Source organism: Monodelphis domestica, chromosome 5, assembly GCF_027887165.1.
Source record: "Monodelphis domestica isolate mMonDom1 chromosome 5, mMonDom1.pri, whole genome shotgun sequence".
In the NCBI taxonomy this organism is placed as follows: Eukaryota; Metazoa; Chordata; class Mammalia; order Didelphimorphia; family Didelphidae; genus Monodelphis; species Monodelphis domestica.
In genome coordinates this window covers 288,087,932-288,231,754 of record NC_077231.1, presented here as the reverse complement: position 1 = coordinate 288,231,754, position 143,823 = coordinate 288,087,932, and the positions used below count along the sequence as shown (strand labels likewise).

The 143,823-nt window shown below is 43.0% G+C and overlaps 3 protein-coding genes across 5 annotated transcripts; 2 read left to right on the top strand and 1 right to left on the bottom strand.

Annotated features, from left to right (window-relative positions):
• Window positions 1–48,748: 48,748 nt before the first annotated feature.
• On the top strand, window positions 48,749–95,721 carry COLQ (collagen like tail subunit of asymmetric acetylcholinesterase). 2 transcript variants are annotated; one of them, XR_008912472.1, is made up of 17 exons: window positions 48,749–49,031; window positions 55,980–56,092; window positions 57,036–57,137; window positions 59,375–59,419; window positions 60,774–60,800; window positions 62,308–62,379; window positions 64,844–64,906; window positions 67,554–67,580; window positions 70,352–70,396; window positions 70,540–70,575; window positions 73,672–73,752; window positions 80,667–80,754; window positions 82,211–82,350; window positions 82,678–82,797; window positions 84,689–84,775; window positions 85,605–85,707; window positions 91,859–91,892. XR_008912472.1 is itself a non-coding variant. In XM_007505121.2 (17 exons), the coding sequence occupies exons 1-17, from the start codon at window positions 48,959–48,961 to the stop codon at window positions 91,926–91,928; spliced, it is 1,326 nt and encodes a 441-aa protein (XP_007505183.1). In that variant the 5' UTR covers window positions 48,749–48,958; the 3' UTR covers window positions 91,929–95,721. The 2 variants fall into 2 exon arrangements, 1 of the variants encoding a protein (XP_007505183.1); XM_007505121.2 differs by having other exon boundaries at window positions 84,655–84,775; window positions 91,859–95,721.
• A 9,482-nt stretch (window positions 95,722–105,203) lies between these two features.
• On the bottom strand, window positions 105,204–118,240 carry EAF1 (ELL associated factor 1). The gene is made up of 6 exons (XM_001369532.4): window positions 117,873–118,240; window positions 115,120–115,214; window positions 113,096–113,232; window positions 111,802–111,968; window positions 109,731–109,964; window positions 105,204–108,311 (listed from the first exon to the last, which is right to left on the bottom strand). The coding sequence occupies exons 1-6, from the start codon at window positions 117,973–117,975 to the stop codon at window positions 108,265–108,267; spliced, it is 783 nt and encodes a 260-aa protein (XP_001369569.1). The 5' UTR covers window positions 117,976–118,240; the 3' UTR covers window positions 105,204–108,264.
• Window positions 118,241–118,360: 120 nt separating this feature from the next.
• Window positions 118,361–140,384, top strand: METTL6 (methyltransferase 6, tRNA N3-cytidine). Of its 2 annotated transcripts, XM_001379928.4 has the most exons (6): window positions 118,361–118,500; window positions 119,344–119,729; window positions 122,092–122,226; window positions 126,794–126,964; window positions 128,241–128,382; window positions 131,705–140,384. In XM_001379928.4, the coding sequence occupies exons 2-6, from the start codon at window positions 119,439–119,441 to the stop codon at window positions 131,851–131,853; spliced, it is 888 nt and encodes a 295-aa protein (XP_001379965.1). In that variant the 5' UTR covers window positions 118,361–118,500; window positions 119,344–119,438; the 3' UTR covers window positions 131,854–140,384. The 2 variants fall into 2 exon arrangements, with proteins under 2 accessions (XP_001379965.1, XP_016281927.1); XM_016426441.2 differs by lacking the exons at window positions 118,361–118,500; window positions 119,344–119,729 and adding an exon at window positions 119,818–120,536.
• Window positions 140,385–143,823: the final 3,439 nt, after the last annotated feature.

The following is a 143,823-nucleotide window of genomic DNA, read 5'->3' as shown; positions in this document are numbered from 1 at the left end:
ATCCAATTGCTTATTACAGTTCTCAGCCAAACCCAATAGGATCTGGAACTGTTCCATGTCTCAGGGGAGTGGCTGTAGCCACTGTGTTAGTGTAGAAATCTGCAGATTTAGTTTTGGGATTCCCATTAATGGTTTATTGTTCTCACTAAATTGAATCACTATTACAGAAATTTCATACATAGGCGTTTGCAGATCAAAGAATTGCCTGGTAGGAGATTATCTTTTTGAGTAATGTGAACTTAGAATTAAAAAGGAGCAGTGTATTAAATCCTGCTACATTGCTACCTGACTTGCCATTGAATGGTGGGCCATGGATAATTGTGAAGAAGTAGTAAAATTGTTTGAACAACTGAGGCATGACTTAAAAGATACTCCCATTGAAAATCCTGACCTAATTTTATTTACTGATGACTCTCCTTACATTTGCAATGGAATCCATTATATGGGAGCTGCATTGGTCACAGAGTTTGAAACTCTGTGGTTTGCATCACTGCCTAACAACATTAGTGCTCAGGGGCTGAATTAATTGGTTTATAAGGAATCTTATAACCTTGCTGAGGGCAAAATTGTGAATATCTACGCAGACTCTAAACATAGGTTCTCCGTATGCCATGCAACTGGGTCAATATGGAGAACTCATGGTTTTATTACCTCTGGAGGTAAACAGATAGCTCATGCAGAAATTATTGCTGAATTGCTAGAGGCTATCCAAAAACCAAAGCAAATAGCTATAATTCACTATAGAACACATGGTTTTAGAAAAGATTCTGTGTCTAAGGGGAACTATAGAGCCAATGTGACAGCTAAATATGCTCCTAGACAAGCTCTAGACTTTGTTATGAATCTCTCTACAATAGAGTCAGCTGATCTAACAAAAGCTTATAAAGACTCTAAGATTCAAACATGGCAGGAAAAGTTGGGAGCAAGAAAACTAAATGACATCTGGTTTTCAGACACAGGAAAGCCAATCTTGCCAAAAAAGTTCTATTATCATATCTGTAATTCCATCCATAGTAAAGGACATTTTGGCACCCAAGCCTTGGTGGATTCCATTAAGAGAACATGGATCACCCCAGGAATAACCACAGTAACAAATAGAGTCTGTAATTGCTGTTCTGTCTGTCAAAAATTCAATCTGGTGGTCAGCTGGGTAGCTCAGTGGATTGAGAGCCAGGCCTAGAGACAGGAGGTCCTAGGTTCAAATCTTGCCTCAGACATTTCCCAGCTGTGTGACCCTGGGCAAGTCACTTCACCCCCACTACCTACCTCTTAGCACTCTTTTGCCTTGGAACCAATACAATATATTGATTCTAAGACAGAAGGTAAGGGTTTAAAAAAATCAATCAGGAAGCATTAGAAAGAAAGGGTTAGGGTTTTCCATTTGAAAATTTGCAGATAGTAGTAGTAGTAGTAGTCTCTCAGAAGCCAAGAATGATGATTGTCTTTGTGCATGTGTGCACAAAGATACTTGTGCGTGAAAGAGATTTAAGTGGAAAAGCCGATGCACAGAGACAGTCCCACTCACTCTCTCGGCGTTGGAAGCCTGGGTCCCGTGGCACGAAAAGTTGTTACACCTGGAGACTTCCTCAGCTGCATTGGATGGCCGTGTTGTCCTTTGTGCTCCAACACGCCCTGAGCACTCCACAGTGCCTTGCTGCGTCGCCCTCTCAGCTATTGAACCTTCTTGTTGGTTTCTCCTGTCTGTTCGGCTGAAGCAGTCTTCACCTGCTGGGTGAGCAAAGCCCTGGTTCACCAGGGGTCGACGACCCGATGGCTACCCTCACAAGGTTTAGCCGGCCTGTCGAAGCCATTGCCCGGGGTGTGGCCACTGCCGCATGCTAGCAACTACTGGGAGCCACAAGTGAGAGCTGGGTGTCAGGTGGGGGTCAGAGGCTGGAGAGCTGCCCTAGGAGGGCACAACAAACCCTCCATACCAGAGATATTGCCCCTCCCTGAACACCCCATACATAAATATGCCTAAAGCAGGGAAGTACAAGTATTGCTTGTTATTGGTGGATAGATTGACTCAATAGTTGGAAGCTTTTCCATCTGCTACAAACACAACAGGGTTTGTAGTAAAGATATTGCTAAAGGAGATTATTCCTAGATATTGGAACCTCTGCTACCATGGACTCAGACCAGAGGAGTCACTTTACACAGGAAGTATTACAGAAAGTTTATGAAAACTTAAAATAACAGCTAAATTTCATGTTCCGTACCATCCACAGAGCTCTGAACAAATAGAAAGATTAAACAGAGAACTAAAAACAATGGTGGAAAAGCTTTGTACAGAGACTCATTTAAAGTGGCCAGAAATACTTCCTTTAGCTTTATTGTATCTCTATACAAGACCTCATGTAGACATACACATTTCTCCTTATGAAATGTTGTTTGGACAACCCCCTTTGCAAGCAAAAACTTGCAGCACAGCTTGTGTTTCATTGCTAAGAGAAGAGTAAGTTTTAAGAGAAGTTGAAGGTTGTCTTTAAGAGGCTAGCATGGGCGCATGCTAGGAACTCTGGAGAAAGGATTCTGAAATGCAGGGGGCAGAGGAGGAAGGGTTTTGAAGGTACAACTGACACTACTTCCTGTTCAAAAACTAGGAGAGGAAGGAGCCTGCTCTCTGCTGAGCTTTCCAGCCCAAACCTGTTTTGTGAAAGAAAGGAAACCTTTCAATTACTCTTTTCCACAGAAGAACCCATCTAAAGAAGATCTCTGTATTTCTGCTGTTTCCATCAACCCTGACTGAACAGAAGCTTATCTAAAGACCATTGGTGAGGGGTCTGAGGTGTCCACCTCAGGGCCTGGTCCAGCTCAGGGTGAACTCAGTCAATTTGAGTTCATCCTTAGTCAACTTGGAGAAACCTTTTACCAACCAGCTAAACCAACAAGGGAGGATTTTTAGTGTAAGATAGAATAGAGAGACTTTTGGAGATATCTAGTCAGAACAAGGAGCTGGAAGGGAGCCTCAGGATCTCAAAGACTCCATCTCATGATGGATGTATGGGGAAGGACAGTGTTAGAAGTTAGAAATTAGGGCATCCTCATTTCTAAATCCTCCCTCCTGCTTAATCAACAAATCAGTGACTTGTATGCTAATTAGTCCTGAAGATTAGTGTGTGAGTGATCTGGCCCTGTGGGTAAGACTTACTCTGCCTTACTTCTCTACGGGGAGCTGTAATACTTATAAACAGCCAATTAAGTATCAAACCCAGTTCCCTAGGGTGGATAATAACATCCATCCACTTCAGTTATACCCTCATTACTTCAGATGGCTCCTTTGTTTTGGGAAATTTTTACCCTGCATGGATGGGGAGGGAGGAAGATGTTTCTTATTTATTTTGCTTTAACTTGTAGTTTAGTTGGTCTAGAGAAAGGAACCTGGGTGGGGGCTCATAAGGTTTGACTCTGAAGGGACCCTGGGGTGTCATTGTGCCTCGCTGAGGCCACATAGAAAGGGAGATCCAGGAGCCACCAAGCTTTTTATGTGGGTTCATTATTCATGCTTACTTTATGCTGGGAACCCTGCTGGGGTGCTGGAGAGACAAAGAAAGGCTAGGGGAGCAGGTTCTGGTGAAAGGCCCAGAGCCCCTTGGGGCTGGCTTTAGAGAGGATTTCCAGACACATCTATAGAAGTTGTCCTATCACAACTCAGGTGATGGAGTCAAGACCATTATCAAAAGTGGGATTCCCCCCTTTTTTTTTAAATGGGAAAGGATGTTTGTACAAAAAATATTTGTAGGGGGCAGCTAGGTGGCTCAGTGGACTGAGAGCCAGGTCTAGAGATGGGAGGTCCTAGGTTCAAATCTGGCCTCAGACACATCCCAGCTGTGTGACCCTGGGCAAGTTACTTGACCCCCATTGCCTAGCCCTTACCACTCTTCTGCCTTGGAGCCAATACACAGTATTGACTCCAAGATGGAAGGTAAGGGTTTAAAAAAATATATTTGTAGCTGCATTCTTTGTGGTGGCAAAAAAATTGGAAAATGAACGGTTTCCCTCAATTAGGGAATGACTGAACACATTATGGTATCTGATGGTGATGGAATACTATTGTGTTGAAAGGAATGATGAAATGGAGGAATTCCATATGAACTAGGAGAAACTCCCATGGACTGATGCAGAGTGAAATGAACAGAATCAGGAAGACACTGTACACAGAAAGTAAAACATTGTGGAACCATCAAATGTGACAGATTGTGCTACTAGCAGCAATGCAATGATCCAGGACAATTCTGAGAGACTTATGAGAAAGATGCTATCCACATCCAGAGAAAGAACTGTGGGAGTAGACATGCAGAAGAAAAACATAGGATTGATCACTTGGTTATATGGGTACATGGTTGGGAGTTTGGGTTTTAAAAGATTATTACAAAAATGAATAATATGGAAATAGGTTTTGAGTAATAAATACATGTATAACCCAGTGGAATTGCTTGTCAGCTTTGGGGAAAAGGGAAGAAGGGAGGGAAAGAACATGAATCATGTAACTGGGTTTAAAAAATATTGCAGCAGGCAGTTTTTGTCTTTGTGTCTCTAGCTCTGTAAGGCCACAAGGAGTTCAAGCCACCAACTTGAGTAGCAAACTGACATTTCCCAGCATTCTTTTCTCTTCCAGGGTCCCCTTGTCTTGCATCCCTGTGTTGTGCCCTTGCCTGGGTTTGTTTATAAATTTGCTGAAACACACACTACAGGGGCTTCTGGGCTTTGGCTTTGGCTTGAGCGCAGTAGGCTACTGGGTCTCTGGCTCTTTGCTCACTTGGCTGAGGGAACCCCTCTCTCACTTTGTTGTTATTAAATCCTATAAATTTAAATACTTGGAGTATTTGTTCATTTTTAGTCTTATAAGACCATGGAAAATATTTTTAAAAATAAAATTATATTTTCTAAAAAGTGGGATCTCTTAAGAACTGACTAGAAAGGCCTCCTCCACTGTGACACCCCAGCAAGTTTGCTAGAGAATGTTGGCAGCCAGTTTTAACTAGAGAGTTGGGTATGGTTTAAACCTTATGTGTTCTAGAGTTGAGTCCTAGGAGAGTGGGGCCATGGGCTCGAGGCTGCAGAAACCAGGAGGTGGAGGGGAGGGGCAGGAGCATTCCAAGAGTGGGGCATCACCAGGGCAGACATGGGCGATAGAGCAATGTGCTTGAGGATCTAACAGCAACAGGGCAGAATTTGGGCTTGGAGTTCCCAGGCCCCTTCCAGCACTCCACATTCCAGGATTCACTGAGTGTTAGATGGATGATATTCGCTTAACTAACTTCATCTGCTTCTCTCAGACAACATTCAGCTCTGCCTAAGGCATCTTGACTCTCACGACCAAGACTTCATCTCAGGTGCTGCCTCACTGAGGCCTGGCTTTCAAAAACAGCTTTATGTATTGCCATCCTTGCCTTCATTTCCTTAGCTCAGTGTTTATGGGAATGTTTCCTCCACTGCCAAACACAGAGAGAGCTTGGCGCGCAGTCATACTGTACATATGTTTGTAGAAGAAAAGCAGGAAAACAAAGAGAAAAGAAAGGAAGAGAGGAGATAAAGGAAAGCAAGTACGAAAGGAGGGAAGAAGGGAGGGAGGAAGGAAGGAAAGGAGAGAAGAAGGAAGGAAAGGAGGGAAAAGGAAGGAAAGAAAGGAGCGAAGGGAAGGAGGAAAGAAGGAAGGAAGGTGGATGAGAGATGGAGGTGACCTAATGGGGACAGGCTGACTGGGATGCTGATGAACATCATGGCTTCAGGAGGCTTGACTCAGTGGCCTTATTTATGGCAACTTACTAGGAGCGGGCAGTTTTTGTCTTTGTGTCTCCAGTTCTGTAAGGCCACAAGGAATTAAAGCCATCAACTTGAGTAGCAAACTGACAGATGGTGTTTTGGAAATTTCTCCTCCTGTTCAGGCTTCCCTGGAGCAGAATGCTTTCCCAGTTTTAATCTGGCATCTCTCTAGTAGTATTCTTTTCTCCCAGGGAATCCCCTTCCCAGCCCACCCCATTGGCCTCCTTTTCTTCCAGTGGTGAGTGATGGGTCTTTTCCCCAGGAATTCCTTTCACTGACTCACATTTGTGATGACACAGACCCATGGCTTCCCATCATCCCACTGCTAGTAACTTTCCACAACCACTGGCTCCCGGCTTTGCTCCAGGTTTCTTCTTCCAAACATTGGGACCTTGGGACTTTGGCACTCCCTCTCGGCACATTCGGCTAAAGCCATGCTCTGCCACCTGATCAGAGGGCCAAGGTTCTGCCCTACAGTGTGAGTAAATCTGGGAACCGAGCCGAGTGCAGGAAGTTAAATGGTGAATGGCCAGCCCCATTTCTCCACTTAATTTGTTCTGACCTCCCCCCCAGTCAAGATCTCAGTCGCCTCTGGTTTCCTGTATCCTGCCTCATTTGATCTCTTAGCTTTCCTGGTGTCTGGAGAAACAAAGCCCATCTCCCCCAACCTCCGTTCTGGTTCTTCATTACTTTGGCGACACTCCAAGCCTGAGGAGCTGAACTAGTGAGGGGTTCTCCTCTGGCCAGAAATATCCCAGAATTGGGCTTTTTCTTGGACTCAGCCCCAGTCCAGATTCTCTCAGCAGCAGTCCCTCCAATGACTCCTGCCATTCCCTAGGACTGCTCCTTGATGGCTGATGACCTCAGGCAAATACTACTGTATTTCCTTGATATACCCGTTTCGTTCCCTTTTTCTCCTCATCCCTAACCCTTCCTCTCCATTTAAGCCACTTGTGGTATATACATCTTCATTGCCCTCACTAGAGCACCGGGATGAGGCCAGTGAAGATGGTGGGAATGGATGCATTATTCCAATTTGTCTGAATTTGAAGAACAACCAGCGCCAGTCTGGAAGTCTCTGTGAAACTGCACACATTAAACTTCATAAACCAACATATCAATATTCTTCTAATCAGGTAAGCATTTGTCATGTGCTTACAGCAGGTGCTGGGCTAGGATCCTGGAGACACAAAGACAAAATGGAACCATTTCTGCCCCCAAGTTGCCATCCCCTATCAAGGGAGACAGTACCGTCACAGATAACTGATAAAGTAAAACATGAGGTTGTCATATTGTTGTAGGCAATGGCTCTTTGCAGTGGCTGAGGAACTGGAATTGAGAATCCCCCAGAGAGCAATCAAGAGTTCCATAGCGGGTGGGAATGGGCCAGAACACAGAACAACCAAGGAATTAGGAAGAAGCGCATTAGAAGAATAACCTTCAAGAAGTGTGAGAAAAGAAAACAAGACTGGCAGGCAACACGGCATGACCAAGGGACAAACGTGCCCCATTGGGGCCCTCAAAGGTCCAAAGAAAGGGGAGAGTCCCCTTCCTACTGAGTGGACCCCATGAGGTGAACTTAAGGGAGAACATGGACGAGAGTCCCATAGAAGCATCATCCCCTGAGACTTCCTATGGACTCCCATCAGCTCAGCTCCTGGGACTACTTCTCTCCCTCTTCTGACATTCAGAGATCTGGTTCTCTCCTCAGGCAAGAGCTACCCTTTGAGAAGCAGTTACACCTCAGGTCTTGATGCCTGCTCCTTATGGCCCCTTCCAGCCTCCCTCCACCACCATCTCTCTGGAACCTCTCCCCTTTGGAGATTCAGTCCAGTCCCTACGGATTTGTCAGCCAATCAAGGTTCAGGGAGCTATTGTCTGCCCAGGACGCCCCTCTTCCTTCCTCCATGAATTCATGTCCTGGTTACCAGTATTTTTGTTTTCTCCACTCCTGCGCTCATATCACTGGACTTCAACCTATATGTTGAGATTCCCTCAGCTTACTCATTTCACATAACCACTTCCTCCACACTGTCACCTCAGCGGCTAACAAAAATAGACACCCATAATTTACCACTTGAATTCTTAGGAACTCTGATGGATGTTACTTTGTCTCATCACTGTCTGTTGTCATGGCACCTTTCTCTCTCTGTGTGTCTGTCTGTCTCTGTGTGTCTGTCTGTCTCTGCCTCACAGCCCCCAATCCTTCTCCTTGTTCTCTCCCATACCTGTGCCCCTCAGAAGGTTTCCAGACCACCACCCCCTTCCCAGATTGGCTACCGGCTCCTCTCTGTCTTGATCCCCTTGATGAGCTAGTACAACTTTAGCAGCACGGTTTTAGGGAAAGAAACCTGGTCATGAAGTCAGAAGTCCAGTTTTATCCTACATCTGCCACTTACTAACTATGTGGGCAGAAAGTCCCCTCAGCTCCTTAGTTCCAGATCCCTCACCTAGAAAATCGAGGTAATACTACTACTACTATAGCATCTATAGGGTGTTTTGTGTTTTCCAAAGCGTTTTTATACACATCTCATTTGGTTCTCATAAAAAACCCCTGGTCGATGTTATTATTATCCTCATTTTATAGATGAGTAAACTAAAGCTGAGAAAAGTGACTCCCCTAGGGTCACACGGCTAGTCTCTGAGGCTGAATTTGAACTCGGGGCTTCCTAGCTTCAAGCCTGGCACGGAGCCTCTGCTTTAGATACTCTGGTCTACTTCCCAGAATGGGGGTGAAAGTGTGGAGCTCCTGGCCACGGTTCAATCCTTGGGTCCGGAAGGCATGTCTCGTTTTTCTAATTTTCCTCCTGATCTCGGGCCGTGTTCCTTCCGTCCTCTCAGTCCATTTGTGCTTCCTGGGCACGGGGATGTCCCTAGTTTGTATTCCGCCGTAGTCACCTCTCCTTGCCCGAGGATGGCTCTGCCAAGGAAAAGCGCTTAGACTCCAAAGGGAGCCGCTCTCTGTTGCACCCAATCGTTACTAATCGAGGCTCTACCGGCTCCCGGAAGCACCTCCCCCCCCCCCCCCCCCCCCGGCAGCTGGGCCGGCCCACAAAGAGACCTGGCCAGCGCCCATCCCCACCCCGGGACCACGGACGCTCTGCTGGGGACCACAAATGACCTTCTGAGCTGCCGTAGCTGAGCGGAGCTAACGGGAGTTCGAGAACTGCAGTGAGCCCTGCTCTGGAGAGGCTATCGCAGCCGAGCCGTGCCTTGCCTCGGGGCTCTTCCAGGAAAGGGGCGAGAGCAAAGGGCGTCGTCTGAACTCCGCCGCCGGGCACCAGATCCCCGGCAGAGCAGGGACCCGGAATCCCTGTGGAATGTGCCTTGCAGCCAAACCATTGGGACGCCCACAATACATCGCCGCTGCACCGGCGCCCCCTCGTGGCCAGAAAGGGCTAATGCACGCCACTATCAGCTCTGCAGCCCCAGAGATCTTGGGAGGTCATGATGGCAAAGCCTAGAAGTGGAAACTCAGGCTGCTGTCATACAGGTGGTGAGAGGCAAAGCAGGGCTTTAAAGCCAGACCCACTGGTCTTTCTGCTAGACCAGAATGTCAGGACTGGAAGGGACTTGGAGATAACTAAGGCTCGTCTCTCATTTTGCAGACAGAAAACCAAAGGGCAGCAAAGCAAATGACTTGTCCAAAGTTATGTAAAAAGCAATAGCAGGATAACAATTTTTCAAATCATTCCAACAATTTCACTAACATTCAGAATATGCAATTGTCCTATTTCCTAATATCTACAAATTTGACCAAGAAAATTCCTACTACTAACAAATACTAACTTACAATAACAATACAATCTAACTTCTGTACTTAAGAATTTTCATGTCTGTCTCTACTTTCGTAAGACTTGAACAAATTCACTAGGCTGTCACTATTGTTAGTCATTAGAATATATTAACAAATTATTCTAATAAAATCAGTTTGTTAGTAAATTAGTATCTGCATATGTACATCATTCTAGATTTCTGTGCAAACTCATGCAGATAAGAAATATATTAATCTGTTTGAATTTTCCACAGAAATTTTATCAGTGTGTCTCTTGTTATGCAACTATGCTGTACATTGCATACTTACCCATTCCATGAGATATCTTCCTTTTCTATGTAGCATGTGCATGCATATATGTGATGTTAACATGTATGATGCATTCTTGCATATTCTTATGATCAAAAGTTCCAAAATTCCAAAGTCCTTCCATGTCCTTTTATGTTGCTTGTATAAACTCTTTCTTCATCTCTGGTCCTCATATCACTCTTCTGTCTTCTTTCACTTTTGATTGAAGACTTGTGCCTGTCAAATCAGGATCCACTGGAATAATCAGGAACCAGGGACACACGGGAACAAACACAAACATGCATGTGTGTAAGGTTTTATACATGTGAGTGTATGTAAGATTGAAATATACTTTTGCATGGAAGTAAGTTGAGATCTTCATGAATGCTTGTCAGAATTTATCATTCTTCATGTGTGTAAGTAAGCATTACACATGTACATCTTCATGCATGAGAGCAAACTTTACATGCATACATCTTCATGTGTGTAAGTAAACTTTGTACATGTTTATCTTCATGCATGGGAGTAAGATTTTCATATGTACATTTTCATGCATGCAAGTAAGCTGTACATGTGTCCTTCATGGGTGGATGTGAGCATTATGCATAACTATTCTTTGTTAAGAATACTGATTTGAAGTTGTTTCTAATCTTTTGCTGTGTGATTTTTTTACAGGGGATTCATCATATGGTTACTGTAATTATTTCTTGGAGATAGAATTTAGAGAATTATGTATTCATTTGGAATAACATTGTTTCTTTCTGTTCGGTTATTGTGTGGCTGGCAGAAACTATATATAAAAATATATGTAGGCTTTTTATTTTTTATGGCTGCTAATTTTTCAAATGCATATTTCTTTTTGTTTTACTGACTTTTCTTTCTGGAACTATACTTTTTGCTTCAGGGGTGTTTTCCTGTTGTCACCTTAACATGTGCAATGCTCTCTTGCCTATACTCTGGTGGCAAGTGCTCTCATGTGCTTTCCTTTGTTTTCATTAGGCTTTCATTCACAAGACTGTTTTTTATTTCTTCTAGGGCTACTTGTGTTGCTGCTCATGACTGGGACTTTTTTTCCTCATATGTCATCTGTAAGTATCCTTTATTACAACAGAAACTCAGACTATCCTTTTTATTATAATTGGCACCTCAAAGATTGACTGAATCCCACAATCCTTAGAAAGGCAGAGTAGAAAAGAGTGAAGATGTTTAAACAAGTTGTTTTTGGAGTTGAATTTGCTTTATCAGGTCTCCCTCTGGTTTCCTTAAACTGGTTTTACCTTCTGCTCCTTCATTCTGCTTCATGAGGCAATGCATATAATCTTTCACCAATCTCCTCTGTAAAGATTTCACAGATTAGTTTATGTTCTAAACTTTGTGTTACCCATGGCTGCCATATCTTTCCTCATGGCGAGCAACTCGAGTCTTTGGCCACAAAGGCACTTTATTTATTTATTTGTTTTTAGAACCCATTTATTGGCCCACAAGTGAAGGGGAAGATGGAAATAGATTTTCTATAAAAGAGATCTTATTTCTTGACTATTACCAAGACAACATGAGGTTCTTCCTTTCTTGGGAAATCTTGTCATTGCAGCTTCCTTCATGATCCCAGAGAGAGCAGAGGTCTAATATGATGATATCAATTACATGGTATCAATGGTCTTGGAACCATTCCACCTAAGTTCAAGTCCTTGGTCTACAACTGCCTTTGGGCTCTTAATTTAACCATTCAGCCTCAAGTTTCTTTTTTTTTTCTTCCACAAAGGCACTTTAAAGGCTCTTCTGATCCCCCTGTTGTGGTGATAGATTGACATCTCTTAAACTTTTCATTTGAACTGTAAGACTTTGACCACTTGGCAGACTTGAAGTTATTATAAAGGTTATTATAATAATCTATATGCAAAATTCATAAATAATCAATATGATCTTGGCAAGATAGAATATTGGGCCATAAAGGAAGTCTTTAGAGATGAACATCTAACACTTAGATTTAAAAAAAAAATCAACTTCAGGGGCAGCTGGGTAGCTTCGTGGATTGAGAGCCAGGCCTAGAGACAGGAGAGCCTAAGTTCAAATCTGATCTTAGATACTTCCTTACAGGGTGATCCTGGGCAAGTCACTTAAACCCCATTGCCTAGCCTTAACCACTCTTCCGCCTTGGAACCAATACATAGTATTGATTCTAAGGTGGAAGGTAAGGGTTTAAGAAAAAAAATTAACTTCGCAAATGCAAGATAGGGGATGTGTGACTAGATTTCATTTAATCTAAAAAATCTGCAGATTTTCAAGAATTGTAAATTTAATATGATCCAGTTGGTGTGATAGAGCATTTCTCCCTTCCCAAAAGACTTGATGCACTCTTAGGCTGCACTGAGACACCAAAGTCTAGTTTTAAGGAGGTGATAATGCCACTATACTCCTACTCAGACCACATATAGAATAATGTGTTTAGTTCTGGGTGTCCCATTTTAGGAAAACCATTGATAAACTAGAGATTTTCCAGAGTGGACAGTGGTGAAGGGCCTTAAGGTTATGAGAATCAGTTCATGGAACTGGTCTGAGTAGCCTAGAGATGAGACTTGGGAGTATTCTGGTAATTATCAAGTGTTTGAATGTCTATAATGTAAAAGAGATTAGAGTTATTCTTTTTTCACCCTAAAGGGCAAAACTATGAGGGATCCAGTCTAAAGGAAGTTTGACAAGAAGTCCAATTTATCTTGGCAAGATATCCAAGATATTCACCAAATAATCAACATCTCATACCTGACACCAAGATAAACTCAGAATGGTGAATGACTTGAATATAAAGAAGGAAACTTAATTAGGTGAATTAGGCTGTAAATTAGGTGAACACAGAATAGTATACATATCAAATTTTTGGAAAAGGAAAGATTTTAAGACCAAGCAAGAGTTAGAAAAAATTACAAAATGTAAAAAATGTAAAATGATTACATTAAATTAAAAATGTTTTGTACAAACAAAACCAATGCAATCAAAATTAGAAGGGAAGCAACAAATTGGGGGGAAATATTCATAACAAAAACCTCTGATAAAGATCTAATTACTCAAATTTATAAAGAGCTAAATCAGTTGTACAAAAAATCAAGCCATTCCCCAATTGATAAATGGGCAAGGGACACGAATAATCAATTTTCAGATAAAGAAATCAAATCTATTAATCAACACATGAAAAACTGTTCTAAATCTCTTATAATCAGAGAAATGAAAATCAAAACAACTCTGAGGTATCACTTCATGCCTAGCAGATTGGCTAACAAGATAGCAAAAGAAAGTAATGAATGTTGGAGGGGATGTGGCAAAATTAGGACATTAATTCATTGCTGGTGGAGTTATGAATTGATCCAACCATTCTGGAGGGCAATTTGGAACTATGCCCAAAGGACGATAAAAGACTGTCTGCCCTTTGATCCAGCCATACCACTACTGGGTTTGTACCCCAAAGAGATAATAAGGAAAAAGACTTGTACAAAAATATTCATAGCTGAGCTTGTTGTGGTGGCAAAAAAAAAATTGGAAAATGAGGGGATGCCCTTCAACTGGGGAATGGCTGAACAAATTGTGGTATCTCTTGGTGAGGGAATACTATTGTGCTCAAAGGAATAATGAACTGGAGGAATTCCATGTGAACAGGAACAACCTCCAGGAATTGATGCAGAGTGAAAGGAGCAGAACCAAGAGAACATTATATACAGAGACGGATACACTGTGGTACAATCGAATGTAATGGACTTCTCCATTAGTGGCAATGCAGTGATCCTGAACAACTAGCAGGGATTTATGAGAAAGAATACTATCCACATCCAGAGGAAGAACTGTGGGAGTAGAAACGCCGAAGAAAAACAACTGCTTGATCACATGGGTTGATGAGGATATGATTGGGGATATAGACTCTAAATGATCAGCCTAGTGCAAACATCAACAACATGGAAATAGGTTTTGATCAAGGACACATTGTAAAACCCAGTGGAATTGCACATCAGCTACGAGAGGGGTGTGGAAGGGGAGGAAAAGAATAGGATTTTTGTGACTAGGGGAAAATGTTCTAAATTGACTAATTAAATAAAATTTAAAAATAAAAAGATATTCACCAAACAAAGTCATCCCAAGGATATTTGAGAATTAAAACAGAGGAAACTAAAGATAGAAGAAAAAGTCTGCAAAAATGATACTAACCAAGTTTTTGCCATCAAAGAGAGTGGAAGCACCATTCTTGGATCTTAACATCACAGTTCCTGAGGCTATTACAGAAGGAGCAGATAGGGTACTAAAGAGAACAAAGATGTGAAGAATAGCCGGACCTCTCTTCTCTATTTCATTCAATCCATTTGCTCTTCCCACCTTTGTTCTCTTTAGTACCCTATCTGCTTCTTCTGTAAGAACCTCAAGGTATTTGAGAATTAAAAACAGGAATAGAGATAGAAAAAAAATGGAAAAGATCTGCAACAGTGACCACGGTCAATTGTTTTTGCCATCAAGGAGATCTCTGCTGAAGACAATGAGGCATTGAGACACCAATTTACAGAGTATCTAAAGGGGGAAAAAACGATGCCAGAGTCAAGAAGGAAAAAGAACTCAGACATTATTGATATCAAAAAGAGGTGACCAGTGGGAAATTTGGGAGCATAGTGGACCAAGTACTAGGCATATTGGGTGAACCAACTAAGGAGGTTCTTGCGGAGAGCATGGGCAAGAGTGGCGTGGGGGTGGATGGTGATCTACTTTGTTGGAAGGAACTTTCAAGTAAATGAAATCAAAGATCCATGTGATTATTTGATCATAGAAGATACCTCATAAGAGGGAATCGATTTATTCTTTTTGCTTTCTAAAGAACTAGAAATAAGTAGTTAATAGAAATTATAAACAGGAATAGGAAGTGGACTTGTGATTTTATTAGTATAAGGAGATTCTCTTTCAGTGCAGTTTGGTTATCAGAGAAGTAATGTGATTTGTCCAGAATCACGTAGTCCCAAAGGTAGAACTGGAACCCAGGTTTTCCTGGCTTCAAGGTTGGCTGTATCTACTACACTGTACTGCCTTTTATAAAGGTATAGTAATAATAATGATCATTGATGACCTTTCTAAATCACTTTGATATTTGCAAAATGCTTCACACATGTGATCTCAGTTGATCCAGACATTGTCCCCATCAGGTTAGGGACTATGTAGTATTGGTCCCATTTTAAGATGAGGAAATTGACAAGGAGAGATGGTAAGTGATTTGTCCAAGATGGCACAACTAGTACACATGGAAGGTGAGATTCAAACCCAGCTCTTCTCTGAAGTTCAGTCCTCCAGCTAATTCCAAATCCTGTGCTCCTAGGAGGATTCTTGATCAAGTACACATTAGACTATGTGTCTCCTGAGATTCAGTATAGTTTGTGGTAAGTGTGAAAAAGAGTTTGGCCAAAGCATTGTAGGATTTTAAAAATTATGAGAGGGATAGGAAAAAAGGTTCTTTCAGTCAAATGAGCAGAGCAAAGAGAGACAGAGACTCACACCTGCAGCATTTTACCAAAAGCACAAGCTCCAAAAAAAAAGAGTCCCACAGCGAGGGTCTCAGCCAAATTTGTCTTAAGCATCCTTACATAAAATGAGGATGTAACTTAAAAGGATGCTGGGAATGTAGCTCAGGTCTTGCAAATTTTCCATCTGCACAGCATCCAGTCTTTTGAGACTGTTATTGTCGAATCTCCAAAGAAATGCCCTGTGTGTCACATTTTGAGACATCTTGTGTATCTTTGGAATTTTAAATGTTTCTAAATCAAAATAGGCTTCATACCAAATGAAAACCTCAGGAGTTTGGGCATCAGCAATCAATATGCTCAGTGAGAAAACAACAACAGCAATAATAATAACTAGCATTTATATAGTGCTTTAAAGTTTGCAGAGAGTTTGGTCATTGTTACCTCATCTGATCTTCCCCCAAAACTCCAGGATGTAGGTACTATTATTATCCCCCTTTTACAGAAGAGGAAACTGAGGCTGAAATATCATGAGATGTGCCTAGGATCACACAGCTAGGAAATTTGAGCAGAATTTAAATTCAAGTCTTCCTGATTCCCAGTCCATGTGCTTGTTTTCCTGGAGCACATTACCCAGAATATTACACTGTGGCATTCAATTGGCTTTGCTTATGCTTTTCATTTTATTTTTTTAATGATCTCATGTGTATGTACTCATTGCAGCATGCTGAATCTAACAGATTATATCACAGGGCAAGAAGGTCCTCAGGAGTACCAACTTTTCCCTTTTCTAAAGACTTGAGATGCCGTGGGGCTTGGGGGTGTCGCCATAGTAGACTTCAGTCCACTGCCTGGGAATCTTGGTCTTTGAGAATATTCTTTATAGCATCTTGGATTCAGAGCAGGAAGGGACCTTAGAGGTTATGTAGATCAACCCCTCTCATTTTACAGTTGAGGAAACTGAGGCTGTGAGAGGGGAAATGACTTGCCCATGGTCATCCAAAGAGTGAGTGGCAGAACCAGGATTTAGCCCCAAGCCTTTCTGACTCAAGTCCAGTACTCTGCCCCATGACACGCTGCTTCCTCTTCATGACTCATCTTCTATTTTTGGACTCAGGGGACCTGAGCTCAAATTCCAGCTCTATTGCTTAGAACCAGGGTGACCTTGGGCTTTATTTTTCATCTTTGAGGCTCCATTTCCTCATCTGCAGTATGGCCAAGTGGTGGGATAAGGGGGGGTTGGCATGAATGACCCTAAGGGCTCTTCAAACTCCAAATCCAGGATCCTCCATCTCCTTCTTAGAGGAAGGTTTCCGTCACACAGAGGTCTCACCCAGACTTCCTTTCTGTGCCTGTAAAGGCATGTAGGAGAGAATGTTTGCTGGAAAGATTGTGGCCATTAGTGATAAACTCCTTGAGGGCAGACTCAGTGGTGTTCTTCATCATGGTAGCCCCAGTGCCCAGCCCTGAGCTTTGCATATACCAGGAGCCCAAAATACGGTGGTTGAGTCAAATAGAGTCCATTGGCTGTGCCATCTGTTGGCAAGGTGACTTCTGGTACTTTCAGGGATGATATAACAATAAAGACAATAATAGCTGTAGGTATATATACATGTATAATAGTTTTATATAAAACTTTGTTTTGGCAAAGTGCTTTTTCTATGCCATCTTGTTTGTTCCTCCCATTCCTGCTGTAATGGCTGTGCTTTTAACTCATTATACAGATGATGAAACCAAGACTGTAGCCAAGGTTTTGTGGCATGTGTCTGAAGCAGAATTCAAACTCTAGTCTTCTTGATCCCAAGCCCAGGGCTCTCTCCATGCTGTATCTCATCAGAAGGAAGGCTCCTTCCTCCATGTGGTCCGCAAATGCAGTACCTTTCCACCCAACAAATGTCCTCAGCTTTCTTTTACACTCTGAATGGTAAATGGGGAGAGCTTAGAGGTTCCCTCAGCCTGATTTAGCCTGTGATCTTCTCTGCCAAATCTTTCAGCAGTGAACTTCCCAAACTGAGAAGCTATTTTCCCTTGCTCACTCCCTGGAGCTCTACTAATAACTGGAATAGATTCTTGGTACTTTTTCTCTAAAAAACATCCTTTCCTTTCAGAGGAGTGGTCCTAAGCTGTGAACTTATTTTTAAAAAAGATTCTAATGACTATTTCAATAGAATTGGTTTCCTCCGTAATTTTATCTATTTTATTTTATGCATTTAAAAATATTCTTTTGAGAAGAGGTACAAGAGACAAAAAAAAAAAACAGTTAAGAAACCCCACCCTAAAGCATCCACCTAGTGTCTGTCCTAAATTGTTCTCCCTGGCTGTAATCTAAGGGAGCCACAGCTCCCCTAATCTTGTTTAGGAGGGTAGGAGCCCTCTATGCCTCTAACGGACCCTAACAGTTCTCTTCTCCAGAGGAGAAAGGGAATAAACATGTGTATGTACTTTTTCCAAATATTATCTTATTTGATGCTCACAACACTGCTATTGTTAGCCCCATTTTACAGTTGAGGAAACCAAGGCATACATAGGTTAAGTGACTTGCCCAGGGTCATGCAGCTAGTAAGTATCTGAACCTAGATTTGAACTCTGATCTTTCTGACTCTAGGTCCAACACTCTGTGCACCATGGCGCTCCCTACCTAGTTGCTAGTCACCATCAGGCCATCTCAACTATTCTTTGGTAGAACCCCTGTGAGGTGAGACATGGAGCATACGTGAAAACTCACCTGGATCCAGCCATCAGCTGTAATGACAATTCTTCCATTGCTGAATCTGATATATCCTCCGGCCACTGTGTCAGGATCTACAGTTCATTTGTGCAGGGAATTTCCAATGAAGACCCTCCCATTCCCAATGCAGATTAGGACGTTGTTCCAACTTAATCCTGAGGCAATGGTGGGTTCGGTGACTTGCCAGGTCCTAGAGCCAGGCTATGCCAGAGACACAGGACTTGAACAGAGGTCTTTCTATCTCCAAGGCCCATCGACTATCTGTCTACTAAGTCACTGACTGGGAGAAAGTCAAAGGTAATCATTTATAGATACAAAGACATTCCCATGGAGAATTGTGTCCAGCCCAGGATAGTATGGGATACAATCATGTTCCTTAAGATACAAATTGATCAATAAATCCTCGTGTGTAGGCAATCTCATAATCTCATGCCCTTGATTCTGGACATGAATAAAAGCCAGAATTTATACAGAGAAGTGTTAATATCTTTATAGAAAGGACATCTTAAAATTTAACTCTGGGGCAACTAGGCAATGGTTGCCTGGAGACAGAAGGTCCTGGGTTCAAATCTGATTTCAGACACTTCCTCACTGTGTGACTCTGGACAAGTCACTTATCCCCCATCGCCTAGCTCTTTCCACTCTGCTGCCTTGGAACCAATACACAGTATTAATTCTAAGACAGAAGGTAAAGGCTTAAAAAAAAAATACAAGATTCCAGACTCCAGCTCCAAAGGGACAATTGTGGAACCTTCAAAGATGAAGCAAGTACATTTGTCACCCGAGGGAAAACATGCCAGGTTGAGAAGGGGACACTTTGGCAGCAGGTGGTCCTCCTCATAATTGGAACAGTTAGTTGGGTGATGCTGTGTTTGTATGATCCTGGTCCAGAAGGATTAAATGATGGGGGCTAACCAAACCTTCTATGCCATGCTGATGTTGGTGGATTCTGTATTTGCCTATAATAATTCTGAGTGGGTTCTGGCTCTTTCTTGCCATGTTATGAGCATCCACTTGAAGGATAAGTGTTTGAAAAAGAAAATTCCAACATTTTAATTTTAATCTGGATATTTGATCCCCAGCTTAAGTTAAATATAACCCTGCCTGGTGTAAGGAGAAGATTTAATGGGGAAATGGTTGGCATTCTTTCTTTTAAAAGGCATGGGGATCTGGGGAGAGGGAAGAGGAGAGACACAGAGAGAGAGACAGAGAGAGAGTGTGGGTGGGGGGAGGGATGGAGAGACAGACAGACAGAGAAAGAAATAGAGTGGGGGGGAGGGAGAGACAGAGAGACAGAGAGGAGATATATGTGGAGGGAAAAAGGGAGAGAAGAAGGGAGATAGGGGGAGGAAGAGGGAGAGAGAGGGAGGGAGAGAGTGATTAGAGAAGGAAGGGGGATCAGAGAGAGAGGGAGGGAGGGAGACAGACAGGAAGGGAGAGAGAGAGAGAGAGAGAGAGAGAGAGAGAGAGAGAGAGAGAGAGAGAGAGAGAGAGAGAGAGAGAGAGAGCACGCAGGAAAGGAGAGAGGCAGAGAGAGGAAAGACAAGACAAGCCCCAAACCTAGACCAGCTCTGGGGCTAGACTGACATTTCATAGAGCAGCCAGCATGGCTCTGAATCCAGTCACTTTGGGGATTTCTCTTCAGATTTTTCTCTCCTTCATTTTGGCTCAGCCTGATTTCCTTGACTGCCTCTTGCCCATTTCAGAAGGTAAAGGATGCCAGAGCTCTCTGAGCTGCTTGCTAAATGGGGCATTTGGGATCTTTTAGCAGCCGGCTAGCGGGAGGGTTGGGCTGGAAGGAAGGCTCGGGGGAGTCTGCCCCTGTCTTTTTGGTCCCTGCTTTGCCGCTTTCTCTGAAGAGCCCCCAACTCCCTCTTCTAACTTGCCTCTGAGAGTGTCCAACCCAAACCTCCTTTAAAAACCGTCCCCATTGCTTTCTCAGTCCCTTGGGCTACACGTGTGACCATCTATTCAATGAGATGAGAGAGCAGCCAAAGGAGAGGGAGTGGGAGAGAGAAAAGAGTTCCAGCCCGCGTAAAGGCATTTTCTTAAAAGGCCCGACCTTGTCCCTGGGAGCTGGCTTCTGTATGGAGGGTGCTGTCAAAGTCACCATAATCCCTCCGCCGGAGTCCTCCTCTAGCTCCCGCGTAGGTGATTGTCCCGGTCATCCAGAGTCTCCCTGCTTAGCAAATCCCCAAGAAGCAAGGAGGGACGTGGAGTGGGGGGCGCCATCTCCTCCCATTCAAAGCCAAGAAAAGAGAGTCCTGGGGAGAGGGTGCGGTGTGGCTTCCTTCCTGGGTAACAGATGCTGGCAAGAAGGGCCCTGGAAGAGAGGGCGGATCACTGGGCTAAAGGCAGCACCTTTGCCTCCTAAAAGGCCCGGCCTCTCTCCCTCTGAACCCAGGAGAATTGGGATCTGTCCTGTCAGCCCCAAGTAGGAGATGCTGGAGAGGAGGGAGCATTTCTCAGCCAACTCCCGTAGAGAAGGTTCTCTCTACCGACAAGCTACCCTCTGGGATCCCCGTGCCAGGTGGAGTGGGAAGAGAGCTGAGAAGTGGGACACTCGGGGTGTCTGGTCCTGAGACCCTTCCAGCTCTGCCTAGCAGCCCAGGGATAGATGTATGGTCTCCCCATAGAACGTAAGTCCTCAGAGAGCAGGGACTGTTTCATCCAGGGCCTGGCACATTACCAAGGGACGTGGTGAACTCGTTTCCTCCTCCAGAAAACATGGGGGCTAGAGGGTTCCTTTCTTCAGGAGGTGACCCATAATGACCTGAGAGAATGACAGCCCTTGGCATTTCTCAGTAACAAGTATGAGTTAGATTTAGGGCAGATAAGTGGCCTAGTGGATGGAGAGCCAGGCCTAGAGACAAAATTCTGTGAGACCAAGCAGTGTGTGTGTGTGTGTGTGAGAGAGAGAGAGAGAGAGAGACAGAGAAAGAAGAGAGAGAGAGAGAGAGAGAGCGCAGGAGGGAGAAGGGGAGGAGAGAGGGAGAAAGAGAGTGAAGAAGAGGGGTGAGAGACAGAAGGAGGGAGGGAGTGAAGAAGAACAAGAGAGAAGGAAGGAGGGAAGGGAAAGAGAGAGAGAGAGAGTGAAGAAGAGGGGAAGAGAGAGGGCAGAAGGAAGGAAAAGAGGAAGGAGAGAGAAATCCTTTCAGAGAAAGACAGCAAGAAAGGTTAAAGAGTGTACATGGACAGAAGAGAAGGTGATATGGAGCTGGCTTGGGGGCCAGATGTTTACTGTAAGAAGTTGGTGAGAGTTTGTTGTTAGAATTTGGGGAGGATCTGGGAAGGCTGATTAAAAGAGTCAATAAGTGGAAGTAAAAACAGCAGACTCAGCAATGCTAAACTAGAATTCATTAGTTCATCTCATTAGTGCTTATTCAGTACCTACTATGTGCAGAGGCCAAGATACAGAAACAGATCTCTGCCCTCAAGGAACCTACATTTTCCTGAAGTTCACCTTGGATAGGTTTATTGCCAGAACACAAAGACATTCCTGGGCATCTCCATAGGCTCCTCTGTGTTCCATCTTCCCACCCCTCCAGGCAGAGGTCAGTCCAGCCCTCAACAAAATGGTGGAAGAAGAAGGCAAGCTGGGTGTGCCCACTGCTATTTCCATCCACTCTCAAGCCTCCCTGTCCTGTGTTCTTGCTTCTCACTCCCACACACTCAGGGCTCTCTCACTAAGTTTTCTCTCTCCTTCCTCTCCTTAAAGAGGCTTCCGTGACCAGTTATATGTAGGGAGCGGGGCAGCTAAGAGGTGCCATAGTGCACAGAGTGTAGGGCCTGGAGTCAGGGAGGGCCTGAGTTCAATACAACCTCAGACAATTACTAACTGGGCAACCCTGGGCAAGTCACTGAACTCTATTTGCCTCAGTTTCCTCATCTGTAAAATGAGATGGAGAAGGAATGGCAAACCATTCCAGTATCTTTGCCAAGAAAATCCCAAATGTGGTCATGAAGAGTGGGACATGACTGAGAAATGACTGAATATCAACATGCCATAAGGACCCTTCTGGCTCTAATCCATAATTCTGAATAGAAAACTCCGTCTCCCATGGCTTTTGGCAGTTGTCAAAGTTGATGTCATGGAGAAGACACTAGGGGTTCGGTTCAAATCTCCACTGGTATTTGCTTCCCTGTGTGACTTGGGCAAGCCTTTTCATCTTCTCTAGTCTTCTGAAAAATGAGAGTAGTTGGGATTGGATGAATGATCTGAGTTCTTTATTTTTTTTTTAATTCTTACCTTCCATCTTGGAATCAATACTATGTATTAGTTCCAAGGCCGAAGAGCAATAGGGGCTAGGCAATGGGTGTTAAGTGACTTGCCCAGGGTCACACAGCTAGGAAGTGTATGAGGTCAGATTTGAACCTGGGACCTTCCATCTCTAGGCCTGGCTGTCCATCCACTGAGCCACCCAGCTGCCCCCTCAGCTCTAAATTCTAAGACCTTCCTCATTCTCTGCCCATCAGAGGGGGGAAGTAGTGGCTAATGATGGAATATTAGGGATCAGTTAAGTAGCAGAGAAGCATGGGAGAGTAGAGGTAGTCTTTCCAGGATCCACCCCCAAGTCACAAAGGCCCTGGTCCCCCAAATGGTCCTCCTCTCCGAGCCCATGAGATTGCCGCAGGAGACACTGGCATTCCTTCATTGGGAACTGCCTGAAATGACCTCACATTAGGAGATCTGTATCCACTCAGTTAAGTGCCCAACTGCTGGTAAACTCCACTGGCATCTGCTCCCAGTAATTGACTTTTCCCTAAGGTGCCATTCAGAAACCCATTGCCCTTTGAGTGATAGATTTACAGGGGTTTGTGGTGAAGTCATTCTATCCTTGAATGGTGTAGACAAAGTGATTTTCCCCACAAAGATCTGATAATAAGAAGATATAATATGGCGCTGTAGTGAGACAGCCAAAGAGACCAGGGAGTTAGGGAAACACATGAATTCTGGAGCATTTACTGCCTGGATGGTTTAGTCTTACCAAATGTAGAGCCTGTAGATGTATCCTCTTCGATACAGATTTTCCTGTATCATAAATTATATATATATATATATATATAAAGCAAAGATGTTTTATTGTTCCAGTTGCATATAATAACAATTTTCAACATACACTTTCCAAAATTACAAGATCCAAATTGTCCTCCCCCTCTCAGAGATATAAGCAGTTTGATTGGGGTGCCACAAGCAATACAAGTCATATTAAATAAGGCTATTTACAATCTGGCCATGGAAAGTAGCCAGGGAACCATGGAGAGGGGGAGGGGGTCCCTGGGCAGATTGGGGAGCCAAGGGGGTAGCCAGCCATGTGGCAGAGTTCTTTTTCTGCTCTTGATGCTAATTGGTTATTCTTTAAATGGTCTTGTAATGGCCTTGTAGCCTTCTTCTCCCATTTGAATACCCATATTTCTTCTAGGTAATAAAACAAGCATTTGTCCTTATGGAAGGAAGCCTTCCGAGGAGTTCTAAGCTCCCTTGGCCATTAATCCTTTGGTCTCATGAACAGACCACCCATCCTGCTGAATCCACCACCCACTCTGTTCTGTGGAAAACCACCAAGAATAATGCCCGACATTTATAACAATCCTGGGTTTGAGAAACACATATAGGATCACATTTAATCCTCAGGTTAATTCTGGGAGAGAAATGTTATAGGTACTACGTTCAGAGTTCAGTGGATCTGTGATTGCATTGCATAAATGATTATTCCCTGGAATATATCCTCTAATGTGACTATTGTTCTTCCCATAAATTTTCTCTACCTAGAATTTTTTCTTAAAACCCTTCCCTTCCATCTTAGAATCAATACTATGTATTGGTTACAAGGCAGAAGAGCTGTAAGAGCTAGGTGATAGAGGTTAAGTGACTCCCCCAGGGTCACACAGCTAGGCAGCATCTGAGACCACATTTGAACCCAGGACCTTTTGTCTCTAGGCCTGGCACTCAATCCATTGAGCAATACAGCCCTCCCCCCTTTTACTTCTTAATCTTTGTTGTATCATAGACTGCTTTGGTAGTCTAGAGACCTCTTCTCAGAATCATGTTTTTAAATGAATAAAATACATAGAATAGCAAAGGAAACCAATTATATTAAAACACAGTTATCAAAATATATTTTTTAAAGTTCATGGACCCCAGATTAAGAACCCCTGCCCTAAAGGGACTCTACCCAGGTTGCTAGTTGGCTTTCTTTTGAGTTTCCTGGCTATTTATACAGCACATGGGCTACCCATCTCTGTCCCCTTGCTCAGTGGCACTCTCACTACATAATAAATTCACCTCCCTTTCTGGTTATATGAAGAAATTTAGGAATATAAATTTGGAGCTGGATATCTTCTCATCTAAGCCCTTCATTTTATAGATGAGGAAATTGAGTTGCAGAGGTTAAATGCTTACTTCATTGCCCACCTCTATTCTGACTTCTAGACTCTCCCTCTACCACCATCACTAAGTGGCATCTCCTCCCTTAAGACTCACTTTATCCAAATTTATCACCCAATTCAGATCCTGGTGGCCATGATCACCTGCCCCTCTGGATACTCTCTCACCTTTATCAATGAGTTCATTGCCTGGTTTCCTTTCCCCCTAATCTCTTGCATATACGTATACTGTTGCTATCTATTCCTTTGCGTCTTCTTGTCTTCTTTTTATATGCTGTCTGATATTTTATAGAAATTCCTAAGGAAAATTCTCAGGAATGAATGTAACCATGTTACTTTTGTTTCGTCACTATGAAGTGGTGGACTTGATTTTATTATATATTCTAAGTCTAACCAACAATCAATGGTATTTATTAGAGGCAGGTATAAAAAAATTATATCCTACACTTCTAGAGAGCTTTTGTGTTGTTTCATCCTCACAGTAGCATCTCTTTTGTTCTTAAATTTTTGTTTTTAGTCATAATGAGAGCCTTCGTATCATGTAGATATAGAACATTTTATGGATGCAGGGAACTGTACAAATATTATATCATCTAATAGTAACAACAGCCCCTCTTAAATAGGTAGGTTGGTAGATGGCATCATTTTTATTATCTTGATTTTCCAGATGAGAAAGGATTGGCTCAAAAAGATGTGAAGGGATGTATAATTGATAACCAATTGCTTGCCTTATCAATGTGCAGGCAAGAGAGAGGAAGAGAATTTGGAATTCAAAATTTTTTTTAATTAACGTTAAAATTTTTTACACTTCCTGTAAAACTCAATGGAATTGCATGTTGGCTTTGGGAGGAGGGTGGAAGGAGGGACCATGGAAACATTTTCTTAATTAATCAATAAAAAAAATTTTTAGGGGGCAGCTGGGTAGCTCAGTGGATTGAGAACCAGGCCTAGAGACGGGAGGTCCTAGGTTCAAATCCGGCCTCAGCCACTTCCTAGCTGTGTGACCCTGGGCAAGTCACTTGACCCCCATTGCCTAGCCCTTACCACTCTTCTGCCTTGGAGCCAATACACAGTATTGACTCCAAGATGGAAGGTAAGGGTTTAAAAAAAATTAAAAATAAAAAAATTTTTTTTTAAAATTTACATTTAATTGGAAAATATTTAATGAAATAGAGAAGATGTGATGTGCTATCTGATGTTAAATTGGCAATAAAAACAAAGGCTTAGATCCAAATCATCTGATTTGTATGATTAGAATTTTCCACCTCAGGATTCTCTCTCCCAGCAATCCATTTGCATATTTACAAAAACTTGCTCACTTAGGGAAGATATAAGTTTTGTGTAGCTCCGCTCTCTTGCTCTCTCTTTCTGGGAACACAGTTGGTGTAGGTTGGGAGAGAGCCAGGCAGGAAAATTTTACTAGCATAGTTTTACTCAGGTTTTTTTATACTTTTGTTTTTTTTTATTTCTTCTACTTCAAGTGATTTTTAATAAATCTTATAAAATATAATACTTGTAGTTATTGAATATTCATTTAAATCTAACATTTTCCAAGTCCAAAGCTCATTTCACTAAAAGTTACATACATTACCCTATTATGAACATCAAAGGGAAAAGAGGGAAGGGCACACATATTTATTAGGTATAAAGCATTTGATCAATAACCCAAGACACTACCTCAGAGGTGGGAGTGGGGTAGGAAATAGTTGGAGGGCTGTCTTTTTTTAAAAACCCTTTTGTCTTCCATCTTAGAATCATACTGTGTATTGGTTCCAAGTCAGAAGAGCTAAAAGGGCTAGGCAATGGGGATTAAGTGGCTTGCCCAGAGTTACACAGCTAATATGAGGCCAGATTTGAACCCAGGACCTCCAGTCTCTCTAGGTCCATTGAGGTACCTAACTGCCTCCTGGAGGATTTTCATAAATCCCCAGAAAATAGACTACATGACATTGGTACCTCAACAGAATTCTAAATGAAGTAACAAGACAATTTCTAGATATTTGGTTAGGAGACTTGGAGGTCCTTGAGAGCAGGGACTGTCTTTACCTTTGTCTCCTTGGTGCTTAGCAGTGCCTGGCACATAGTAGGGTATTTACTGACTGACCTATAATTTCATGGGTTTGGGCACTTGCATCCTGGAAACTATTTCCCCCAGTGTCAAGCTGGGGCATTGAGAGGCTGATACTTGTCCAGCATCATCCAGCTAGTAAATATCAGAGCAGGATTTGGACCCAGGGTTTCTTTGACTACTTTGCTTCTCTTACAGAAAATTATTTAAATTAAATAAAATGCTAAAATACTTTTGCCTTATTTAATAACCAACAAGTAGAAGGGCAGTCCAGTGGATAAAGCAACTGGAGCCAGGAAGATCTGAGTTCAAGTCCAATCTCAGGCACTTACCAGCTGTGTGATGGTACACAAGTCATTTCACCTTGTTTATCTCAGTTTCCTCATCTGTAAATGAGCTGGAGAAGGAAAAGGGAAACCACGCTGGTATCTTTGCCAAGAAAACCCCAAATGGGGTCTTGAAGGGCCAGGCATGACTGAAATGACTGAATAACAACAAATCAGGGAAGAGATGGTTGCATCTGGGTAGGAGATTATAGAAAAGAATGATGTGTCTCACTACATATGAATAGGGGTAAAGCTGAATTCCTTCTGCGATACCTCCATATCTTATGTTTAGGTCCTTATACATGATGGGAAAAGCAGAGCAGCTATTGTATTGGGGCTGCATATTGCCTTAGGGTAGATGGGGTACATAGTGAAGAATGAGTCTCACTGATTTTTGAGGCTCCTGGTTAATGACCTCTTTGTCAGGTTCTGGACAGTTGTAAAAAAAGATATTTGTCAGGGTAGCTGGTGGCTTAGTGAATTGAGAGCCAACTCTGGAAAAAGGAAGTCCTGGGTTCAAATTTGCCCTCAGATACTTCCTAGCTGTGTAATCTTGGGCAAGTCACTCATCCCAATTGCCTCTTTTCTGTCTTAGAATTTATCCTTGGTATCAGTTCTAAGACAGAAGGTAAAGGTTTAAAAAGAAAAAAAAAGAATAGCTGTCTCTTTTCTCTTTGGGAGCCTGATGGATGGGGTCAGTTTTACCCAGGGCATCACATCTCTCCAAGACAACTCCCCATCAGTGAAAGGAGCCAGGAAGCAGTTGAGATACAAGCCTTCTTGTCCAACTGAAGGTCAGGTTGCTGACTAAAAAAGAAAAGAATGGGAAAAGAGAAACCAGCCCAAGGATGGGAGTTTGACCCAATCTCCTCATCCCTCTGACACATTCTCTGTGCTGGCTCTCCCAGCTCTTCCGCCCCCTCATCCGGGATCTCTGCTGAGTGGGCACAGTTTCCTGCATTCCTAGAAATTTGGGGAATGCCACATCAGTTTTCCCACTTCTGAAAGCCCATTTCTAAAGGAAGTGCCACAGGCAAGACAATTCTCAGGTTGCCAGGGCATGAGATCCAGCTTCAGGGAGGGCAGGGGAGAGCTGTGGAAGGTCATTCTATGTCCTAGCATGACCTCGCAGAAGCTCCTTTGCTGAATCAGATCAAATCACCTGCTTCTCTCCTGGGTAGAACAGACTTTTGGACTCATTCCCAGAAAATTGTCCTGTCATGATGGGCCACTCTCAGAGGTGTCAAAATTGGGCAGTCTAATTCTCTCCTTTCAGAGAAATTCAGCCAAGATAAGGCTTGTGTGCTGTCCTTAAACGTATGTCCCTGATTGTGTCTCAGCATGAGGATGGCTCCTTAGGTACATCAGAAAGTGAAACAGACAGACTGACAGATCAACAGGTAGATAGATGAAGGGGAGAGAGAGAGAGAGAGAGAGAGAGAGAGAGAGAGAGAGAGAGAGAGAGAGAGAGAGAGAGAGAGAGAGAGGAGAGAGAGAGAGGATGGAGAGAGAGGAGAGAGAGAAAGGAAGGAGGGAGGGAGAGAGAATGGAGAGAGAGAGGAGGGAGAGAGGGGGAGGAGAGAGAGAGGAAGAGAGAGAGAGAGAGGAAGGAGGGAGAGAGAGGTGGGGACCAGATAGATATATGAAGTATTTCTTAAGCTCTTTCTAGGTGTCAGGCACTGTGCCAAGCCCTAAGGCTAAAAAGAGAAGCAAGCAATCTAGTTTCTGCCTTCAAGGAGTTTCCATTCTAATGGGTAGAGCATGCAAGAGGTGAGGGAGGGACTTGAGAAAGCTAGGTTGTGCAATGGATAGAATGCTGGACTTTGAGTCCAGAAGGCCTGAATTCAAATATTTTTGCAGATATTAACTTGCTGTGTGACCCTGAGTCATGGCAGTTAGCCTCTCTCTTTTCCAGTTTCTCCATCTGTAAAATGGGGATATTAATAACACCAACCTCATAGGGTTTCAGGAGGACCAAATGAGATAACATGTAAAGCTCTTTGCCAACCTTAAAGTGTATTTATTTATTTATAATTTTTTAAACCTTACCTTCCATCTTAGAATTAATAGTATGTTGGTTCCAAGGCAGCAGAGTGGTAAGGGATAGGCAATGGCGGTTAAGTGACTTGGCCAGAGTCAGACAGCTAGAAAGAGTTTGAGGCCAAATTTGAACTCAGGACCTCTAATCTCTAGGCCTCGCTCTCTATCCACTGAGCCTTGTAGCTGCCCCCCTTAAAGAGTATTTATATAGAGAAATGCTGACTTATTGTTATTTGGAGGGGGCAAGGCAGCTGATAAGGAGGTAGAAAAATCTGGAGGGTGAGCTGAGCTAGGGGTGAAGTGAGGATGGTTTAGGTGCTTCACGAGGTGGTGTTTGGGGCTAGAGAGTCACCAGTCAGGAGAATGGATCTCATTGGAGAATTATCTCCAAGAGACAAGTTGGTGGAGTGAGTGGGTGAACCAGAGTGAAATGGGCAGGGAAGGGCTCTTCCCAATTCTCTTCAGGCACACAGAATGGAGGATTGGACTGTCAATCGGCTCCAGGTCAAAGGCACCAGAAGAAAGACAAATAGTGGACCACATCTATGAAGGGGGCTGGGGAAAATGATGGTCTCTCCTACGTCTTGACTGAAGTAGAACCATGCCATGCCATGTTAGAGCTTATGGAGCGGGCAGGGCAATCAGGTCCTTGTCCCCAAAATGCTGCATTTAGAAGAGATTGCTGATATTTGAATTTTGGGGAAGTGAGTGACTCCCCACCTCGTCTACCCCTGGTCCTGGTTCTACACATAAAGGGACAAAATGGAAAGATTATCTTGCCCAGGATGAGTCCAAGAAACCCATGTGGAGTCTGTCACAGTGGCCCAAGGGGTGGCAGAGCTGAAGTTGGAGCCTCCGTCACCTGCTTCCTTCCCAGTATTCTTTCCACAAAGCTTGGATGTCTTCTTTTCTTTTTTTCTTTTAATTTTTTAAAAAAATATCTTATTTTCCCAATTACATGTAATAACAATTTTCAACATGTTTTTCTGAATACAAGATCCAAATCGTTCCCCTCAATCCCTTTCCTCCCTGCTCCAATGAATGGGAAGCAATTAGATCTGAGCTGTTCGTGTATTAGCATGCAAAACATACTCTGGATGTCTTCTTTTCTCCCATAGGAAGTAGGAAATCGAGAATTGGTGCCGTTATTTGAATAATCCAGGCCCTTCAGACTTTTAAGTATTTGAGGCAAAGGGATTTTTGTGTGTTGGGGGCAGAGGCAGGGGAAGGTTAAGAGCTTGTCTGAGTTATCTGGCTGCTTGCATGGATTCTCTGCTTCCTTCTGCCAGTGTAGACAGGGCATCCTTAGCACATCTGTATCTGCGATGGTCAGAATGTATCAGAACTAGATAATGTGAGAGCTAGTCAAGAAAAAGGCCACAGGGCTAGGAGCTAGGGTGCTTGTCCAAGGCAACGTTCAACCTCATTTTTCAGAGGTGGAAACTGAGGCTCACTCCTCATGCACCGATTAATCTTGTAGAATTCCCTCAGCATCTGTGGGTCCCTTTTAGGATCCCAAAGCTGAAATCTGAAGGACCCACCCAGAGGAGCCACTCTTCCTGTCTTTGGGGTTTATTGTCCATTTTGCTGCTTTTCAGCAGAGACAGGCTTCTTGTTTATTAGACCCAAATCATAAATCAATTCCTTTTTTTGTCTTGGCTTGGCCTTTTTTTTTTCATCAGCTGCTTCTGGCTCATTCCTGATGGTATTTGTATTTCAAGAAATAGTTAGTGCTCAGAGACCCTGATTATAGGGTGCTATTGGGTGATTCAGACCCACTAGGTGCACTGGGAACCTAAAATGGGTTAATCCTGATGAGGGCCTCAGAGAGGAAGGTAGAAGTCATTGGTTCAAATCCTGTCTTAGCCATGTACCTGCTCTGTGATCTGGGACAAATCTTGTTACCTCCATCCTTTCTAAAATCAATCACCAAACATCTATAAGTAGCTGGCATTGATTAAACACTGAGGAATTCAAAGACAAAAATGCAAGTCTGTCTTTTAGGGAGCTCCAGGAAACTGGATGACCAGAGCACAGGACTTGGAGTCAGGAGTTTCAAATCCTGACTCAGACATTTACTGGTGGTATGAGTTTGAGGCAAGTCATGTAAACCTCTCTGTGCCTCAGCTTCTAAAAATGTGTAAAATAAGGGGATTGGACTCGGTGGCCTCTGAAATGCCTTCAAGTTCAGTCACAACTGTAAAGCTATTGGGGGAGATCAGGGAAAATGTCCTGTAGGAGGTAGTACTTGAGCTGATCCTTGAAAGAAGGGAAGGATTTCTGAAAGAAGGAGAGAGGGTATTCGAAGCCTTGACAGGGAAAATCCAGGGCAAAGGCATGAGAGAGAGAGAGAGAAAGTGTCCCATCCCAGAAAAAGCAAGGGGGCCATTTTGGCTGGACCATACAGTGTGGGAGGGGGACCAAGTCAGGAAGGAGAGGCTAGAGCCAAACTGGGCAGAGCTTCAAATGTTCTATTGGAGGCAATTGGGAGCCATGGATACTTCTTGAATCAAGATCAGGATCCTGGCTGGAGGATAATTGGAAAGGGGAGAGGATTGAGGCCACTTGGGGTACCTGCACTAGCCTAGGTGAGAGGTAGCAGGCCATGAGAATGAAGAGAAGAGGAACTCATGGACAGAAATTGGTTAGATGGCACTATGTGTTTGCATGTGGGGTGGGAGGTGGCAACATGAATCTAAAGAGAGCAAAGAGTGGAAGAATACAACGGATGGATGAAAGATGGATGACTAGATGGATGACCTTGACAGGATTAGGGAAATTCAGAAGAGCAGTGACTTTAGGGAAGAGATAATGATGGCATGTCTGACATTTAAAGTTTGAGATTACTGTGGGCCATTCAGCTGGAAGTCACCGAATCACAGAAATTTCAGCTGGAAGGGACCTCAGAAATCATTCTGCCCAACGCTCTCATATTTATAGAGGAAGTAACGGAGGCCCCAATTTAGGGACTTGGCTAAAGTCCACAGGATTCTGGGATCATGGATTGCCTAAGTGGGGACAGATCTGTTTCCATGGATGGAACTGATTATTGCCCTGTTTTCTTTGTTATGGAGGCCACCCATTCACACTGGGTACCACAAGGGTCAAGAAGAGTTAAGTCCTACAAGGGAAGCTAAATAAACCATATGGTACTGAAGGGATCTGACTGCAACCCTCTTTTCTCAATTAAATCTCATCTTGAAAAAAAGCAAAAACAGAAGATGAGGCCAGCAGCTGGAATTAGAGGGTCTTTCCATCCAGCTGTTGTGGTCGGCTTTTGTTACTGGAAATACTCTGTTCTTGGGATATGAAGCAATGAAGGACTTCGGTCATTGGCCAATGAACAGTCCTATGGAATTATCCTATAAAATGGGTCCCCCGACTCCCATGCCCTACCCATGCCTCCTGAGCAGACAGTTTAATAGCACTTAGGGATTTATGCCTGTCCCCTTAATTAAGTTAAGAAAAAAGGCACAGACAAGACAGTTAAGAGGTTTCTTTCTGTTCCCTCCACCTTGTAATGACATTGTCTCTTCCTCCTTCTCTTGCCCAGGGTCATTTGGACAAATGATGACTCAAATTCTCAAAGCTGATGTCTTTTCCTAGATAAGGTCAAAAACATTCCTTCAGCCAGAATCACTGTCCCTCAGTCAGGTCGAGTGTTGTTTTCTAAATGGAATGGATGCCTTTGGGGTTGTACATCATGCTCCTCTTCTATCCCCTACCCAGTGTGCTTTCTCTTATAAAAAAGAAGGAGGGACAGTGAGGGGGCTCAATGGATAGAAAGCTAGGCTCAGAGACAGGAGGTCCAGGGTTCAAATCTGACCTCAAGTACTTCCCTGGGCAAGTCACTTAATCCCCTTTGCCCAGGCCTTACCACTTTTTTTTGCCTTGGAACCAATCCATAGTATTGATTCCAAGATAGAAGATAAGGGTTTTTTTTTAAAATAATAATAATAACAATAATATGTTTAAGAGGATTTCCTTATATTTAAAATAGCTCAAGTTGACTTTTTGACAGAATCCCTATAAGGGAAACAGCAAGAAGAAATAAACAAATGACAGGCTTTGGCATGCAGTCTTGCAGTCCCTGTCACCTGTGTACAAAATGGCACCCGCGATGCTTTGGGGTCCACCATCTCTAATCTCCTAAGGGAGTAAGTGATGAGGCATCACTAATCCACTCTCTGAGTTCACCAGTTACCTTAGGGGCAGCCCCTGATGCTAGGACCAATCAGAGCAGTTCCCTATGCAAGGGGCCAGTGCTCATGTTCCCCTTTCACTGGGATGCCCAAATTGCCAACTGGTGCTCACTTGGAAGGACAACCAAGTCAAGTGATACAAGGGATGATGTGCTGGACCCAGAGTGGGGAAGATCTGAGTTAGAATCCTGCCTCCAATACTTCCTGGCTCTTGGGCAGCTCTCTGAACCATCTCAGTATTAGCTTCTTCCTCAGTAAAGTGAGGAAAAGAATAAAAGCTATATCAACTTAAAGTGCTATGGAAATATGAGTTATTATTATTCCAAGTAGGGTTATCCAGTATGTGGGGGGGAGAGGCACACAGAAGAAATGGTGAAACCATCAAATGAGTCTCATTGATCTTCCAGAAAGCCAAAGAAAATACACGTATAGATTTAGGGCTGGCCAAGGAACCCCAGAGGCCACTGAATCCAATCCCTCTCATTTTTCAGATGGGAAAACTAAGGCCCTGGAGGGTAATGACTTGTCCAAGGTGACACAATAAATAGATTATGTTGCAAATCTTATTTTTTTAAATAAGAGATGGCACTCTACAATTGGGAGTAAGGGGTGAAACTGCAGGTGGAAATACAGGTGGTATCCAAATAAATTTAGGGGTAGCTAGGTGGCACATTGGATAGAGTGCCAGGTCTAGAGTTAGGAGGATCTGAGTTCAAATCTGACCTCAGATATTCCCTAGCTGTGTGAATCCCATTTCCCTAGCCTTTGTCCTTCTGTCTTAGAGTTGTTACTAAGACAGGAAATAAGAGCTTAAAAACAAACAAAAAATGATGTTGCAAAACAATTGAGGATCTGCATTGATACACCAAAGAAATGATGGGTCTGGACTGAAAAGAGAGCTCAGAAGAGGAGAAGCAAATTGTTCCATAAGTTTCTGGATCAGAAGGCTTTTCTGACCAAAGAGGATCAAGCTAGATCCTTAGGAGGGGTGATATTTAAACTGGGATTTAAAGTAGGTAAGGAGAAGGGGGAAAGGTGATTCAGGGTAGAGGGGACCTGTCCCGCCTGAGGAATAGACCAAGGAGAGGGAAGACAAAGCCAGAAAATTTGATCCTTGAGGGGTAGACAAAGGAGTTTGAAGTTAACTCTGTAGACAAGCTAGGGGAGAATCTCCAGAAATCTTGTTGAGAGACATGCTTGACCCAGATCATCCTGAGAGCATTTAAGGTTGAAAGTGGAAAGAGGATAACAGGAAGCCATAGAGCCTAAAAGTAACTTGACCAGATCTGTGAATGAGGAAGATAACTCTGGCATAACTTCTTTGGCTGGGGGAGAAAGAGAAAAGATAGAGAGACTGCAGGAAGACCTATTAGGAGTGTTATGCAAAGTCATTTCCCAGTAGGCCAGTAGTCAAAGGATTTGAACCGCCAGTTCTCAAAAGAACGACAAACTATTAACAATTCTCAAAAGAATTGTAAACTATTAATTACATGATAACCAATAGTAAGAGAAATGTAAATAAAAACAACTGAGATTTTACTTCACATTTACCAAAATGGCAATGACAAAAGAAAGTCAGTGTTGGAGAGGTTGTGGAAAGATAGGTCCACTGGTGCATTGTTGGTGGAGCTGCGAATTGATACAATCAATTTAGAATCTGGAAACCTCTATCCTTTGACCTAGAGATGCTACTGCTAGGTATAGACCCTAAAGAGGTCATTGACAAAAAGACAACCTCCATTTATAATGAGGTATTTGTAGCAGCACTTTTTGTGGTCAAAGAGAACTGGAACCAAAGCAGATGACCATCGATTGGGAACTGGCTTGACCAATGGTGATATGTGAATGGGACAGAATCTTGCTGTGCTATTGGGAAAGATGGGCACCATGAATACCCAGAAGCAAGGAAAGGCTTCTACGAAGGGATGCAGAGGGAAGCCAGCAGAACCCAAAATACAATATATGCAGTGACCACAGCAAGGTCACTGGAGAGGATGAGAACTTTAAAACCACTGAAGCTGAATGATGCAAAATTAGGAAAGACAAACATGGCTCCAAAGAAGAGACCAGAGAAGACATCTCTCCCGGCTCCTTTGCAGAGGCGGCCATCCATGGTTAGGGAACTTTGATATGTGATATAATCAATAACAAGGGATCAATACAATCTGTAACTAGATTTTTCTGTTATGTTGATTTGTTTTGCTGAGTTTTTTTTCCCTTCTTTCTCCTCTTAAAATAATTCTTTGCAGGGCAGCTGGGTGGCTCATAGGACTGAGAATCAGGCCTACCCACGGAAGGTCCTGGGTTCAAATTTGGCCTCAGATACTTCTTAACTGTGTGAATCCTGGGCAGGTCACTTAACCCCACTGTCACTATGTGAGATGCTATCTGTAAAGTGCTTTGCAAATGATAAAGTACTAGATACTGTCTTAATTTTTTTCCTTAATGGAAAGAGAACTTGCGGGGAACAGAGGAGTCCAGGCTTCTAGCTGGATCTCTACTAGCAACTCCCGACATAATCCTGAGGAGTCACCATATTTTTGAGTTGGAAGGAACCTTGGAGAGCCTCTGAGGATCCTGAGTTTCAGAGAGGGCAGGTGATTTTCCCAAGATTGCACAGTTCCTAGTTGGCAGACCTGGGATTTGAACCCAGTTTTCTAGCTCTGAATCCAGTGTTCTCTTCCACACAAACCCTCCTTCTCTGTAGCTCTTCCCAAAGTGGAACAGTTTCCTGCGACCAGCAGAGGATTTCTTTGCTCTGAAACACTTTGAGCCAAAGCTAGATTGTTGGGTCTGTTGGGTGTGGGTTAGACTTGGCAGCCACTGAAGCCTCTTCTAGCTCTGAAATTCTGGGGTGTCCTATGTACAATGAAGGCTATTGGACTGGCCCCAGGACCTGTGAAGGTCTCTTACAGCTCTAGCCCTCAATCACTTCATTTTCCTGTAATTCCCCTAAAATTCTGTCCCTCTACGAACACAGTTTTGCACGAGCATTTCAAAGGCTCTTTGTCGTTCCCAAGCTGGAAGGGAATCTAAGGCCATCTTTTCCAACTCCCCTGTGTTATAGATGAGGAAATGAAGCCCATGGCGATTGAAGAAAATCACCCATAACTGTCACAGGGAGGATTTGAACCCATGTCTTCTGACTTCTGAGGCAGGGGAGGTTCTTTCCTTAGTACCACGTTTAACTGTGGTTATCCTCTGATTCATTTGGCAAATATTTTAGGGGAAATCAGTTTTATAATACCCATTTCTGAGTCCAAGTAAGGCAGAGGTTAACCTTTCCTAACTTAAAGGTAACCTAAGTGTTTCATCTCTTTTTTTAGATCTTTATCTTCCATCTTAGAACCAATATGGTGAATTGACTCCAAGGCAGAAGAGCAGTAAGGGCTAGGCAATGGGAGTTCAGTGACTTGCCTAGGGTCATACAGCTAGGAAGTATCTGAGGTCACATTTGAACCCAGGACCTCCCATCTCTAGCCTGGCACTCTATGCACCGGGTAGCTGCCTTACCAAAGTGTCTCTCCTCTTGTCTAATGAGGTCGTTTTGTCCTTGGGGTAGGGGAGTTAGACCTGGAGGTCAATCAATGAACAAGTCTGTGTCTACACAGCCTGCCATAAAGTGAAGATTGGACGCTCTCTGGTTGGCTGGATTAGTGCAGAAAACCTGGGTGAGAATTCAGATCTTGCCTTTTGGAGGGGGCAGACTGGATCTGATTTCTCTGGTTGGACCCTCCTGAGGATACTCCTAATGGGATCGGCAATGACACCGAGACGCCTCACCCTCACCCTCCGAGTCATCAATTCCACGTCTCGCATGTTACGGGGCAACGAAATTGAGGCTTCCAGAGATTCCAGCGACTTGTGTGAGGTCATCCGGGGTAGAATCAGGGCTGAGATTTGGAATGAAAGTCACACACTACAAATCCATGTTTTTGACAGAGTTTGTGTTCTGATGAAACAAGGGAACGTCCATAAAATCCCCCACAAGCCTTCAGGGGCCAGTTGAATGGTGGCCAGCTATTGTTCTGAGAAGATCCTGATGGGAAAAAGAAAACCTTTTGGATTCCTCAACTTTACCACCCACAAATCCAAGTCACGGATCCTTGGAGGAGGGGAGGAAGGAGAAAAGTTTAGGACAGGGGCTCTTAACCTGGGATCCTTGTGGATTGATTGGAGGGGTCGTCTATGAATTCAGATGAGGAAAAGAATGACTTTTTAATTTTTACTAACCTTTTAGTTAGCTAGGTGGCCCATTGGAATCCAGAAGACTCTTCTTTCTGGGTTCAAATGTGGCTTATGGCATTTACTGGCTGTGTGGTCCTAGGAAAGTCACTTAACCCTGTTTGCCTCAGTTTTCTTATCTGTAAAATGAGCTGGAGAAGGAAATGGCCAACTACTCCAGTATCTTTGCCAAGAAAATCCATGGAGTCATGAAGAGTCTGACTCACCTGAATGGCAACAATTTTCTGCATTTAAAGATATTTTTAATTATTCATCTATTTTAAAATATTTTTCCATGATTACATGAATCATGTTCTCTCCCTTCCCTTTTCCCTCCCTCCTTCCAGAGCTGATAAGCAATTCCATTGGGTTATACATGTATTATCACTTGATAGCTATTTCCATATTATTCATAAAAATATCATTTTGATTCAGGCACTCCCTGGCTATGTGACCCTGAGCAAGTCAGTTCACCCTGTTTGCCTCAGTTTCCTTATCTGTAAAATGAGCTGGAGAAGGAAATGGTAAACCACTCCACAATCTCTGCCAATAGAATTCACAGAATCATGAAGAGTCTGACTTGACTGAATGACAACAAAGTATTTTATGCAGTTAAAAATATTGTTTTGACTCTGGCATTTTCTAGCTGTGTGACCCTAGGCAAGTCACTTAACTCTGTTTGCCTCAGTTTCTTTATCTGTAAAATGAGCTGGAGAAGAAAATGGCCAACCACTCCAGTATCTGCCAAGAAAATCCACAAAGTCATAAAGAGTCTGACTCAACTGAATGACAACAAAGTATTCTATGTAGTTAAATATATTCTTTTGGCTCTGGTACTTCCTAGCAGGGTGACCCTGGGCAAGTCACTTAACCCCCATTGCCTAGCCTTTACCATTCTTCCGCCTTGAAACCACTACACAGTATTGATTCTAACACAGAAGTTATGGGATAAAAAATAATAATAATAATGTATTATTTTGAGAAAGGATCCATAGGCTTCACATACTAACAAGGGGGTCCTTGGTACCCCCAAAAGCAAAATCCCCCTCATTTCAGGAAAGGAGAGGGAGAAGAGGAAGAGACATGGCGGAGAACCCAAGCAATTGCTAAATTCTGGCAACCTCTGTACTTAAGGTTCCTTTTGACCCACCTTAGGTGCTTCCAAACGTCCTGTAACTGAATCAATGACTCACAGAGTGTCAGAGGTGGAAGGGACCTTCAGGACTATCCAGACCAAGGCTCTCGGTTCACTGGGGAGAAATGGTGGCCCAAATGGCTAAATGGAGCCCCGTATTGGGCCAGGATCACACGTTCCAGGGGGCTGAGGACCCCAAGGACCATGCCAGGGATCTCTCCCCCTTGATGGTCAGAATCCAGCCAGCCCTCGGTGCTCTGTTGCCATGGCAGGGAGCCCAAACCAAGGCAACCCTAATGCAAACCAGGCTTCTTAAGAAAGGTAAATGAAGTGAAACCTTCCGAGAAGATTTTATTTTGGAGTCCAGCCTGGAGTGGAAGCAGGCCTGGGTTTGAGACAAGCACAGACAGCTCCTGGAAGGCATCCCAGGGAAACCATATCCCAGGAGCCATGTTCTCTCTCTGCTGACGAATCCCAGAGCCACGATGGAGACAAAATACTGGAAACACAACACCTGTTGGCTGGCTGTTGGGCAGACATTGGAAACTTTTTAAGAATTACATTTCTGCAGGTGGCCTGGGGGCAAATTACAGGTCTGGGGGGAGCTCAATCCAACAAATTAAATTCCACACCCTTTTATTAAGCAGAGCCCCATGCGAGGCCCTGCTGGGGTGGGGAGGTAGAGGGCAAAGTTGGGTGAACTTGGGACCCCTCATGGTTCTATAAATGGTATATGACCCCCAGACAAAGAAATTTAACACAAAATAGAACATGGGCAGCTAAGAGAGGCACACGATGCCCAGGCAAAGTCTGAGAAGGAAGAATCGATTGGGGAGGCTTCGTGAAGGAGGCGGCATTTGCGCTGAGCCTTGAATGCCAAGTAGGCTTTCATCTGGTACAGAGAATGTCAGATACCCTGGACAGATCCAATCTCAGTCTTTAATCAGAATCAGAGATTCATTAGTGTGAGGCTCAATAGAGGTGTGTGTGTGTGTGTGTGTGTGTGTGTGTGTGTGTGTGTGTGTTTAATTCTTTCTGTCTTAGAATCAAAACTTTGTATTGGTTTCAAGGGAGAGGGGCAGTTAGGGCTAATAATTGGGGTTAGGGTGACTTGCCCAGGATCACTCAAATGGGAAATATCTGGGGCCAGATTTGAACCCTCCTGTCTCTAGGCCTGGTTCCCAATTCACTGAACTACCTACCTTCCCCTCCTTGGGACAGTTCTTAAAGGTCACCTAGTTCAATTCAATTTACAGATGGGGAAACTAAGGTCAGAGAAGGTTTTGATTCAGGGATCCAGGAGGCTATAATAGAAACAAACAAGAGCAAACTGGTTCCCAGTGGAAAGGATTTAATTCAAATCCTGTCTTTGACCTGACACTTAAGTCACTTAATCTTTCCAAGCCTCAGTTTCTTAACTGATAAAAAAGGAGAGGGGTTGATTGGATAACCCATCAGTCCTTTTCAGTTTTAAAGCTAAAGCAGGGGAGTCAGGTGGGAGATAACAGAAAAAAAACAAAAACAAAAACAATTGACTATAAGAATGATAGAAAATAGGTGGCTCAGTGGATTGAGAGTCAGGGCTTGTGGTGGGAGGTCCAGGGTTCAAATCTGACCTCAGTGGCCTCAGACACTTCCTGGCTGTGTGACCCTGGACAAGTCCTATTACCTAGCCCTTATCATTTTTCTGCCTTAGAATCAATACTTAATATTAAGCCTAAGATGGAAGGTAAGGGCTAGAAAAAGACAAAGAATGATATAAAAAGGAGAGATTCCTAGAAATGGAAAAGATGATGAAAGACCAATTAAGGAAAGGACTCCTGAAATGAGACTTGAAGACCAATAAAGAATCAGAATGGATCCATGAATGGATTGATGAAAAAGCCTTTTTTTAAACCCTTACCTTCTGTCTTAGAATCAATACTGTGTATTGGCTCCAAGGCAGAAGAGTGATAAGGGCTAGGCAATGGGGGTTAAGTGATTTACCCAGGGTCACACAACTAGGAAGTGTCTGAGGCCAGATTTGAACCCAGGATCCCCCATCTCTGGGCCTGGCTCTCAATCCATTGAGCCATCTAGCTGCCCCCCCCCAAAAGCCTTTTATAAAGTGCTTAGTATGTGTCCAGCTCTAGGTAGAGAAATAAAAAGGTCCCTGCTTTCAAGTTCTAATAGGGGGAATCAATATGCATCTGCAAGAGGAACCCACCCCCCATTTTCCTCTAAAGGTCAATCGAGATCCATGGAGACACCCTTTTGTGAGAAGCAATGGCAGCATGGACTTGATCGGTGAAGCCAGAAGGAGGAGTGGGGCTGGAGGGGAAGCCTGCGGTGCTCTAAAAGGCGGAGGCCAGGAGAAGGTGCCCTGGATGTTGGGGGTAGCCTGGGCAAATGTGCAAAGGCACTGCATGAAGCCGGAGTATGTCTAAAATGCCTGGGATGGTGCCATCAACAGAAATAGGAGAACTCCCAGGAAGGGGACTTTGGGGGAAGACGTTATCGCTTTGGTTGTACAATTGGTACACCCTCTTCCAGAGTGCAGTTAGCATTTGGGAATAGAGTTCACACATTAGTTCGTTTCTGCATGCAGAGAAATACAGTTGAAGCTCATTGCAGGTGCAAACCCTAAATGGAATAGCAAAGCATTTAACAAAAGCAAAATAGCAGAATAAACCACAGGAAAAATTATGTGGTCGGACCACTCATTCTCACCCCCTTCGTATAAATGAGATGCAAGTGAGTAATTCAATCAGCATTTTGTTAAGGATCCAACATAAGCAGAGCAATGCTACAGACTGAGAATCCATAACCCAAAATGGAAAAAAATAGTCTCTGTCCTCAAGGAGGGCATACAAATGATTTTTTTTTTGTTAACAAGCTTTTATTTTCTCCCCTTTCCTTTTCTCCTCCATCAAAAAGAAAACACAATCCCCCAGATTAATGATATATTTAAAATTTTTAATATTTTTATTTTAAATATTTAAATATGCATTCTAAGTAAATAAATAAAAACTAAATAAAACAAATTCCCATATTAGCCATCTTCAAAAGTTTGTCGAACTTTGAATTTGGACCCATCGTGACTATCGGGCATCTTGATAGATCCCTCAGAATTTTAGTGGGTCCCTGCATTGGTCCTTAAGTCTTGGCAAGTTGCCTATGTTCTCTTCTGATGACTTCACCCTGCCTTGGTTCGTACCAGTCTTCCCAGGTTTCCCTGGCACTGCCCCCCCCTTTAGAAGAAGCTTCCAGTCTTCGGTTTTGTAGACCTTAATGTACGTGCTTGGCTGACTGTGCAAAGACCCTGCCTTGAGAAGGGCCGAGTGCTTATGGGAAAGCTGCTGCGTGGGCATGCAGGCACTGGGCGACTTGGCAGGGCTGAGAGAAGAGTCTCTGCAGGCTCAGCTGGGACTTTCCAAAGCAGGGGAATGTGACAGAATGCAGGCGCTCCAGCCTTCGTTCCCCCCCTCCAGTCCCAGTTGGTCCTTGAAGAGATTTTTTTGTTCAGCTTGTCAGGCCACGGGGTAAGGGGTAATTTGCTTATGGATAGCCTGTGATATAACAAACAGCAAATGAAGGAAGAGTCCAGGGAGCAGAGAAGAAGAAACTAGGTAATTGACAGGTCTCGGGCAGGAGCCTGAGAAACAAATGGGTCTTAGGCAGGAATTCCAGCTTCTGGGATGCCATGGTCTGGGGATGACTTGCAGTTTATGGAAGGATTCAGGAGGCTGGAGTCCTTTGACCTTTGCTCTCTTAGATGTCCTCCTGTCGGAGAAAGAGAGTCAGAGGGTGCCCATGAAGAAAGAGATTGTGGCTGGCTCTCGGGTCCCAGAATTCTAGGACTGATTCATACACTGCGGGGAGAGCCATGGGGTCAGGTGGAAAGAGCCCTCCTTGGGTTTGGAAGCAGAACGTGAGGACTCAGGTCCCAATTTAGCCACTCCAGCCTCTCTGACCCTAAATAATAATGGCAAACAAGGTTATATAGGGATTTGGGCTTTGTAAAGTATTTTACACCTTCTAATTAATCCAGGCAGAAGAGTAAGGTCTAGGCAATGGGGGTTAAGGGACTTGCCCGGAGTCACCCAGCTAGGAAGTATCTGAGAATAGATTTGAACCCAGGACCATCCATCTCTAGGCTTGACTCTGAATCCACTGAGCCACCTAGATGCCTCCCCCACCTTTTTAAAAAGAATATTTTAGGGGTATCTAGGTGATCTAGGTGGCTCAGTGGATAGAGAATCAGGCCTAGAGATGGGAGGTGCTGGGTTCAAATCTCACCTCAGACATTTCCTAGCTTTGGGACTTTGGACAAGTCACTCAAACCACATTGCCCAGCCTTTATTCCTCTTCTGCCTTGGAGCTGATACTTAGTATTAATTCTAAGACAGAAGGTAAGTGTTTTTGTTTTGAAAATAAAGAATGTTTTTATTTTACTTGTTTCTCAATGATATATGAAAACAATGTTTAACATTCATTTCCTATAATTTTTGAGCTCCAAATTCCTTCCCTCCCTCTTGAGAAGTCAAATATAGGGCATATGTGTATAGTTAAGCAAAAAGAATTTTCATAGTAGTCAGGGACCCCCTGTCCCCCCCCCAAAGGAAATAAAAAGTCTTCCATCTGCCTTCAGACTCCCAAAATGTCTGTTTCTGTGCTGATCACTCCCAGATTCTTTCTATTTAGCCCTGAGCTTCAGTCTTACATTAGCAACTACTTATTGGCTGCATGGGCAGCTCTGGGGCACAGTGAGTAGGAAGATCTGGGCTTGAGTTTGGCCTCAGCACCTACTAACAGCTGACTCTGGACAAGTCACTTTATCACTTGCTGCCTCAGTTTCCCCAACTGTAAAGTAGACCTAATAATAACACCTATTTCTCAGGGTTGTTGTAAGGATAAAATGAGATAATCTTTGCAAAGTGCTTAGAACAGTGACTAGCACATAGTAGGCATTTAAAAATAAGTGTTTCCATGGTTCTTACTGAACTTTTCAAATCCTCTCTTCTTCCAAGCTGCCCCATTGCTGTCAAAGGCACCACCACCCTTCCATTCCAGCCTCTTAAGTTTTAAATCGAAGGCTGAAATTGTTCTTTCATATCATCAAAATGACATTCCAAATCCTTCCCCCATCTCCAAGCCATCCCACATAACAAATAATGTTTAAAGACAGGAAAAGAACCCCAAAGAAGTAATTGGTGAAAGTCTGAAGGTGTGTGTGCAATATACCAAACTCCTGGACCTCTGCAGAGGGATGGTACAGGGGGCATCTTCTCCTCACTCTCCTCTGTGGCCGGCCTCATCCTCCATCATTTTGCACCATTCACTTCCAATTGGTATATCATTCTTCTTTCCATTGACATCAACGCCGTCCCTGTGGCTGTTGTTTTCACTCCATCATTATCCTCCACTCCTCGCCTCTCTTGCTTCAGATATTCAATCAGTTGCCACATCTTTTTTTAAAAAAAATTTAATTCTTTTTCTCCCCTATAAACAAAAATCTGCTTTTCTCTCCCTCCCACCTCTCTCTGGCTCCCCATTACAAAAGAAAAGAAAAAAACCACCACTGCCCTTGGACCCTTTTCTTCAAATCACTGACCTGATTCTTTCTCGGTTCTTTTACTATCTGGCTGCTACCCCTCAGTCTCTCTCAGCCCCTATTAGAAACACCGATAGTCAAGGAAAACAAATCCCTACACTGGCTGGGGCCAAAAATGTCTCAATCTGCCTGAGCCTGCCTTCTGCTTGAAAACTGTTCTTATTCCCCCCCCCCCCCAAAGTGCGCAATCCACTCTGTAACAAACTATGTTGTACATATTCATCTATAGTTATGCCCTTTCTGTTCATTATGTGTATATCAATACATATGCTCTTGTCTCCCTCATTCCAATGGGAGCTCCTTGTGGGTAGGGATTCTTCCATCCTTTATATTTGCGTTCTCAGCATCTAGCACAGTGCCTGGAACTTCATAAATGCTTGTTGTGTGGCTGATTGTTGAGGTAGGTACTAATGTGCCCATTTTACTGAGGCTGAGAGGTAAAGTGGTTTGTCCAGGGCCACACAACTAGGATTTGAACTCAGGGCTTCCTGGGACCAAATACAGCACTCTACCCATTACAGCCACCTCTCTAAATCTCCATTTTCCTCATCTGTGAAATGCCATCGTTGTGCTGGTTAAGTTCTAAAGGCATTTGGTCACAGATGTGAGCTGGAAGAGATCTTAGAGGTCATCTGCTGATTTTACAATTGAGGAAACTAAGGCTGAGGGAAGGTAAGTGATTTGGCCAGGGTCACACAGGTAGTAAGTAAGTGGATGGACTCTCAATCTGGGGCTCGTTCTGCTGTGCTGGGCAATCCTGTAAACTGAGATAGAAGCTATAGATCTTAACCGTATTTACAGATAAAAATTTTGAAAGTGAGGACTAGTCAGCATTAGAATCAGATTTTGAACTCAGGTCTCTCTTAATTCTGAAGTACTAAATAATAGGTCCAGAGCAAGAAGGGACCTTAAAGCCTCTTTTCCTCATTTTATAGAATAGGAAAATTGAGACCTAGGGAGGGTAAGTGATTTACTCCAAATCATGCTGGCATCAGTAGATGGCAGAGTTGGGATTTGAACTCAGGTCCTCCATCTCCAAATCCAGGACTTTATCCTAAAGCACCACTGCTTCTTGTTCTGTTCCCTGATAGATGGAAAGTGGCTAAAAATTAATGAGACCATTCTGTAAGCCCTCGGTGAACATCTGTTCCCTTGTCTTGCACTGGCTAACAGAGCTGTGAAAAGTAATCTATGTTATAAGAGGCCCAGTTCAGTGGTTATCAATCACAGTTCTTTTAGACTGACCAGTAAATAGTACCAGATACATTATGGTTTAGACAAAAGAACCATTCTCAAACCCACTGAGAAAAAAAGCAGTTTTAAAAAGGGCTCTGTCTGCTTGAAACACAGATTTCTTCTGTTTTCCTCTTTTTCTTCTATAAAATTCCATCGCAAAATTTTCTGAGATATCAGAGAAAGCAGAAATGGGAAAATGTAGGTCTCATTCCTTTTTAAGTGATGACTGACAAAAAATCAGTTAGAAACTATCCCCAGGGGGCAGCTGGGTAGCTCAGTGGATTGAGAGCCAGGCCTAGAGATGGGAGGTACTGGGTTCAAATCTGGCCTCAGACACTTCCCAGCTGTGTGACCCTGGGCAAGTCACTTAACCCCCATTGCCTAGCCCTTACCACTCCTTTTTTTTTTAAACCCTTACCTTCCATCTTGGAGTAATACTGTGTATTGGCTCCAAGGCAGAAGAGTGGTAAGGGCTAGGCAATGGGGGTTAAGTGACTTGCCCAGGGTCACACAGCTGGGAAGTGTCTGAGGCCAGATTTGAACCTAGGACTTCCCATCTCTAGGCCTGGCTCTCAATCCACTGAGCCACCCAGCAGCCCCCCCCCCCCCACCTTACCACTCTTCTGCCTTGGAACCAATATGCAGTATTGATTCCAATATGGAAGGTAAGGGTTTAAAAAAAAGAAGAAAGAAACTATCCCCAGTGGTTCTTGTTAACCTAGCTCTTGGTTCTGCAGCCCTCAACTTTGTTGGCCAAGTCACCATCATTCTTTACTGACTCATTGTTACCATTATGTCCACCATCAGCACTATCACCACCATCATCTCTATCACCATCACCGTCATCTCCACCAACATCACCACCACCATCATCTCTGTCACTATCACCATCACCATTAGTGCTATCACCACCATCAGCACCACCATCATCATCTCCACCGCTATCACTACGACCATCTGTCACCATCACTATCATTATTATCACCATCATCATCTCCACAACCATCTTCACCACCATCATTACTACCATCATCACTATCACTACCATAACCACCACCCATCATCTCTGTTGCCATCACCACCATCTTCATCACCATCTTCTCTACCACCATCACCACTCTCCTCACCACTATCAGCTTTATCACCACCATGATCTCCACCATGATCTCCACCATGATCACCATCCTCACTACCACTATCAGCACCATCATCATTCTTGCCACCAAACAGAACAGTTGAGACCTTGGCTACCTGGAGACTCCAAAGGATGGGTCATTTCAATAGTTACCTTTTCCAGACAACCAAGAATCTATCCCCCACAATACCATGACTTCTAGATAAATACATATGTATATTTATAACGTATATATTCATCCTTTTGCATAGAAGTATTTCCAAAATATATTATAAACATCTCTGTCTAATTGAGGTGAATACGTTAAACATTAGGTTGGTTTTTTTTAATAAGACAGTTGGACTAGATATCTCAGGTCTCTTTTAGCTCTAAAATTCCCTGAATCTATAGTTGTGCCTTCTCGCAAGGTTCCAGGCTTATCATGAGGAACATTAACTATTATTCTGGGTTGTAGTAGAGTGATGTTCTTAGGGCTTATCGAGGGTCATAGAGCTATTTGTTCATATGCTAAATGGCTCCAGCCTTCTATGTCTTTTGATGACTTGTACCTTTTTTTTTTTAAACCCTTACCTTCTGTCTTCGAATCAATACTAAGTATTGGTTCCAAGGCAGAAGGGCAGTAAAGGGTAAGAAATGGGAGTTAAATGACTTGGCCAGGTTTACACAGCTAGAAAATGTCTCAAGTCATCCTGAGATTTGAACTCAGGATCTCCCATCTTTAGACCTGTCTCTCCATCCACTGAGCCACCTAGCTACTCCCCCCCACCCTTTTGCACTTTTAAGAAATATATTTTCTGACGTCCCTCTTGCAATTTATTCTTTTCACTGTGGTCACTGGGCCTATCCGAGTGCAGACATTCTCTTGGTTTATTATTTGCTCCTTTCGATCAATTCTGGACTGAGAAAATAGATGGAAGGTTTGATAGAATTGGGTGTGAGATAAGAGTGAATGGGCTGTGAGAGTATTTCATTAGTGTAATCTAAGAGCGTTAAGGAGGGTCCTTTGGCACAAGGATGATCTGTTGTTTGTTAGGAGCCTTGCAGAGTTAGGGTTGTAAGGAAGGTCCTTTGACAACCCCCCAGGAGCCCCATGGACCCCCCAGACCACAAGATGGCCAGCCTTTGAGCAAGCCATAGTCTCAGCCCTTGTGGTGACTCTCATCGTTGTCCTGGACAGTCTGGCTAAATGAAAAGGTGACAAGCATGTCGTTTTTGAAGGTTTTGGAAGGACTTTCCTCACCATAACCCTGATTCTGAGTCCTCTGCTCCTTCTGCCACACTAACCTGCCTTAGCTCCTGTCCCATTTGAGTTAGAACAACAGTCAGCCTCGAGACTGATGCTCACCAATGAGGGGGAAAATTATTTCTCTGTTTTTACTATCCTTTACTTATCTAGGTGGCACATTGGATAGTGCACTGGGTCTGGAATCCTGCAGACTCTTCTTTCAAAGTTCAAATCTGAGTTCAGATACTTATTGATGGTGTGACCCTAGACAAGTCACTTAACTGTTCCCTGCCTCAGTTTCCTCATCTGTAAAATAGAGTTTAAATAGCACTTTCTCTACAGGGCTGTCCTGAGGATTAAATTAGATAAGAAAATAAAGTGCTTGGTCAACCTTAAGTCACTTTGTAAATGCTAGCCATTATCAGGATGGTTATCATTAAAGGTCCAACAAAGGAGGCTCTTAGGAACCCCCCTCCCTAGGTTCCCTGAGCCAAGGAGCAACATGAACACAGGTTGGATTTTTTGTTTGTTTGTTTTAAACCCTTATCATCTGTCTTAGAATCAATACTGTGTGTTGGTTCTACCACAGAAAAATGGTAAGAACGTGGCAATGGGGGTTAAGTGACTTGCCCAGGGTCACACAGCTAAGAAGGGCAGATTTGAAGCCAGGACCTCTCATCTCTAGGCCTGGCTCTCCATGCACTGAGCTACCCAGCTGCCCCCCATAACAGAGTTGGCTAACATGGAGTGATGATGTCTATGAGGTGATTTATACTCAAGTCTCCCAGCGCTGCGTTAACGTGAGCCATTATGGTTGCGGTGACTATTTTTATTTCCGTGGTCAGCTGGCCACATAACTTTTGGGTTATTAGATTGGATTGAACGTCAGTCCAAACCAGGTGCCGTCCCAGAGCGCGCGTGAATATCAGGCCGCTCTGAAGCTGAGGCGGGCCAGGTTCTCTCCATGTGCCCTGGCCAGCCCTCGGGCTCAGCTGCTCTCTGCGCTCCCAGCGCTCAGGCTAACTTGGCCTTCGTTTCTCCCGGAGGTCCCCCTTCGGATCCCTCGGGCCTTCGCCCCGCCCCCTGGTTCATTCACCACCAGGACAGGCTGCCCGCCCATTCATGCTGGGGAGAGGCAGCTCGCGGCTGGCCCCTGGACCATTGGCCTCTGGGGCAGCAGGCGGCGGCGGCGGCGGCGGCCAGAGATATTTAAAGCGCTCATTGGCCAGGCCCTGGCACTCAGCACATGCTGCGGGGTCGCGGCGCAGGCAGAGAGCAGGGCTTCAGATCCCGGGCTGCTCCTCCCATTCCTCCTCGTGCCCAGGGCCAGCCTCAGTGCTGTGGTCCACTATGCCCAGGCCATCCCTCAGGCCTTCTCAGCTCTTCACCATCTCGAGCCTGCTCTATTACTCCACCTGTATGGGTGAGTGCTGGGAGGTGGGAGAAGGGAGGAGGGAAAGTGTGTGATTTAGGAGAAAAGCGGCCAACCCCCGGTCGGAGCCTGGGGGAACCCCGGGGCATTGTTGGGCTTTAGACGAGATCCTGGGCTGCCCAGGTTGTGGAGCTGGTGGGGGTCTGGTTCCCGTGCCGTGTGCGGGATCCAGGTCTGCGCGTTCGTGTGTCCCACCGCGGACTTCCCTGGGCTCCTTCGGGTCGGGCTGAAGCAGCGGGCTTGGCTTTCCTCCTTTAACTGACTTTGCAGCAGGTAGACTCTCCTAGGACAGGAGAATGTAAGAGCTCGGAGGCTTCCTTAGCGATCCCAGGAATGGGGCAGCTGAAGCAGCAGCGGGCTAGAGCTGGGTGCCATCTCGGCCACCCTGCAGTCCAGCCCCCTCGGCGCATCTCTCCCATCCAGCCTCCTCTCTTTGGAAGCCCAGAGACGTTAAGCCACATATCCAAGGTTGCACAGTAGCCGGGCGAGCACGGGAACTCGGCCCTCCTCCCTCCCTGGCTCCTTTACCCGGCTCTGCCTCAGTGAGAGTGGGGTGCAAGGCTTCCGCCAGCTCGGAGCCCTGCCGTCTTGTTTCTGCAGCCTGTCTGATGTCTAGGCAGGAGACCCACCTGGAAAGAGGGCAAAGGCGCAGCTCCCCGCCGCTTGCGTGGCTCAGTGTCCCCTTAAACGCTCACTCCCTCACCTGTGGCTCATCTCCCCAAACAAATCCCGGAGGGAGCAGTTTTTGCAAGGCGCCTAAGGAAACTCGGCGAAGCTCCTTAAGCTATTGCTAAAGTGGAAATGCTTCTCGGCGGATCCCGGCAGAGCTGGTGCTCCCCGCGCCCTGCAAAGGCTCTCATTTAACGGGGAAAGCGGGGGTGGGGGGTGGGGTGCTAAAGAAAAGCGGGCCAGCTGGGGCGTGAAGGGGACCTTAGAGAAATCCGATTCCCTGTCACTCCTTATACTGTGTTAGGCTATCGGTTCGACCTTCCCGGCCGGGCATCCCCTGTTTCCTTCTCGTGCCCACCCTCAGGACGCGCAAACAGGAAAATGTCCCCAGACCAGAGGGCTGGCCTCACTGGAGACTGGTGCATTGCCATCCCCACCACATTTCTGCCTCCGGGGCAGCTTTCTCCCAAGAGTGCCTAATTCCTCAGGGCTAGCTTGCAAGAGCAGAACGAGAAGTCATTAACTTTAGGAAAGGCTGGGGATGCCCAATGGGAGATTTGCATACTAGACTGCTAGGGGGGCCAGGGTTTGCCTTTACTGAGCCTCGAGCCTTTGGGGCTTGGAAGGAGCCTTAGAAGTCTTCCTTCTGCAACTGAGAACACAGGAGGAGAAGTGTGACAGCGGCTCGCGTGAGGGGACCCAATCCCATCAGGCACCGAGCTCCAGAGTCTTCAGAACGAGCCACCTTACCCCATGCCACCTCTGATTATTCCCCTTCGACTTGTTTCGCCTTCTACACCGATTTGCATGGACCCATTTTACTGGTCTGTGCCTCAGTTTTTCCTGCGGTATGCTGGGCAGTGGGAAGGATTTTTAAACACTCCCAAGGAGCAAAGCATTTGGGAAAACCAGGATCGGCATCATTGTTATTTCTGGCCATTTGGGCAGGAAGTTTCAGTAACTTTAAGGCTGATGGAGCAGTTCTAATCCCTCCCCTCAATCTGAGATTGGGCGCAGTGGGCAGACAGGCTGACTGGGACTGAGAACACTTGAATGGGGAGTCAGTGGGAAGACATGGTATAGTGGGAAAACTGCTGACCTGGGAGTCAGAAGACCTGGCTTATTCTTATTTTCTTATTATTTCTGGCTCAGTGGCTACCTGGGTGACATCACTTAACCTTTGCTTGCCTCAGTTTCCTCATCTGTTAAATGAGGTGATTAGATTAGACAGCCTCTCCCGTGGGTCCCTTCTGGTGCTAAATCTTGGACCCATGCTCAGTGGAGTCCATCATTGTTTCCATGACAACGTGGTCTTTGGGGCTCATCTGTCCAGAGTTCAGAGGCTTTGAAGTGGGACCCTTGGGCTTCCAAAGGGGCTGGGGAGGGGCTGCCCCTATCCCCAGCAGACAAGATCCACTTGAAGCCCTGAGCTCACTTGACAGGGCAGCACTTGTTTTCCACTGTGTCCACCTGGTGGAAATATTCCGAGCTGGGGAGCCGTAAATAAACTAGACTGTGCTAAAAACAAACAGCTCTCCATGGAGTCAGCTTAGGCAGAAATAGATTGGGATTGCCTGTGGAAAGTGATTCAGAGGGACATGGGCATGGGAGGGGGGAGGGCCAGAGAGGGGCCCCCCTGCCATTCCTGGCCCACACAAATGGCCTCCTGATCCTTTCCTAATTTCCCCCTTCTGGCTCGGGGAAGCCCAGGTATTAGCCCTATTTGGATGCTGTTGGCAGGTCCATCAGTGGGATAAAGTGGGCGAAACACAGAGGCTATATATGGAGTGGAAAATCGATAAATTGCAGTAAATGCAAATAGTCACACTAATCTGCCTACCTCTCAGATCCTGGCCCCCCTCTCCCTTCCAGCTTCAGAGCTGTCCTGCCTGGGGTTTCCAGAAGTGGTCTGGAAAACTGCCCCCCTCGAACCTCAGCTGTTCTCCCCATCCCGCACTGTTCAGCCACAGGAAAGCAGTTCTGGTTATTCTAGCAGGAGGGGAAGGGACTTAGGACAGAGAGGATCTGAAGCCCCCTTAAAGGGTTTCCGGGCTCCCTAGCCTGTTCCATGCCTTCTCCCAATTTTTCTCCCATGCTAAAAAGGAGCCCTCCCTTCTGGACTTTCCAATGTAACCAGCTCCTACAAAGACTCAAGTTAGGAAGGGAGCCAAGGAAAATGTGATTATTGAGCATTATAATATCTGAGAATCTCTTCTTCTATGTGATCACCCTGAGGCCTCAGGGTTCAGGGAATGAGTGTTGGATTTGGGGTCAGAAAACCTGAGTTCAAATCCATGCTCTACCACTTACTCTTTGTGTGACCCTGGATTAGACACATCGCTCTGGGCCTCATTGTCCTCTGGAGTAAAATGAGAGGACTGGATTAGTCCTCTTGGGCCCTTTCCAGTTGTAGGGCATGAGCTGCTTCTGGCCTGAGGCTGCAGTAAGAGGAAAAGTGAATGAGGGAGCAGCTGAGTAGCTCAGTGGATTGAAAGTCAGGCCTAGAGATGGGAGGTCCTAGGTTCAAATCTGACCTCAGACACTTCCCAGCTGTGTGACCCTGGGCAAGTCACTCACTTAACCCCCATTGCCTAGCCCTTACTGCTCTTCTGCCTTGGAACCAATACCCAGTATTGATTCCAAGACAGAAGGTAATGGTTAAAAAAAAGTGAACGAATTGGGTGTTTGGGGAGTGAGCTCCCCACTGCAGGTAGTGTGAGGAGATCTAATCAATCAGTCAATCAATAACCAATAAGTGTTTATCAAGTACTCATATGCCAGGCACTGTGCTAAGTGCTGGGGTTACAAAGGGAGGCAAAGACAGTCCTTGCCCTCAAGGAGCTCACAGTCTAATGGGCAAGAAAATGTGCTAACAAATGTACAACCAAGCTAGAGACAGGATAAATAGGAAATAAGTAATGGAGGGATGATACTAGAATTAAGAGGGTTTGGGAAGGCTTCCTGTAGGAGATGGGACTTCTCAGTTAGTACTCAAAGGAAGCCTGGAAGGCAGTAGGTGGAGATGGAAGAGCCACAGCATTCCTGGCATGGGAGACAGCCAGAGAAAATGCCCAGATCCAAAGGTTGGAGGGTCTTGTTAATGGACCATTCAGGAGGCCTGTGTCATTGGATCAAAGAGTATATTTAGAAGAGTAAAGTGTAAGAAGACTGGAAAGATGGGAGGGGGCTGGGATATGAAGGCTTTGAATTCCAAAGACAACATTTTGTATTTGATCCTGGAGGCCGTGGGGAGCCAATGGAGTTTACAGAGTACAAGGAATGGTATGGTCAGACCTGAGCTTTGGAAAGATCACTTTGACAGCTGAGTGAGTGAAGGATGGACTAGAGTGGGGATAGAGGGAGGCAGGCAGACCTTCAGCTGCTATTACAAGAGTCCAAGAGTGAGGTCAGGAGGGTCTACCTCAGAGCGATGACAGTAGCAGGGGAGACAAAGGGACACTGGAAAGATGGTACAAAAGTGAAATCAACAGGCCTTGGCAAGAGCTTGCATCATGGCGGGTGGGATGCCTTGGGATTCAGTATGAAAAAGATTGGATGGGAGTAACATAGTGAGTGAGGGTCCTGATGGCTAGGGCCTTCCCACCTCTTTCCCCTAGGGTTCAAGCAGTGATGGAAAGTCTGTAAAGTCAGATTTTGTCCCAAATGGCATCTGTAAATCAGGGGACTCTGCACCCTTCCTAGGTTCTGTTCAGAGAGAGGTCGTACAGTGTGCGTGGCCCCAGGGGAAGGGGAGTGGGCAGAATCCCCATAAGCACAGAATGCCACGGCACCCTAGCCAGATACCCTGACACACAAAGAAGGGAAACACCCTAGGGACCTCAACTTTGCCATGTGATCTGACTCTGTCCCTCTCTTTACCATTACTGGGTCAAGCTGCAGACTCGTAAGTCACCCAGCAGTGACTCCTGCTCTTGCCACTTAAAGTACAACAGCAACACCCAACACTGGTGAAGACAGAACCACTAGTGTCCTGTTCTAGTGCAAACAGCTGCACCTGCTCCCCCTTTCCTCCCCCTCTTCTCCTCTCCCCCTGCTCCCCCACTCTGAACTGACTGCCAGGCTATGGTAACACCTCCTGATCTTTGCTCTCTCAAGAGCCCAGACGAAGCGTTTGTTCTCCTTGGGCAAGGTTCAAAAATTGGACCCCTTGGGCCTCGCTGCCCAGTGGGGGTTGTGAGTCTTCAGGGTAACGTATGGCTCATCACAAAATAAATACCCGTGTTCCACAAAGCATGGGATCTTCTGCCTTTAAATGTGTGTTCATGAAAAACAGCCTTAAGAAATGTCCTTCATTGTGTGTCCCTGTGTCCAGTTGGGTTGCCTACCTGATTTGTGTTTCACTTTTGTCCCCACCAGATTTTACCCAGCACAATGGAGTGGGCACTTAGGAGAAGTTTTCTGAGTTGACTCAAATAACAGAATGAGCTTTAAACTTAGAGTAAGGTGGGAGTCTCAGCGGTGCCATTTACTGGCTGTGTGACCTTGGACACATCACCTAACCTTTTTAAGCCTTGGTTTCCCCGTAGGTTAAATGGGAGGGTGTTATATCTTCACCACTTTCTCAGGAAGTGCTCTGTAAATCTCCAAGTGCCACAAGTCCTCATCCTTATTGTTACTGTGAATTCTGTGATAGTGTTTGGATATTTTTTTCATTTTGTTGTTCAGTTGTTTCAGTGCTATCAGACTCTTCACAACCGTATTTGGGGTTTTCTTGGCAAACATACGAGAAAGGCATTTCCTTCTCCAGTTCATTTTACAAATGAGGAAAGGGTGCAGTTGGGTGGCTCATTGGAAAGAGAGCCAGGCTTAGAGATGAGAGGTCTTGAGTTCAAATCTCATTTCAGACACTTCCTAGGCATGTGACCCTGAGCAAGTCCCTTAACTTCCATTGTCTAAATGAATTGTGGAAGAGACATAAAGAGAGAGAGGATTTGCAGGACAACCCAGGCATGCAGACCAAGGTGAAGGACCTGTCTGTCAATCAAGGAGAAGATTCCAAACGGAATGTTCCAAGGAGTTGGCAGTTGGGGAGCCTGGCCAGAGAGAGGAGAAACGGGGACTTTGGCTCTCTGGGGGTGACTGACCAAGAGAGAAATCTCTTCTTTGGGGTTTTCATGATCAAGAGAGACTGACTTTTTCCTGACTAGCTTTTGGCAGAGTCTGGACTTGAATTACTCAAGCAGAGACTATCTGACTAAAGAAAGAAGAAAAGAAGAAAGATGCTTGTCCTCCATCTCTCTGGCTGTCTCTGAGTCACAATTGTGACTGGACTGACAATTCCCACACCCTCCAAGTTCTCCTTAGGGATTAGGGACACCCTCATCCCTCTTACCTCAGCTTCAATCCTCATCCTGTTGTTCCCAATAAACCCCTTTACCTGAGAATAGAAGAGTGAAGAATATTTCTCAGAAATCTCAGAGTTCCCCTGAGTTACTCAGAAGGTGGCTGACGAAGACCAGGGCAGGGGAAAGGGAGGCAAAAGGGCTGGCTGAAACCTTGGGAGGTGAAGGGAGGAAGAGGGTAGGGAATATCTTGACTTATTAGCCATTAGGAATCAATAGGCAGCTCCAGAGCTCCCCTCTAGCAGTATCCATCTCTCTAGCAGCATCTCTCATCTATCTCCATTGTAAAAAGGCAGCCTCAGGTGCCAGAGTATCCAGTTATCACCACCAGACATAGTTTCCATACAGATTACATTTTCTATTACACCCTTAATGTTCTTCTGCCTTGGAACCAATACCCAGTATTGATTCTAAGATGGAAGGTAAGGTTTTAAAAAAATTAAAAAAAACAAAAACAAATTAGTAAACTGAGGCAAACCAGGTTTAAGTAACTTGCCTAGAATTACTTGACTAATAAACATCTGAGGCTAGGTTTGAACTCAGAAAGATAATGAGTTTTCCTGACTCCAGACCTGGCGTTCTATCCATTGCACCACCTAGTTGCCCTGCTTTGTTTTGTTTTTTAAGTGGATGCTCAATAAATATTTATTGGTAATAGAATTAATATATCTTGATCAAATTGGTTAACAACATTTCTTAAAGTTCTTAATCAAGCTCAGGCAGGTTATGAGGCATTCTGTATCCCGATGGATCTAAATCCAATAAAATCAGGTCCCCAATGACTATATGAGGGTGGTGAGAATTGATTTTCCTAGTAACCCTGCATTGCATAGTGGAAAGTCTAGGACCCTGATTCTCACCCTCCTTTGCCACATCTGGGCACTGAGTGATGGCTTTCTTTACACAGCCCTTCCCGGTTTGGAAGAGAAGAAAAGAGTCAGTCAGAAAGGATGCTGTCTGTTGACCCCTCCTCCTCCACCAATGTTTCCACCGCCATTTTTCAGAGGGGGCCGGAGTTCTGTAAGTATCTTGGAGGGGAAAGTCCAAGGCTTCCCCATCAGACAAAAAGCTCCCTGTTCCCAGAGCCTTTTGGTGATCAGTATAAAGACGTTGCCCCCCAACTCTTCTGATTGGTCCCTGAAAGTAGATCTAGGTTTGGGCGTTGGCTTGTTTCTGCATGAATTATGGGGATTTTAGGGGCTTCCTGTTTAAGACTTCAACAGTTGCAGGACAGTTTTTGTCCTGTGTGATTTTGCCTTCAGAAGTCTCTGAAAAGAAGTGGTTCACCTTTAATTTTCCATTTTCTGTGCTCCCGTGACCTTCTCCTTAGAAATAACATCTCCCACTTGCTTTTCTTCTGCCTCCCATATCTACCCACCAGGAAAATTCTCTTATTGCCTAAACACATCAACCAATTTAGACAGACCAATTCATTCCAGTTTTTCCTGCCTATTGGCTGGGCCTTTATCTGAAGGGCAGGGCACTTCAGGTTAAAAAGAATATATATAACTCTCACTATATGGGTGCCCCTCTCCTCGGGCTTTCAGGCCCTACAGGAAGCTCCCAGATTTAGTGTAAGGGCCACTGCAACAACCTTCCTAACTTCTTTAAATGATTTTTTTTCTCAATGAATTCAATTTCTCTCCTTCCTTCCACTTTCCCACCCATGAAAAAAAAAGGAAAAGGAAAAAGAAACCCCTTAGAACAAATGGGAATTGTTAAAACTTACCAAGTTCTTTCAAAGTTATCACTGACCATCCAGAAGAGACCATCTTTGGTTTTAAAGATCCCAAGAACACAAAAGGTGGCACAGCACAGCTATAGCTGGAGAGGGCAGGAAACCAGCAAGTGAATGAATGGGTAACTGACTAGTTCTTGAGTGGGTCCATCTAATGAGTTGGTGATCGTGTCTCTTGGATGCTGGCTCTAACTTTTTCAACCTGTATATTGTTTTCTACTGAAGCTTCTGTCCCCAGATATGCCAAACTTCTTTCTAGAGCTACAGACAACCCAGTCTCCTTGTGTTCAAGAATCCCTTGGCCCCCCTGGGCCTCCGGGCCCCCAGGTTAGTATCACCTCCCAAGCCCTCTCTTAGTGTTTTCTGTTTGATGCACTGAGCTCTATTTGATGAAATTAAATTCAACAAATCTTTATTGAGTATTTATTATGTTCAGGGTTACCGTGCCAGGCACTGGGGAGACAGTTCTAAAGTGAAAGAGGCCCCTGCCCTCAACAGTCTTATATTCTATGTGGGCCTTAATTAATCTACACTGTTCTTTGCTTCTCTTAACACTTAAAAAAATAGATTATCTTGCTACTTCCTTAGTTTGAACATCCAGCTCCATCATCCAGGCCATGATGACATACAGAATTCTTAATTCTCAGATGATAGAGATATAGAGACAAAAGCAAAATAGCCCAGGACAGATAGGTGGCACAGTGAATAGAGCAGGACACCTGGAATCAAGGAGGACCTGGATTCAAATTTGACCTCAGATACTTCCTAGCTGTGTGACCCTGGGCAAGTCACTTAACCTCAATTGCCCAGCCCTTATCACTCTTCTAGCTTAGAACTGATACTAAGACAGAAGATAATGGTTTAAAAAAAAAAAAACAGCCCTTGCCTTCAAGGAGAACTTACTTCTAAAAGGAAAATACAATTATGTATGCAGATAAACTAAAAAGAGGGAGAGAATGCTGGGTCCAAGAGATCCAGATAAAATGTTAAAGGAAAATTTGAGGAAGGAGGGAATACTTTCAGTTGACAGGATCAGGAAAAGCCACAGGGAAGAGGGAGGGCATTTAAGGTATAGGAAATACCTTTACAAGGTGGCACACTGAATTAGAGCCCATATAAAAGAAAACACCAATCACTTTAGAACCTGCAACTGGCATGAAAGAAAACAACACATTTCTAAAACCTTGAACTCTTGTAAAAGGAAACGGGAATTGTTCTAGAGCCTTATTCTAGTTCTAGGTTCTAGAATGTTCATTGACTGCAGCTCTTGTGAAAAAACAAAAAAACATGAGCTGTTCCAGTGCCTTAGGAATGAGATGAAAAATTAGAATGGAGAAGGACCACCTCCTTGTTAACCTCTCCAAAGCTCTTAGTTTCCATGATTCAAAGAGGACTCATGGTCGACATGGCAGCCCGAAGGTCTCAGAGATGATGTGGCTTCAGTAATGCAGTTGGGCATTTTGATGAATTTCCACCTCCCACCCCTATATTCTGGGAATTTTAAAAAGCAATTAGCAGACAGGCAGAGCAGAAAATAGCCTCTCCCTTGGAAGAAAGGCTCATTAGAAGCTCTAGTATTGCTCACTGTGCAGGACTTCTCATTTCTACTCCAGCGCTAGCCTCAGCTCTCTGGCTGGTCCAGGGAATAAGGATGCCATGTTTTCTTGGACAGTCCCCCCTTTTTAAAGAAGACATTTTATTGCAATGCAGGGAGCAGGAAGATTACTGTGTCTGCTGCTGGTTAGGTTGGCCTGGGAAACTCCAAGAGGAGGGCTTCTGCTAGAGCCAAAGCCTAATTTCCTGGTTGGAAGCAGCCTGGGAAGGCTTGTTCAGATAGGAGCCTGGGTCTCACTTTCACATTTTGGAAAATAAGGTTATTTTATGCCTTTTTATCTGTTCTTACCACATGCCCAGAAGTCCTCGAGATTTTAGGATAGCCTCAATGGCCCAGAAAGGAAAACAAAACTAGAAGTTTGTGCCTCAGAACACTGGTGGTTGGAGCAGGAAATGTAGGAGGACTGCCAATATGGAAAAACAAAATCCAGAATATAATCTGAGCAGGAATAGAGAGGAGACGGATGAGCTGGGAAGAGTTTGTTCTTAAAGGAATCAGTGATATTTTCTGGGGTTGTGTGTTTGCGATGGAAAGCACAGCCACTTAGCCTGATACAATTCATATAATGGTTACCCTCCAGAAAGGATCAAAGGATTGGAAGTTTGGGATTAGAAAAGAATTTAGAGGCCATTGAGCCCAATCCACTAATTTTACAGTTGAGCAAACTGAGGCTTAGAGAAGTGAGATGATTTGGCTAAAGACATACAGAAAGAAAACACCAGCGTAGGAATTGGATCTTCTGGTTCCAATCCAGGGGTCTTTCTAGTGTGCTGTGTTGCCTTTATCATCTTCTATGCCCTTTATGATGATTTGTAGACAAAGTATCCACGGATTGACTTTGTTTCCTAAAATGACCAAGATTTTTTCATCCATAAGCATTGTGGAAAATAGAGTTTGTCCATGGAGATAGCCTCTATACTTGTTAAAACTTGTTTTCTCCATCATGTAGGGTCCTCCAGGGATTCCTGGAGTGAGAGGACCGAAAGGGGAAAAAGTAAGTACTGGCCTTTTCTTCTACCTAGACGTGTGTTTGGAAAGAGAGGGGGGGGGAGAGGGAGAGAGAGAGGTAGATGGGGGGGGGGAGAGGGAGAGAGAGAGAGGTAGATGGAGAGAGAGGGGGGAGAGGGAGAGAGAGAGAGAGAGAGAGAGAGAGAGAGAGAGAGAGAGAGAGAGAGAGAGAGAGAGAGAGAGAGAGAAGGAGAGAGAGAGGGAGAGAGAGAGGGAGATGGAGAGAGAAAGAGAGAGAGAGAGAGAGAGAGAGAGAGAGAGAGAAAGAGAGAGAGAGAGAGAGGGAGAGAAGGAGAGAGAGAGGGAGAGAGGGAGAGAGAGAGAGAGAGAGACTCTAATTTGTCCTTTAAGGGTAGTGAGACAGTGATGTGCAGCCAAAGAAAGCTTAAATGTCTTCTCAGGGTTGGAAGGAAGGGCACTCCTGCAAATCAGCACCGAGCCTTCTTCCCCATAAAAGCAGAAAGTAAGGGGAAGGATGGGCAGAATCAGAAAACAAGCCAACAGTGGAGAAAAATTGGAAAGAGGTAAAGAAAGACTAAAGGGAAGACAAGGTGGGCCACTAAAATGTTTCTTCTTCTGACACAGGAAGATGGTTCTGAAGGGGCTTCACAAGTCACTTGCTAGGGCTACATGTACTTCTCAACTTCTTGTTAGCCTGTCATCTTAAACCATGAAATACCTGGGCATTCTGAAATGGCTTGTAGAGTAGGAAGAAATCTGGATTTGACATCAAAGGGGCAGGGTGTGAATGGCAGAGGTTTTGGTTGAATGACCCTGGACGAGCTCATTTTTTTTTAACCTTTACCTCCTACCTTAGCATAAATTCTAAGACAAAAGAGCAGTTAAGGGATAGGCAATGGAAGTTAAGAGTGACTTGGCCAGGGTCACTTACTAGGAAGTGACTGAGGCCAGATTTAAACCCAGGACCTCAGATCTCTATCCGCTGTGCTACATAGCTGCTCCTATCTGCTCTTTTTATTTTTTTTAAACTCTTATCTTCTATCCTGGAGTCAATACTGTATATTGGTTCCAAGGCAGAAGAGTGGTAAGGAATAGGCAATGAAGGTTAAGTGACTTTCCCAGAGTCACACAGCTAGGAAATATCTGAGGTCAGATTTGAACCCAGGACCTCTTGCTTCCAGGAGTGGCTCTCAATCCACTGAGCCATCTAGGTGCCCCCTCTGCTCATCTTTTAAAGATTGTAGTTGGACTAGATGATGGCCAAGTTCTCAGCCAGTTCTATGATCCTAAGTAGAGAACATAAGCATATTCTAATGCTCCTGCTAAACTCCTCTGCCATTCTGGGGTAGCATCTGCTGAAATGTCCTTTCCTTCCACAGGGGGAACTTGGCCGGCCAGGAAGAAAAGTAAGTATATTTTTCTGGGTCAGCATCATGTAAATATTCCTATTCTTGATTTCCTTCTTTCCCTCCCTCTCTCTCTCTCCCTTCTTGCCTTCCTTCCTCCCCACCTTCCCTCCCTTCCTTCCTCCCTACCATCCCTCCCTTCCTCTATCCCTCCCTCCCTTCCTTCCTTCATCTTTATTTTTGTTGGCTCTCTAGAATTCACTTCCTCTGACACCAGTGCTGTTCGCAAGTGTGGGCAGCCATGGTCCTACCAAGATGAAATCATCTTGGTCATAGTCATGGACTACATCACTTGCCTCTTGACAGTGACTGAGGTTCAGGTCCTGAGTCCAACATCATGGAATCTCCAGTGGAACCAAAGGATACCGCCAATAGCTTAGTGGTCCAACTAGAAACCACAGGCCATGGTTAGATCATCTTGAATTTGATTCAGGGCGGCCCAACATCCACAGACTCCCTCCCTTCATTCTCATTGGCTTCAAATTAATGACAGAATTGGTTCTTCTGAACTGGCCACTTAAGGAGGCACGAAGGACCAAGCCACCTGAAGGCCATGGATGTTCAAGGCACTCATTGGAATGACAAGCAAATAAATGGAGAAGGAGGGGTTCATCCTTATTCTGCGTGGCCAGTGGATTCTGACTTTGGAAGGCTGGGTCTTGGTGAAAAGGGAGGCCTAATAAGTTGGGATAGGCATCCATGATTACTTCAATTTCTTGGGCAAGCTCATCTTTATCTAAATGAAATCATTTCAATTAGAGTCACTCAGGCTTATATCGCACATCACTTTTTTCCCCATCCCCTTTTGTTGGGATCCCTTCCTCCTTATACAGCCAATGGCACTTCTCTGTTTCTTACCAGCACCCAAGGGTACATGCTTTGGAAGAGCCCTCTGAGGAGAGCAGGTAGGGAGATTTCCTGGGTGCTATCAGAAATAGCAGAAGACCCATATGCCTTCTCTTCCTCCCTCACTACATTTTCCAAGTGGAAGCCATCAGCAGATCGTGTAATGTAGGAGTTCTTAACTAGGGATTCATGGACTTGTTTTTTTTTTAAAGTACTTTGGTAACTATTTCACAGAATTGATTTCCTTTGTTATCCCATGTATTTTTTTAATATGCATTTAAAAACATTTTCTGAGAAATTTACCAGACTACCACAGGGATCAATGATGCAAACAATTAAGAACTTCTGCTAAGTGTCCACTTGAGCATAGGGTGCAAATATGCCAAAGATTTTAGCTTAGCTGTGAACTGGATGTAGATCAATCCTTTGCAAGTTATTGGGAGTCCTGGGGCAACTGGGAGCTGTGGTCTAAAGGAATAGGACTCCCTGCCTTGTCCCCAGATGTGCTGAAAACATCAGCACTGAAGAGCAGGTAGAGAAGATGAACCTGGGAGTTAGGAAGGCCAGGGTTTGTATCCTTTTACATGTAGGTGTGAGCTCTTAGGACGATTCTAGTACCAAAGGGAAACTCATGTCTCTCATTGTTTGTTGGTCTTTGAAGGGTAGACCCGGCCCTCCAGGAGTCCCCGGAATGCCCGGGCCTATTGGCTGGCCGGGCCCTACTGGACCTCAGGTAAGTGCCAAGACCCTTGGACCTTCTATCTACCTGGTCAAACAAGGGGAGAGGATGATGACACATCAGTCCCCTAGGACTGTAATAGAAGATATTTGAAGGGTATATTTGATTGATACTAGATAACTAATGGATCAGGTAGTTATCTTCTTTTTGCCTACTCTCCTCCCTCTATTCCTCCCTTCCTCCCCTCTTCTTTCCTTCAGTTTTCCCTTCCCCCTTCTTCTTCAGCCTCCTTCTAAGTCACTCGGGGTGAGCTATGATGTTTTATAGGAAATATTCTTTTCTCTTTTTTATTTCAAGTAAGGGTTTATTGGGGAAAACGGGAAAGATGGAGGATAAGGTAAGAGGGGTGGGATTTCCCTATTATCTATAGTGAGTGTTAGGTTGGAGGATATTGAGAGAAATGGCAATTCAGTCACTAGCATGAAATAGAGCCAGTCAGAGAGAGATATATGGACTATTGTCCTTCTTCTTCTGCCTTCAAATCAGCCAGGCCACCTCCAGCTTGATTATCCCAAGTCCCAGAGACAAAACCCAGCTTCTTCTTTCACATCAGCCAGAAAACCCAAAACCCAGAAAAAGTCAAGCAGTTGGCTCTTACCTCCAACTGTTTCCCAGTCACATTCCAAATGGAATTTTCCTTTGATTGACAGCTGATCTATCTCCAGCTTCTGTCCTTTGCATGCAGGCCTCTTCCACAAGACCCATGCAGAAAAACGTGGTGTGTCAACAGAGGGACAAGGAGGTGGGAGGTCAGAAGACTATTTGCAAGGTTGCCATCTTTTCTTAAAGAGGGATCTCCTGCTGCTCTGTTCCCATAGACTTGCTGGAAAGAGCACTGGGCTTAGGAGTTAGAATTTGTGGATTCAGTCCTGGTTCAATTCCCAAAAAGGGACTGAGCTCCCTCAATGAGAGCCTGCCCTCTTCTTAGAGGTCTTCAAGTAAGGGCTTCAAAAAGCTGTGAAATAAGCAGAGAATCTTTGAACTTTGAACCCCACCTTTGGGTGCTGCCTCAAATGCCCAATATTATATTATTTTATTATATTAATCAAAATTATATCATATGAATCAAACCAGCTTTTAGGAAAGGATGAGGCATGGGCCATTTATACCTTAGTGCAAATTATAACAACTATATGCTGCTCCCTTGATGAGCAGCTTCGTGTAAATATCAGCCACTTCATGTAAATTTTTGTATGATTTCCATTGCTCTCTCTTTGAACTGGAGTAGTTAGCCTTCATCAGTAGGTGCCAGTGGAGAAAAAGTTTGGGTCTTTGGACAAGACCAGAGGGTGTTTTGGGCTGGGATGCATTTGATTAAATCTCCAAAATGGCAAAGGAAGAGAGGGAGAGTGACCTTTTGGTGGGGAGGTGGGGAGGAGGAGGTATATCTATAGGCATTCTTCACTTCATGCAATAGACAGCTACTCTAGGAGCTATGGGGTGATTCCAGCCAAGGAAATCCTTTTTTGAGTGGAGGGGTGTGTGTGTGTGAAGAAGATGACCTCAAAGGATCTTCTCAGCTCTGAGGTCCTATGATTTCCTCAATAATTTCGATTATGAAACTGGAAATACATTCTCCTAAACCATATTTTGGTCCCTGATTTCCTATGAGTTGGATTAGAATCCTGGTCATTACTGTGAGACTTTGGATAAGTCAGCTTCTCTGGACCTCGGTTTCCTCATCTGTATAATGGGAGGGTTGGAATAAGTGGCTTCCAAGGTCTCTTTGAAGTCTAAAATCTATGGTTCTATTCTCTTCTGCTATGCTCAAAATAAAAATGCCTGAAGTGAAGACCTTGGCCAGTACCAGAAACTCTAGTGATATGTGTACCACCAGAGGGGTTATCAAGGAGTGAATTTAGGCTTGGATGAGGAAGTTGCATCTTACTCAAGTTCTTCCAAAGGGGATGGAGTATGGGTTCCCTCCTCTTGGAGATCTTTAAGTAAAATCTGAATGCCATTTGGGTGGGAAAGTATAGAGATCTCCAACTCTAAGGCATGGTGTTTTCTGGACTCTTGAAAAGATATTTACAGAAGCAGCTATATGGATAGAGAGTCAGGTCTAGAGATGGGAGGTCCCAGGTTCAAATATGACCTCAGACACGTTCCAGCTGTGTGACCCTGGGCAAGTCACTTAACCCCCTTACCTCTCTTCTGCCTTGGAACCAATATACAGTATTGATTCTAAGAGAGAAGGTAAGAGTTTAATTTTTTTAAATGATATTTACATTTTAAGCCTGATCTCTCATAGGGAAATGGGAGGTTTTATCCCCTTTTCAAGGGGTTTTAGGGATCAAGTAAAAGAGTTGTGACATGAACCAAGTCCGCCATATCCTACCTGGAGGTTGTTATTCACTGCCTGTGAATGAGCTGGTCTGACTGTCTCCAGGTCCCTCTCTCACTGATGGACCTCCTAGGAGATGTAACCATCTTTCTCTCTTTTTTCTAACCCCCACAGGGTGAAAAAGGTGATCTGGGTTTGATGGGATTACCAGGTACAAGAGGACCTGTGGGCTCTCAGGTTTGTGAACTGGAGCATTTTCAGACTTTGTTCTCTGAACTGAAAGTAGAGGCTGAAAGTGGGGGACTGTAGGTATTTCTTCACTCTACCAAAAAGCAGCAAAATTGGGGGAGAGGGAAATGAGGGAATAAAGGAGGAGAAGATGGCTCAGAGATTTCAGAATCCCTTTCTAAGCCCCACCATGACTGTGATTCCTTCAAGACATGGCTCCATGTCCCAGGTTAGACCTAATCAATGTCCTCCTTAGCATGGTGTAGCTGGTGGAGAATCCAAAGACCTGGACTCTTCCAGTTTCCATCAGTGTATCCTTGGGCTAGTCACACAAGTTTTTGGAGTCTCAAGTTCAAGACTAGCAAAAAAAAAAATTCAGTGTCAGCATTAAGCGTTCCCCCAACTTCAACATGAAAGCTCTACATGTATAGTTTGATGGAATTGATGACCAAAAGAGGATGTCATGTGATCTGGGGCCCTGTGTACCTTGTAAAAAGGATACTTAATATTCATGGCAATGGCTAGTGATGTTTCTTCATTGTTACATTCATTCATTCTCTCGCTTCATCCTGGTTCTCCAATTAATTCTCACTTTGTCAGGGACTGAGTTTTTATTTGTGCAGCATCCAGGCTTTTTTGTCCTTTCTCATTCCTCTGACATATTCATATCACTCACTTTTCATTAACCCTTCACCAGAAGGTGGGCTAGAAATAAAGGAGTACCTTGGAGTTCCTTGTTCACAATAGTGGGTAAAGGTTTGGCAAGGCTAGCATTGTCACTTAAATGTAGTTTCTTTGTTTAAAATTATTTATCAAAAATTTAGTAATAATCAACAAAAGCAGACCTTCAAAAAGAACGAACGAGAATGAAAGAACAATTGTATGTGGAACGACAAACTTTTTATACTTACAGTTGGTTTAAAGAATATGCAAAGTAATTTTAACAAGATGGCGGCTAAATCAACTGATTTGTCTCTATCTTTTCCTTTGACCTTTTTTGCTTCTGCATTTCTGGATTTTCTCACTGTTCTCACCAAAAGCATAGTGGCATAGTGGATAGAGTTGTGGATTTGGCATTAGGAAATCCCAAGTTCAGATCCCATTTCTGACACCTTCTAGCTGGGTGATCATGGGAAACTCACTTAATCTCTCTGATTCTTTGGAAATCCTTTGAATCTCTAAGTTATAGATGGAGCTATGCCATCACTTGTCCGTGGCCCATGGAAATAGTGTTGCATTATTTGTCTATTTGTAGTCAGTGTGTACATTTTGGTTCTTTGTTCAGTCAAATAAGTCTATTGTTTTTTACATTCTTCATATAGGTCATTTCTCAGGGCACAAAACTGTCCGTTACGTTCATGTTCCATAACTTGTTCAGCCATTTTCTGTTGGCTGGTTGTTTTGCTGTTATGAATCATATAATATGAGTTGCTTTTATTATTGAATTCATATATTATTTTGAATAATATCCTCATTCTAGAAATATTTTGGATAGATCAGTTGGTTTTTTCTTTTCATAATATTTTCAGACTTTATAAGTCCAACAGCAGGTTAGTTATTCCTAGAGACCAGGGGGCATGCCTTTCCTTTTTATTTGTATCTTATTTGTACCCTTAGCACAGTGATTTACACTTAGTAAGCATGGAGTAAATGTTTTTTTCATTTAATTCATAGTTAAAGAGGGTGAAAAGCTTTATAGCTTGTGTGTGTATGTATATACATATATATATTCAGAGAGGGAAAGAAGGGGAAGAGAGAGGGAGAGAAGAGGGAGAGAAGGGGGAGAAAGAGAGAAAGAGAGAGGGGGGAGGGAGGAGAGACAAAGAGACAGACAGAAAGACAGAGAGAGAGGCCATGGGTTGTCATGGACCAAGAACCTCTCCCCAAATAACCCCCCTAATGATGATGAAGCTCTCCATACTGGTAGCCCAATTGTCCCTCAAAAACCAGTCTTGCTCTGTTGCCAGGATTGTCCTCGAAACCTTTCCAGCATTGTAGACCTTGCCAGTGCTTATGCTGGGATGGCACAGCCTTCTAGACCCCAAGGTCACCTCCAAGCAGTGACAAAGCCTTATAGTGAGATTCCTGGCTTGCTATTTCATGCTCTAAAAATGGCTTTTGCTGCAGTTCTTGAACTCAGAGAAGCTTCTTGCCCTGTTCTCCATTGCCTCTCTAGAAATACTATCCTTAAGGGTCACGTTCAGAAAGCAAAATGCCTCTCACTTGTAATGGCAGATCCTGGTTGCTTCTCTTGCCAAAGGAGCCCAGGAGAGCCAAAGAATGGAGGGAAGGGGATGGGAAGCCATTGTTACACACCTCATAGGGAGCAAGAGGAAAGCATGGCACTCCTTCAGACCCACGGAAACTCAGCCACAGCAGAATCACGCCTGCATATCCTGAATTCTGGCCACCATGAACTCTAGGGTCAATGTGGGGCGGGATTTAAACCATTGCATGCCCTGGTTGTAGCATTCCAAGCATATTCACATCTAAGACACAATAACCATACAATCATTTATATGTCTTAGATGTGAATATGCTTGGAATGCTACACTGGGCTCTTTCACGTGAGTAAGGACCAGCTCTGCTGAACTGAAAGGCTCTACAGCAAATATAGATGGGATGGACTATAAAAAGGCTTTCTGCTTTCTTTCAGGGTCACCCTGGAACCAGAGGGGAAAAGGTCAGTGTGACAGTAAGATGATCCATTAAAGGCTGGTGTGCAAGTGCATAAGGGAGTTTGAGATTAGACTAGAAGGGATGGAAAGGATGGAACGAGGGAGAGATTGAAGGACGGAGTGTGGGAAAGATGGAGAATGGGAGGGATGGAGAGATGAGTGGGGGGGGGACATTTCTTTAGGAGCTGGCATGATCTCAGGGTCCCTGATGAGAGAACTGAAGAACTATGGTCCAAAACAGATGACGTGAATGAATACGGGTCATGGAGGTTAGCCATAGTTTCATAACAAGCCATGATGAAAAATGTCCTTTTTAGATATATAAAGAATTATAATCATAACTGCGTTCCTTCACTTACCAAGGAAGGAGAGGAGATATGGAGGTAGGGAGAGATGGAATGACTGTTGTGACCCTTAAGTAATATCCCAAAGGAATTATCCTAACTTCTGTATTTATCCTGACTTGACCTCTTCATGATTGGGGTATTGAAGGTGCCAGGGGTCTTTCTACCCTGGACTACCCAGTCCAGAGTCAAGAAGGTCAAACCTAGTCTCAGATACTTACTTGCTCCATGACTCTGAACAAATCACTTGATCTCTATTTGCCTCAGTGCGATAATATCTGTAAAGTCCTTAGAACATGCCTGGTACATAGCTGGAGCTTAGTAAATATTTCCTTCCTTCCTTTCTCCTTGGATGGATGATCTGGGCCATATTTGCCTAGAATATCCATTGCATATGGTGATCGTAAGGCCATAACAAGGGAACCATGAAATGCTGGCACTTGATAGTGGTGTGACCCTGAGCAAGTCACTTAACCACTCTGCCTCAATTTACTTATCTGTAAAGTGGGGATAATAACAGTGCCTACCTCCCCAGGTTGTTGTAAGGATAAAATGGAGACAATATTTGTAAAACACTTTGTAAACCTCAAAACAACACCCAAATGCTAGCAATGAAAATGATATGATGCTGCTTATCAGCTACCATATACACACACCCATGAGCCACCCGTGCCTGAGATGTAACCCTATTTTTAAGTAGGAAAGCACTGGAATATGTGAGTGCATCCCATCCTGAGACTGCGATTCCATGACCCAGGGCTACATGGAGTGATGCTTCTTTAGACCCACCATTACTCTCCCCTCCATTATTTGACTCTCAGAGGAGAACCAATGAACCTATCCTTCCATTTTGCTGCAACTTCCTTGTCTTCTGGTTTCATTCATTTATTTTTAAACTCTTACCTTCTGTCTTGGTATCAGTTCTAAGACAGAAGAGCAGTAGGAGAGCTAAGCACTCAGGGTTAAGTGACTTGGCCAGGATCATGCAGCTAGGAAGTGTCCAAGGCCAGATTTGGACCTAGGACCTCCCAACTCCAGGCTTGGAGTAGATAGGCTCTATCTTCCTAGCTACCCTCTCTTGGTTTCATTTAAAGTCAGAAAATCAATATGCACATGGCTTAGTTCCTTTGGCATGATATCAACTGGTCACTGGCCAAGGATCTTCAATTTAAAAGCACCAATGATTAATGGTCGTAGGTACCTGGTCTCCCTCTCTGATCCTTTCCCTCTATTCTACCATTGTCCCTGAAGAAGCTGAGAGGAGGTAATTTTGTTATTTGTCTTCATGTCATGAGTGGCCATGGCCGAAAAAAATTCTCGCCCTTCTCTTGATTCATTTTTTTTTAACCCTCACCTTCTGTCTTAGAATTAATAATGTATTGGTTTCAAGGCAGAAGAGCTCTAAGGAGTAGGCAATGGGGGTTAAGTGACTTGCCCAGGGTCATTCAGCTGGGAAGAATCTGAGGCCAGATTTGGACCCAGGACCTCCCTTGCCCAGACTTGGCTCTCAATCCACAGAACCACCCTGCTGTCCCTTCCTTCTATATATGTAGAGCACCTTCAGAGACAAGATCCAGGAAAGATTGACTGTGGCAGGGAAGGAGAAGGATACCTGGGGCTAAACCCACTGGGGCTCCCTTGGGTCCGCCCAACCCAGTCAGAAGGCGGGAGGGAGTGAGAGCAGAAGTCTCCACTTTCTCCTAATTCCCAGTTTCTCTTCTGGAACACTTTTTCTTCAGCCTTGGGAGAATCCATTCTCCTGGCACTGACCAGGGAGATTTTCCCCCAACAAAGCTAAAATACAGCGAAATTCTTTTGGGGTCACTCTGGTCTGCAGCCTGTGTCTGAGCTAGCCTCTCCCAGACACCAAGTTCACAGAGTGGAGCCCCACAGTGTACACCCATGTGGCAGAGCAGAGAGCTGGGAAGGCTGGGCTTGTAGGAAGACAATATGGCATTCGCCAGCTGCCCATCTTGGACTGCTCATTTCACTTGTCTGGGCTTTAAGGGCCTTCCTCACTAATTGTGGGAGTTTGATTTGGGTCACAGAATCATAGATTTAGAGCTAGGAGGGAACCGAGGGGTTATTGAGTCCAACCAGTTGAGGGACTTCCCAGCAAATGAGTAAATCTGGACTTGAACTCAGGTCTTCCTGACTCCATGTCCAGCTGTTCTGTCCACTCCTCTACACTGCTTCATTCAAACACAAACTTGGAGTCTGGAACCCAGAATGATGTCTGAGAATCCGCTGTAATATTGTGTGACTTTGAGCAAGTCTGCTCCTTGGGCCTCAGTTTCCCTAGTTGTCAGAGGAAAGGTAGCTGGTCCAAGCCATCTCTAAAGTCCCCTCCAGATCTCCCACTCTGATCTAGGGCTCTGAGATTCTTTCATACAACATGAACTCAACCTGTCTCTCCTATGGTTTCCCCCCAGGGCTCCAAAGGAGACAAGGGCATCTTGGGTCCAAAAGGAGAAAAGGTAATGATTTGGGGCTGTTACCCATGTGCCAATGACTGACTGGGGCCACTGCATTTTGAAAAAGCCTCTTTGGAGTTTCCTCCACAGCTGTAGCAAATACTCCTCCTTCCAGAAGTGATCACAGACCTTTCTTTCCTTCACAGGGTTTTCCAGGGCTTCCTGGGATGCTGGGACAGAAAGTAAGTACCTGGAGGTTGAGGAAGGGGGAGAGACGTCTGGGTCACGGTTTGAGAACCTCTGAAAAAGATGTTCTCTTCTTTGAGTTCAGTCATTCTGGAGACACATCCATTCAGTGCAGCCAAGAAAAAGTGGGAGAGTCTAGTAGGACCGCCAGAAGCCTCCCTGCCATCTTCTGGTAATTACTCCAGCAATCTAAAGAATGCAAGATGGAAACATCCTTGGACGCACTCCTTTAAGACAGGGCTATATATGATACCCCGTAATTGAGTCTTGGGAGAGAAATTAGATCAAGAAAATGCTGGCTGTTTCCGGTTGGAGAAGGGCAGGGTAGGATTGTAGGAATTTTGTGCTAATAGAGTCCCAGGAATAGTTACATAAAAATATCAATTACGTGTGTGCGAGTGTGAAATTTTTGCAGAGGTCAGGGAGTCCCCAAAAGGGCAGCACCCCCAAATGTTTCCTGTGACGCTTCTATTCTGAAAAAAAAAAGCATCACTTTTCATCCCATCTTAGCCGATTTTCCCTTACACTGTTATGTCTTACAGCCCGACAAATTTTTTACAAAGAGGTCTCGGAGATGTTATATAAAAATCTTAGAAGCTTTCTCTTTGGCTGCGTGGAGTCCTGGCTTATTTAGATTCAATACGAACTTTAAAACATTTACCGGAGGGGAGGAGATTGTTGTCGTTCATTCATTTCACTCACGTCTGGCTCTTTGTGACCTCTTTTGGGGTATTCTTGGCAAAGATACTGGAGTGGTTGGCCATTTTCTTCTCCAGCTCATTTGACAGATGAGGAAACTGAGGCAAATGGGGTACCCAGGACCAGGCCAGATTTGAATTCAGAAGGATGAATCTTCCTGACTCCAGTCCTGGGACTCTATACACTGTGCCATCAAGGGTAATTATAGGACACTTAAATGTCTTTAATGGCACAACAAATTGAACCTTATCCATTTGGATTATTTTGCTTTCTTCTACCTGAAGCTGACAGAATAATGGTCCAGAGAGGAAATAATTGGTTTGGGGGGAGGGGTGGCTTGGGAATATTTTTGGGGATGGGGAGAAGCACATAATGCCCAGAAAGAGACAGACTCAGCGCTTTGACGACGTGTATTAGAACTAATTTCAGATTTATAAGCTTGATCTTTAAAAAGGCATCATTCTTTTGTGCTGATGATTTTGGGCATGCTGCTGAATGTCAAAAACACAAGCTCGATAAATATTGGGGCAGCTGTCTGGCTTGTCTGCTGTGGCTGGGCCCCCGACAAATGCACCTTGTCTTTGATGGGAATTATAAATCAGTGAATGTTGGCAGAACATTCAGGGTTGTAGAGAACAGAGGACAAACCCGCTGCTGCCCAGTAGACAAGGCCAAACCAAAACAACAGATAATAGCATATGTGGGATTCTTGGGTGGAAATAGAGGAAAGAGGTGGAGTATAATAGAGGAAACAGGCTTTTTTTTTTTGGCTTGAAAATCGTGAGTTTTTGCAGTGGGTACATTGACATTAGCCAGTCAGCAGATCCTTGGTTATGGGCACTAGTGCCCTTCTACCTGCCCTCCCTTCATGACTTTTAAGGAAAAATATTCCACCATGAAGCCACATGGCCATAGCCAGCTGTCTCTGTGATGGGGTGCCCTCTTTACCAGGGCAGACCACAGGATATTGACTACATCGTGTTCATCTCCTCCCATAAGTCCTCAAAAAAAGCATCTACTGTTAAAATTTAAAATTTAATTTTTTAAAAGTTAAATTTTAAGTTAAAATTAAAATATCAATAATAATATTATATTTTAAGAGATTTATTAAGGATCATTAGAAATCAAGGAATAAAGAAGATACAAAATAAAGACCACGTGCCTATGTCTGGTTAGCCATTTTTTTGTCAACCCCACTCACCACCATCAATGCTGATTCTACATCAGAGAGCGCAAGAGCCTCCAAAGCCCACGCCCTTTATCCTCTGTCTACAGGAAGTACACAATGATAGGAAGTCAGTGGACTCTTGGGATATGTAGTTCTTTTTTTAGGGTAACAGATTTTCAATCATATACTACCCAGCACTCAGGAGACCTTTCCATTTGAAGGGCACCATTGTAGCACAAAGGCCATTTCCTGGGGGCAGCCAGGTGGCTCAGTGGATTGAAAGCCAGGCCTAGAGGTAGTCCTAGGTTCAAATCTGGCCTCATACACTTCCTAGCAGTATGACCCTGAGTAAGTCACTTAACCCCCCATTGCCTAGCCCTTACCATTCTTTTGCCTTGGAACCAATACGCAGTATTGGTTCTAAGATGGAAGGTGAGGGTTGTTTTTTTTTTTAAAGCCATCTATTATCCTGCCTTCTTGATCCACCTACCTCCTTTCCAATCCCCCATTTCTTTTACCGTCTTTCTTATCTCACTCCTTCCACACAAGTCATCACGGATCATAGGCTGTAATCCATTTCCACCCATCATTTATTCATTAGTCAGAAAAATATAATTTCCCCTCAAAGTTCCATTAAAATAATAAAAGGAGATAAAAATCAAAATAACTTGGATTTAAAGGAAGAAAAACAATTTCTAGAAAGATCTAATAAAGGGCTAACTCCCGGGTTACTGGCACTCTGAAACTCTGCCTTGTGGGAAATGACAAGGATCATTTCAGATCCACAGATGAATTTGTACTAGAGGGGAAAAACAGTGGAATTTAAGGCAAGAGGAAGAATCTCTGATAAAAATCCCTTGTAGAGTTTTTGTTGTTCTTATTCTGAGCACTTGCCAGAGATTTTCCCTTCTTTTATCCATCTCAACCAGACTGTGATAAGAAGGGGAATCCATTACCAAAACTTGGCCCTCAGATTTCTGCATCTCAGGTTCTCTCTGGACTTTCGCCACCTGCTTAGTGTTTCTTTCCCCAAACACCTTCCTTCTCCCTCATCCTTCTGGGAAGACTTGTGTTCCATCTCCCATACCACCCCCTTCTACTTTTTCTTTATGAATAGTAAGTTTGGAAAGAATGCCTTGCTGAACTGCCAAATGGAATCCAGTTGACTTGGAGAATTCTTACCCCTTCCCTTGATTTTTCTCTTCCTTCTCTTTCTTCTCTACAGGGAGAAATGGGTCCAAAGGGAGAACCTGGTACATCAGGACCCAGGGGGCCTACAGGAAGACCAGGAAAACGAGGCAAGCAAGTAAGGGCCCTGTGCTTTCCCTCCTCCCTTCTGTTCCCTTCAGTGACTATGTTTCAGACTTTGTAATGGCGGGCACACACACTCAATGGAGCTCGTTTGAGGGAAGAAGGAAAATAATGTTGTTCTTCACTCAGTTTGGACTATAGGGCGCTTTGTTTCAACAGGGAGCAGAAAGCAATTGAATGGGTCAATGCTGCCATGAGCTACTTGATTAGTTGGGGGCAGAAGAGCTAAAACTATGTCAAACCAGCAAGGTCCAAGGATTTTTCACATTGATAAGGACTGGTTTGTGGTGGATCAAAGGGGGGAAGCCGAGGACCTCAGAGGATCACAGATTCAGAGCAGGCTAGGATCTTAGAAGAAAGTTAGGCAAATGCTCTCACTTTACAGACTGAGGCTACCCAAGTAGTAAATGGCCAAGTCAGGATTTGATCTCAAGCCAGATGACTGAAGACCCAGAGCTCGTTGCTTTAATTTTCCAGGTAAGTAGAGATTTTTGTGCATATGAGCTCTCCAGATATTTAGCTTTTTGGTCTTTTTCTTTCCATGGCCAGAATATTCACAGCACAATTCCAGGAGGGACTTGGGGATGTAGCTGACTGCTGCCCCACTCCCTAAGCAACTCTGGGTCTTCAAGCAGGGGGTGATGGCATTTGGGGGGAGCATCACTGAATAAACAGACAACAGAGGAAGGCAGGTATTGAATACCATTTATAAGCCTATTACGTGGGAGGAAATATCTAGTTTAGGTCTATGCAGACACCCAAATGCATCAATAATAACCCATGAAGAGAGGACCTAATTCTTAACAATGACCCTAAAGGAATTGTACAGAAAAGCGCAACTCCAAAAAAAAGAGTGGGAATAGATGGACTCCCCTCAGTCCCATGGCTGGCTCCTACCTTCAAACCAAAGATGTCCACTGTTCCCCCCTCTACCTTTCCCACACCCTCCCACATAAACAGAGTGCTACTGTCACTCCTCTGCCCCCACAATAGAGGAGGAGACTAGGAGAGTACCATTGCCAGCTGCTGCTCTGCCCACTGGGACCTTCTGTCCTCCATGAAGAGCTAAAGGGGGGGCAGCTGGGTAGCACAGTGGATTGAGAACCAGTCCTAGAGACGGGAGGTCCTAGGTTCAAATCTGGCTTCAGCCACTTCCCAGCTGTGTGACCCTGGGCAAGTCACTTGACCCCCATTGCCTAGCCCTTACCACTCTTCTGCCTTGGAGCCAATTCTAAGATGGAAGGTAAGGGTTTAAAAAAAAAAAAGAGCTAAAGGACTTAGAGAACCCATTGAATGGCATTTCTTTTAGTCTAATGGACCACATGTAACCATATTCCTCCTTGCTAGAGTTTTCTTTTTATCTTTTTAAGATTATTTTTACTATAATTAATTTTTTTTTAGACCCTTACCTTCCATCTTAGAATTGGCTCCAAGGCAGAAGAGTGGTAAGGGCTAGGCAATGGGGGTCAAGTGACTTGCCCAGGGTCACACAGCTGGGAAGTATCTGAGATCAAACTTGAACCCAGGACCTCCCTTTTCCAGATCTGCCTTTTAATCACTGAGCCACCTTGCTGCCCCCTCCCCTTGTTTTTTTTTTTTAAAGAAGAAGTCAGTCAAATGCTGTTAATGACGTTTCTTCCAGTACATGACCCATTATTGTTCCTTCTGGGAGAAGACTTGAGTTCACAAAATCCCAAGGTGTTAGAGCTGAAAGGAACCCAGCCATAGGCCCCTAGAACTAGAAGGGACCAGAACAGGACTGGGCCTGGAATCAGGATGCCCTGAGTTCAAATGTGACCTCAGAGACTTACTAGTTTTATGGCTCTATTCAAGTCACTGAAAGGCTATATGCCCCAGTTTCCTCATCTGTTAAATGGGAGTAATAATAGCACCCATTCCCTGGGATTGTTGTGAAGATGAAATCATATAATATTTATACATCGCTTTGCAACCCTTAAAGCATCACGCAAGTGCTAACTTTTAAGGGAGATAAATGCCAGCGAACTTGAGCTACATCCACATTTCCAGCATCTTGGGGACAGCCAGGATCCAGCAGCAAACTGGAGAAAACGAATAAAAACATTCTCCATTCTCACCCATTCACTCATCTGACAAGCATTTATTAAATGCCTTCTGTTTGCCAAGCGCCATATTGATATTGTAAAGGGCTTTTTTGATAGACACACGTGAACTGGGGTTGCATTTAAACTCCTTTTCATTGGGTCACTAGAGCTGGCCTTTGCTGCTGGAGAATAGCGAACACACTATGTCTAGGGAAAGGAAGAATGGGGGGGCTAATCACATTACAGAAGCCTCAGCCTGAAGCCTATTCAGCTACTCAGAGAGCATGAGCGGGCCAGAGAGCTTTATCACAGATGGTTCTGGATTTTTTTTTGAAACTAACTCAAAGCTGTTTTCTTTCAGCTTTATAAATTGTTCACTTGGGGACAGATTAGGCTCCGAGGAATAGTTTTACAGCTAATCAGAGACTCGGGAGACTGATTAGAGCTCTTCTCCCCATCCCCCAATCTCCCAGAACCAGAACGAAGGGTCCATAGGAAATGGCAGTATTGTGGAGTAGGTTTCTAACAATAGGAGAGCTCTCCTAGCACCACTGAAAAACAAACAAACAAAAAACAACTTCTGTCTTAGAACCAATACTAAGTATTGAAGAGCACCCAGCTAGGAGGTATCCAAGGCCAGATTTGAACCCTAGTTCTCTTGACTCCAGGCCTGATGCTCTTCCATCCTAGCTCCATTTTTGATGAGGAAGATGGTCTTGCTCATGCCCAGGCCAGATATCCTAGTGTGTCTCTCTGTCTCTCTCTCTATCTCTGTCTCTCTCCCTCTCTCTCTCTCTCCCTCCCCCATTTCTCTCTCTCTCTCTCTCTCTTTCTCCCCCATCCCTCCCCATCTCTTTCTCTCTGTCTCTGTCTCTCTGTGTCTGTCTGTCTGTCTGTCTCCCTCTCTCTCCCTCTCCCTATCTCTCTCTTTCCCTCTTTCCTTCTCTCTCTCCCTCCTCCCTCCTCTCTCTCCCTCCCTCTCTTTCTTTTCCTTCCTCTCCCTCCCTCTCCTTCCCTCCTTTTCTCTTTCCCTTCCTATCTCTCTCTCTCCCTCTCCCTCACTCCCTCTCTCCCTCCTCAATCTCTCTTGCTCTCTTATCTCTCCTCTCTTTCCCAATGTTTTTCCATTTCTTGCACTCTTTCCTTGGGTCCATCTGTCTTCTTCTATGTATCTCTCTATTTCTCTTTGTGTCTCTGACTCTGGCTCTCTCTGTCTCTTTTATTCCCCTTGTCACAGGGAAGAACGAAATGTTTATTTCCCGCCACTAGCTGGCCAGGCTGGCTCTGGTGATAAGCCATTCAGAAAGGGGTGTGTGTGTTCTATTTTTGCTGTTATATAGCTATGGTAAAGGACCCTGGAACAACCTGCTCTTGGGACTTACAGAGGGAAAGGAAGTGCTTCTTTGCTGGCCTCCAGCTGGCGTACCACCCCCTTGAGGGTTTCCCTTGCAGATGTCTTATTCTACAGAAAGGAGCTCACTGGCCTCACCTTGTGCCTGTGACTTTCTGCCTATTCATTAAACTATATCTGTCTTTTAAAAGGGGTGCACAAGGAAATTTCCAAGGTTCTTTTGGATTCTAATAATAGAATTACAAATCATAGGATTTAAAGGTAGAAATGACTTGTCCAGGGTCATCTAGATGATGAGTTGTTCAGTCATGTCTTTGTGACCCCATTTGGGGTTTTCTTGGCAAAGATACAGGAGTGGTTTATTGTTTCCTTCTCAGGCTTATTATCAATCATTTCTCAGTTGTGAATGATTGTGACCCTGCTTGGATTTTTCTTGGCAAAAATACAATAGAGCTCACATTTGAACTCAGGTCTTTTGACTCCAAATTCATTTGGACTCTCTTTCATTGGATGAGGTTAAAGTACCAGCTTAATGCCCAGTATAGAGCAGGCACTTCATAAATGCATGTTCTCTTCCCCTATTTTACCACCTTATAATAGCTTACATCTATACTAGCATGGAAAGGCTTTCAAAGTGCTTTTCTCATGGAACTCTGGGAGCAAGGCAAGCATTATCATTATCACCATTTTTCAGATGGGTAAACTAAGGCAAGAGGTTTGCCAAAGGTCATTCCACTCACAAATATTGGAGCTGGGGCTTAAGCCCAGGTCTTCTGACCTATCTAGGCTAGTCACTCTTCCTTCTGGGTTATGATGACTCTAAGATGTTCCATTGGTCTAGATCCAATGAGTTCAAAAAGTTGTTTTGGGTGTGAGAGATTAGTGGTGTCCTCCTCCATTAGCAGCTTCTTCCCTTCTTCCGGCCCAGCCTCTCTCCACCTCTGGGTCGGGGGAGGTCAGAACTGGCGGCATATCTCACTACGGCCCGCCCAATGAAGGGAAGGTTGGTCGTTTTCTAGGTACGACCAGTCCGGAGGGTCCAAAATAGATTGTGGGAGATTGAATTTTGTGGCCTGCCTCTCTCCAGTGAGCAAAGAAGTTGAGCCGTGGCCCACTCTCTGCCCTTTGTGCTTACAGACTCAACAGTCCTGGAGTGATATTAAAAAAAAAAAAGATGTAGGAGAAAAATTCAATTTCTTTTGGCCCAATTCCCCGATTTCCTTTGGGTCTCTACTGACTCCCTTTACAGCATGGGCAGAGGGGCCAGGGCCGTCCCCAAGGCTGCTCTGGGTGTGGAGACTCCCTCCACCACTCCTTCTTCCACCATCTCACCATGTATCTCCTGGTGCCATTTCTCCGGGGGCTCCAAGTTTAAGCTATATCAGAAGGGGAAGGAGTGCTAGAAGGCCAGATAAGTGAGTCAAATGAAATAATCATTTCCAGGAAAGGGCCTTATCAGCCCCAGAGCACTCCCCAGCCCACATCCCCTCCCCAGATGGCAGCAGACTGATGGACAGAGCTTCAGGGCAGGCTGTGAAGCCTTCTTGGGGGCCAGGACCTCCTTCGCTAAGATGGCAGGGAATCCTGGTGGGTTTTTATTTTCTTGGGTGGCTGGGAGAGGTCAAGATTCTATTTACTTGCTCTGAGAAGTCTTAAAAAAGAAAAGCTATTGGCAATCTCCTTAATAGAGAAATCCTAGATTGATAAGAACCCCGAGCCTGGTGGATGGAGTGCTTGCTGCAGGGCACCTTGGGGCCAGGAATACCTGAGTTCAAGTCCTGCCTGCGTGCCCTCCCCAAGCCTCTCAGTGCCCCGGGCAGCTCCTGCTGAGTTATCAGAGAACTGCCAGTCCAGAGAGGGCAGGGAGGACGTTTCCGGATCAGTGTGTTCCCCCGCCCTGAAGAAACCACAGATGCAGAAAGATAAAAAGGGGCTGGAAGGGACTGATGGAGGCTCCTAATTCAGCTGCTTGCTTTTAAGTAGGAAGGTGACGAGGTTCTTAGGAATCTTCTAGGGAATGAGACTTTAACACGTTTTAAACTAACTTAAATGTTTCAAGGATTACAAATCTGGTTTCTCTCCTACCTTCTCTCATTTTTGGTGGGGAGGCAGCCTTATAACAAATGTGCAAAGTCAAGCAAAATAAATGCCCTCATTGGCCACGTCCAAAAATGGAGGCTTCATTCTGCACCCTGAAACCACCAGCTCTTGTAAAAAGATGGGTCCATGAGAGGGCACCTAATCACTGTCCACCGAAGAAGTCAGCCTTCCTGGGAAAGTAGGCTTGCCCGGCAACGTGAGCGCTGCTCACTGAGGCTCATCTGGAGCAAACACCTATTCCGTGGCTGTTTGGGTCAGAATCAGGGGCAGCAGCCAGCTCCCCCAGGCCTTGCTTCCCGTCCTGGGATCCAGCTCACATTGCTGCCTAAAAAAAGCCCGTGAGCAGCTATATTAAGAAGGTGTGATTTCCTTTCCTACGAGATCCATCTCGGTGATCTCATCCAATGCTTGAGTTTAAACGAGTCTTCAGAGTTCTCTCCCCGCTTCGGGAGGATTGAATTGGGACCTCCGAGGCCACCTTCTCGCCCTTCCTTCCCCAAGATTCAAAAACCAGAGACCGGAGCCAGGCACCAAAGAAGGGACTGCCTTCACTGGGAGGAATGTGGTCCCTTCCAGACCTGATGGGAAAAGGGCCCTGGGAAGGGGCTGCTCCTCGGAGAGAAGGGAGATTATATTTCAATAGGAGAGGAGGCCTGCCAAAGCAGACTTGTGGAAAGAGAATCCAGGCCAAAGGTGCTGGGGGCATAAATCACTGCCCTGCTTAGCCCCTAAAGAGTAATTAGGGCACAGCTGAGAGCTCTGGAGTTACAGAGAGAAGGAACCCGGCTCGTTTCATTCATTAGATCTCCATCTCTGGCCACGGGACCAAGGGGCCAGTCACTTGGCACTTGGTGAAGTCATTCCGATAACAGAGGACCAGAAACAAAATGGAGCCAGGACTCCATGCTCCCTGGACCTTCTTGGGTTTCTGTATTATAGTGATAATAGTTTCTCTGTCCTTAGAGGGAAATGGGAAAATCCAAGTTTGCAAAACAATAACTTGAGGAATAGTCATTCCCACGATACAAGTGCTCATTATCTGGCTGTGCAGCATTTTCATTCATTCATTCATGTATCAAGCATCCAGTGCCCACTGGGTGTACTCGGCTCTCTGGGCCACTGCAGACCCTTGAGGAGGAAGGCTGAGGATGAATTCTTTTTTGGTCAATTTAGAGGAAATGGAGAGGACTTTGGGAAATGGCATAAATAGACCGTGTCTATAGGTGCCTCAATGGAGCTCCATAGGTAGAACTATTGTTCTGTTGCACATGTATGGACTTTGCTAGTAAATCTGAATAAATCTGAGACTTCAGTGGGTGGTTAGGCATGTCGACTTGTGCTAAGCCCTATTAAAGTCCCAACCATCCTAACAGGTCATACTTCCTCCTCTGCTAGGGACAAAAGGGCGATACTGGAGTCATAGGTCCACCTGGCCGACCCGGAGCTCCTGGCAAACCCGGTCCTCCAGGAGTACCAGCATCAGGTGAGACAATTCTGGTGCCCATGAGCCATTCCTCTACCTAACCCACCTCCAGGGGTATCTGATGTCCACCGTTGTCCATGAGCACTTAGGGGACTTGGCTTTCTTCCTTTTCTCATTTTTTAAGTGATCCCATTTGAGCTGGTACCACTGTCCATCCAGCGTCATGCAATTACTGCCCTGGGCATGTAAGAAAGGGAAGTAGGTGGTCTTTGGACTTGGACAAAGGCACCTTGGCACCAAGCAGCTCTGTTCCCCTGACTGCCAAAGCAGTGAAGCAGATGACCAACTTACTGTTAACATTGGTGATGCCATGATTGTTGGCCATCTTCCCCCCCTCTAAAAGGGGCCCCGTGATTGGGAAATACCTGATCAGGCTCTGTTCCACTTCCTCCACCAGCATTATAAAAGCTGCAGTGAAAATAGGGATGGGGCCACTCACAACCAGGGCTAGTTTATATTTTTCTTTGTTTCCCAGATGACCACACCAAAGACCCTATGACCAGAGGGCAGTTGGTAAGCCCTGCCTGTTGCTGATAAGGCCCTCTGAGCTTTCCTAGCCTGGTGGGACCTATCGGACTTTGTCCTCTACTGGCCCAGCCTTTGACAGCCCAGAGTCATACTCAAGTCACCCAGGAATTTCATGACCTAATATTAGGGATAATGAGCTGGTTGTTTGCAAAAATACCATTCCCTCCCAGCCAAAGTAAAGAAATCAACTTCCAGTAATGTAGAATGGAATGTCTCCTGGAAGAAACCCATTTTCCAGAACTGAACACAGTGCCTGTACATAGTAGGAGCTTAATAAATGTTGACTGATCCTAAGAGGTGGAAACAAGAAGAGGGACTGGATTTGGGATTTCATTGGCATAGGGAACTTCTGAGGGATGAAACTCTTCCCACCAATATAGGTTGGCATCTTCTGTTCACCTCAGTCTTAGAGACTTGTCTAGAACCCTGAGAGGTAGAGGGACTTGCCTGGCATTATAGCCAAGATGTCTGAGATTTTCCTGGTTTTGAGACCAGTTACACTATCCACTATACAACAATACCTTTCATTTCCCCCCCCTAAATATTAAAAAATTAAAAGCACTCATTAGAATCATTCTTCCTAAACTCAGGCAACTCCAGGGTTCTTTCCATTGGCAGCTGGATCAAAAAGTGGATAGAATGCTAGATCTAGAGACAAGAAGACTTGGATTCAAATCAGCCTCGGGCACCTACTATGTGTGATCCTGGGCAAATCACTTAACCTCTCTTTGCCTTAGTTTCCTCATGCGGACAATGGAATTAATAATGCCTTTCTCCTTAGAGTTGTTATAAGGATCAAAAGAGATAACATGTGGATGAATGCCAGCTGTTATTAGCCATTCTGTTAAAAATGTAGCACTCCTTCTCTAGGATCTGGCTTTTTGGACTTTTGCCTTAAAACACGGTGATCTGGAATTTTGTTTCCCAGGACAATCTGTCATTGGACCCAAAGGAGAAAGAGGACCTCCTGGGCCTCCAGGGAGATGCCTTTGTGGCTTTTCCATGAATACGAATAACCCTTCATATGAGGACTCTGAGCATGGACCGAACTACCCCAGAGTGCCTGTGGTAAGGCTCCTTTGTTTGATGCCAATGGCTAAGGGCGAATATAGGTTCAAACTCCCCAACATGAACTCCGCAGTGACTCTAGTGGAATTCCCTTGTGGAGAGTCTTCTAAGTGGATCATTTTTGTCCATTGTGGACGTTTAAAGTGAAAACTCACAACTTAGGGTCCAGGGGAAAGTTCTCAGGGATCTATTGGTCAAGGCCATGGAACATAGTCAGGACCATGGGGCTGGGATTTTACCTCCTGACCAGCCATTCCATCCAAGCTGTCTCCTCTCTGCTCTAGAAAACCATTGGCTGGAGTCCTCACTGATCTCTTCTTTGGGCAGATTTTTGTGGTGAACAATGGGGAGGAGCTGGAACGGCTAAACACCCAGAATGCGATCGCCTTTCGTAAAGACCAGAGAGCTCTATATTTCAAGGACAATGTTGGCTGGCTTCCCATACAGGTAAGCCAGGGTGAGCCTTTTAGGATCCATTCTTAGAGCCATAAAGAAATTGGAAGATCACAGAGTTTGACCACATCATGGTTGAGCTCTTCTTCTATAGCATAATTAAAGAATCTCAGACCCTGTGGATAGGTGGCTCAGTGGATTGCTCATGGGTAGGATGAGCTAACATAATAAAAATGACAAATTACAAACTAATTTATTTATTTAGTGCCATACCCATCAAACTACCAAGAAATGTTTTTGCTGAATTAGAAAAAACCATAACAAAGTTCATTTGGAAGAACAAAGGATCAAGGGAAATAATGGGAAAAAATGTGAAGGAAGGTGGCCTAACAGTACCAGATCTCAAACCACTATAAAGCAGTGATCATCACAACAATATGGTACTGGCTAAGAGACAGGAAGGAGGATCAGTAGAATAGATATAGTATCTATATCTATATCTATAACAGTATAGGAAAGATTACGTTTAGATCAACACCTCACACCCCACACCAAGATAAACTCAGAATAGGTGAATGACTTGAATATAAAGAAGGAAACTATAAGTAAATTAGGTGAACACAGAATAGTATACTTGTCAGATCTTTGGGAAAGGAAAGATTTTAAGCCAAGCAAGAGCTAGAAAAAATTACAAAATGCAAAATGATTATATTAAATTAAAAAGGTTTTGTACAAATAAAACCAATGCAAACAAAATTAGATGGAAAGCAACAAATTGGGAAAAAATCTTCATAACAAAAACCTTTGACAAAGGTCTAATTACTCAAATTTATAAGGAGCTAAATCAATTGTACAAAAAAAAATCAAGCCATTCCCCAATTGATAAATGGGAAAGGGACATGAATAGGCAATTTTCAGATAAAGAAACCAAAACTATTAATAAGCACATGAAAAAGTGTTCTAAATCTCTTATAATCAGAGAGATGCAAATCAAAACAACTCTGAGGTATCACCCCACACCTAGAAGATTGGCTAACATGGCAGCACGGGAACGCAATTAATGTTGGAGGGGATGTGGAAAAATAGGGACATTAATATGTCCTGGTGGAGTTGTGAATTGATCTAAACATTCTGGAGGGCAATTTGGAATTATGCCCAAAGGGCTTTAAAAGACTGTCTGCCCTTTGATCCAGCCATACCACTTCTGTGTTTGTACCCCAAAGAGATAATAAGGAAAAAGACTTGTACAAGAATATTCATAGCTGCACTCTTTGTGGAGTAAAAAATTGGAAAATGAGGGGATGCTGAACAAATTGTGGTATATGTTAGTGATGGAATACTATTGTACCCAAAGGAATATACCCATTTTAGAGATGAGGAAACTGAGACTCAGGGAGGTTAAGTGCTTTGTCCACATTCACATAGCCAGGACAGGAAAATAAGAGACACATTTATCTCTCTGTCCAATACACAGACTTCCTCTAAGCTATGGATCCTGAGCCTTTTTTGTTCCAAGGGCTCCTTTGGCAGGCTAGTGAAACCAATGGATCCTTCCTCAGAATTATGTTTTTAAATACATAAAAGGAAATACATAGGATAATAAAGGAAATCGGGCCTATTGAAATAGTCATTAAAATATTAAAACAACAAATTCATGGACACCAGGTTAAGAACCTTTGCTCTAAGGTCAGTGAATAGTTCATAGAGAAGGAACAAATTAACATTTGTTTTTATCCCCAAATAGAATTGACTTTTTAATGGTATGAGGAATCCCATTACCTCTTTGCTTGTATTTCTCTTGGACTTTGCCTCAAAATGTCTTTAGTTCCAAGCTCCCAAGCTGTTTTCTTTCTCATTCATTGGGGCATCTGTTGTCCCCTCCTGGTAATTGTTCTGTGTTTGTTTGGATAGCTTACTCCTTTCTATCCTGTGGATTACCCTGTAGACGATGGCAACTCTTGTGGAGATGGACTCCTACAGCGTGGGGAGGAATGTGATGATGGCAACAACAACGTGGCTGATGACTGCATAAGTAAGTGATCGGCTTCTTTTCCCAATGGGAAAACAAGGAGGAGAGCAATCCGGAATTCCTTTTGGCCCAGTCTAGACATAATTAGTATACCCCAAGTTCAGAGATTATGTCAAAAAAAAAGATAGGGGGTGGGAAAGAGAGAGATAGAGATAGAGACAGAGAGAGACAGAGACAGAGACAGAGACAGAGTCAGAGAAAGATACAGGAGAGACAGAGAGGGACAGAGAGACACAGAGAGACAGAGAGACAGAGAGAGACAGAGAGACAGAGACAGAGAGACACAGAGAGAGAGAGATCATGAAATGTCTTCTCCAATTGCTTTTAGGAATAAAATGAAGTGTCTTATCTAAGAGAATGTATGTGTCAAAGTGTCCTACAAACAGGCTGATATCTTTGCTTTCTTCACCAGTAGAGATCCCGATAATCAATGAAATGATTTGGAGCAGGGAAGGGATTAGGAAATAAGGATCTGGATGGCCCATAGGCTACATCTTTACTTCCCTGATGAATGAATGCATCATACCTTCTAACAATTTATACTCATTTAAACTGCTGGAAATTACTTGAGTGTCTTGGAACTGTAATTGGCCCTGGCCTTTGACTTGCCCCTAATCTTTTGATTTCATATGTAGAGATTGATGATCAACATGCCAACCTGCTGATGGATCCAAATACCCAAGGCACTGTAGATACAAAAATTCCTTCTGGTTACCAGGAAAAGACCTTTTGGCTACAACATCCTCACAGATGAAGCCTTTATGTGATCCAAATCCAGTCTCTACTTAATTCGCCTTAACCTTAGTGTTACTACCCTCTTTTGTCAATCTAGGATGTCATCGTGCATACTGTGGAGACGGTTATCGACAGGAAGGTGTGGAAGACTGTGACGGAAGGGATTTTGGCTATCTGACTTGCGAGACCTATCTCCCTGGGTAGGGATAAAATGATGTATTGTTGAGCGAATGCAAAAGGGGTTTGAGCTAGGCTGATTCTGTCTGTCCTCAGAGAGCTACAATTACTTGAAAGCAAAAGCTCTTTGCTCTTGGGAGCATGCCACACCAAGAAGGATGGAGGGAAGGGAGAAGCAGGGATACAATTTGCATCACCCTTGATTCAAAAGGAGGACAAAGTGATCTGTTCCTAGGCAACCTCTATGTACCTTAAAAAAAATCACCAAAAAAAAAAGCATCTTTTTGCTCTGCCCCCAAGACAGCTTGAATACATTGTGCTTCCTTGATTGTGGGTTTGGAGAAGGAAGTTAAGGGTGAGTCAAAAAGAACAAAGAAGTTGTACCAGATTCTGTTCAACTTGACAAATACTTATTAAGTATTACTGTACCTAATTACTGTATCTACTTCCTGTTACTGTGGTAAGTACTGAAGGGATATGATGAAGAATAAGACACTGTCCTTGCCTACCCTTGGTAGGATTATATTTCTAAAAATTAGATATTTCCCATGACCCTTCTTCCTGGTAGACCCAAATTAGGTGGCTGAAATAGGCAGCTTTAAATAGAGATAGGCTGCATTCATGAGAATTGACAGGAACCAATTACTTAGAAGATATTACATTGGCTCAAGTAAGATAGAAGAACAGATTAAAAATAAAGATCACATGGGCCCATGTATTTCCAAAAATATATGCAGTTATCCCTCCCACATTGTGGGAGTTAGGGGCATGGTGTCCCTGTGATCTGGAAAATCCACATAAAATTTTTTAACCCTCCAAGAACTTTGAATTTTTTCCTTTTCTTTCATGGAGTGTTTACAATACTTTATTGTAAATTTTGGGTTATGTATGCATTTCTGAGTTTCTAAACTTTTCCCGTGTCATCTGCTAGCCTTTGTGAGTTTGTCTGCAGCTTTCACAAAACTCACAAAAAATTACCACTTAATGTCTTATGCCAACCCGAGTTATAGCGAAACCACAATGGGGAAAGTCGGCATGTGGAAAAGAGAACTGTATTTTGATAATCCATTCTTAGTGGCTGTCCAACCACAAATTGTTGCCTTTTTTAAAAAACCCTTATTTTCTGTCTTAGTAATAACTCTCAGACAGAATGGCGAGGGCTAGGCAAACAGACTTCCTCAGGATTACACAGCTAGGAAGGGTCTGAGATCATATTTGAATCCGAATCCTCTTGACTCCAGGCCTCGTACTCTATCCATTGTGCTACTGAGCTGGCCCTCTGGAGGTACTTTCAGGTTCCAAGTAGCTAAATGAAGTGGTACATCCTTTTCTGCATGCCATATGAACAAGTCAACAAGCATTTCTTAAGCACTTACTATATGCCAGGCAGTGTGTTAAGCTACAAAGAAAGGCAAAAAAAAAAACCCAACTCAAAATAAAACAAAACAAAAAAAACTCAACCTAACCCTTGCTGTCAAGGGGTTTGGAGTCCAATGGAAGATTCTTTTTCATCTGTAAAGAAGCAGGTGCAATGTTTTCTTGGTGGAGAGATGGAGGGATAGGTCTAAAGTTTTTTTTTTTTCCTTATTGGGTTTTCTACATTAGGAAAACATCACAACTCTCTCAAAGGCATGGAAAGAAGTGAGTTGAACAGAATGAGAGTAAAAAGATTGTTCAGGCCACCTGTCTGACTTAAGGGATGAAGAAAGTGAGGTTCTCCTAGGAGGTTAAATTACTCCCGGCCTGAAAGGTGGGTCTCTTGACTCTCCCAGGCCAGCACATGGCCTCCACTGGAATGTTGCCATTCTGGGGATCCAAGCCGGGCTCTGGAGCTGATAGGGGAATGTTTTATGCACCAGCCAGAGTTGCTCTTTAATTTGGCCAAGCTGCTTACTGAATTATCTCCTGATTATTGACTGGCCTCATTTGTCCTCCGAAAGATTCTTTCTCTCCTCATCAGCATTCCTCCTTTCCCAAATCGTACCTTCTGTTTCCTGTCAGCTATCATTTCAGTGGCATAGGGAGCAAGCAGTAACTGCTAATTAACCATATTCTGGAGCCTCCAAGTAGATTGTGGGAAATTGGTCATGCTCAGAGCTGGGCTAGGCTGAGCTTCCATTCTTTTCCATTCCAAACTCCAAATTCACAAACCTCTATTAAGTTCTTACTCTATGCAAGGCACTGTTAGATGCCAAGAGAGAAAGGAAACTATTCCTTCTCTCCAGAAACTCCTGTTCTGCTAGCTGGAGATAAGGATAATACAAGATAAGGATCGAGAAGGCTGAAACCTTTTGGATATTAGAGAAGGTATCATGGCAGGGATGACACTAGAAGGAAAATAAGGGAACTGAAAGGCAGAATGAGCAGGGAGTGCATTCCAAAAATGGGAAATGGTTTGTGGGAACTCAGGGAGGCAGGAGGAGGAGGACTAAAATGGAGAATGTATCCCATATGGCTGTAAAGTGGAACCAGATTGTAGAGAACCTGCAGTTCCAGGCTAGGAAACTTGTATTTTATCTTGAAGTCATGGCTGTTGACCTTTGTACTCAAAGAGAACCAAAATAACCCAGAGAGATGTCTTAACTCATTAATGAATTGGATTTAAGTGAGTAAGAGTGGCACTAGTTACTCTAGTGGCAAGACAAAAGTCAAAAGGACTGGTGGTGGCCTGAGATGCAGTGGATGAACTTGGCATTTTCAGTGTCCAACTAAGCTCTAAGCACTCCATAGCTCCTCCTCTGCCACCTTCTTGGACACTGGAACAAATTGTTTTCATATGCCCCTTCTGTCATCGGAAGTCTTCCCATGCTAGGGAGAGGACCACCCCCACTCCCAACTCAGTCTGGCTTAGACAGGATGTGGCTGCTACACATGCTACAACTTCTTGAAGCCACAGGTAGAGCTGGGTGGCAGGTATATACCAAAAGAGGATGAGAAGCTCTGGCAAAAAGGGGTAGGCAAGCCCTCACATCAGAGGGACTAGTCTTCCCCGAACGCCCTGAATGTCCCTCTAGAGGTTATAGAGAGCCTTTAAATATATATACGAGCAAGAGAGTACTGCCATCAGACCTATGCTTTAAGAGGATGCCTTATAAGGAGAGAGACTAGGACTGTGGAAACCAATTAGGGGACTAGTAAAATAGTGCAGGAGAATGGTGATAAGGGTTATGTGAGTGGAGGGGGAAAAAAAAGATGTAAGTAATTCATTTGAAGGTAGAATCAACAAGACTTGGCAAAATGATTGGCTCTGTGGCCGATGAGGCATAGAGAAGAGTTAAGGATGACTCTGAGGTTGGTGAGCATAAGCACAGGTGCGCAGCCATCAGAAACGGGGAAGTTTGGAGCACAGATTTAAGGGGAAGATGTAATTTCTCATTTGGACATGTTGAGTTTGAGGTGGAAATGTCCATCGGGCAGTTGGAAATGAAGGACTAGAATTTAAGAGAGATTAGGGATAGAAACAAAAATCTACTTAGAAGTCCTCTGCCTAACACATGGGAGGTGAAAGGAGAATATAGAGAAAAGATGGTTCATAACATCTCTCTTTGGGGGCAAGAAGTAGATGCTGACCCAGCAAAGGAGACTGAGAAGGAACTGTCACAGAAGTATTGATGAGAACCAAGAAAGCCCAGTGCCCTAAGAACTAAAGCAAGAGAGGGCGGTCAACAGTGTCCAAAAGTGGGGAGAGGTCAGTGAGGATGAAGACTGGAAAAAAAATGTTGAATTTAGAAATGAACAATCATTGGTAACATTTGAAAGTGGTTTCAGTAGAATGATGGGGTCAGAAGTCAAATTACAAAGCGATAAGAAGTCGAATATCTAGGGAGAAAATGGAAGCGTATGTGGATGGTTTTCTAGAAGTTTAGTAGTGAACGTGTTTAAGATGGTGATCAAGGGAAGGTTATTTTAAGCATGAAGGACACCTCGGCATATGTTTAGGCAGCAAGGAAGGCCTCAGTAGATGGGGAGAGATGGAAAATGTGAGAGAGGGGGAATAATCAATGAATCAGACTCCTAGAAGATTATTGAACTTTGTATCTTTATTAAACTTTGTACCTTTAAAAGCAGAGAAGAGCCACTTCTTTTGAGAAAGAGAGGAAAGGCAAAGGTGAAGATTCTAGCCATATCAGAGCAGTGGAGACAAGGAAGTTGTGCATGGCCCTAGGACTCACTAGAGTAGGAGCCAGGGTTCTTTGTGGCAAGACAGAGTGATTGGAGCCCTCAGAAGAAAGATATTTAGAAGAGTTACTATGGATATGCAATAAAATGTCAATTAAAGAAGAAGAAGAAAATGACTGCAAATGAAGCAAGAACCTGCTGTGGACCAGCTCATTGTGTTGGGTGATTTCCTCTGGCATTGTTCAGCAACTCAGAATGAGGAGGTGCTGGGGGGTGAATCATTGTTGAGAGTTGGTACACATGAATAGGAGACAACAAGGAGGGAAGAGATTCAAAGGGAGAGCATGGTACCCTGCTGGACTGGTTAACTACAGAGTCCATACTATGAAGGGAATAAAGAGAAGCCAAGGGTGGGATGATGGGCTGAGACTAATTATAATTCAATTTGATTATAAACTCCTTGAGGGCAGGGACTATCTTTTGCCTCTTTTTGTCCTCCCAAATCTCAGCACAGTGACTAGTACATAGTAGGTGCTTAATAAATGTTTGCTGATTGATTAATTGTAATAAATCCACCATTGAGAAGAGTCTGAGAGGCTCCTTGTCTGTGGCACTGAATCCAAAAGTCGAGGTAAAAATCCCATTTCTTCTACTTTACCTATTTGGGCTATTCTTTTTTAATCTGAAAAATATGAGAGCGTTGCACTAGACCAGGGGTTCTTAGTTTAGGGTTTAAGAATCCCTAAGGTGCACATGGATAAATTTTTAGGAGTGAAATAGAAGAGTAAACTGACTGAAACTGTTACTGCTTGAAATAGAGAGAATATACTGTTCTCTGGCTAGCTGTGACTTGAGAACCTAAACCTGCTTATATGTAATGAATGTAGAAATGAGAAATGCTGAGGGATGCTACCACACAGGGATGCTGCCACCCAGGGGATACTGCTCTAGATAGATACTGGAGGATACTCTGGGGTTTGCCTACTGATCCCTACTGATGGCTGATTCTTTAATCTATTTTCAAACCTCTTTCCTCCTTCACTCCCTCCCTTTTCCAACCCTCTCCACTCAGTTCTTCTTGAAGCCTTGGCTCCTTCCCTCCCCACTTGAGTAAACTATATATTCTTTTCCTTTCCTTTTTCAAGTCAAGGGGTTTATTGGGATAACAGGATGGGAAACTGAGGTAAGAGGGATGAGGATTTCCCTAATCTAAAGGAGGGTTTGAGAAAGCATCCCAGTCACAAACTGTGACTCTAAGACAGTTAGGGAGATGGAGGACAGCAGCAGTTCAAAATCTTTCTTCTTCACAAATCAGCCAGGTCTCTCAGCTTAACCCCAGAAAGAAACAAAGTTCAAAGTCTCTAAGTTTCTCCTGGTCAGCTTCCATTGCTCAGAGCCAGAGAGACAGAGACCCAGTCCCCAAAAGCCAAGTTTCTCTTCTCAGTGTCAACTTCAACTGCTCAGAGCCAGAGAAACAAGAGACCAAGTCCAAAATCCCAGTCTCTCTTCTCAGTGTGGCCAGCAAAAGCCCCCAATTGTCACTCCTGGGAACATTCCATTGGAATCTTGGTTCTTGCATCTTGGTCCACAAGTCCTGCAAAACCTCTCTCTCTTCATGTCTCTATCACAGGAGGTCTGTGAACTTGTTTTTAATATTAGAAAAACTGTATTTCATTATCATCGGCTTCCTTTGCAATCCTGTGTTTTATGTATTTGAAGTCATTATGTGAGAAGAGGTCCATAGGGTCCTGCTTAGAGGATCTCTGAGGAAATACCTGAGTGGTACAGTGCATAAAGTGCTGGGCTTGGAGTCAGGAAGATATGTGTTCAAATCCAGATTTTATGACCCTAAACAAATTTGTAGGCCTCACCTGTAAAATAGGAATAAAAATAGTACCTACCTCCCAGAGCGGTCAGGATAAAATGATATATGTAAAGTTCTAGTGTCATATAAATGTCAGCTGTCATTATCATTCAGGTTCTATCCAACTCAAATCTCAAGATTCCCTGGTACCCAGGAAACTTCCTAACCCAAGATTTTCTTTCTCACCTCAGGTCTTATGGGGAATTGAGATGTACTCCACACTGCTACATTGACTCTACACCTTGTCGCTATTTCACATGAAGGCAGTGCAGGATGGGTGGTACCCCATGTGGAATGGACAGCAGTTGGCATGACACTAATTCAGACTGGCATAGTCATGCCAACTCTGCATGAAGAAAACAAAAAACCAACGATCTTGCTGCTGACGGCCATAGGAGATGTATGTTTAATTAGTTCTGACTGGAAGCAAAATGGACTACTGTATTCTTGTCTTAATCCAAAATGTCGGATGGCATCTCCCAGGCTCACTTGTGGGAGCTGGTCTGCTACCCAACTGTAAAGACAAATGAACTGGAAAACAGCAACGAATCTCCAGACCCAGGAAAACTATGTGAGAAGACAATAATACCTCAGTTTGGCACTGTCTACACACAGACTTTTGGGGGTGTTGTTTTCATTTAGTTTTGATCTGCAGCTTTCGACTATCTCTTGGTGGTGTGGAGCTCATGACAACACTCCACTCTTCTGCCCCACTCTGGCCCCTAGCTGGGTCAGGACTGTACAACAGCACAGACTTCAGCACTGGGGACATGAAGTGCCAAGGATGCCCACTGACAGAGTGAATCTCCTGTTCTACTGTGGAAGGGACCCATGGCCAGTGGTCAGCTTCAGAAGGCTCTTGGGATGAAAAGAGGGCACGTAGCCATCCCTCCCTGGGGAGATGGTGGATTAGCCCCAGACTGAGCAGTCACTGTCTCCTTAGACAAGAGGGAGCCAACTTCCATAAAGAGATGAAAGATCAGTCCCCACCCCCATGAAAACAGAGGCTTACTGAGAGCTTTCTGGACTAACTGCAAAAACTGTCTTGGAGGTTGGTGTCTGGTTTCTTAGCATCCACTTGGGAGAGGAGCCCTCAGGTCTCTAGGTCCCAGCCTTTGTTCTCTCTCTCTCTGTTGGTTCCATCCATCAGAGCCGAGCCTCATTATCTAATCCTAGTAACCACACCTCTGTGCCATTCTCTTACCCAGTTCACAGATGTGGCTTCCTCCCCGGTGCAGTCTTTCAGAAAACTTGGTCCCCTGTCTTAACTGTATAGGGTTCTGCCCCTGAAAATGATGCCTCTGTGCTTCTCATCTTTCCCTAGTGAGTACTTGGCAGCCTCTCTCCGGGTGCAGGAATCGCATGTGGGGCTTATTGTTGTCTCTAGATGGGAGCTCCTAATTTCTATACTTGTAAGTCCAACAGGTCTGCGAGTTGTCTCGAAGTCATCAGTCTGCCTAGAGAGGTGTTTATTTGTTCTGTCATGTGAAAAGGGGTCTAATGAGTGTCTGTCCCCACAGCATTAAAAAAGCTGGGCTTTGTTTACTGGAAGAACCAAATGGCTTATTCTGTGCAGAAGGATGAATGTTCTGTAGGTTTCATCCAAATCCATCACACATTAGTGTAAGGAACGCTCCCTACAGTTCACCTGTCTTTAGACGGCAAAGGGGTGAGCTGCTGATCCAGTTGGTATTCCAGTTTGACAAGGACTCGAATGAAGATGTCAAATCCATGCATTGCTTGTGCTGGAATCGGCATGACTAGACTCAACCCTATCAATGTCTCCCTGAAGACTGAACACAGGTGAGAAAGTCCCTGTCTCGGGTCAGTGAACAGAACACTTCCTTCCCCTTCATCAAGCTGGAGGAGCTAGTGTTGTCCACCCTTGACATGGGAATTTGTGGATGCAGAAAGGATAAAGGCGGTTCATGTACTCCTGGTGGCGTCTCTTTACTTAATGGTTGGTAACCAATTCAATGTCGTTGAACACTGCTTGGGGGAGGGCATGTGGTGGTAGAGGTGGTCTGAATTTAGATCTGACCCTCTATATTGGCACAAATTGGGTTCTCTTGTCTTCAAGGGGGATTCAACATTCTTTTTCTTAAAGAGAGAAAAATAGATTTCAGTTCTTTTTCATTGAGACAGCATACAGCACTTTGGCAGGGAGCAGAGATGGCCGGGGCAGAAATCAGCAGGGGGGAAGGGGGTCATATGGAGCAAATTCATTAATCTTATGTGTCGGTCTATCCCCCTCCTTGAGACTCATTTTCTTCATCCATAAAGCGATGAGGTAAGCGTGTTGACTGTGAAGGTCTTTCACTTCAAACATCCTTTGAAGCTATCTATGACCACTTCCCAGGCCTTGAGCTTTTCTTGTAGCGATGAAGAGTGTCTTGTTAAATGATCGCAGATGTTCTACAATCACAATTTGATGACATATCCATGTTTTGGCGATCTTCTTGGACAGAAAATGAATCAGCGGGAAGCCTCCCGCATCTTATAGTGGATAGACCCTTTATGGGAGATATGGATGGATGAAAGTGGCCTTCGTCATGGATGGCCATTCACTTGTCCCATAGCCGGGGTTCTTGTTGCCCCCTAAAATGGATTTTGCTGCTAACCATGTTGCTGCTAACCGTGTTAGCCGCCCTCAAGGTCCCGAAGCTTGTGCTTATTACTGGATATTCCATCTTTGCACAGGACTGTCCCTGAAGACGTTCTCTTGCCCAGCCTCCTCCGGGAGGACCCATTTTTTGAGAGCTGAGGGTATGGCATATTACTTCCTGCCCGTTATATGTGCTTTTCCATATTGGTCATGTAATCTTGTAACATACATTTACTATATCAACCATGTAGATTTGGGAACTGACTGTACTACACAACCTATGCACAATAAAATCCATTTCTTTGAAATACTGTCTCCTCCATCCTCATCTCTATTTTCCTTCCATGTCAGATACAAGTTCTTGTTATTTGGGGCTAACTATGTTTGTTATAAAACTACATAACAATAATAAACCACGTTTGTAGAATGCTTTAAGGTTTCTTCTGTTGTAATATTGTACTGGGCCTGGTGTCAAGAAGATCTGAGAGCAAGCACTGCCTTTGCCTGTTAGGAGCTACATGACCATGGGCAAGGCAGTCAACCCCCGAGTTTCAATGTTCTCGTTTGCAAAATGGAGAGACTCATAACTGTAGTATGTTATTTGTTTATTAGGCAGCCTTTGATGCCCTTAAAAGACAAACAAACCCCAAGAGGCATCTTCTAGATTATAGAATGAATCATTCAGATGGCATGAGGCTATGAGACTCCAATGAGAAAGTGAACTCAAAAAGCACTTGGTAAACTTTAACTTGCTATAGAAATGCCCAAGTGTATTATCATTTCCTCATAACAACCCTGTGACTTGGACGGTGGGAGCATTATCACCCTACAGACCCCAGTCAATAGAAGAAATGAATCACGGAGGAAAAGTCTTAGAGACATATTTAAATCTCTGACTCCAAAATCCAGCCCTCTTTGTGCTGTTACTCAGAATCCAAAAGTGCCGATTAGTCAAGGTTTAGGTGTAAAATGAAACCAGAAGGTTGGGGAGGAGGAATGAAAAGAAATCAAATTAATTAGTGTGACTTTTCTGGCTCTGGCAGCCTCGTGCCATCTGAGTGACTTGTTCTATAATCTAGAGAACGTCTTTTGGGTTTGTTTGTCTGTTTAAGGGTTTCGAAGGCTGCCAAATAAACAAATCTCTCAGAATTTTTTGCATCTTGGCTTTCCCTTTTTGTAATTTTGGCAAAAAAATATTTTCACATGTAAAGAGCAGCAAAAGTGTGTATATGAACCCGTTCATTTCTATTATGTTTGTCTTCTTTTTTTTTTAAAGGATAGATCACATTTAACATGGCACTGACACTGTCCTGCTTCTCCATCTCACCTTCTGAATATTCTGCTTCCTTTTGTGTATTTTCAAATGTTTCATTGATAATTTAATTTTCTTCCCTTACCACTAATCCCTCTGTCCAAGTCTCTAAATAAATAAAAATTTGGTTAAGTAAAGCAAACTTGTGCATTGGTTTTGTCTGGAAATATGTTTCATTTTGCACCCACAATCCTCCCTGACAAGGGGCAAGAGCTGTGATTAGTTCTTAAGTCTTTCAAAGTTGCTCTGTGGTCATTGGAGAAATTGTTCTCCTGGTTCTATTCATTTCATTCTGTGTATTGGTTTATGGAAGTTTTCCTGAATTTCTCTAATCTGTCCCTTTTTTCTGCCTTAACTTTATCTGAATAAAAGGCACTCATAAGAGCATCTTGCCATATCTTAACGTTACACATTCTTCTACTATAATTTGTTCAGACTTTGTTTCCAGTTCCTTGCTGCAACAAGAAGTGCCGCTGTAACTATTTGTATATATGGGTCCCTTCCATCTATCTTTAGCCTCTTTAGGGAATATGCCTAGAAGTGGTATTGGGAATAGAGTTCAAAATTGCTTTCCAAACTAGTTGGATCAATGTATGCCTTCCCCAACAGGGCACTAGTGTGTCAGTCGTCCTACGATGGTCATTTATCTTTCTTTAGCCATCTTTGCCTATTTGATGAAGGTGAAGTAGAATCTCAGTCATTTTGTATCTAGGTCAGGGATACATTTGGAGTTTATTGTGGTGTATGATGTGAAATGCCAGTTTAAACTCAATTTCTGTCAAACTATTTTCTAATTTCCTAGCAGTTTTTGTCTTATCCTGAGTCCTTACCACAGTCATTGTGTCCTGGGGTTTATCAAATGCTATGCTACATTTTTTTTTTGCTTCTGGGACTTTTATACTTCTGAGACTTTTATACTTCATCTGTTCCATGGATCAACTCTTCTATTTTTTAACAGGTACCAAAAATTTTTTAAACCCTTACCATCCATCTTAGGATCAATCCTATGTATTGGTTCCAAAGCAGAAGAGTGGCAAGGACTAGGCAATGGGGGTTAAGTGACTTGCCCAGGGTCACCGAGCTGGGAAGTGTCTGAGGCCAGATTTGAACCTAGGACCTCCCATCTCTAGTCCTGGACCAAATTGTTTTGATAATTACTACTTTGTAGCACTGAGATCCAATACTCCTAAGTCTTTTTTCCTCCTGAATTTTAAAAAATTATTTACTTTGAGTTCTTGACCTTTTGTTTTGACAGATTAATTTTGCTATTACTGTATATACTTCTATAAAATAGTCATTTGATTGCTTAATTAGCATAGCATCGAAACTACAAATTAATTTGGGTAGAATTATCATTTTTATTACATTGGCCTGACTCAGCAATGAACAATTAATATCTTTCCAATTATTTAAGTCTTCTTGTATTTCTATAAGATATCTTCTTAATATAATTCCCATGTGCATTTTGGTGAGTGGAATTTGAGATGTTTTCTACATTCTGTAGTTGAAATTTTTAATGGAATTTCTTTTTCTATATCTTATATAGAAAAGATCATTTTGTGGGCTTATTTTTTAGCCATGTGTTTTGCAGGTTATTGTTTCAATTAATTTTAGTTGAATATGGCTTTCTAGGCAAAATATCATCAGAAAAAGTGGTAATTTTGTTTTCTTCTCTGTCTATGCTTAGTTCTTTGGTTTTTCTTAGCTTATTGCTATAGCTAGCATTTATAGAACTATTTCAGATGGTGACATATAGCAGATAATAGGGGACATCCTTGCTTTACAACGGACATTGGTATTATTGGAATGGCATCTAGTATTTCTCCATTAGATGTTTTAGCTCTTGGTTTTCCACATATGCGTTTCCATTTCAGTTGTATCTGACTCTTCATGACCCATTTTTGGGTAAGATACTGCTTGTCAATATTAAAGAAATGTCTACTTATATTTATAATTCATAAAAATTAAAGGATGTTTTGATCATTTAAAACAAAAGGTTTGGGGTTACTTGTTATATAAATCTGGGCATTTTTATATCAATACATTTCATTTGTTATCATTTTTGTTGGCATAAAACTGAGTAAATTAGTTTATAATGATTTTATTTTTTGTAATTTTTTTAAATTTGCCAATTTGGGTTTCCTGTTTTTTTAATGTTTAATCAAATAAGCTGTTTATTAGTTTTTTTTTAAGTACTAGCTCCTACCTTCATTGTCAACTCAATGAGGTTTTTATTTCATTTCCTCTCCCCCATTTTTGATTTTTAGAATTTTCATTTTTGTGTTTAGTTGAAATATTTTGATCTGTTGCTTTAAAATTTTTTTTTAATTTGTATACCCATAGCATGTTTTATTTTTCTCTTGTTGATACATGTTTCAAGATATATATTTCTTTCAAGAACTATATTGGTTATATCCCAAAAGACTTAGTATGTGGTTTCATTGTTTCCATTTTATGTTATGAAATCTTTTGTTTCTGTGATTTGGTCTTTGATCCACTTATCCTTTAGGATATCATCTGAAAAAGTGGTAATTTTGTTTTCTTCTCCGTCTATGCTTAGTTCCTTAGTTTTTCTTAGCTTATTGCTATAGCTAGCATTTATAGAACTATTTCAGATGGTGACATATAGCAGATAATAGGGGACATCCTTGCTGAATTGATCTTCATTTAAGTTTGACTCCTTTTTAAAAATTCTTTTTATAGGGGGCAGCTGGGTAACTCAGGCCTGGAGACGGGAGGTCCTAGGTTCAAATCTGACCTCAGATACTTCCCAGCTTGGTGACCCTGGGCAAGTCACTTAACCCCCATTGCCTAGCCCTGAACACTCTTCTGCCTTGGAGCCAATACACAGTGTATATGGAAGGTAAGGTTTCTAAAAAAAAATCTTTTTATTGATTACATTTTTTTGTGTATTATAAGAGAGTAAAGGATGCCCAATACTTAATTTTTCCAATTTGGAAGTATGCAAATAGTGGCTTTAAAAGACTCCATAAATACTGAATATTTATGAGAACACTTTTTGTATTGACAAAGAACTGGAAACAAAGTGGATGCCCATGAACTGGAGAACGGCTCTGTAAATTGCAGTTGATAAATGCAATAAATAAACTATTACTTTATCTTAAGACACTTATGTGAAATGACACAAAGTGAAGTAAGCTTCATTTTAATAATGTGAATTTTTGTTGTTAATGTTTTTTATAGACATGTTTTTAAATTCATTCTATCCGTGACGGGTGAATTTATTCCGTCCACATTCATGGTTGCAATTGTTTTCCACTCCATCATAACCTCATACTTTTTCCTCCTTTTGCCTCCCAACCTTCTCTTTACAAAGAAAATTATGGCAAAGGGGAAGGATTTTGATCAATCCTAGTAAGCTATAACTAAAATGGTCTGATTACTCCTCCTCTGCCTCTGTTGGCCTGGACCCTCCTTGCTGTTTTTTTTTGCTCTTTCTTTAATTTCTCCCTTTATGATCCCCTTTTTCTTTTTTTTTTAAATTTTAAACATTATTTTATTTGGTCATTTCCAAACATTATTCACTGGAAACAAAGATCATTTTCTTTTCCTCCCCGCCCCCCCTCCCACCACCTTTCCCTCTCCCATAGCCGACGCACGATTCCACTGGTTATCACATGTGTTCTTGACTCGAACTCATTTCCCTGTTGTTGGTATTTGCATTAGAGTGTTCATTTAGAGTCTCTCCTCAGTCATTTCCTCTCAGCCCCTGTAGTCAAGCAGTTGCTTTTCATTGGGGTTTTTACTCCCACAGTTTATCCTCTGCTTGTGGATAGTGTTTTTTAGATCCCTGCAGATTGTTCAGGGACATTGCATTGACACTAATGGAGAAGTCCATTACATTTGATTATACCACAGTGCTTCAGTCTCTGTGTACAATGTTCTCCTGGTTCTGCTCCTCTCGCTCTGCATCACTTCCTGGAGGTTGTTCCACTCTCCGTGGAATTCCTCCACTTTATTATTCCTTTTAGCACAATAGTATTCCATCACCAACATATACCACAATTTGTTCAGCCATTCCCCAACTAAAGAGCATCCCCTCCTTTTCCAATTTTTTTGCCACCAAAAAGAGTGCAGCTATGAATATTCTTGTACAAGTCTTTTTCTTTATTATCTCTTTGGGGTACAAACCCATCAGTGATATGGCTGGATCAAAGGGCAGACAGTCTTTTATCACCCTTTGGGCATAGTTCCAAATTACCCTCCAGAATGGCTGGATATGACCCACTTTCTAATGTTAGTTTGCTTTGCTAATTATTCCCTCTTCCCCTCCCTTAACCTTCCTCCACTTTTCTTGTACTAGCCCTTTCCCTGTTGAGTGTAATGTACTTCTACACCAAACAGTGTTTATGATGAACTTTTATTAGCCCAAATCAGATGAGTGAGGCTCAAAAACTGCTCATTCATCTCACCCCCTTTTATCTGTTCTGTTTTGCAAGTCGCTTCATTCTCCATCATTTCTTCCCTAGTGTAGTCCTTTTTTCCTCTTTTCTTCTCTTAAAACCAAAAAGGCATAACACAAACCACTACTACATTGTTTTTTTCTTTCTTTACCTCCTCTGTGACCTCTAAAGAGAATGGAGATTCAAGAGACCCTGGCCTCTTTTATGATTAGTATGTAAATATTATCATGAAGCCCTTTCCAATTGCTAAAATGTATTTACTCTTCTAGGTTTCTCTTGTCTCCTGTCCTTACACATAAAAATTCTACTCCCCTCTGGGCTTTTCATCAGGAATGCTTGAAAGTATTCTTTCAAGACCCATTAACGGTTCATTTTTTCCTCTGTGAAATCATGCTTAGTTTTTCAGCCAATTCTGGTTAAAACCTTTTTCTTTTGCATTTTGGAGTAATGATTCCAAGATTCTCACTTTGCTAGTAGCTGCAGCAGTCTTGTGTGATGCTGCCTGTAATTAATTAGTCCTTGAAACCTGTTTTTGGCTGCCTGCAGCATTAAAATTTGCGCTTGGATGTACTGGATTTTGGTTCTGGGAGTTTTCAATTTGGGATTTCATTCAGGAGATTGGTGTTTTCAATTCATTTTTTAGCAGATTGGGAAAGGATTCTTTTCTTGAAATATGATATCCAGGTCTTTTGTTCATAAATTTCAGGGCTGCTCCTCTTGAGTATATACTTTTCACATTTTAATCTTTAAGTCTTTTGACTTTGTTCTAATATTTCTTTTCTCTGGAATTGTTGATCAGTTTCCTTAAGACGACAACTAAGTAGAAGCAAAATAGCCATGTTCTCTCACAACTATTCAAGTAAGGGAGAAAGAAATAAAGAAACAAAGAGAGAGGAAGGATGAATGGACTGCATCAGACTGAGAAAGTAGAAGTTTAAGAGAAACTAGAGTAAGTATATTTTTATTAGCTCAAGTCCATACACAGAGACAGCCAGGATTCTAGGTATGAGGGAAGGAGTCCAGACAGAAAAGGCTGGCTTGAAAGTCTATTTAATAGAAGATTCAGTTAGGAAGTAGGGGTAAGCCAGGGAATCCTAGAATCTAGCCTTGGGGAAAAAATATAGGACTCTAGACTAAGATACCATCAAGGACACTTAGAACCAGGGCCCAGAAGGCTATGCAGTTTAGAAGGACAATGATCAGGACTCACCCTATCAATCAAAACTAAGTAGGGAAACTGAGACCCAGTTTCTCCAAAAAGCAGAGTGGAGATTGTGGGACTTTCTTGTTCCTATACTGTATTAATTCCTGAATGTGCATGCCTGTGTCTGGGATCTGGGTCACAGATACCATCCAGTCTGCTGCTTTTTGCATTTTCTTTGTCCTTCAGAATCCCAAGGAATGAGTTAATAATTGAAAAGAACAAGGGATCTCTTCCTGTGGGTTTCCCATGATATGTGCCAGGCACAATGCTAAGCACTGGGGGGAAAAAAATAAAACCAGTCCCTGTCCTCATGGAACTAGCACATAAACAACTATGTACAAACAAAAAATACCCAGAATAAATTGGGAGTCATCTCAGGGAGACGGAACTAAGATTAAAGAGGACTGGGAAAGGCTTCTTTAGCTGAGGCTTAGAGGAATCCAGGGATGCTAAGAGGGAGAAAATTCCAGGCACAGGGACAGCTAGTAAAAACACTTACGAGTTGGGAGTACCATGACTGTGGAAAAGCAAAAAGGTCAGTGTCACTATGATAGAGTACATAGAAGGGAATATAGTAGGAAGGGATCAGATCACCCAAGCTCCTGTCTCCCTCTCCCAGTGGTTTGATTCAGGTGTTGGCCCATGCCACATCTTTTGTCCCCTTCTCCTGGCAAAATATAGACTGCCCACCAGACTGTTGGTCATATACTACTGAGATCCTTAAAAGAACACAGCACTCATTACCCAGAACCCAGATAACAAAGATCAATACCAAAGAAAGCCCCCTCCAATCCTTCCAGAAGTACCCAAAGGCTAGCCCAAAACAAAAGCCCCAATTCAAAAAGACTGGAAAATGAATAAACAGAAGAAAATACTGATGATAGAAAGTTTTTGGCACCAGGGATGCCTATCATTCAAATCCAGAATAGAATAACAAAATATCCCTTACAAATAAGTCTCCAAAGAAAATCACATTTGCCATAAACCGTACTAGAATTCTTTGATGCAAAGAAGCAAGAGTTCTAAAAAAAAATATCAAGGAAAGAATTGGGAGGAGAATAAACAAAGTAGTATTCAAATAACTCAAGTAAGAGATTCCCTGAAAATCAGATTGGCTTCAATAGAGATCAATAACTCTATATGAGACAAGAAATATTCATGAAATTATCAGTTCTGTTTGCTCTAGTCTATTTTTCAAGGTATCTGCTACTTGGATAGCTCTTTTCTAAGCTATTTGTTTTCTAGCTGTTGTTTCATTTTGTAATTCTCTCCATTTCTTCCATAGGAATCCCTATGTCTTTCTTTTCCCTCAAGCTCTATTTATATTTGTTATGCAATCATTCTCTATTTACCTCTTGACTTCCCTTAACCTATAATATTTCTTCATTGTGTTTGAATTTTTCTTCTGTTTACTACTCATATTTCCAAACTCAGTTCCTAGAATGGAGTTTACCCTGCAAAGAACAAGACCTGTTTGCTAGACTGGCCTGGCTTCTGATTACCCTGATGCATCCATCCCAGCTCAGAGCACTCACAGATTTCAGGACCTGTTACAATAGCTTGGATTGACTTGTTTCCCCTCAGGTGACCTTTCTCACATCTGCAGGTTTCTGACCTTCTTCTTGGACAGTTCCGAACTGGATGGAAGAATTTACCAATGTTTCTCTTTGGTTCTCTTGATCATAGTCCAATCTGGTGCATTTATATAACTGTGCTGGAATGTATGTGGGAGAATTGGACTCCTCAAGGTCTTTTCATGGGCAGCTGGGTGGTGCCATAGTGCGTATAGTGCCAGGAAGACTCATCTTCAGAAGTTCAAATCTGGCCTCGGATACTTATTAGCTATGTGACCCTGGGCAAGTCATTTAACCCTACTGGTCTCAGTTTCCTTGTCTGTAAAACGAGCTGGAGAAGGAAATGGCAAGCCACTCCAGTATCCTGGCCAAGAAAGTCTCAAATGGGGTCATCCTCATCAAAGAATCGGATATGACCCAAAATGACTGAATAACAGAGGTCCTTTCATATTACCCTTTGAACTAGAAACCCAAGAGGTCTTTGTGGTAATATGTATATTACTATTCTGTTCAGATCTACCATATGCCTCTCCATTGCCCTTTGAGTCATCCTCAATCTGAGTTCTTCTGATTAGTGTCTCATGACTCACAGCCAGATTTCACTATCAGACAAAGTATTTACCCCAACCCAGTCATTTTACCCAAAGACCAGGGTGCCTACATTAGGTGCAAAAAGTAGCTATCTTTATCACCTCATACTTGCACAGAGAACACAATTTGAGTGCTTATGGCAAGAGAGCATGTGCTATTAGAAATCTGCCCAAACACAAAGGGAAAAATGAACCAGTGCCCTAAAAAAATGAAGGAAGAACAAGTTCCCCAGTGACATACTTGTTTGAGGGCTGGTGTCTGCTTCCACAGAAAAAAGGCCAACTTGCTAGAATGCCCAGTACAGGATACCCAAATCTCAGCCCTATGCTAAGGGCAATTCTTATTTTTTCTACTGCTGGCATACCTGTCTGGCACAGGGAATCAGTGAAACAGCTGAAGATGTAGATTCTGACTATCCTTTTTAAGGGAGAAACCTCAGATGAAATTTGATTTTTAGGCAAAAGAATCCTTTCTGCCATATTTAGCAAATGGCCATACAGCCTCAACTTTAAGACTTCCAGTGAAGAATTCAACTACTTTTTGAGACTCTAATCAGGAAGATTTTGTTGACCCTAAATTTGCCTCACTTAATTTCCCAAAGTTCCCTCTTCCATATAGTAACACTTCAAGTATCTGAAGAAAGCAATCATCTCTTCTCTCTCCAAGTATCATCACATTCTAACTCGTCTTGTCATGGATTCAGTTCTCCAAACCATCTTGGTCTTGTTCCTTTGTGTACTCTGAGTTGTCAATGATCTTTAAAAAAAAACGTGGTGCCTGAAACTAGCCACAATGATCATATTTGGGCTGACTCAGGAAAAAAATCCTCTATCAGCTCTTTTACACTATATGCATAACTTGGGACTCAATCTAAACATCTGCCCTTCCCCTTCTTCCTCTCCCCAATGAACTGCTTTTTAACTACATTCTGTACTTACATACATAATTTTTCTTAGCCCAAGTGAAGGACTTTTTCATTAATCTTTCCGAGTTTCATCTTGTTAGCTTTTGCAAACATTCCAGATCATTAAGATCTTCTTGGATTCTAATTCTGCCATCTAATATATTGGCTAGCCCTAGCTTGATGCTGTTTAAAAAGCATAAAAATCTATGGACATACAAGTCATTAATACTTTTTTAAGGTGTTCAAACTGTGGCCAAGGGAAAGAACTGGCAGCCCTCCCCCTAGAGTTCCATTCAGTCTGCCTGTCATCCCATGACATTAACTACCCCTCATGACCCAGCCCCATCATGGCAGAGATGATGTGTCTTATCTGGGGTCACACAGGCGGTAAGTAGCTGAGATAGTATTGGAAGTCAGGTCATTTGCCAGACTCTAAATCCAGTGCTCCTACTACCTCATGCTTGCTTCTCACACTCACTGGGTTTAGTCCATCAACTTGTTCCAAACCCACTTAATTACAGTCTTTCATCCAGTCCACATTCTTTTGTCTTGTTCACAAGGCTATGGTAACTGTCAAATGAACTGCTAATATCTAGGTCCCCGTAGCAGTTCCTTGGCCTTCTACTCTAGTGCATTATCAAAAACAGAAATTAAATCAGTCTAGCATAATAACGTAAGTTTTGGTGAACCCATGCTACTACTTCCCAGCCATCCCTTTATCCCTTTCAAAGTGCCCATAAATCATTCCATTAAAATCCATTTAAGCATTTTGCTAACCTAGTAAACCTCTTAAATCTAGTGATATCCAATTTTAAGATCATTTTAAAGATTTCATTACCGTTAGATCCAAGTGTGAAGGGTTACTGTAAGAAACATCCTCTTAATTATTTCCAGCTTAAGAAAGAAAAACAGAAGACAAAAGAAGGATTGCTGTCTTTAATTTCTTATTTAAATATAGTGATTTTTTAAAAGAGTAAACTATAAAACTTTACACTGCAAATATTTTACATAAATGTAAACATGCACATTTCTACCCTATAGTAAAAGCAGCTATGAAAATAAACTCTAGGCACAAAATTTTAAAAATTGTAATCACAGAGCCAGACAACTTTAAGTTAACTTTTTAAAATGAACTCGGGACAAATGTGATGATGGGGAAATGACAATGGTAAGTGCTGACCATTATTCTACTGGTCTTTTACTTCAACCTACACCTGAGTTTCCAAAATGCTACCTACCATGCCCCACTGGAATAGTTCTGTTTTTACTATAACCTAACATATCCCCCATTTGATAGAATACATCTATCAAAGTAACATAAATCTCTCTCTCTCACACACACACACACACGGGCACACACACACACACGCACGCACACAAATCCTACTGCATCTGTTATCTTAATCAGGGAAATGGGGATTCTGGAGACTTTAAATTTTCCCACCACCAAAGACAAGCAAATATAAACATCAGAAAAACATGAGACTGTTACAGACAAAAGACAAAGAATAAGTAGTCTTGGTTTCAGCTAAAAATCTTGAGTTTGCTAGTATCCAAACCCTATTGTGATTTTAGATTTAGATTAAGCACTGTATCATGGAACAAGTATTTCCGAAAAACAGGGTTCTGAGATTTCTGACTATCCACTATGACCACCGGTTTCTAAACAAACAGATGAGACACATAACAAGAAAATTGGAAAAATTCCAACAGATGCTTCAAAATGTTGAAAACATCCATAGTTCCCACATCCAAGTTGTCATCCAAAGTGTGCACATTCTTAGAATGTCTTACCATCCCTATTTCCCCTACCAGTCTATTATATCTGAATAACTAACCATAGTGTTATGTGCAAATAATGCGTTTACACAATCCTTTTCGATGATTAGCAAACGAACAGCTTGACCTGGAGATGTTTGTTAGAACCAAGGTCCTGTCCGCTTCCTTTAGCATCTGTTTTTATTTGAAATTTAAAAGCTTACACAGGAACCTTTAATTCACACAACTGAAATCTGGCTCAAAAAATTGGGCAAGTTAATAATAGTAGTGAAATATTTAAATATTCCTTATTTCCAGCGACAATATAAACTGATAATGGTATTGCCCATATCTAATGTCAACACTACCATCAGATTATAAATAAATTATCAATTCATCATAAATAAATTCTTATATTCCATTAAATTCCATCTAAAAGCCTGAGATTTGGGTAAGAACCAAAAAGTACTTAAAGATCACAAGGCAATGAGGTCTACTCCCCTTTACTTGAACTCCCAGCTTTCTTTGGACAATTCAAAAGGGAAAAGCAACCTCCCTCCCTCCCTCTTACCTAACTATGGCTCCATGTAATGGTTTTCCTTTGAGCTACCCCCATGTGTGTCTGCCTTGTATCCCTTGTCTAGATTCAAATTCTCCTACTTTAGAATTGGGGTTGATAAGCTGACAGGCAGGTGAATGGTGGGTGTGAAAAGGAGGCACAAGTCAGAAAAGCAACAGGCCAGAATTAATTTAAAAGTTATATATGCCCAGCAAACATAAACAAGAGAATTTTCTCATGTTAAATAATCTGTATTCTGATTATAGGCAATGGGATGTTTGTTCATTTAGACAATATGGAGGCCTACTGTACATACACTTAATAAGGTACACTTAATTATAACTAAGGATTGTTGTCCTAGAACAATCTTTCCATTTCATCAGTAATTTAAGCATTTTGCTGAAGATTTGTACAAGAGAGGGCATATTCTGTCTCGCTTCCAGCTGTATAAAAATACAACTTGTAATTTAAACATAGTTTTATAAAAGCATGGGAGGAAAAAAAATCCCCCAAATCAAGGAGAGTTACAGTATTCTCATTTGATACTTCCAAATTCTTCGCTGGGACTTTTTCTTTTCAACTCACTTGCAGTTTGTATACATTCAGTAGTTTTCTCCTCTAACTCCTATATTCATGTCCATTCCTACTTCTTGTTTTAAAAACCCATTCCTTTCAAAAGCCACTGAATCAATCACGTCTAATGAAAGATAAATGTGGGCTCATGGGTTTCCCTTAACAACTCAGGACTCAAATTTCCAATGTCATCCAGGCACTGTGGCCAAACATAGGGTTCTTCTGTCCTGTACAGAGCCAACTTTAACTGGCTCAAATTCAAACTAGAATTAAATGGCAGCTGTGACATTCACAGTCTAGGTACAAAGCTCCAATACATATCTGATTGCTCTATGCACACAAATCAATGGTTTTGCTACATACCTAAGTTCTGCACACAGTAGGTGTTCAATAAATATTTGGTTAATTAAATAGAATGGGAGGCATATTATGGAACAATAGAGAAAGTGCTGGAGCCCTGGGCTTTACTCCCATTTGTTATTCATTAGCTGTGTGCCTCTGCCTGTCTAAGTCTTCCCTCCTTTGGAAAATGAGAGGTGTGGCATGGATCATAAACAATGTTCTCTCTACCTTGGCAAGTCTATGCCCTAAATTTGTCTTCACTGGCCTATAGGGTGAGGTCTAGTTAGGCAAGGAAGTCTACAACCTTTCTCTCCATGTGCTCAATAATTTGAAGTGGCTTTAATATTCTATAGGGGTGCTGATTGCCCCCCAAAAGCCAAATAATTTCTTTTGGCAATGAAGATGACATAACTAGTGACTGCCAAGGATGTCTATCATTCAATCTTGGAATAACCAAGACTATCCCCCAACTGTTCAGGTTTTTCATCCACAATATTAACCAAACAACAACAAAACCCTCTTAAGTCATTCACTCTATAGACCTAAGTAAAACTTTTAAAACAGATTATTCACAAAATATATACAAGAGCACTCCTGCTCGGGCTCTGTGACAAGGCTTGGATCCCCCCTCCCCAACTCCTCAGTGATCACTAATTCCCCAAGCGCTCTCCTTGGTGATGGGCTTTCTGCTAGCATCCTGCTGTCTCCACGTGTTCTCTGGCCAAAGAGATGGATGTAGGAAGCTCTAGAGCTAGTCATCACTGTCACTGCCAGATTCACTCAATTGTAAGTCATTTCCTGTAAAAATAAATCAAAATCAAAATCACAGAATTAAAAGTGAATGTCCAACAGCATTCAGTATCACCAAGTAAAGAACTCTTTCTTTAACCTTACAAGGATACTTTATTTTTATCAATTTGGCTAGTAATTCCGAGAGATCACAAAATTTCATTAATATAATCTACTGACACTGCTTAGCTTGGTTTCAGTAATGCTGAGACTGTAAAAAGCCCATAATTATAGCCTTGGATCAGGGGTGGATACTGGGCAGGTGGAGAGACATTACACTTAATTTGGGCTTGCTTGTGATGAGTTAACTCAGTTGGACCACCAATTCATATAATAGGAGCAGAGTTAACTCAATTAGCTTCTCCACTGTTACTGTCAGAGTTTCCAATTCTTCCATAGATTAAACACACCAGGGAAGGACATTCATCAGTGAAGACAGGCAGTATAATCAGGTTAGGGTTACAGAAAGATCTAACATATCCTCCCCACCCGGACTGTTCTTCCTCTTCCCTCTTTAATCAACGGCAGCGGAAATGCTGCCAGACATTGTGAATGCCTGACCTCCCTGTACTCATTGCTAATGGCCAGAACCTGCTAAGCCTAGGACGGGCGGCACCCTTTCACTGAGGGCAATAACCCATGAGCACTGACTAAGTACCAGTTTGCATTGCATTGAGCTGGCCTTGAAACTAGAAGACCTAGAACTCCAGGCTTGCCTCTAACCCACGGTGCCATTTGGGTCCCAAAGCTGGGGATCCCTTGGTTAGCATGAGGAGTCCCTCATACCAATGAAGTAAAAAGTCGGGCTTTAGACATCCTGGAGACACAAACACAAAGGGGACACAACACATCGATATCTAAGTATAGATGCAACAAATAAAAAATGATTTTACAAGAAAGGCACCGGCAGCCAGGGGGACCTGACACAGCCTCAGGTAGGAGGAGGATTTGTGGGCGGCCGGGTCATCTATGAGAACAGATAGCCAGAAATGGGGAAAAGACCAAAGGGCTCTATCTAGCCAGCCTGGCTGCACACATTTGGGATGGCATTTTCTGGAATTCAGTTTCGTGTGCATAGGAGGAATGCTAAAATACCAATTTGTGCTCTCCCTTTGCACGGACATATTCCGGGATCAATGATTAGTTCTGTCAGTGATGGGATTCTTCCAGCTCACACACAACTACCGATATTGTCATACTCCTTTAGGTACTGTGAACACCGAGATGTTCCTAAGGCTCAGCCTGAATTAGCAGTGTGATTGGTCTGCAGCCAGAAAGCAAACCTGCTTTGGGCCTGGACACTCATTCAGGCAGGAACATTCTTAACATGCCAGCCATGTTAACTCCAGCTAAGTGGCTGTTCCTGCCTGAATGAATCGGCGCAGCCAGGCAGACCCAGGATGCCCCCGAGCCCGGCTCCTCACTTACGAAGGGTGTTCATCAGCTGGTGATTTCCAGAGGGCCGGCTGGTGCCATTGGCCATGGGGTTCCTGTGACTGAACTGCTGGTGAGGAGGCTGGGAGGGTGAGGCGCGGGCAGCTGGCTCTTCTCCTCCACTGCTGGAGCTATCATCGTCACTGCCTGAAGAGCTCTCAGAATCTGAGGAGCTGCTCCCGCTGCTGCTGCTCATCTGCTCAATGATTTCAACCTCTGCTCTTAGCTCTGGAGCAAAAGCACAATTTGGGTGTCAGAAGAGAAACAGGCCACACAACATTCTTTGCTTAAAGCATGGCAATTATCATTTTTGCAAACTACAGGTTTGTGAATTCATTGATGAGAAGAACTCAAAGCACGGGCCAGAAAAGTTCCGGTCTCAAAAGATACAATACATGACCCTGTTCTTCATGGGCATAAAGGATCTTCTCTCAGAATCTTCAGGTTCTAGGAAAGCAAGGAACTGAGAAGAAAATTATACTGACTACATGAAAAAGAAAATACCAGACTAACAAGGCAGCCTGGCCCAGTGGAAAAGGCACTGGCTCTGGAGACCAAAGACCTGGGTTCCAGGCTTGGCCCTAGAGCTTACACCTGCATAACCACGTGCACAGTCATTTCATATCCCTACGCCTCAGTTTTCTCTTGTTGAGAGTTGAACTAGGTGTCGATGAGGCCACTTCTAGATCTTGATTTGCGATCATATGAACTCTATTGCTCAGAATATTGCGGAAGAGGCTTTTACATTTAATAAATGTCTTGCCAAAAGACATGGCTAAAATGCAGTACTAGATTATTTTTTATTGCACAGGATTTAAAATCAAATATGTATTTGAAGTCTTGCAAACAAACTATCCTTTGCTTACCCCAAACTGCTGCTGAGATCTATCTGCAGACATTTATGAATAAAACCGGTTATATTTTTCTGTCTCACGTGGTACAATATAGCTACTCATTTCCAACATCCCCCTGTATAGCCAGAACTGCCAAGGCCTTCGTGCTCTGTAACTCCCGTACAATTAAAAAAGAGTCAGAAATGCAGTAAATTACAAGTCAGGAAGACAGACTGAGAAAAAATGTTCCCAACGCCTCAGTGTTGTGGAGGATTAAAGGGCAAAGTGAGCACTCGTACCTTTTTAAAAAAGTTTGTGGGACCCCTTGTCAATGGGGGAAAATTCTTCAGAAGGGCATATTTATCAGTTCCCCTTCCTACCCATTGGCTTAGCAGTATTTGCAGTGTTGAAAGCATTTTCTAAACTCGTAGTGAGGCTCAATTGCACAAAAGCTTTCCAATTGAGAAGCTACTAATTTTCTAGAGGAAGCACCTGGGGCTGGGTGACTGGGGAATCCCCCAGTTACTGTCACCTAGTCACCTGCTTCAAGGAGCTTGTACTCTTACCAGGGGACACAACACATCTATATCTAAGTATAGATGAAACAAATACAAAGTGATTTTACAAGAAAGGCACTGGCAGTCAGAGGGAATCTGACACAGTCAGAAAGGCAAAAAGAACACCCCTGTCCTCAGAGAGCATACATTTTAATAGGAGAAACAACAGGCAGAGAAATGAGTCTATGAGATGGGTACAACTCGGGCAGGCAGAGAATGTGGCACTTATGTCTGCTGGACTCTACCGCCTTCCCTCCTACTCACTCAGGTTTAGGCTGCACACTCTAAACAAAAAGTGACAGAACTTGACATCAACTAGCTACAAATAGGTATTTATAATGGCCCTTTATTCCTAAGGCCACCCTACCCAAAAGAGAAAAACTGCAGGAGGGCATTCAGGCTTCCCAACTGACCACACATTCTTTGAATCCTTTTCTAGTTTTGGAGTTTTCATCATTTTCCTTAGGTTTCATGTCCATGGTACACATTTGTTTGTTAAACTCCGAGCCTCCATTGGGCCTACTTTAAGCCACCCCATCCAGAAAGAACTTTACTAGACCTACTAGGTGGTCTCCTCTTTTCTGTGAGGACCTGAACAGAAACAAGCATAGCTAATGCCCACCTTGCAGTTATTGTCTACCTTTCTTGAGAAGAATTCCAGAAACTATTATTTACCTCTTTTAATGTCATCCAATTGAGGTTCAGGTGAAGGATTATCTTTCACAGGGGATGTTTTTGGTCCAATTGGTGGTTTCATTGGGGCTCTGAATGGCACAGGAGGTGGTGGTGCTCGAGAAGGGGGCTGCTCCATTCGGGCCTGGATTTTGCTGCTTCCTTCAGCTCTGAAACAAGGGCAAGAATATTCAATGGGACTAACATATCCATGTTGGAATGGAATGGAGTAGTTGAATATCTGTAATTGGAAATCTTGTGCCTTTGAACTACATTTCCCAGGAGCCCACTGACTTCCTTATTGTTACGTGCTGACGTAGACAGGGGATAAATAGGGTGGTCTTCCATGGCTAATTCTTTCTCTTTGCTTCCTGTCGGTGACTGTAGTGGAGTGAGCTGTTTGAACAGGTAGATTAGCCATGGGCATGTGGTTTTATCTGTTACCTTTTTCCTTTGTTACTTCTAGTGATTACTAACAAATCTTATAAAATATATTTGAAATTATTGTATATTTTAATTTGTACAAATAATGAACTAAAGCTCTGATTCGTTTACATTTAAAGACAAAATTGTACATTTTAAATAGATTTTGTTCCCGAAATGTGTGATTTCATACCAGTTCTTTCATGTGAAACGGTGTTTACTACTCAAACAAAAAAATCAGTGACGTTTGATTCTCATAGTCTAGCAGCCTAGAAGACATGATGCTCGGAGTTTGGTCTTTCACTCTGTGAAATAGTTTCTTTAAAAGTCAGTATTCTGTTGCCATTAGAACTCTAGGTGTCAACATCTTCTCTCAGATTTTCCTGTTTCAACAACCATATTATCTTTGCAACTTGCAATCTTCCTAAAAATGAAGATTTCTCCTAAGTCAACAAAACAACCATTCAGAAGAGTGCCCCCAGTGTAATCAAGATTTTGTTTAGAAAGGACTATCAAAAAACATAGGAATAAAAAAGTATCTACTGAATTGAAGTAACCAAGGAAATAGTAAACATATATCCAGGGCTGGATACAAGAAAGCCTGGATTGAAGGCTATGGACTCTGGGCCAGTCTTAACAAAGGCTCTCTCAGTTGATCTCTTCACTGGTGATAAAAACAGGAATAACTTTCTTGATCCAGAGGCAGCATGATTATGGATTGAGACTACCTGGATCTTCCTAGCTATGTGCTTCAAGGGATTTCCTAAGAACTCTCTACTAACCCATCTCCTCTGCTGGGAGCCCTCCAGAGATTCTGGGGTGCAGTGGTAGATGTGTGCTAGTACAACTCCATCACACACAGGCATACACACACCTTGTTTTCTTGACCTGAATGCTGCTACTGAGCTTTTCCAATACATATTCCCCAGTATCATGATTAATGATGAGAACACAGTCTTTCTGATAGGGCCTTTTGTTTCCTTTGAACACAGTCATTGGAGGTGTTGATCCCTGTTTAAAGTAAAAGCAAAAGACAGTCATCTCAAATCATACATGGAACATGTCACTACCTAGAAAAATTATGTCTATCTTTTACAAAGGTCAGGCAGCACAAATAACTGAAATTCAAATTTAAAAATCCCCCAACTAACTTGACTACAAAGATCCATCATTTTCCTACCAATTAAAATTATGAATGTGGAATAAAATGGACTGATTTCTAACTGAGCTTTTGGACCCTTCTGGGAAAGCAGGAGAAAGTTCCCAAAACAAGCAGCCATATGGTGCTTCTTATTTGTGACTGGACTAAATGACCCCAAACCAGAGACAGTGATAACTGAACTTTTTGAAGATGCCCAAAGCACTTGATCTCCACTATCTTACTTGATGCCACCATAGTCCTGTGACCCTTGAGGTCCCCCAGTATTGGCAGGCATGTGCACTGAAAATCCTGAGGTTTGGGGTTCAGCAGGGAGTCACAGCAGGGCCACGCCTTTCAAGGGGTTATGAGAGCAGAGTGAACAGTCTGGAGAGCTCCAATAAATGGGATTACTTCTGGCATTCTCTTTGGGAATCAATGCTGTCATTTGTAAAATAAACTAGACCATCCCTAGGAGGCCTTTTTCCAGTTTAAATTCTGACAATTAAAAACCATTGGCTTCATTCATTCACAAGGCATGCCATGTCATGAACTGTCCCAGTCCTAATTACAGAGAACAGATATAATTCAACCACAGAAGCCCACTAGTCATCCTGATCCTGGGGGAGTCTGAGCTTGCTGGCTCCACTGAGGTCTTGGATTCTGAGCTGTAGTGGGGTATATTCTGAGAGAATGCCCACAATGAGTCAGGAACTGTGCAGGAAAAAGGCAAAGGGTAGTTCCTGCCTTTAAGGAGGTCACAGACAAATGGGGAAAGGCCTATAAGAAGAAACTTACAAGCATCCAACTGGAAGGATCATGAGGATGTCTGGAAGAGTGCAGGGAAACAAGGAAGGGCTGCCCCAGACATGCTCTCTGAATGAAGGATCTGACAGAATGCTTCCCCTCAAATTCAAGGCCTTATCACCTTTCGCCTGGATTACTGCTAAAGCCTCCTACCCTAATCAGTTTCCGTGTTGGGACCATCATTTCTCCACGCCCTAGGAACTCCCTATACTACTGGCATCACTGGGTCTAGATAAGAAAAAGTGCAGAGCTCCATGTTGGGCCTGGAGATTCTGAGACAAAAACAAGTCTCTGTCCAAAAGGAACCTTCAAGTGCCCATTTGGGGGTAATCTTGAGCTCAAACCTGTCTGGACCAGCACATGACAAACTTGTGACTCAGAATACTACAACTGAATCTGCTCCTTGTTCTGTTTATTCTCGATGATGATGCCAGACTCCCAAACCCTTTTGTTCAATCCTTGCTGTCCAGACTCTAGCTATTCCTGGGCTTCTCAGCCTAGGTTCTTTGCTAATTTCCTCTAACTCCAAATCCACGCATTGGCATAAGCATTAGCTGATCACCTTGGACCCAACACCTTGTCAATGTGACTCATATCACTGCCAGGCCCCATGGAACCTGTTTGCCCACTTTTGGTCAATTTGGCCTGCCTTGTGCAGCTGTAGCCCAAGCCTCAGAGAAGCCATGTATTTGTGAAGAAGGTGCTGATCATTTGGCGCTAATACAACAGTTTTCTGACTTGCAGGCAAGTTTCATAGCAAAAAGAATTCTCTTAATCAAGCATCTCTGAGAAAGAGAGAGAAAAACTATTTTCCCCTTACATTGCTGACCTAAAATATATTTCATCACCCTTTAAAAAAAAGTAATGATTGAGAAACTGTAAATATAAACAATACAAATGAGACACTTCAGAAGAATCCTAAAGTTTAAAAAGATCATACAGAGACAACTTACAGGAATATGTGGAAGTGTAATTGTGACTTCATCTCCCTTGCCAACTTGGAGTTCTCCTTCACATGAAGTATCTATAGATGCTGGCTTAAAATCATCTAAAGAGAATACAAATTATTAGAGCCATAGCTAGGTTACTTATAACTATCATTTTATGGATTTTTTTAACTAAAAACTAAATTTTGTTCAGATAACTATAAAATAATTAACAAAAGCCAATTCGTTAAAGGCCATTCTTAGATGACTACAAAAATATTACATTTTCCTTTTTTTCTTTCCTTTCCTTTCTTTTTTAAAAATTTTCCTTAAAACAGAATTTTAAGATTAGTTTTAAGATGGGTCCTGCATACAACTATGAAGAAAGGCATGCCATCTTGGTTGTAATGAAGAAGAAAGAAATTTGCCAGCCAGCACTTTTCTGTGATGTATAAGTAGAAAAATCAAAGTAAGTCTACGTTAAGTACAAAAGCATCAGTCTGAGTCAAGAGAGAAGGGTGATGACTGGTTGTGATTAACTGAATAACCTGGGCAAGTCATATAACTCCATTAGACTTGGTATTCCTTCTTTGTAAACTGAGTGTTGAACCACACATTTCTAAAAGTTCCTCCCACCTCCAAAATTCTATGATTCTATATAATTTCATCGTATTTTGTCTTCCAATTTCAACTGAAACCCAGACATGAATATGTACACTGTTGTTAAAATGATCTCTAGATTTCCCAACCTTTTGCATTCCAGTTCAACACATATATGGCTGCCAGGCCATATGCTCAAATAAATGATATGTCCCACTGAGTTTTAATTTGAACTTCATTTCCCTCTCTTTCCTCTCACCCCACAGGTAACACAGTAAAAAATGAGTTTGAGGAAAGTTCACCCCATTTTTAAATACCCTCCCTTCAAAGAGACCTCTGTGCCAATCTCAATGCTGGTCAACACATGGGGACCAAATAATAATGTGACCAGGAAAAGAGAGTATTTCATTACAAAACACATGCTCTCTGTGTTGAGTCACAACTGATTTGCTTTCCTGGCAAAAACAAGTCTTAACTAGTGTTAATAGGGCAGCATGGAAAGTCTAAGCTTTGTGAATCAGTGTGCCAGTCAGCTAATTTCTAGCAGCCAAATCTCTGCTAGGGATGCTAAGGGAAGTGTCCCACCCCTGAAAGGTCTGTAGGAGTAAAGAAAAACAAGAGTTAAACAAAACAATCATGGTTATCTTGTGATTCTTTAAGATAAAAAAGATTTTTGTTTGTTTTCTTTTTTAATTCAAAATAGTATTTTCTGCTCCGGTAGATAATCAGAACCTCTCCTAGTCAACAGTTCACAAGACACGGAGGGAAGCCCCTCCTCTCTGAAAAATGGGGGCCCCTGTGCCTGCCCTATCTTCCCCTGGGGCTGCAGAAAGGCTAGAAGAAGAGTGTATGCAGCCTCAGGCTCCCCTTCTGGGATCCCAGCCCAGTACCTCTTGGGGTTCCAATCCTCCCCCTACCCTGGAAAAGACCCACAACGAGCTTTCTGCCCCACCCCAGAGGGAAGACTTGTTTCACTCCTGATCTTATTGGGAAGGCTTCTAGTTTATCTCCATTGTATAAGATGTTTACTGATGGTTTTAGATATATACTGTTTTATATTTTTAGGAAAAGCCCTTCTATTACTATACTTTCTAGTGTTTTCAATAGGAATGGGTGTTGTATTTTGTCAAAGGCTTTTTCAGCATCTATTGAGATAATCATGTGATTTTTGTTGATTTGCTTGTTGATATGGTCAGTTATGTGGATGGTTTTCCTAATATTGAATCATACTTGCATTCCTGGTATAAATCCCACCTGATCATAGTGAAAACTCTTGTGATGACTTGCTGGAGTCTTTTTGCTAGTATCCTATTTATGATTTTTACATCTACATTCAATAAGGAGATTGGTCTATAGTTTTCTTTCTCTGTTTTTGACCTGCCTGCCTATGGCATCAGTATCATATTTGTGTTGTTAAATGAATTTGGTAGAACTTCTCCTTTGCTTATTCTGTCAAATAGTTTGTATAATATTGACATTAGTTGTTCTTTGAATGTTTGATAGAATTCATTTGTGAATCCATCTGGACCTGGGTCTCTGAACAAGCACTTCTGGGGCTCTAGATGTCCTCTGAGGGAGGACAGAAGGAGGTCGAGGGTTCTACTGTTCTGCTAAAAAGGAGCTCCTGGGAGAGATCTGGGGTTCTGTCAGGAGGGCTTACTGAGAAGGGGGAAGGGGGGGACACCTTGCAGGATGCCAGGTGTGTGTGTGTGTGCGCGCACGCGCGCGCGCGTCCGTCTGTCTGTCTGTCCTTTGGAAGGTTCCACTGTGGACTGAGGGGAGTATCTGGGGGAGCATCTATTCTGAAGTCTCCAGGGCTTGGGAAGGTTGGGAGGATCTATTCTGGGTGCCCCAGAGAAGGAGCTTTGGAATGATCCACAGGAATCGGGGCGGGGGGCTTCTAGCGTTTTGGGGTTCATCATGAGGTGGGCAAATCTTTGGGAGGATCCATTAAGGGGTAGAAGTAGAGTCTGACTCCCGGAGGCTCATCTCGGGGCACAGGGGAGGGGAGGAGGTTGTGGGGGTGGTGGAGGGGGTGTCCATCCCAGGGCGTTGGGGGAAGTGGCTCTTCTCGAGTTACGGGGGGGTGGGGGGGTTGTCTCATTCCCGGATTCCAAGGGGGAGGGGTATGCTCATCACAAGGGTTCCCAAGCGGGGCGGGGATCCCGGCCCGGACTCACAGCGGATGGTGTGGAAGGACGACTTCGGCCTCTTCTCGAAGCTCTCGCCGAGCTTCAGGCCGTGCTCCTCGCGGTCCAGCAGCGGGTTCGCGGTGCCGTTCATGGCCCTCTCCCTGTCGGGGGCTGCGGCTTCCAGTCGTTCCTCGGCCCGACTCTTGCGCCGGTTTCACAGCGCCGCCCCCGCCCTGAAGGCCGGCCGGCACTTCCGGCAAAGGCCGGGGGGAACGGTGCAACGGGAACACCGCTCCGCTCCCCTGCGGGCTGAGAGAGGTGGATGCGACCCTCCGACAGAAGCCGGAATCGCCTTCTGTTCTTCCGCCGAACCGGGGGCAGGGTCTGCCGGGAATGGACAGTAAGCTTCCGGCGTTGGGGGCGGGATTTCTTACGGTCCTACCGGAAGTGGAGATGGAGAAGTGCTACGGCGAAAGCATTCCGATCGAACCTCGAGGTAAAGCTCACTTCCGGTCTGCCCGCGATTTAAGTAGAGCGTGCCAGACTGGGGTGGGAATGGGAATACGCCTTCCCGACCCGTCCGGGGTCTTGTCTGTGCACCCCTGGCCCCACCCAACCTACGCTGAGCTCGATCGCCACCGGTCCGGAAGTGCTTTCCTCACCACTAGCCAGTGAGGTAAGTAGTGCGAGTTTGGGTGTTCATAACCATTCTATGGATGGGGAAATTAGGAGAAAGCCCGCGACATCCAGAGGCAATGGAACCTCCGCCCTCCAGGCCTTCCCCCAAGGCTTCAGTCTCCCCGTTTGTAAAAACAGATGGGAGTCCCGAGATGGGGCGGAAAGAGGAAGAACCGAGTAGAAGTCCTGCCTTCCTATCTTAAGAGCAGTAACCCCTTGATTGGAGTCCTCCCCACCCCGCCCTCGGGGAGGAGCTTCTACCCTAGAGGGCGGAACTGCCCCGTCCAAGGGAGGAGAAGGAGGTGGGAGAATCGCCTTGGGACCTCAAGATGGGACACCGGCCTCCAGCTATCATCTCTTCTCTATTTTCAGGCCAAGGTCTTTAGTGGACCTGGGGTCTCCAATGCCTCGTGTTTTGTTTTAAAATCTTGATTTCTCTCTTGGGATCAATACTGTGTATTGGTTATAAGGACCAGGCAGTGGGGGGTTAAGTGACTTGCCCAGGATCACACAGCTGGGGAAGTGTCCGAGTTCAGGTTTCAACCCAGGACCCCCGTGTCTAGACCTGGCCCTCCATCCACCGTGCCACCCAACTGCCCCAATGTTTCCCTTGGTACTTAATCTTGAAAGGTGGGGGGCCTGAGGTATGGAGTACTGAGGGAAATTTGGGGAGTCACCCCCCAATTTGCAATTATTTCTTTCTTTTTCTCATTGGGTGAATGTAAAGAAAATTATATAAACAAATTCCTAGCACATAGTAGGAACTAAATAAATGGTTTTTACATTTTCTACCATAAAATGTTGGATTTATCACTGTACTCTCATTTTCATTTTTTTTTAGCACCTAATGCTGCTTGAGCTATGAGAATAGACTTCCTGAAAATGAATATGGGGAAACACAGCTAAAAAAATTATCCTATAAAGGGCTTCAGAAAGATGGATTCAACTGGAAATGACAAGGACAAGGACTCTCTAACAAGGTTACACACAGTAACACTCATCAATGGGGAGGATTCATCCAAAGAGGGAGAGACTAGTCCTCTTTGTTCTAAAGAACAGGCAAGGCAAAGCAGAGATGGGCCTATTGTATCTGCCTTTAAACAAGCAAAACTGGAAAAGGAGGCCCAGAAGAACTGGGACCTGTTTTACAAAAGAAATAGTACCAATTTCTTCAAAGACAGACACTGGACCACCAGAGAGTTTGAGGAACTGAGGGCTTGTCGGGAGGTAAACCAGCTTGTATTGTTTTTTTTTTAATCTTTACCTTTTGTTCTAATAATTCTAGGACAGAAGGGTAAGAACTAAGCAATGGGAGTTAAGTGACTTTCCAAGAGTCACACAGCTAGCTCATTTATGAGAGCAGATGTCTCTTGGCTTGGCTGTCTACACTGAGCTGCTTAGCTGCCCCTTAGTGTTGCCTCTTAAAAGAAAAATTAAGGCCTGAATGGGTAGATGGGATTTCTGGGTGAGAAAACCAATGCTGACAGACATCTTCTCTCTAACTTATGGTATGAAACAGTTGAAAGGTTAAGTTACTTATCCAGATGATAGGACCCATGTTTTAGAAATGGGACTTATATACCCTACCCAAGTCTTGACTTCTGTAACTGACTTTCTACCTCTGTTTTCTCTTTATTTTTTAAAAAATCCTAACCTTCCATATCTTGGAATTAATACTGTATATTGGTTCCAAGGCAGAAGAGCAGTAAGGGCTAGGCAATGGGGGTCAAGTGAATGAGGCCAGATTTTTACCTAGGACCTCCTGTCTCTAGGCCTGGCTCTCAATCCATTGAGCTACCCAGCTGTCCCCTTTGTTTTCTCTTTAGAGGGAGGGAGAGACTGTCTGTTTTTTCCTACAAAGATTCTAAAGTAGAGTATCTTAGTGTAAGAGCAGCATGCAGAGGTAAGGCTGGAACGCTGGAAGAAAGAAATGATTGACAGGCAAAGACCGTTGGAAGAGAGGAGCATGGGAGAAGAATGGTGACCTGCGAGAATTCCCAAAAGAAGTCTGGGCTTTTGAGATTTGATCTCGAGGTAAGAGGAAGTATCTTACCTTGCAGGAGATCAGTCAAGAGCCAACTGAAAGATATTCAAGAGAAATAGCCCTGGGACTTCTCAACAAGAATATCACAGTATCCTGATATCTCTAGTAACATCTACAGAGAGATACAGGTCTTGCCAGACCCTCTCTCAGGCTATAGCATCTGTCTTACTCTTAACTTGACCCCCTAGTATTTAATTTAACTTGAGAGATAGTTGGGAGGTGAGGAGAAATTCTGATCTTTCTCTGAAGCAATCAGAATGACGAAGGACCTTGTTAGGACTTGGAAATAGGGACACCACTTACCTCAAACTGACCCCCCTACTTCCATTCATCTAGTGTTCATTAAATCAATACTGCAGTCAGATTGTAAGAAATATTTATTCAGTGAGTTTGGAGGAAGCAACTCTGGGGTTACTGATCAGCCATTGCTAAGTGCTGGTCAAGACCCTTCCCCTACTGTCAGTGAACTAGGGGGAGGCTTGTCTTTCTGGGCAATTTGTGCTCAGGTATTTTGGGGTTACCCCCTCTGTCATCCAAAAGGGGAGACCTCCCTTCAACTCACCAACATCGGCTTTCCACTGGGGAACCACATTTTTTTGTTCACGAGTAGTAGCTTCCTTAAGACCAATAAATGTCATCATCAAATTATGATTACACTTAGAGTACCTAAAAGTGCCAGCACTTAGCACATAGTAGGTACTTATTGAAAGCTAATTGACTATGTCCTTGTAGGTGCTAAATAAATACCAGTGACCTTCAGGTTTTTGAGATTCTTTAAATGCTTAACAGGGAAGGTAGATAACATGGGATTGAGTTCTGGGCTTGGAATCAGGAAGACCTGAATTCAAATCCAACCTTAGAAACTTCCTAGCTGTTTGACCTTGGGCAAGCCACTTCACCTTGATATTTGCCACTGGAAAAGGAAATGGTAAACTACACCACTATCTTTGCCAAGAAAACCCCATGGACAGAGATGCTTACAGGATTATGAAGAGTCAGTCGGGTTTGGAAAGACTGAACAGCAATACCACCAAAATGCTTACCTGTCTATTTGAGGACGTCTCTTCTGTTTTCCTAAGTGTAGTTTCAATGCTGTCATAAGCTTGTGGCATCTTATTAAGTTTATTTTGTGCTTGTGACCTGTAAAACTACAGCTAGATGACAAACCAGTTACTTGTAGCTTCTGGGAAAACTAAATCTAACATAAATTAAAACAATGGAAAAGAATATAAAATTATCACTTATTTTGAATCAGCAATAAAACCTTTATTTTATTTTTTTAAAACCTTTACTTTTTTAGTATCAGTTCTAAGATAGAAAAATGGTAAGGGCGAGGCAATCAAGGTTAAGTAACTTGCCCAGGGTCACACAGCTAGGAAGTGTTGGAGGTCAGATTTGAACCCAGGACCCCCTGATCTCTAGGGCTGGCTTTCCATTTATTAAGCCACCTTCCTGGCCTAAAATCTTGATTTTAACAAATGAGAATTACCCATTTGACTTGTTGATATTTCAGATACAATGCACACTCTTCTTTTTTTCCCCCAGTTTGATGATCAGAAGTTGACTATTCTTGAAGCTGGCTGTGGGGTTGGAAACTGCTTATTCCCTCTTCTAGAAGAAGATCTCAATATCTTTGCTTACGCCTGTGATTTCTCACCCCGAGCTATTGACTATGTTAAGGTAGGTGTGATATGTGATGATATGTCTTTAAGAATGTGATTTTTTACATGGGAGGTAAATGCCCATTTACATACAAGTTTGATTGGCAGTTCATACTAAATGGATGGAAAAACAAGTTAAGGTTATGTGGATAAGGAATACTGTTTCTCTGACCTGCAGCTTTTAGTTAGTGACCCCTTTTGGTATCTGGCAAAATGAAGGTGAGAAGTTCAGGCACCCAGTGTGTCACTCTCATGACCCCTGTCAACTGACTGGAATGGAAGCCCAGAATGGCTGAGTTAGAAGAGACTTTAGAAGTCATTTTTTTCTTACTGTGACCCAAAAGAAAAAGCCCTCTTGGGCCATCTCAGACAAGTGGATTGTGAAGACTCCATAATCCTGTTCTGTTTTAGGTCACCTCTAATTATTAACATTTACCTTACATTGCATTGAAATTTGTATTCAAGGGCCAAGCAGGGCAAGCCTGGGCGCAAATCTATATGTCAAGTTCCAAATATTCACAAAGAAGTTCTCATGGACCCAGCAGGGTCTTCACTTCCCTTTGCTAAATATTCCTTCAGCTGCTCTTCTTGTGGCCTGCATGGTTTCTGGGTCCTACCGCAAGCTGATCATTGTCTTGGGACAAGCTAATATATACCCAGTGTACCTTTGAAAAGGGAGTGGCAAAAGCTGGACCCAGTCTGGCCATTCTGGTCTGACTAGGGCAGAGTACAATAGAACTTTGACTTCCTTCCGTCTGGACACTAGGCTCCTGATCCTTAGAAAAGATCTAAAGAGTCCCTGACTTCACTTCTGGAGGAATTTCCTTAAGTTTGGCACTTTTCTCACTGAGTATAAGCTGCAGAATAGAAACTGGGGTTGGGGTGATTCTGATCCTCAATAGCTAATCCCTGTCACCTCTGTTCATTCATGTAGTGCAGTGGTTCTCAACCTTTCTAATGCCGTGACCCCGCAATACAGTTCCTCATGTTGCAGTGACCCCAAACCAAAAAGTTATTTTGGTGGCTACTTCAAAACTGTAATTTTACTATAGTTATGATTCAGAATGTAAATACCTGATATGCATTATGTATTCTCATTGCGACAAATTGAGAGGTTGAGAACCACTGATATAGTGATATTAATCCACTTAACCTGGGTTCATATCCTAGATGGGTTCAGTTTTTGACCACCCATCACTCTGCTGACACAATGGGCTTGTGGTCCATTCAGCCCACTAGGTCTCCTTTTACCTAAACTGCCTAGGGCTGAACCAGATGTCCACTGGAGTTTCATCCCCTTCTGGAAGTGTTCTCTAGTCTCTTCCCCCCAGAGCTGGCTTTTTTAATTCCAATCTGTTTCCTTTTTTCCCTGTTAGTTCTATCTTGTTAGCCTCAGCTTACCATCCCAACAGAGGGCTCTCCTTCCATCTTGGTGAATGGCAAATGAATGAACAGATGTGAAAATCAATGAAAAATTAGAATGGAATTCAAATGAACCACAGTATACTCTACTCATTATGCAGAAATATATTTCTAAAGATCCAAACAAATGACAATTTCAATATTCAATCATTTTCTTCTTATGGCTGGCAAAACATATATATGTATGTGTATATATATATACACCCATACATATATATGTTATAAAATTTTTAATTTAGGGGGGCAGCTGGGAAGCTCAGTGTATTGAGAGCCAGGCCTAGAGATGGGAGGTCCTGGGCTCAAATCTTGCCTCAGACACTTCCTAGTTGTATGACCCTGGGTAAGTCACTTAACCCTCATTGCCTAGCCCTGTGAATCTTAAAAATTCTCAGACTTCAGGAGATTTGGTTAAGACCATTCCCCATTTAAACAATGAAGGTACTTGATCAGGAATGTGAGAACTCTACTCCACCCATACTTAAGCATACTTTAGGGGAAGATACAGTTGTAAACTCTTTACTGAACAATGAAAAAGTACTTAACTCATACTTATAGTGAAGCAAAAGCCTTAAACTAAGTCTGTTTTTAGGAAGGTGCTAAGTACCTATGAAGGTCAGGCAACTTGCAAACTTGTAAGGGGCAAAGAAGTGTGAACTTACTCAAAAGTTTAGTCTACTCAGGTGTGAATTACTCAAAAATTTAGTCTACTCAGGTGTGAATTAAGAATGGTCTGTCCATCTACCATAATTGGTAGATGTGAGAACTTAGGGGAGGTGACATAGGAGAAAATTCTCTTTAAAAGGAGGTCAGAAAAGGCCTCTAAAAAAATTCAGTTTGCCAAAGCTGAATTGGCTAGAATCTTGCTTGGGACAGATCTTGTGGTGAGTGATTAAAGACTGACTGATCTCTCTTAAGGCTTAAAGCCTAGGCTGGCATAGCTCCTTTCTCATTATTTCCTCTTACTCTCTCTCATTAATCCCTTATTTGTATTAATTAAAATCTCCATAAAAACCCACCTGACTTGGGTATATTTCATATTTGGGAATTTTTCCCTGGCAACCACTTTATATTTGATTTAACTCAAGACAATGTCTTGAAATCATATTTCCGCGGTCACAATTTATGCCAACCACTCTTTTATTTGTCACAGTTTATGCCAAATAACTCTTTTATCTGTAGCAGCCCTTACTGCTCTTCTGCCTTGGAACTGGTACTTAGTATTGATTCTGAGATGGAAGGTAAGGGTTTAAAGAGGGGCAGCAGGATAAGAGATGTAAAAATCATGGTGTGGGCCTTCAGCAGGACAGAATATTATCACCTGGAAGAGAAAGTTTGCCTTGATACCTTCTCAGAGTGTTGAGCTCTGAATGAAGCCTCTGGGCCCATCTTTGCCTAGAGGATGTTTCAAACTGTAAAAGGGGGGAAAAAGAGGGAAAAATAAAAGTATAACTTTACAGTGCTGTAAGTTGTCCTGACAAAAAGTGTTTTATGGGGGGCAGTTGGGTAGCTCAGTGGATTGAGAACCAGGCCTAGAGACAGGAGGTCCTAGGTTCAAATCTGGCCTCAGCCACTTCCCAGCTGTGTGACCCTGGGCAAGTCACTTGACCCCCATTGCCTAGCCCTTACCACTCTTCTGCCTTGGAGCCAATACACAGTATTGACTCCAAGACGGAAGGTAAGGGTTAAAAAAAAAAAAAAGTGTTTTATGGCACGGTTTAAAGCCAGGGCTCCTAAATGGAGGGATCTACAAACCTGGATGGGGAAAAAGACATGATCTCTCAATTCTCTCTCTCTCTCTCTCTCTCTCTCTCTCTCTCTCTCTCTCTCTCTCTCTCTCTCTCTCTCTCTCTCTCTCTCTCTCTCTCTCTCTCCCTCTCCCTCTCCCTCTCCCTCCCCCTCCCCCTCCCCCTCCCCCTTTCCCTCTCCCTCTCCCTCTCCCTCTCATTCTCCTCTCTCTCTCTCTCTCTCTCTCTCTCTCTCTCTCTCTCTCTCTCTCTCTCTCTCTCTCTCTCTCTCTCTCTCTTTCTCTCTTCCCCCCCCCCCAACCTTCCCTTATTTGTTTGATCACCCACTCATGCCAGCTGTATTTATCTGGGAAGGGGCTACCAGAACTTCTAACAAATTGTAAAACTGGTTAAGATTACTGTAAACCCCTTTCTTTCCTCCTCTGTCCACCCTCTAGTGGAGGTTTTAATAAACAGTGAAATGACTTAAAAGATAGAAGAATTAGAGCGTCCTGGACAGTTTTTCAGGGGATAGTCAGCCCTTAAATAGCCAAGCCCGGACAATAGGGAATCATTTTTGACTATCACTTTGGTGCTGTATCAGTTAATTACTGGGCATTTACTAAGTACTTACTTTGTGCCAGGTACTCTGCCAGATGGTAGGGTTACAAAGAAAAAGCCCACATTTCCTGCCCCTAAAAAGCTTACCTTCTTCTATAGGCTTATAAGATATATCTTTTTCAAGGTCTGTTGGCCTCAAAGTAAAATGCAACATATATCAATTAAATCCTGTTATTTGTATCAGTGCTTAAATGTAGTGACTTCTATTATAAATAAAATGCTTAGGGCAGAAATGAGAACCTGTGATTTCTGGCAGTATTTGAAAGCTACCTACTTTGTGAGAGATTGGCACCTTATCTGTTTAATCATCAACTAATCTTTTCTCCATGCTCTGCAGCATGGACTATCCTGTATAACCTTGCCCTGACATTTATTTCCCAATAATATTAGTTACCTGTGTTTTAACCAAACCATTATGATGTCACAAAACAGTTCTGTAGTGTTATAAAATGATTGGCATCATCCATAAGATAATGAAATGGCCCATGCCATCTGGCCAGTCACCTGACTTATACCTGGGGTATTACCAAAGTTACTATTCCCTTTGGAAGAGTTTCATTTGCTGCCATGTTTTCATGAAATTAAGGAATGCTCTTTGGTGAGGTGGACCCACGGTTGGCAAGGATATCCCTTTTCAGTTTGGGTCCTTACCAGGAAAATAAGGATAGTCTCATTTCTGACTTGGTTCCCTCAGTGGCTAGCATAATGCCTCCCATCTAGTGACACAACACATGTTTGTTGAGTTTTATTTATATATATGCTGGTATGACTTAATTATAAAACAGATTGCTGTGTTTTCCTCCTTTCTCTGCTCAATAGCAAAACTCTCTGTATGATACATCAAGGTGTAAGGCATTCCATTGTGATCTGACCCAAGATGATCTCCTGGAACATGTCCCAGCAGCCTCCATTGATGTTGTCACCTTGATATTTGTGCTTTCTGCTATTCACCCTGACAAGATGCACCTGGTCTTGCAAAATGTTTACAAGGTAGATGAGACCCTGAATTGGGGGTGCCTTGGAAATCACTCCCTGGAGAGCCCTCAGGGACGTGTGTTTTCCTCTGGTCCTCTATAAGGTGTGTGCTAAAAGACAGGAACTGTCTTGAACTTTGCTTAGGAGATGATGTGGGTCAAATCAATTTTTGTAAATAGAATAATTGATTCAGATACAATATACTTCATGATCTAAAAGATAAACTTCAAAGAAGAGCTCAAATATTTCCCAAGTAGACATAGGGTAATGGATTTCAGATCTTAAAAGGAAACTTGCATGCCTTTTGGTCCAGAGTATGAAGTTGGTCAGCTTCAGGCCAACAACAGATGAATTAGATTCTCTGTTGACAATTGGGAGAACCTGACTTTTGAAAGAGAAAGGAAACCTTTCTTTTCAGAAATATCTCTAAAGGCCTAGAGATGGGAGGTCCTGGGTTCAAATTTGACCTCAGACACATTCTAGCTGTGTGACCCTGGCCAAGTCACTTAACCCATAACTGCCTAGCATTTACCTCTCTTCTGCCTCAGAACTGATACTTAGTGTTGATTCTGAGACAAAAGATAAGGGTTTAAAAAGGGGTGGGGTGGGGAAAAATAGCTGTAAAAAAGGAATTCTTTATTCTTTTTTTAATTTAACAGGGAACCTGGAGGTCATCTTACCATAGAGATGTATAGGGATTAACCACCCCATAGTGACAGGAGGTGGGGAATGATGGAGACGGGAAGTGAAATAGGAGAAGGGGATAAAAGGGGGCCAGCGTGAGTTGGGTAAAGGATCAGTTGCTGACAGGGCTGGCAGTTTCAGGGAAGTTGGCTGCTGTGTGAGTTGTTTGCAGGTGGTGCGTTGGGTTGGTGGTTGGTGTTTAGTTGCAGGAATATAAAGGTGGGCCTGAGCTTAAAGATAAGGGTTTAAAAGGATGGGGGGAGGGGGAAGAAATAACTGTAAAAAGGAAACTATGTTACAGGCCAAGCCTTGAAGTTAGATTTTTTCCAGCATTGTGATTTGTCATTTCTTTTAGATGTCCACAGGTAAAGAAATGACCACTAAAAAAAGGCTTAGACAGCAATCTTCTTCTTTTCCCTTATTTATATACACATTTTTTTATTTATATATTTATTTATATACACATAATCCAGCTGAGCTCAGCCTAGAACTTTGACAAGCTTAACTTGGTGGTATCTGAGCTAGAGAGCATTCAGTGGACATTGTTTTTACTGAGCTTTTACTTCCTATGTGGGAATAATCTGCAACATATGTTTGTGTTTTCTAGGTATTAAAACCAGGGAAATGTGTCTTGTTTCGAGACTATGGACTGAATGATCATGCAATGCTTCGGTTTAAAGCTGCCAACAGATTGGGAGAAAACTTTTACGTCCGGCAAGATGGGACCAGGGCCTATTTCTTTACTGATGGTGAGAGAAATGAAAGGGCTTTGGGTCAGTGTGCAGTCGTTCAATGAATTATAACATTCTGATGTTATTGTCAGAGATAGTTTATGGGTAAGTGGTTTGTACAGACCTGACATTCAAATAGAACATGAAATTGTCCATATGGACCAGTGGTTAATCAGTGAAATGTTTGTGTTTCATAACAAAATGTGAGGCAGAATGTCTGCATGTCTAACTGAGCTCTGAGCTTTGGAGGCAAGAGAAAGCTGTGAGAAATAACTTTGGAATGAAGCTCCACAGATCTTATGGCTCATTGGTTGAGGATAGCCCAGCCCCTCACAAGGGCACCCGTCAGCATGTTACCACTTTGACTGGTTGTAGGAACAGAAGCCAGACACATGCAAGAAATACAAACAGGAAATATTTCCTTACCTCCTTTGTTGTGTACATCACTGTACTAGTTATATAGGGAAATGTGGAAACTTATTACTAAGTCCCTTCCCTCAAAGACTTGATGGTATTAGTGGAGGCAAAACCAAGATATAGAGATTTTGTAAAGATTAAAATTTAGGGGAGACTGAGGAGACTGAGGCAGGTAGAAATTAGTTTCTCTCTGCAAGGAGTATTATATTTTTAGAGGTTTATTGAATATTAAGAATTAAAGAAAATACAGGATAAGAAACACATGCCTAGGCCAGAGAGGCCTAGACAATATAATCTCACATCATGGAAGAGCTGCGTCTGCCCCAAAATGGAAGTCCAAAAGGGAGAAAAAGCCTTTGCAATCAGGTTAAATCCCTTCTCAATCTCGGCCCACCTGAGAATTCGGTGAGATTATAAAGCATTTTGGGGAAGTGGAGCAAGGGCTTGTGGGGATTGAAGTCCAGAGTTTGAGTCTATTTTTACAATATAAAGACCTATATCAATATCTGTCCCAACACAAATAGCTATGTCACATGCACATGTGCGCATGTGTGTATGTACGTGTGTCTAAAATCTGCCAGAGAAGATAGGGTGTTTGGGATCACTCATACATGTAGAGAGAGGGGTTTGCCTGGTCAAAGAAGAGAGTCACCCCTCATGTGAAGTGGAGTGAAAGAGGAGGAAGTTATGGGAGGCATTTTAGTGATGTGTCAGAAGGAGGAGGGAGGGAAAGCAAATGTCTGTGTGTCCCCTGTTCCCCCCCCCCCCGCCCCTTTTTTAGTGAGGCATGAGGTGAGGGCTTGGCTGAGAGGGTTGAGGGGAGGGGAGAGCCATGGGAATTTTGAAGAGGTGTGAGAAGGCTTAGAGGGGCCACTATGGAGAGTAGGAAAGCAAGTCAGTTAGAGAGGTGTAAAAGGATTACCTTGAGACAGTGAGAGCCCGGGTAATGTCACAGACACTTGTATGGACCCAGGTGGCATGACTGTGTGATTTTCAACAGCATGCAAGGAGGAATGAGGGTGGCAGATGGTGGTTGTGAGCCACCTTCAGGGAAGAGAGTGAGCTTGATTTTTGGAGGTGAAACCAAGACATCTGATAATAATGTCTAGAAGACCTTCGAGATAAAGGTCTAGAAAGAGGACAGGATTGAATTTGGAAGGAGTTTCTGTAGATGCCATGAATGTGAATGTTCTTTCTGAGTAAGATAATGGAGAAAAGGAAGAGTGGAGGGGCTGAGGACTAAATGCTGAGCTAAGGAATGGTGAGAGGTCCATTAATAAAGGAGGTTGCGGGACAAGCTAGATGGCTTAGTGAATAAAGAGCCAGGCCTAGATATGGAAGGTCCCAAGTTCAAATGTGGCCTCAGACACTTTCCAGCTATACTACCCTGGGTAAATCACTTAACCTCCATTGCCTCACCCTTACTGCTCTTCTGCCTTGGAACCAATACACAGTATTGATTCTAAGATAGAAGGTGAGGGTTTAAATTTTTTAATAAAAAAAAGGCAAAAGAATCAGGATAACCTCAGAAGGTATCAGAGAGGGAATAGCAGGTACAAATGCAACTGATGTCAGGAAGGGTGAGAATGGAGAAACGGGTTCAAGGTTTGGTGGTAAGCAGGTTAGGGGTGAACTTTAAAAGAACAACTTCTGCAGAATGGTTGGGGGACATAAGCCAACTTTAAAGGAGTTTAGGAGAAAGTTGTAAAGAAAAAATGCAAACAGGTGGCTTCTTAAAAAGCTTGTCAGTGCAAAAAGGAAAGAGATGGAGCAGTAATAATCAGATTTGTGACATTTAATTAGGAGCTGAAGGGGACAACAGACTCGGGAAGGATTTTTGATGATGAAGTGTGCCTGCCCTTTTAGGTATAGGAAAATTTGCATGAAAACTCAGATCTGAAGTTGAAATAAACCACTTTATTGCTTCCTTTCCGAAAGGAAGGAGCCCAGTTAACAAACTTTAAAGAGCCAGGACACTCCAAGGGGCCATTGGATTAGGTCTGGTGGCAGACTGTACTTGGGACTTGGTCTCCATCTTCATGAGGCAAGATTTATTATGATGTACATGATCTGATCACTAGGATTTTGACTTGGGTTCCCCTCCTCCCCCTCCCTGAGTAGTAGAATAAACAAGATGCTCAGAGTAGAGTAGTCAATGGTACATAGCTCTTTCATGAACACAATGGACTTTGAAATTCATATCTTTCCTTTTCATTCAACCTAAGGACGTTATGTATTGTTCAATCTGGTGCCTGCCTGCCTGCCTGGTATGTGGCAGGGGCTCAATAAACACTTGCCCTTTGATTCTTTAGGAATCTATTCTGCAGCCAGACCTTTTTTCCTTTTTCAATCATTCTTTAGGCTTCTTAGAGGAATCTTGAGTGAACTGCTGGGCACAAAGTAGAGATTCCTTAGATGTTTGTTGAATTGAATTAAACTGGACACATGGAATTTGGAGCCATCCCGCTGTAGACTAGAAATGTGTGGTCTGGGAGATATGAATGACCATATGGTGTCATTGAAACCCTTCAGAACTTGGAGTCAGGAAACTTTTATCTAATTTCTGGCTCTGCTACCTATAACTTGTGTGGCTTTGGAAAAGTCATTTAATTATCCCTTAAATGAATTTGAGATATGTTCTCTGGTCCTTTTCAGCTCATGAACCTCTAGAGGAAAACTATTTCCTGTGAATTAAAGTTTCCCATTTGTTGGCATAAAAACAACAAACATATAGGAAAGGGAATCATGTTATTTCCCTTTTCCAATAAAGCAAACCCTACCATAGAGTATCTAAACTATTTATAATATTCCCTTGTTTAAAATGGAAACACGTCTTAGCTTCCCACTCTGCTTGGCCTGATAAGATGGTGGAAAAGCTGTCTAGGCAGTGAGGATTAGTACCGTGTACCTTTCTCTCTTCTAGTGTTCCTGGCTCAGCTCTTCCAGGCAGCAGGTTTTGAAGAAGTGGTCAATGAGTATGTGCTTCGAGAAACTGTGAATAAGAAAGAGGGTCTGTGTGTACCAAGAGTTTTTCTTCAGAGCAAATTTCGGAAGCCTCTAAGAACACCTTGAGTCTCGCCACTGTGATCACATGCCTTAACCTTCACAGAATAATGCTATATGGTGCAAAGGGGCACAGTTACAAATTAGGCTCTATCATCACTGTTATATAAAACATGCATTTTGTCACCATTTAGGAATTTAATTCTTCAGGGGATCCACCGTCTTACAAATTAAGATCTTTCCTCCAGTGGTTCAGAGCACAGACCATCCTCACCTTGTCAGTGTCCTCCCTAAATTCTCCATGATTGGTCCCCACCCCATAGTGGAGGCCTTCTTCTGGTCAGCAGTTCTTACCCTGCATCTGTGACTTTTTCTCAATAATATTCAGTTAGTGTTTCAGCACAATTGGTCACCTTCATAATCTTATGCATCTTATTTCATGCATTTAAAATCTTGATTCTGAGAATAGGCATTTAGATTTTGTCAGACTCCCACAGGGCCCCAAGACAGAGATTTAGAAGCCCTGCTCGAGGTCTCTGGGCGGGTCATTGCTGCCCTGCAAGGGCTCCTCAGCCCTCCCAATCTGTTCTGCAGCCATCCCACTTCCTTTTTCAGTCATTCTAGAAGATACCTCTGTGCCTAATACAAGGTAGCCTGAGACTTTGGAAGGTGAAGACAAACATAAGGGACTTTGGTTCAGTATCAACCCCCCATCTTCTCTAAGAAATGAAGCCCAACAAAACCAATGTAACTAAAATTAGAAGGAAAGCAACAAATTGGGAAATAATCTTCATAACAAAAACCTCTGACAAAGGTGTAATTACTCAAATTTATAAAGAGCTAAACCAGTTGTACAAAAATTCAAGCCATTCTCCAATTGAAAAATGGGCAAGGGACATGAATAGGCAATTTTCAGTTAAAGAAATCAAATCTATTAATAAGCACATGAAAAAGTGTTCTAAATCTCTTATAATCAGAGAGATGCAAATCAAAACAACTCTGAGGTATCACCTCACACCTAGCAGATTGGTCAACATGACAGCAAAGGAAAGTAATGAATGCTGGAGGGGATGTGGCAAAGTAGGGACATTAATGCATTGCTGGTGGAGTTGTGAATTGATCCAACCATTCTGGAGGGCAATTTGGAACTATGCCCAAAGGGCGATAAAAGACGGTCTGCCCTTTGATCCAGCCATAGCACTGCTGGGTTTGTACCCCAAAGAGATAATAAGGAAAAAAGACTTGTACAAGAATATTCATAGCTGCACTCTTTGTGGTGGCCAAAAATTGGAAAATGAGGGGATGCCTTTCAATTGGAGAATGGCTGAACAAATTGTGGTATATGTTGGTGATGGAATACTATTGTGCTAAAAGGAGTTATAAAGTGGAGGAATTCCATGGAGACTGGAACAACCTCCAGGAAGTGATGCAGAGTGAGAATAGCAGAACCAGGAGAACATTGTACACAGACTGACACACTGTGGTACAAGAGAACGTAATGGACTTCTCCATTAATGGCTTTACAATGTCCCTGAACAATCTGCAGGGATCTATGAGAAAAAAAAAAACTATCCTCAAACAGAGGACAAACTGAGGGAGTAAAAACACCGAGGAAAAGCAACTGCTTGACTACAGAGGTTGAGGGGACACGATCAAGGAGAGACGCTAAATGAGCACCCTAATGCAAATACCAACCACAAGGAAATGGGTTCAGAGCAAGGACACATGAGATACCTAGACAAATCGCACGTCGGCTAGGGGAGGGGTGGCGGGGGGGGGGGGGAGGAGGAAAAGAAAATTATCTGTTTCCAATGAATAATGTATGAAAATGACCAAATAAAATAATGTTTTAAAAACTAAAAATAAAATAAAATAAAACATACATATTAAACAGCCAAAAAAAAAAAGAAATGAACCCCACTCAAGGAGGAGGCATGTGGAAGCCATAATGGAAGAAACCATGTGATGCCAGTCCACTGGCATGTTGGGGAGTTGAACCCTCAGGGATATAGTATCAGAGGATGTATGGTAACAGGAGATAGCCAAGGTTGGCCTGAGAGCCATGGACTTTGTCCCACTTCCCAAGACCTGTAAACACAATAGCTAGTTTGCAATATGAGGCAGACATTGTGATAATTAAAATGTTTTGGGAGCAAGGGAAATATATAACAATTATGACCTCTGAAATATGTTTTTTACTGTGTCTTGGTTTTATATAAATATAAGATGGTTGCCAGGGAATATATTCCCAATTTATGAATATGCCCAAGCCAACTGGGTTTTATAGAGAAATTTAATTTATAATACACTGATCAATCAATAGAAAAAGAGAGAAAGTAAGGAAGGAATAAGAATGAATAAATCAGTTAGTTGGTTTTATCACTCACCCAAGATCTCTCTAGGTAAGGCTTCTCATGCCAACCTCAGGCTCCACCTTCAAGAGAGCCTCCTTTCACGAAATGTTTCCAGAGAATTCTCCTTCAGAACCAGCCTTCTCTCCTGGTCCTCCCACAGAGCAACCTCCTCAGTCCTCCTTCAGAGCCACCTCACTCAGAGCAAAACCTCCTCCTTCCTCCTCAGACCCCGCTATCTTTAAGGAAACCATCTAAGTCCCCTCCCCTCAGTTCTCACATCTACCGATCACTGTCAATGTCTCCCCTGTGCCAATGGTGGCTCTAGCTTAACCCAGGACTGCCCAGAGGTCTGTTTCCTTTGCACATGTCTGTTGTAGGTCATATTCTCAAATAATTAAATCTTGATCTATGCTGCAGCCCTTCCTAAATCCTGTTAGACTGAGTAGGGTAGAGATTGTAAGTTCCAAGACCTGGTTCTGTCATTCCAAGTATCTCTATTGTATCAATTCTAAAATCAATCATGACTCAAAGAACTTCCTGTTCTATGTTTAAGCATAGGTCAAAGCCCTTTCCATTGTTTAGCAAAAGGTTTCTGTCCTAAAGTAGTCTTAAGTAGGGAGAAGGACCCTCCCATGCCAAGGGTTTTCACATTCCAATAGAGTTCTTACTATCAGTAGGAAATTTTTCAAGTATGAAATTTCCCAATGGGGAAATTTCCAACATTCATAAGTCTAAGAAATTTTAAGGTTTACAACATATAGGAACCATATGTATGGATCAAAGTGGGAGATCAAAATTACAAGACACTCATTGATATAGGGGCAGCCAAATCTGTATTAAAGTCATTCCCAGGGGACACCACGATAGAGGATATGGTTTCAGTGGCAGATGCTACAGGACAGATAGAATGAGTCCAGCAATTGAAATCTAAGATGGTAATGTTAGGTCCACTGTCCATTGACCATACACTCCTAATACTAGGATGTCCAGACAACCTGTTGGGACGTGATTTTCTTTGTAAAATTGGAGCACCTTTACAATGTGAGCGATCAGGGAACATATACCTCCATTTACCAAAACAATCCATGAAATATTATCTTCTATTATTTTTGGGACAGCTTGATGAGACCACTGACCAGCAGAAGGCTATTGCATCTCTTTATGACATTCCTACAGACATTCCACAGAGTGTATAGGCAACACATAAGAATGATATGGGAATGATTCAATCGGTACAACCAGTAAAGATAGAAGTCAAAGATTGTATACCTCCCAAGATCCTTCAGTATAAGCTCAGCAAAGAAGCTGAAGAAGGCATAACACCTATTATCAACAGCTTTCTGGAGCAGGGCATATTGAGACACAGTGTCAGAATATAATAGCCCAATACTAGTTATTAAAAAGAGCAAGCCAAATTCTGATGGTACAGTAAATTGGTGATTTGTGCAGGATCTCAGAGCAATCAATAATATAATCAAGAAAACCCATACCATCACACCATCTCCCATTGACATTAATTCTGAGATTCCTAGCAATGCATTATGGTATACTGTAATTGACTTAAGCAATGCATATTTTATGATTCCTCTCCATCCCGATAGCCAAAATATATTTGCATTCTCTTGGAAGAAAAATCATCTCTGCTGGACTCGTTTAGTGCAGGGCTGCTGTGAGAGTGCATCGATTTTCTGCCAACTGCTGAAAAGAGACCTAGAAAATATAAAATTCAAACACAACAAGCTAGTGCATTATGTTGATGATCTGCTTCTGGAATCCCCTGATGCAAAAACATGCCTAGAAAACTCAAAGAGGCTGCTAATTGAATTGTACAAAAGAGGACATAAGGTCTCAAAAACAAAGTTGCAATGGGTTCTCCCAAAAGTCAAGTACCTAAGTTTTATCCTGGAAAAGGGCACCAGTAAAACATCCAGTAAGAGAATAGCAGATATACAGAAACTAGGTACCCCACATACAAAAAAAGACAACTTAGGGCATTCCTGGGCACTACTGGGTTCTCACGTCATTATATTTCAGGATATTCACATATTTCCAAGTGTCTCACAGATCTGACAAAAGATGAAGTTGAGGAGCCATTGAAGCTTACAAAAAAAAAAAATCTACATGCTCTGTCCACCTTAAAACAAACTATCCTAACAGCTCCAGCCCTTGGCATTCCAAATTATAACAAAGATTTTCATCTATATGTCCATGAGGCTAAGGGCATAGGTTCTGGATTGCTAGCCCAATATCTAGGATTGAGTTTAAGACCTATTGCATATTACAGTGAAATTTTGGACTCAGTGGCAAAAGGCTTGGTGCGTTGTCTGCACAGCATTGCTGCTGCTGCCCTCATGGTTAAAAAAGCTAATGAGTTAGTGCTGGGATGCAAGCTTCATGTTTACTCTGCACACCAGCTAGAAAAATTGCTAAAATCACAGAGTAGGCATGCATTCACATCTGTAAGGCTATCTCAGTACGAAATCATTTTGCTGGCAAATGACAATCTGTTTTTGCATAGATATGCACCATTGAATCCAGTCACATTAATCCCCCACCTACCATTGGGAGAAAAGCCCATACATGATTGCACACAGACTGTAGAATCAGTACATAGAACCAGAAAAGATCTGAAGGACACTCCGCTCAATAATCCGGACCTTCAGATATATTTGGATGATTCTTCATATGTTTTCAAAGGCAAAAGAATCACAGGGGCTGCAGTTGTGAAGGGGGACAGAACCCTCTGGCATGTGTTGTTACCAAGTCATGTCAGTGCTCAAGGAGCTGAGCTCAGAGCCCTCATAGAAGCATTGGTGCAATCCAAAGTTAAATGGGTGAATATATATACGGATTCAGCTTATGCCTTTGGAATTTTATTTACCACAGGACAAACTTGGAAGAATAGGAGATTTGTCAACATCTGGAAAAAGGATAGCATATGAGAACCTCATAAGCCAACTCTTAGAAGCGGTGAACTTGCCAAAGGAAGTGGCAGTGATCCATTGCAAGGCTCACTTCTCTGGCAATGGCGAGGTATCCCTAGGAAATCACAGGTCAGATGTAACAGCAAGATTCGCTGCCAGATTTGGTCCTATCCATGTTCTGAATTTCTCTCGATCTCAAACAAGCATACTGCCAAGAGGAGATTCAGTCATGGCAAGAACATCCAGGAGCCAGATTAGTCAAAGGAATCTGGTTATCACAAGGAGGAAAGCCCATCTTGCGCAAAAGGCTGTACCAGCATCTATGCAATATGATTCACTCCAGAGGCCATTATGAAGTGCAATCCATGCTGGATAAGGTCCGCCGGTTTGGGGAAGCTCCAGGGATATCAACAACTGCTATAAGAATATGTCAGACATGTGACATCTGTAGAAAGTTTAATCAAGGTCATTTCAAATGCAAGGCATTGGGAGGGCAACCCCTAGCTTTTATACCTTTTCAGTGTCTGCAGATTGATTTTATTAACATGCCTGGGGACCGAGGATATAAATATGTTTTAGTCATAGTGGACAGACTCACTCGATAGACAGAAGGATATTTATCAAAGAAAAACAACACTGGCATGGTAATGAAAACACTGCTCAAAGAAATAGTTTCTAGATACAACATTCCAAATGCCATAGACCCAGACAGGGGAAGTCACTTCACATCTAGCATTTTACAACAAGTGTATAAGTCTCTAGGAATAAAGGGTAATTCTCATAATGCGTATAGACCAGAAAGTTCAGGACAGGTGGAAAGAATGAATAAGGAGTTAAAAACCACAATAGCTAAACTTTGTGCCCAAACTCATCTTAATGGACAGAGGTTCTTCCACTTGTGCTGTTCTATCTGAGGACAAAAACCAGAGGAGACTTACATATTTCCCCATATGAGATATTGTACAGATAGCCAGTATGGATAGGAAGAACCACTAAACCATCTTATCTTTCCATGCTGGGAGGGGAAGGCCAGTTGCACACCTATCTGATACAGATACAAAATAGGCTGGAAGAACTGAGAAGGCTGGGACTACTAGTGCAAAGGGTCTCACTAGATTTCACATTACATAACATAAGACCAGGGGACAAAGTATATGTAAAAATTTTGCCAAAGACAAACCCACAGAGCCCAGATGGATTGGTCCATATGATATAGCTCTCACCACTCCTACATCGATCAAAGTAGTAGGAAAAGATTCTTGGCCTCATGCATCTCATGTTAAATATCACTATGCCCATGATAACACACTGAAAGACAACTTAATGGAAGCCCAAGAATCCGTTCAAACATAGATGCCCCAAGAACAACCCCTGATAAATAAACATAAAGCCTATGAATCCAAAATTGCACAAGAAGAAATAGAGATACTGAACAGAGACAATGAAACTGGAACAGAATAATGCCCAAGACAGTATAAATTTGCGTTAGATCAGGAAGGATTAGTATAGCCTGTGAAACACAGGAGAAGAGGTTCCTTGCGGAACCTGGAGTTTATTTGGGTGGATTTAGAATCCCTTAGAATTATTAAACCTATATACAAATTTCAATCTCAAGCCTAGACTAAAATATCATTAACCTCTACAATCAACCACATAGGAATAGAATAATCGCCTTACAATTGCATATTACAAAAGTTACCTACATTCATTACATGAAAAAAAAATCTCACTTGCACACATGAGGATGGCACAAACATCCTGTATAAAGTTTTCACTCACATTCATCAAAATATTCACTCTTACATGCACGCACACGTTAATCTTACACACATGTTCCTGTAGATCATCTTTCAAGGTGAGACAACAGGCAAGTATGTATCCTGTAAAGAAGAAGGCACCCTGGACCTGTGACAAACTTCAAGCAATACCAAAGGATGGAAGATGCGTGGACAACTGGAAAGAACTTTGAATCAAAGGCATTATGGGGAATGAACTTCAGGAAAATGGGTCACGTGATATTAATCACCAATCACATTAACTTTACATATAGGGAAGTACATTCACATGCACATTGGAATAAATATGCATCCACCATGACATATCTAGAACATGGACAAATTTTATACTGACATTAGGGGCTGTGCCGTAAATAAAGACAACCCATAAATTGTATATCTGTAAATAAATCTCTACTACCAGAGGATATATATGTATATATATTTAAATAACATGTGACATATGTAAATGTGTACCAATATCAAACATGCATATATGTATAGCATAATGATCTAATCCAGTAATATAGATAGAAAGGAGAGTTAAAATACTAACCATTAATAGTCAGGGATAGAGTAGTTTAGGGTGGAAAAGGGAATATTGTAATTAGAGGGGTAATAAATCAGATTTCATTAGATGCAAGTTAATATATATATATATGTGTGTGTATATATATATACATATATATACACAGCTATAAATGTTATGAATTGCTACATTGGAATTAGCATTATATAAGGCATAGGATAGTTCAATTTTACTTAAGATTTAAATTTTATATTGATTGCAATAGAAATGACTTTTGTATTAAGAAATTGTTATATTGTAAAAATTTTGTTGGCACATAATCCTAACCCTCTTCCCACAACTCAGTCTTAGCATAAGATAGGAATTTAGATTAGCAAATAGACAGATTAAGATAAGATTTATCATTTTGGGAGGGGGGAGGTTAGATGGGAACAATAAGTAGCATAGATAGATTAGAATAGACATAGAAGATAAGTAACTGGTGTGGGCCAGGGTGGCACCACACAAACAACAGGAAATGGAGGATTTGTGACAGAGGCTAGCACTAGAGAAAAGTGCCAGGTTGAAGAGTATGTGAAATTGATCACCTTGACAAGGGAGGGGCCCCAGGAGTGAAATTGAGAGGAAGAGAAGACACTGACTGGGAGAGTAGTGAGAGCGCTCAGTCTTGAGAAGCTGAAGAGAGAAGTTGGAAAAAAGACTTTCTCCTGAGGGTTACCCACTTTTCCTGCTGGTGACTGGAAATCCTTCCCCCCAACACTTCCTAATTGAAGGGACTTCTGAAGAGAAACCTGAGCAGACTTTACCTCAGCTCCTGTTGCCCAGGGGTGAATCAACCAGACTTTTAGGGGGCTCAGGCTACCAAGGCCTGAGTTCCCCCCAAGCTCAAAGAGGGAGGGGAAAGGGTTTAGATAGAGACAGGGACACCCTTTTCCCCCTTTCCCTTTCCCATTCTTCCCTGCCTGTTATTCTTTTTGTATTATCTGATTGAGTTATCATTAAAAGTTATCTGTTATCCAAGCTGAGTGTGAGTGAATGAATCAAGGGATGACCTTTTGGTCGCGAGTAGTGGAGGGGGGACAAGAGGGACAAGAGCGAATTGGGGAGAGCAGCTTTAGCTAAGGAGGGAAGGCAGAAGGGGGAAAATCTTTAAACCCCCACTCTTCTCTCTGAGCTAACCTGTTACATCTGCTGTCTCCACTGATACCTGCTTTGAGAAGGGGGTTCTTTTTCCCTCTCTCCATACCGAAAGTCCAAGCTTCCCTGATGGGGCACATAACTTCCCCTCATTTTTTTTTAAATACAGTCCTAAGAGGGTTTAGGCCACATGCCTCAATTTTGTTTCAGAAAACATGGTCAGAAGACTACATGTGATGTGGGAATGAACTAAGACTTGTTGCCGAACCTCCAAGAACTCTCACAAAGACAGGATTTGGGGATCCATGTCAGGTGATGTAGGCCCTAGTTACCAAGCAGTTTCTACTCATCCTAGGTAACTATTTCCAAGGATGGGCCATTACACGGGACAAATGGAAGGTGTGTGTGTGTGTGTGGGAGTCCCATTCCATCTTAATTATACCCCAAATGTCGACCTTCCCAGTAGTCAAGATCATCTAGCTCTAGAGCTCAACAGGACCTCTAAGGAAGGGTATCTACGAAGAGTAAGCATGGCATTAAGTATGAATAGTGTGGAAAGTTAACAGTTTTGGCTAAGGCAACTAGGTTTCCAAACCTGATTAGTTTCAAGCAAAAAGAAGAAAGGAAGTGATATCAGTAAAGATTCACTTCAGTAGCAGAGAGAAACCTGTGGGGAAAACAGTGGTAACCATCTTGGGGAGGGGCTGAGAAGCTGCCTAATAACAAAAGCAGCCTATCAGAACACCACTCATTCTGAAGCGAGGAGGCAGTTCTTAAAGGGGTAGACTTAAAAGCAAAAAAAGCTTGAAGTCACTTTCACCAGAGGCTTTTGTTAATTATAAAGCAAAAGAAAGAGAAAAAACCCATTACAATCATGAAGAGACAGATACTTATAATATGGGCTATTTTGCTCTGATGGGGCAATTTGGATACATGATATATAGTGTGAATCTTAAAATTTCTCAGACTTGTGAATGATAAAGATTCTCAGACTCTACCTTAGAACATTTGGTTAAGACCATACCCCATTTTAAACAATGGAGGTACTTGATCAGGAATGTGAGCACTCTAACATTACTCCACCCATACTTAAGCATACTTTAGGGGAAGATAAAGTTGTAAAACTCCTTACTGAACAATGAAAAAGTACTTAATTCATACTTATAGTGAGGCAAAAGTCTTAAGCTAAGTCTATTTTTAGATCTAATACAAAAAGGTGCTAAGTATCTATGAAGGTCAAATTAATCACTAAAAGGTCAGGCAACTTGCAAACTTGCAAGGGGAAAAGAGTTGTGAACTTACTCAGAAGTTTTAGTCTACCCAGAGAAGTTGAGAACTAAAGAAGATGTGAATTAAGAATGGTCAGTCCTGTGAAAATGTCTACTGTGATTGGTAGATGTGAGAACTTAGGGGAAGTGACATAGGAGAAAATTCTCTTTAAAAGGAGGTCAGAAAGGCCTCTGAAGGAGTCGGTCAGGAGTGAGAGGAGGCTGCTGGGTCTCTTTCTCTCTCTCTCTCTTGGGCTTAGAACAGATGTATCTGCCTCCAGCAAATATAGTGTTTCACCACAAACACAGATGCCTCTAGAAAGATCTAAAAGGGAAAAGAAAAAAGGCAGATTGCATTAACTGTACTTTCACTACACTGCCTGATTTTTGTTATGTCTATTATCGTTGTTTTAGGGCCTCAATACTTGGCCCAGTGCTTAATTTGGCAACTTTAGTAAGGCACAGTTCTGAGGGAAGATAGTAAATGGACAGTGGAAGTCCAGGGACACGACTTGATAATCCACTGACCAAGATCTGATCACAGGTGAGGAAAGATGGTCAGAATGGATTGAGCAGCCTTGACTCATCTTCACATAGAGAGCAGACAAATATAGACAAAGCTGATAAGAAAAACAAAGCTCTGCTTAAAAATGAAACTGGAATGTTTCCTTATTAGAGTTAGGACAGATATTTGTCCGCCCTGGACAAGTTTGGAAACCTGCATTGGAAAATTCTGCTCCAGTGCATTCCGAACACTTTGAGCCTTCACTTTTTCACAAGGGACTTGACTTACCATAAGATGAATCCATGTCAGAGAGAGGCTTTTTGGCATAAAATATGTGTTTCAATATTTAAATCAGCTCTTCCCTTCTCCAGACATACTTCCCAGACCCTAAAGCACCCCTCTCATCTGTGTGTTATTCGCCCTAATGAGGGCCTAAGGCTTCTTGAGGGTGGAGTCTGTTTCCCTTTTTGTATTTGTATCCCCAGCACTTAGCACAGGGCCTGACACCAAATTAATTCTTTTTTATTTGATGCTAGCCCCATCCTTTCTCTCTACCTATTTGGCATAATTCGAGCCCCAGGTCTACCCAGAGGAAATAGCTATCTATCATTGTATCCAAATATTGGAAATAGTTTACAGGACAATTTCTCTCCTGGGTCCCAAGTAGAGGTCATTTAGTCCAACCCCCTCCCCCCTGCTCCCTCTCCCCCCATTTGATAGAAGTGTTAACTAGACCCGGAGAAAAACAGTGACTTGCTTATGGAGGGTCAAAAGGCTAGGAAGTGTCAAAAGTAGATTTGAACCCAGGTCTAATTCCAAGTCTATCAACTAGACCACACATAGACCTACATGAGGAAAACAGAATTGAGAGGACGGTGTGAAGTATGATCAATGATAATGGGTAGTTTTTTACTGGGTAGTAGTTTTTTTTTTTTAAACCCTTACCCTTTGTCTTAATATTTATTCTAAGATGGAAGAGTGCCAAAGGCTAGAATTTGAGGTTAAATGACTTGCCCAGGGTCACACAGCTGAGAAGTGTCTGAGGCCAGATTTGAAGCATGTCCTCCTGACCCCAGGCCTGGCTGTCTTATCTACCTAACTTGCCCCTTACATTGAGTATTTTTAGAGAACATTGCTAGATACCACTTCTGTCTAGTGATAGTACCTGTCTTACAGGATTATTGTGAGAAAAAGACAAACTAGGAGGTGCTAGATGATCCAGAACTTCTGTTAATATTCATTATATTAGACCTTTAAAAAATCATTTCAGTAAGCATGTTAGTAGTACCCACTGTGTGTCAGGCTCTCTGCTAAGTACTGGGAAAACAAAGGCCTGATAAAAGAATTCCTGGCTTCAAGGAGCTCCCATTCTCCTTGGGAAGAAAACACCTCCACACAGAAGTAAATATAAAATATCCACAGAATGACTTCCTGGGGAAGGTCAGTAGAAGGCACAATAAGTTAGGCAAGAGGGGACAGGAAGGCAAGGGGGCTTGATGTTGACCGAGATGGGTGCAGAGAAGCAGACTATGGTCACCAAAACAAAA

Excerpts from the sequence above, each read along its gene's own strand:
- COLQ (XM_007505121.2), top strand. The coding sequence starts at position 48,959 with ATGCCCAGGCCATCCCTCAGGCCTTCTCAGCTCTTCACCATCTCGAGC. Across the intron at positions 70,576-73,671 it reads CTGGGATGCTGGGACAGAAA|GGAGAAATGGGTCCAAAGGG; the intron begins GTAAGTACCTGG and ends TCTTCTCTACAG. Across the intron at positions 82,798-84,654 it reads TTGGCTGGCTTCCCATACAG|CTTACTCCTTTCTATCCTGT; the intron begins GTAAGCCAGGGT and ends TTGTTTGGATAG.
- EAF1 (XM_001369532.4), bottom strand. The coding sequence starts at position 117,975 with ATGAACGGCACCGCGAACCCGCTGCTGGACCGCGAGGAGCACGGCCTG. Across the intron at positions 113,233-115,119 it reads TTACACTTCCACATATTCCT|GGATCAACACCTCCAATGAC; the intron begins GTAAGTTGTCTC and ends TACTTTAAACAG. Across the intron at positions 108,312-109,730 it reads CCAGCTGATGAACACCCTTC|GAAATGACTTACAATTGAGT; the intron begins GTAAGTGAGGAG and ends TTATTTTTACAG.
- METTL6 (XM_001379928.4), top strand. The coding sequence starts at position 119,439 with ATGGATTCAACTGGAAATGACAAGGACAAGGACTCTCTAACAAGGTTA. Across the intron at positions 122,227-126,793 it reads GAGCTATTGACTATGTTAAG|CAAAACTCTCTGTATGATAC; the intron begins GTAGGTGTGATA and ends TCTGCTCAATAG. Across the intron at positions 126,965-128,240 it reads TCTTGCAAAATGTTTACAAG|GTATTAAAACCAGGGAAATG; the intron begins GTAGATGAGACC and ends TGTGTTTTCTAG.